Source organism: Heteronotia binoei, unplaced genomic scaffold (assembly GCF_032191835.1).
Source record: "Heteronotia binoei isolate CCM8104 ecotype False Entrance Well unplaced genomic scaffold, APGP_CSIRO_Hbin_v1 ptg000323l, whole genome shotgun sequence".
In the NCBI taxonomy this organism is placed as follows: domain Eukaryota; kingdom Metazoa; phylum Chordata; class Lepidosauria; order Squamata; family Gekkonidae; genus Heteronotia; species Heteronotia binoei.
Window position 1 is genome coordinate 1,178,029 of NW_026800017.1, and position 128,351 is coordinate 1,306,379.

The 128,351-nt window shown below is 42.6% G+C and overlaps 1 protein-coding gene across 11 annotated transcripts; it reads right to left on the reverse strand.

The window, feature by feature from the left end:
• Window positions 1–1,566: 1,566 nt before the first annotated feature.
• LOC132590597 (ankyrin repeat domain-containing protein 6-like) lies at window positions 1,567–109,656 on the reverse strand. 11 transcript variants are annotated; one of them, XM_060263546.1, is made up of 17 exons: window positions 109,432–109,633; window positions 52,832–52,905; window positions 50,755–51,008; window positions 29,956–30,054; window positions 22,404–22,502; window positions 21,389–21,487; window positions 18,099–18,197; window positions 16,832–16,930; window positions 14,001–14,099; window positions 13,707–13,784; window positions 13,197–13,301; window positions 12,811–12,948; window positions 12,201–12,377; window positions 10,059–10,211; window positions 8,824–8,937; window positions 5,840–6,167; window positions 1,567–2,518 (listed from the first exon to the last, which is right to left on the reverse strand). In XM_060263546.1, exons 3-17 carry the CDS (start codon window positions 50,872–50,874, stop codon window positions 1,956–1,958), a joined length of 2,370 nt encoding a protein of 789 aa, XP_060119529.1. In that variant the 5' UTR covers window positions 50,875–51,008; window positions 52,832–52,905; window positions 109,432–109,633; the 3' UTR covers window positions 1,567–1,955. The 11 variants fall into 11 exon arrangements, with proteins under 11 accessions (XP_060119529.1, XP_060119530.1, XP_060119531.1 ...); XM_060263547.1 differs by lacking the exon at window positions 52,832–52,905 and having other exon boundaries at window positions 109,432–109,656; XM_060263548.1 differs by lacking the exons at window positions 52,832–52,905; window positions 109,432–109,633 and adding an exon at window positions 91,013–91,128.
• Between the last annotated feature and the right edge of the window lie 18,695 nt (window positions 109,657–128,351).

The following is a 128,351-nucleotide window of genomic DNA, read 5'->3' on the forward strand; positions in this document are numbered from 1 at the left end:
AAAATGCAGGTTTTAAGCCTGAGTATGCTAAAAGATGAGTCATACGATTACAAACGCAGTGAAGACGGCTTGCAGGAAGATATGCCTATCTTCTCTATTCTCCATAATCATTTTATTGATCAAAAATGGTCTACATGCTGAAAGTATATTCTGCCACACTAACTGACCTTTTAGTAATAGGTATAGGGAGGGGTTGCAAACACAGAAGAAGACAGAAACAGGATACAGGATGAACTTGACAGGCTAGAAAACGGCTAAAATAAATAAAATGAATTTTAAGAGGGATAAATGTAAAGTTCTGCATTTAGGTAGGAAAAATCCAATGCATGGATATAGGATGGGGGAGACTTGTCTTAGCAGTAGTATGTGCAAAAAGGATCTAGGGGTCTTAGTAGATCATATGCTGAACATGAGTCAACAGTGTGATGTGGTGGCTAAAAAGGCAAATGCAATTTTGGGCTATATCAACAGAAGTATAGTGTCCAGATCACGTGATGTGATAGTATCACTTTACTCTGCTCTGGTAAGACCTCACCTGGAGTATTGTGTTCAGTTTTGGGCACCACAGTTTAAGAAGGATATAGACAAGCCGGAACGGGTCCAGAGGAGGGTGATGAAGATGGTGAGGGGTCTGGAGACCAAGTCCTATGAGGAAAGGTTGAAGGAGCTGGGCATATTTAGCCTGGAGAGGAGGCAGCTGAGAGGTGATATGATCACCATCTTCAAGTACTTGAAAGGCTATCATATAGAGGATGGTGTGGAATTGTTTTCTGTGGCCCCGGAAGGTAGGACCAGAACCAGTGGGTTGAAATTAAATCAAAATAGTTTCCAACTCAACATCAGGAAGAACTTCCTGACGGTTAAGAGTGATTGCTCAGTGGAACAGGCTTCCTCGGGAGGTGGTGGGCTCTCCTTCCTTGGAGGTTTTTAAACAGAAGCTAGATGGCCATCTGACAGCAATGAAGATCCTGTGAATTTAGGGGGAGGTGTTCGTGAGTTTTCTGCATTGTGCAGGGGGTTGGACTAGATGACCCTAGAGGTCCCTTCCAATTCTATGATTCTATAGCCTAACAAGACGTGCTTCACAATTATTCAGCATGTGCGCTCAGACGTACAAATATGCATGTTAACATACGGTAAGCCAAATTCCAAAGAAAGACATATGTATGGAATGACTCTATCTTATAACATGAAAAGATAGTTTCATGAAATTATTGCAAATTGGTTTCCATATTTTGATTAACATTTGAAAGGGATGTCAGGGATCCGATAAGAGTGCTTCAGAGGTCAGATCCAGCCTCACATTACCATCATTATTTTACCATCAAATTACCATCATTATTTTAGGACATGGTTTTCAGGAATTTATAGTTAGGTCTAGTTTCATATGAATGTAATCACCCAACCAACAGGCTAGGGATATGTGCACGAAAGGAAGTTTTAATACACACACACATGTGGCCCATAGAAGACATCATGGGATTCATAAAATGGCAGTTTACAGCTATACAGGAATAAGAGGTAGCCTTGGTTTTTTAAAAAAAAGAATACATAGTTTAAACGGAATAGCAAGAGAATGCTATTTTTAATGTATAAAACAATTTCACAAATTGGGGAGGGGAAAAAGAGGGGCTGGTGTCATTCATCACTACAGTGATCACCACATTGGCACTGATGGGTGATACAACTACATTCTCTACAGGATGATTATCACTACTGGTATAGTATTTGGGGATGATTTTTTTTTCCAGCTAGGAAAAAAATGAAGTATCCCCACAACAGAAGTGCTACGCTGAGGAAGGAGATACAGATTCCTTTGCAATAACTCTTCAGTTACTGGATGAACAGACCACCTGAACAGGTATGAATCCAACAAGTGTGGTACAGCTTGTCCCTTTCCAAAATTAGCTTAATTGCTGTTTGTAAAAATATAATGTGTCTTTCATGGTCACAGACTAATTTTCTTTTTGCGCCTTAGTCCTTAACTTATGAAGTTCCTCTTCCAAACTTTTAATGTGTTCTTTAAGGGCTGCTTTATCTTCCTGGGCTTTCTCGTCAGCTTGTTTCCGAGCTTCCTCAATCTTCCTTTCATACCACTTCTCCATCTGACACGAAACAGCCTCAAAGAAATACTGTGTGATTTCCAGTGCCTGAGAAGTGCTTCCAAGCTGAGGGCTGGGCTGGTTTCCTTCAGGTATAGCAAGCGGCTGCTGGTGCTGCACAGGGTGAGCTGCCACATGTTGGTGGGGCCTGTGCTTCAACTGACCACTTCTGCCTGATTTCTTTGTTTGAGTTCCTCTGTCCACACAGTAGCTACTCTGTGACTCCAGCTTTATACATTCAGCAGAGGCCTGTGAAACAGTTTGAACTTTAACATGCCTTAATTTGGAACCTGAGTACTCAGACAATGGCAATTCCTGTTGCAGTCTGCTGTAACCTCCTTTGTCCTTAGGCCTCACAACTTGAGGAGATGCTGCAGAAGGAGTAGGGCCAGCAGTCACTACCTGGTGCTCTGTTCCTTTAAAAAAGGGGGACAGGGAGTTCAATTAGTATTGTGTTAAGGTACAACCCTATGAAAAAGCAGATACCTTCATTAAGGAAGGACAAGGGGCTTCTTTACAGACGCAAATTGATCCATAAATGACTGCACTATCAAGTGAAGACCTGCATCTAATCAGAACCAGAGCTTTTGTCACCTCAGATGCAGTACTTTATAATGGAACAAAATTGATAATTCAGCTCTCCATTATCAAATCATTCAAAACCAAAATAAAACATGTGAGAGCGAGCCCAGAATGTCCCATCTACACTAACACGGGCATTCTCAAATGGCAGGCTGAGATCAGGGTATAAGGCCAACACAGCTAGCCTTACCCAGAAAGAAAGAGTCAAGTTTCCTAGAATGGGCTAATTTGGACTGCCCTAATACAACCTGCACGATACAAGCTCCGTCACCAAAAAACACTAATCACAGTTAACAATCACTTTAACAATCCTAGTTGCTTTTAAGTTTCCCATTCAGATCATTTTCCTTTAACTATGTTAAAATGAATATCCAGTGGGCAGATGGCTATAATAAGTACCTAATAATCCTTCCAAAATTCTATTAATTTCAAGGACATTAGTGCACAGCTGGTACTGGGAAGCACTGGTTACTCCACAAAGCTATCTCCTGCTCCAAAGGCATTGAAGAATATCTAGAAGAGCAGGATCATTTTAGTAAATCCCTGACAATTTGAATGATAGTTTCTTTTAAATTTTTTGTGGCAACTGAAGTACTGATTTGGTGAGGGAGAAGTTAAGTAGGAACATTTTATATGCAATGCCCTAAGCAGGGCTGGCTCTAGACTATCTGGCACCCTAAGTAAGGCTAACTTCTGGTGCCTCCCTCCCTGCACTGATAATGTCACCAGGTCACATGGGCAGCACCAAATTTGGCACCCCAGAAGGCTGGCACCCTAGGCAATTGCCTAGCTTGCCTAGTTTCAGGGCCAGCCCTGGCCCTAAACAAGGGATCAGGATACACACAACACCAGGGAAGAAGTAAAAGTCAAAGCCAAAGGGTGCCATTGAAGATTTAATATTAAAATTCCCTTTGACAGTTAAAAATATGATATAAAATCACCACTGCACTTTAAAATTCTTCCTTGTGATTTCTTTTTCCACATAACTTCTCATCCTGGTGAAGCAAAGGAGCTGTGACTGAAGGAGAAGTTTTGTCTGATCATTTAAAAAATCCCCTCCCCTCCAGAAAGATTCTCAATCCACATTGGGAATTTTACCTCATATTTTTAACTGCAAATTGAAATTTCACATTCAGCCTTTTATAGTACTTTTGATATTACATTTGGCTTACTTGTTACATTAAACATACAAACTAAAATATCCTGATCTTTCTGTCCTCAGGGAAAGTTACTATGATGAAAGCACTATCACAATTTATTCACAGCTGCATGCTCCAACAGAAGTAGAGATCTAAGGGGCAGGGACACTTAGGAAATGACAGTTCAAAAAGAATGATTAGCAGTGCTTTTTTTGTAGAAAAGCTCAGCAGGAGCTTATTTGCATATTAGACCACCTGGCCTGGGAGTATGTGGCTGCCACATGGCAGGTTGGGCCAGCCAGAGCCCTGGTCAGCCCAGATAGAGCTCCACTCCTGTGGGCTCTGACAGGGGGGAAAAGCCCTGGTGATTACTAAATAAATATTTTTGAACATTTTTTGGGGGGGGAGACTTAATTTTAGTCCATGCTTAGACACTTAGACACACTTGGAAGTTAGCAGAAAGCTAGTTTACCCCATGTTGATGTCCTGTTGGCTACCCTAGTTGATGAACTACTATGTTCAGGTGGGTAGCTGTGTTCGTCAGAAGAGATAAGACAAAGTTGAGTCCAGTGGCACCTTTAAAACGAACAAAGTTCAATTCTGGGTATAAGCTTCTGAGCACATGCACACGAATGCTTATACATGGAATTTAACTTTGTTAGCCTTAAAGGTGCCACTGGACTCCAACTTTTAACTACTATGTTTTAGTGTCTTTGCAACTTGTTGCTTTGCCAGATATCTTAAGTCCAATATTTTATTTTAATATTTTAAATATTTTAAACTGAAGTTTGTTTCAATCTTACTAAACCATGGTTTAATAATGATAAAGAATTCTGGTTTTTAGGCAAGAAACAAACTCACACAGACATCAAAGCAATCTGAAACTAGATTAAGAATTTCCAGAGCCCAGAGGCCTGTGCTCTGTGATTAATAGGAGTCAGAAGGGACTGAATGAGCCCTACAACCATTCTCATCATGGATAAATTTCAGCTTGTTCATGAAGTCTGAATGCACATCGAAATTACAATAAGCAAATAAAGCAAACAAGAATTTTTCCCATATTATTTCTGAGGGTGGGCAGAAAAACGATGCTGTATAAGGGTTTATCTAAAGCCAATCTGTGTTTTCAGAACTGAAATGAAATTTGAACTGGAGGTTTCCCTAATAATTCTTTTTTTTCAGTGCCACATTACAGAGTAGATAATTGAAGACAATGTGCATCAAGATCTTCCTCTGCCAGTTACTGAAGTACTAATCTGAAATAATTACATTCTGTGTGGAAGAACAAATGATGGCAGAGTGAGACGGGGATATTACTTACTATCAAATGGAAATTCTTCAGGTGGAATTTGTTGCTGTGTCAGATCCCTTGCCATTTTAGCATATGTGTTTCATGTATGTTAGGAGGAGGGAAAGGAATATGCTTGCTTGCTTTTGCTATACTTTCACTTTGTAATTCACAGAAGTAAAAATTTCTGCCTTGCAGGCTGGTACGCCAAGGTCATGTTATCTGTCTGCAAAGACAGCACAGCTACTCATTGTCTGCTATGTGAAACACTCTGATGGGAAACATTTCATATTATTTACACGGGCTTTTGCACTGTAGTTTAGGTGGGCTTCTTAATGGCCCTAGATAAGGTATATAAGACTGGTCACCGCACAGGTGATCCAGTTCTGACACTAACTCAGATGCCTGCCATCCATCCATCCATCCATCCATCCATCCATCCATCCATCCATCCATCTTTCTGAATAAGTTGCCAGTCTCCTTAATTGAGGATAGTCCCAGAGCTGACACATACATTTTGTTGTAAATCTTAGGGACATTTAAAATTCAACATCACTCCATTTGTGGGGGGTAGGCTTAGTTTCAGTAAAGGAAGGCCTAAAGGATTATGCCAAAAGATAATGGAAACAGCAATATCTGTGCCTCTCAAGTGTAAGAGGACCTGTATTATTTTTGCTACAATCAACTAGCACACCAAACACTCTGGAAAATTGCTCACAAGGAAATACCTGATGTGCTGGCTTGTTGAACGACAAAATATTGCTTCCCAAAGCTTTGTTCTGTCGTCTGCACTTGACTCCTACTTGTATCTTCTGAAAGACTATTCTGAAGAGCAATGCAAGAATGCTGGTGTGAATCGTCTGACTGCAGTGGAGTCTGGCTCGTTTTACAGTCCTTTGTACTATGAAGATTTTCCGTATCCAGGGTTTCAGTGAGAGATTCACATGTGGACTGCATTGATTTTGGTCTTGAAGATCTAGAATCTCCAGAAAGCTTCAGTTCCAGATTCTGAATTTTTAACATGCACCATGCTTTCAAATCCCCCACCAATGAAACCTGCAAGAAAAATCCACATTGATGTCAAGGTATAGCAACTGCCGTCTTCCTGAATTTCCCACTGCTCAAGGGAGGTGTTTTTCCAGCCCCATCTAAAGTTATTTATTTGGAAGTAAAACTCACCAAGTTCAATAGGACTTACTTCCTAGTACAGTTGCTCAGAATTACTACCTTAATTTAATGCATATTTTGCTTATAATATAAAAGGCCACTACGGTAATGGCACCTTTGCACAATCAACCCAAACATTTATGCCAACTATTAGCCTGAAACACTGTAGAAACACTGTAATTTGTTACCATGTTCCTGAGCCACAGCCGATTCAGCAATCAGACTGTAAGTGCTGCTGCAGCAAGACTTGAAATTCCTTTAAGATAGTGCTTACTGGACCAAACAAAGAGATGTGTGGCACTACAGTTGTATTACTGCTCTATTCTGTCCATGAAAATTTTCTGCTCCCAGCTTAACTGGGACTTTGTTTTCATTCTGAACACCTGTTCATTAATACAAAGAGTTTTGATTTTTAGGTCTCAAACCACAAGTTCTTACCAGAGAGCATTTGTGAAATGTCCTGATATACATCTCCCTCAAGATTGAAAGAAACTGATGTTTTAGAACCTACCCACTACCCTGTGACAGAAAATGGGTTATCTTCAAATTCACCTGATGGCTACTCAGAATGGAACTGGCTTTTGGATCTGAAAGGCTTAAATAAAGAATTATGATGCTGAGAGAGTTATTTCCCTTACAAACAGCAAAGTATGTTGGACAGCAGTTTGGAGAGAGAGCACCAGTTGCAATGAACCAGACTTTTGGTGATACTGGGAAGAAACAATGATTTGAAGAATCACTTGGAGTCTCAGAGCAGCTTACAGTCTCCTTTCCCTTCCCATCTCCACAACAGACACCCTGTGAGGTAGGTGGAACTGAAAAATCTGACAGAACCTTTCCTTCCAGAACAGGTCTCACAGAGTTATGACTGACCCCATGTCACTCCAGCAGAACCCGGTTCTCTCAGATAAGAGTCCACGCACTTAATCACTACACCAAACTGGCTCCCTTTGGATTACCTGTTGGTAATGACCAAGAAGTTGATAAACTTCTTAATGCAAATCAATCAAATGAGACAGCTTTTAAGTAAAGTGGATTCTTTATTATCTATTATGTATGCACTAAGACCAGTATTATGCCAGCAGCACCAGATCACCAAGGTTCAGAGGAAGGAGATGCAATTCATTTGAACAGTCTGGAATTCTTTGAATTACTTTGTGGCTTTCTTTTTAAGGGCTCTGCTTTTTTTAAGCAATAAACAAATAATGCAAAGAAATCTTCTTAGGCAAGAAAAAGGGATGCCCAAAACAGATATATCTACACATGAGTAACTGATACTTGAATAATGATCAGCTCATTCCAGGTTATCTTGGATCTGCTCTTCAGCAGATTTCTCTCATTTCCATAGCTGTCCAAAGGAAGACATTGGATTAATCTATGCAAACACTGTGTGATAGTAGCCACTGCTATGACTGGATGAGCAGTGGCAACCAAAGTCAGACAATCAAAGTAGTAAACAAAGGCAATTTTTTTTTACTGTAACTAGAAATCCCTTCTAACTAAAAACATTAGGTCACAATTTTAAAAGTATTCTTCCAATGTGAAGAAAAACTGAATAATGCCCCCAATTTTGGCTCAAGAAGATGGTTCTCTTATCTTCTATAACATCAAAATAAAGCAGTCTGGAAGAAAAATCAGTTCTGTTCAGCAAGTACATTCTGAACTAATGTATTAGGCGGGCAGCGTATTTTCATTAGAAATCATTGGCTCTTCTTTCTTTAGAAACCTTCTGGATATTTCTGCCTTTGTCCATGCACAGTAGTGCAGAAATCACTCTTGGAAAAGGTCTTTGGGCCACACAACTCTATGAACTAAAAAAATCAGGAAAACATGTGCCAAACTAATTGTAGAAATTGGTTTTGTTGAGCACTGGACTCTAACTGAACCACAAAAAAGCTATGTTGGGAAGTTTTTTAGGATCTAGATTTATGATAAACTGTAGATTTTATAGAATTTTGTTATTATACATCATCATTTCCCTCTGCTAAACTTCACCAGAGAAGTGAAATTCCACTAGACTGCTCCATTATTTCTACAGTCATCATTGGCTAATAGGCATAAAGAAGAAAAAAAACAGAATAAATAGAATTGTGAAAATCCTGTGTTGCATTTGTTAAACTCAATATTATCAATTTTATTATGTTAGCATGAAAACGAGACCATTCCCCTCTTATTTTGTTGATGTATCTGTGTTTCCACTTTCTTCTTTCTGTTATGGGCAATGTCTGATGGAAATGAACTTGAAATTACCACAGCAAAAAGTATATCACTACCAGTTACTTCTGCCATTAATGGTCATTGTGCTTAGCTTGTGCATACCTTGTACAGATCCAATTTTTGCACAGAAATATCACAAAGTAACATCTTGCATCTCATCACCTTTTAGCCCCACAGCCTGCATGTATATATGAGGTCAAGACTTCATACATCTGACAAACTGGGCTCTATCTCACAAACGTATTTTACAATGAACGGGTGAATCTTTAGGGTACTGTAGATACCCCTCACTAAAGTCACTACACTAAATATTTATTTGTTAACCTACCTGCCGCTTCTCCCCTTCACTTCTTTCCAACTCAGCATGCTGCTGAAGGCGATGAAGGCACTCTGTCCTTTCTGCTGACAATCTCTCAGCCATCAGTTTGTCTAAAACACGGAGCTGTAATAGAACAGTTCAGCAAAAGTGACACAAATGCTTAAACTGACTCATCACATTTCTTTACTTAGCAAAATTCCCAGTTGCCAGCTCTTTTATTTCAACTTACTTTACTAATGATAAAACTAGATCTAATCAGGAATCAGTCTATCAGGATATTCATTAAACAACACAATTGTGATGGGGGGGGGCGGTTGGAATCTTTCTAAAAATTTCATGTACTGCAATCATTCCATTTCCCAGCTGGCATATAGCTAGTCAGGGCTTTTTTTTTTTGTACAAAAGCCCAGCAGGAACCCATTTGCCTACTAGGCCAAACCCCCTGATATCACCATTGTTTCACACAGGGCTTTTTGGTAGAAAAAGCCCAGTAGCAACACATTTGCATATCAGGCCACATCCCCTGATGCCAAGCCAGCCAGAACTGCATTCCTGTACTCGCCTGCTAAAAAAAAAAAAAAGCCCTGTAGCTAGAGGGTTAAACAGTGAACAAACCAATTTACTTCCATGGTCAAAGAAGACTATGCTTTAAAAGGCATTATTTTCTTTCCAAGGCCTACACTGCAATAATGAACCTTGAACAGATTTAAGATGTAAACTAGAGAAGTAAGAAGAGGCCCATGATACATATTATGTCACCAGGGGGAGGCTGGCATGGAATGGCTTCCATATTGGAGCACTATGCTATGAAGAGTTTTCAAGTTACTAACCATCTGTCCCAAAAAAGTCTCCCAACGGTGCCATTGTAGGCAATCCATGGAACAGCCACATGGGGCCTTTAGCCCTTTTCACACATTCTAAAGAGACAACATATGGGGGAATCATCAGGATCATGGTGGCAGGATTTCCCCTTCCACTTGTGAATGCCCTGGAACACGGCGGGTTCCTGATCAAGCAAAGGCCTACATGCCTACATCTCTAGGTTGCATACGTATGACAAAATGAACATGGTATAAGAGAGAATTTGTCACTGCAATGTCACTCCTTCCCAACCCCTTAGAATGTCTGCAGATGTTTCAAGCAGCTTCCATATCACAGTTACTATAAGCAGATGAGCCCTCACTCTGCAAGTGGAATGTTCCAGACATTTACAGAAATGCCTTATCTTTGAGATGCTGATTTACCTGATGCTGTGTTTTGTTTTCCATCTGTCCTAGTTTGCTATTCATTTTATCCTGCACGGTCACAAATTCAGCTTTTATTTCTTCCATAGCTGCTGCAAGTTGATTCTCTACTTTATTTATCAGTGGCTCACAACGGCATCCATTTATTGGGGCCTGTGAAGAAATGAACAACTGTGACACCTACCCCTCTGTGCTGGAAAAATATATATCTTCACAAGTTCAGCTGCCTAAGAGTACAAGAAAAGGAACAATAGCACAATGTCTATTGTTCATTCAATAACCCCTTGGGAATACAGGAAGAAAATAATCAAGATGATGACAACATATATATATATATATCAGTCACCAGTAGAATCTGAAAATAAGTAGGTCAACCTATGAGCTCAGAACCCATACTTTGCATTTCTTTTTAATTAGAGTGACAAAAATGTTAAGTGCTTTGAAGAGTCAAGGCTGTAGCCAATATTTCAAAAATATTTCTGCTGCTGTGAGTTTAAACTAGAGGCAGGACTACTTCACATTTATGGCAGGTTAATGGATTCACAGTTATGACCTGTACTCTGTGAAATCTCATTAAAGCAGTACCATCAAAACTTCTCTAGCTCAGCATTCTTTTAAACAGAAATGCAAAACAAAAGTATTAGTATTACTCATAACACTCATTGGGAACATAAGCTCTTTAGAACAAAGACTCTCTTTATCCTGCAAAAATATATCTTACTATTAGAAATATATCAATATGTTCCAAAGCAGATGCTAGAAATTTCCTTGAAGAAACTGTATTCTTCATAATGACAAAACATAAAAAGATACAATATCCAAGACAAGCCCCCCCCCTCAGAAATAAGATTACAATTTTATCTAATATGAAGAAAAGCAGAACATGCTGGTATTTGTATAATAACATAAATATAACAATGACCATTATAATGAATGCAATAATGTATATTTTTTATAAAATTAAATCCAATAAAAAGGGTTTGTGTAGAGTAGAAGACTTAGGGACATCAGAATTACAATTTGCAATCTTTAGTTTACATAGACTTTTTGTTTTAATAGGAATCTATCTTTATTAGTACTAGCAATTTTTAATTTTTAATCATTCATGCTTGGACAGGGGACTACCTTTACCTTTGATAACTGTTTAACCATGATGGCACAAGTTTATATAATGAAGGCCTGTCTTCCTCAAAATAATGAAAGTTAAGTTATCCATCACTTCCTTGACTGCACTGAAGATCCTTTCCAGTCTTATTTCCTCAAGACTGGAAAGGATCTTCAGTGCAGTCAAGGAAGTGATGGATAACTCGTCCTTCATTATTTTGAGGAAGACAGGTCTTCATTATATAAACTTGTGCCATCATGGTTAAACAGTTATAAAAAGTAAAGACAGTCCCCTGTGCAAGCATCGAGTCATTAACCACCCATGAGGTCTGTCATGCCTGCCCCTGACCCAGCACCTGCTAGCTCAGAGCAGGCGCCTTTAACAGCCTTGGACGTAAGTCCTGAGGAGGCAAGCCGGCAGCAGGAGCCACCAGGAACTGATCAGGCCACGCCGGGCCCCAGCTCATCCCCTCCTGAATCTCCACCACCTGTTAGCCGGCTCCGTGAAAGGAGACGGCAGGAGATTAGAAACAGAAGGAGTGAAGCACGCATGCGGGGGAGAAGAGATCTAAGCCTGGCATACTAATGGGTTAACAAGCCAGCACAGTATATCTGCAATCCTGGCCCTTTGGCAAACTGTGCTGGCAACGAACGATCCTCCTGGGACGTGACCACGCTCTGCACCCTCTTGACTCCTGTGAGAACCCGCATATTTCTGACCCGGCTTGAACCTTGGACCTCGGAACTCTGGACTGTGACTCTGCTCTGTGGACTTGCTTTGGTAATTTGACTTCATTCGGCTTTGCTCTCTCTGGTTACCCGACCCTCGGCATTCCTGTGTTTATGCTCTCTGTCTCATCCCTTGGCTCGGACTGATTTATGGTTTTGACTAATTGGACTGTTTAAGATAACGCCTGTGCTGCTCCCTGAAAACCTCAGCCGGCTGCAAGAGTGCTGGCTGACTGCCGGGACGCCAGCAGCCGTCTCCTACCCGAGGCTCGAGTCGTGACAAGGTCCAATGGGAACTTGGTCAGTTACCTGCATGATCTTCCCATTCTTTCCACGGTAGAGTGTATATAACTGGTAGGCTCTGAATTCATGAGGTGGTGGGGGTGATGCACAACGGTGTCTACTTCTGCGTTTGGGCAAGTTCTGCTGTGGGGCAGGAGGCATCTGCTGGTCAGCTGGTGATGTGGGATCTGAGTGTGCTGAAACCTGTAGTCCATAAGAAGATCTACTTATATTTTTAAAGTCTATGAGGACAGTACACATGCTTCATAACTAGATATATTTGCATCAAATGAAGTCAAAATGTAGGCTTTTTACTTCTACTGTGCAACTCATCTCATCCCAAAAAATAATTTGAATGGCGATTTGAACCAGAATGTGGCAAGCTGTGACTGAAACCTGAACTAAGACATTTATAAGAGCAACTGGTCTTGTAAGCCAGTCTTGTTTATACTAACTTTGATGCATATAAAACCAGTCCTGGACCTAGTCTTTCTTGAACTGTTCCCCATGAATGTTTACTGGGACTTCATGTCTTTCACTGGAGCTAACAACAGCAGGCAAAGGTGACAAACCTACCCTTGATGGATGAAGAGAGGAAGAACTGGCTGTTGTTAAAAATGTGTCACTCTACTATTACCTTTTCTCTCAGTTTCTTCTTTTTATTCTTTGTTCCTTTGAGCTCTGACAAAGGCAGCTGGGCTTCATCTTTCAAGTCACATATCCCTTGAGGGACCTGGTAACTGCTGTGAGTATCATCTGCAGCTGAGGCACTGGCCTGTTTCAATATAAAACACCCATGACCAGAGATGAAATGGATTCAAAACTCTGCTCTCAGATCACTTATGTTCAAAACATGGCCAACTACAATATTCTCCAGTTCTAATATTTTCATCCAGGTATCTCCTGTACAGTGACTCAAATGTGAATTTCCTACAGCAAATTCAAACAGTTTCAAGAGGGTTTTGCTCAAATGCCACTACATTCCTTGTCTTCTAAGTGAAGCTGGGCAAAACTTGGCTATACCTTGCTCTGAACCACTTCATCTCTTGGCACTGACTGAGCTCGCCTTTCTTCTTTGAGTCTTTCCCTCTTCTTCCTCAAGCTTCTGCCACGATTAAAGCGTGAAACCTGCATAAAGGCAACATTTCCACCATTATGATCTAGTCACCCCAGTCCTGTAACAGAAAGGAAAGTTCTCCTACTGGGAAGGCAAAAATCTAAGACAGAAAACAAAGTGCTAAAACCAGCTTGCAATAAAAACTGCGAAAGACATTAGATGAATACAGGCTGATTCCTTCAATAAAAAAATAAATAAAAATTCCCCTCTGAAAAAGAAATATTCACTCTAATACATATGAGAGTGCAACTGCCTTTGAAGAAAGAAGGAAGCATGTTAAACTGAGCTATCAACAAGCCTACAAAGGACAATACCACATCATCAATATAATCTATGTGTTAGGAACTTAAATATAGGGTATTTCTGTTTTTGAAAGCTTCTGAATCAAACACTAACAAATCATATTCATGGCATACCTGTGGAGCCTTGGTGAGCAGAAGGGCAACCTCAGGGTTGTTGTGTTCTCTGGCAACCTCTAGCGGGGTCTGACCAGCCTGTTAACAGGGAAGACTACAAGATACTCTCTTCAAAAGACATTTAAAATGTTACTGCGCATTTAAGACTTCTACCCTTGCTTTAATGTACATATTGTAAGTACAATGTCTTAGATGCTTGGGTGGGGGGGAGTCAAAGCGTAATTTCAAACTTTTCAACTATAATTTACGTAAAAATAAATAGAAATTGTGAGGAAAAAATGGTTAAGTGCTTACGTTGTTAACAACTGTCCCATCAGCTCCTGCTTCCAACAAGAGTTTGGCCACTTTTTTATGATTTAGTGCAGCAGCTACATGAAGGGCTGTATCACCGGCCTGTAAGTCACAAAACAAAGAAGCAACTTGCACTTTAAGACTTTCACATGCAGAAAATCTTGCAAGTGGAAAATGTAGATGCACAAGTCAATTTTTCCATATTTGGGATACATTAGGCAGACAGGTTCTCCCCACTGAGTTACATAAGAACATAAGAGAAGCCATGTTGGATCAGGCCAACGGCCCATCAAGTCCAACACTCTGTGTCACACAGTGGCAAAAAATGTTATATACACACATACACTGTGGCTAATAGCCACTGATGGACCTCTGCTCCATATTTTTATCTAAACCCCTCTTGAAGGTGGCTATACTTGTGGCCGCCACCACCTCCTGTGGCAGTGAATTCCACATGTTAATCACCCTTTGGGTGAAGAAGTACTTCCTTTTATCCGTTTTAACCTGTCTGTGGCTTCAGTGGCTATAGTATCCACTGAGTGGCCACTGAGTTTCAGTGGCTATAGTATCAGTATGCATGTGTGGACCCTGTCTGTTTATTTCTGTGGCTTTTTCTGCTTTTCTAACAAAAAGTCCCAAGGATATTGCATTCAGGAACAGCTGGTGTAAATGGGATATGTGTCAAAATGTAAATCTGAATGTGGTCATTTGCTTTCAATTGAAGGAACATCAGTATGTACATCTAAATAGGCTTCCCAATCCCCAGGTCCCAGCAGGGGATCCCCCGTTTTTACAGGCTTCTCCCCGCCCCCAGCCAGCTGGCCGGCGGGGGAAGCCCCACCCCCCCACAGTCACCATGTAGTTTTAGAGCTCCTGCAGGTCCGTTTTTAAAATATGTTCCTTTAAGGCTGAGCAGGAAACAGGAAGGGCTACGGAGAACGGCCCCTCCCTTTGTTTTGCTTTCGTTTTCAGATCAAGTAAAGTTCTGCAGGAACAAGACCGAGTAAGTATTTGTGTGTGAGAGAGAGGGAGGGGGCAGGGGATTCCCTGGTTTGGAGGCCCTCCCCCCACTTTAGAAAGTGTGGAGGGGAGAGAAATGTCTACTGGGCACTCTATTATTCCCTATGGAGAATGATTCCCATAGGGAATAATGGGGAATTGATCCGCAGGTATTGGGGGCTCTGGGGAGGCTATATTTTGAGGTAGAGGCACCAACTTTTCCGTATAGCATCTAGTGCCTCTCCCCAAAATACCCACCAAGTTTCAAAACGATTGGGCCACGGGGTCCAATTCTATGAGCCCCAAAAATGGTGCCCCTATCCTTCATTATTTCCTATGGAAGAAAGAAATTTAAAAAGGTGTGCTGTCCCTTTAAATGTGATGGCCAGAGCTCCCTTGGAGTTCAATTCTGCTTGTCACACCCTTGTTCCTGGCTCCGCCCCCAAAGTCCCCAGGTATTTTTTGAATTGGACTTGGCAACCCTACATCTAAATTCAGATGCTGTCTCTAGATTTCATGGGGATACACACCTCCATTCTTAAATCTTCAGCTATCTTACATAAAAAGAGCTTGAACATCCAGTGGCTCATATTTTTTTCTTTCTTTCACCAATTGAAAAGAAAATTTGACAGTAAATGTATTCAAGATAATTGTCTGTGCTACCAGAACAGCATTATAACCAACAGAAATCATATCTGGAAGACTATATGACTTTCCTAACTGTTACGCAGTACGAATCAGATGGAATAAAATATTCAGAATAGATTCAATGGAAGCAACAGCTACTTTTTTTGTAGGAACATCAAAAATCCAGCTCGCCCAATGTTTGATGGAATGCTATATACAAGCAATCTATTTCTATTGGGTTCATAACCAATGAGCTACTTCAAAAGATAAGGATTACCAAGAGCAGCCTAAACCAGATTACTTGGAACATCTTTAAAACCCTGATGGAACATATCAGCCATTCCTCAAGTCTTCCTCATGGTATTCAGTGAAATATAATATTTTATCAAAGCAGGAGGATAGGCTGATTGTGTTACTGTGCAAATGTTTATCGTTACCGAGTTTAACCTTTAAAACCAGTAATTTAGTATTGTGTCTCTCATATCAAGTTTGTTTCATATATCCTCTCCAGACCACTACTGCAAGGAAAAGCAAACAGTCTGAAAGTACTAAGTTGACAGATTCACACACAAGCACCCATCTAAACGAGGATAGATCAAGAAAGGAATTCAGATTCTAAACTGCACGTTGTACCTTATCTGCACTATAGAATGTCACAACTCTCCTACAACAGCAGCACAACATTGCTTTGTGACACTGGAATGAGCGTACCAATATGAAGCATAAAAAAAGCTTAATTTACTGGAGCCACAAGTTTTGGCATTGAGCCATTTCTGCACAAGTTGAGTGGTTTCACATCTTTGAATACGTACTACCTATGTATGCAAAGCAGGGAAGATACCTGATTATTTGGCACTTGGTTTTAGAATAAAGATGGATGATTAAAACATATTTATTGTTAATTCTACTTCAACTATCACTCGAACACCTTTCACATTGCACACTGAAAGCTGTTCTAAAAAATCTAAAAGTAAGGGATGAAAATGCGATGATGGACTCTGATAATGACAAACTGAAAATACAGCATTTCTGTAAGGCCATGTTAACACCAGAGCAACAGCTACAGTGTAATACACCAATAAACTGATACAGTTATCAGCCTTCTGCGTGTACAAGCATGCAGTGGCCCCATCCTCCATTCTAAATACAGAAATCAGAAAGCCTCATAGAAAGGGGGGCATAATGGATAATGAAGTTCATGCACTGACCTGATTTTTTTCATGGACCGAACAGAAAGCACTGAGGAGCACCCTAATGATGGGTAAGTGATTGTAACGCGCTGCAACATGCAAACAGGTATCTCCTGCCTAAAAGGGGGGGAAATGCAATTACAATAAGAAAAGTTGTTGCTACATCAACTAAGATGGTGGTCATCATAACAGGGCAATGGGTTCATGCTGGAGTAACTCTGCATAGGACTGTTCTGACTTATGCCACAGAATGTCACTACTGATTTCTCACCCTTCCTCAATCAATATGAATAGTTTATTTACATAGCTCTCTCTGATTTTTTTCCTTAACACAATAGATTTTAGAGGTTAGTTGCTGTGATATGGTGGCTCTACAATGGTATTTTGCTTAGACATATGAGACATTTTAGGCTACAATTCAGAAATCCTTTGCTTAGCAGTAGCTTTTCTGGTTCCCTAGGACAACTTACAGTATGTAGTTTTGCGACAATGGCACTGGTTCCATTACATATGCAGTGTACTTTAAACCTTCAACAAGCCCTAATTATTTCTTTTCATAAATGTTTGTTAGTTCATTTATTTGTTCCTGAACTTATTCAAGAGACTAAGCAATGCAAAAGAACTTAACCATCTGATTCAGCGTCTCTTGATACTGGTCCATTAATTTCATGAGTCAGTGTGGTACTAACGCTATTTCTGCAACCAGATGGTTGGCCCAAAATAACGCTGCTGATTATGACATAGCTTGGCCAAAGCCCCCAATCACTCAAATTTAGGGATTAGTTGAGATAACTCTTTTTGTCATTGCTTTGCTTCTAGTTTTTAGACAATTCAAAATTAGCATGATGAATTGGTATAATATGATTCCATCTTGTTCAATTGTTGATCTTTTGCAAAAATAACTAATACATTTAAATAAATGAAAACACATGCCATAATCTAGCATAGCAAAAGTATGCTTATGCCTTTCTACCTTTTATACACACCTACATACTTTCATACACACACACTTTTTATATTATTCAGATTTAGTAACAGATACATTTAATAAAAATGGGGTAAAGAGATTTACATATTCAACATAATTCTTAACAATTTTCAGGAAATTTATCTTCTATGGATATAACAGTTGCTACTCAGGAAACAAAGATAAACTTCTTTCAGATTCACCTTCAATAATTTGGTTACTTTTGGTAACTGCTGCTAGCTTTATCCATTCAGAAAACTCTAACTTGTGTTAACATCATTTTCATCAGTCTAGATGCCATAGTTTTGTAACACTCACATTGTTTTTAATATCTGCCCGAGAGCCTCCAAGCAGCAAAACCCGAACACTTTGCGAATGACTGTTTTGGCAAGCCAAGTGCAATGGCGTATTGCCTGCCTTAGGAAAAAGATGGTAAAAAACACATATAATCTTTAGGATGGACACAGAATGAATAAAGGATCCTAACTGCATTAATTCCTTCTGTGATTCTGCCCATTATATACGTCCTATAATCTCGATGAAAAAATGCATCCTAAATGTAAAATAAATTATGGGTTGAAAAGAAACAGAGAAAGACCAATCTTTCTGCCAGGTTATATACACACACCATTGCTTATGCAATCCTATTCACAAGGCTCTATTGAAAGCCTCTAAGGAAAGGAAAGGTTCCCTGTGCAACCATCAGTCGTTTCCAACTCTGGGGTGATGTTGCTTTCACAATGTTTTCACGGCAGACTTTTTACAGGGTGGTTTGCCATTGCCTTCCCCAGTCCTCTACACTTTCCCGCCAGCAAACCGGGTACTCATTTTACCGACCTTGGAAGGATGGAAGGCTGAGTCAACCTCGAGCCGGCTTTAACACTCTGTGCCACAGGGCTCTTAAACTACTAAACAAATGTACAAATGTTGCTGTATGCTAATTCACAAAGTACGACCAAATGTATAAACTAATGAGACAGGTGGCCCTCCTACCAGAATCCATTCTATTGGAAATCTGATTCAAAACCCAAAAACAAAAAATAAAGGCAAAACTGCATGCAACACAGAATAAGAGCAGAGTTTAACAATAGGCATAGTTAAAAAAAAAAAACTTGTTTGATATGTCTGCATTTTACTAATTCATTCTTTGGTAATTTAACCAATGTATTTTTATTATGTCTTTTCATCAGGAAGGATCTTAACAATTCTGTTGAAAGAGAAAACGGCTTGGAACCAGTAATCTGTCTACAGAAGGTTCTAGTAGGTTGTAGGAGAGGGAAGTGTGGCAACAAAGTCCTTTTCAGGCCCCAGACAGATTGTAGGGTTGCCAGTACCCAAGTCTGAGCAGGGGATCCCCTGGTTTTGGGGGCTTCTCCCCACCATGGTCCAGTTGGCCAGCTGACCCTGCCCCTAAACAGGGACATTGTGCGGGGGAGGGGTTGCTCTGGTTTTTGTGGAAAACTCTTTGGTTCGAGGGTGAATTTACCATAGAGTTTTGCCCAAAAAAGAGCCCTGTGGCACAGAGTGTTAAAAGCTGCAGTAGTCCAGTCCAACATGACCTGAGTTCAATCCCCGGTGGAAGCTGGGTTTTCAGGTAGCTGGCTTGAGGTTGACTCAGCCTTCCATCCTTCCGAGATTGGTAAAATGAGCACCCAGAGCTTGCACATGACTGGGGAAGGCAACGGCAAACCACCCCATAAAAAGACTGCCGTGAAAACGTTGTGAAAGTAATGTCACCCCAGAGTCGGAAATGACTGGTGCTTGCACAGGGGACCTTTCCTTTCCTTTGCCCAAAAACCAGAGCATCACCCTGGCATCACCAACACAATGATGCCACTTCCAGCTGACATTAGTGTGTCATGTGATGTCCCACCCACTCTAGGTGTGCCAAGTTTCTGCCAGCAGGAAGGAGGGATTCCCCCCCCCCAAGAGTCCTGTTGCCGTTTGGCATGTGCAGCACCTGTAAGTGACATATCACACTAGGCATGTAGTGCGGGAACACTCTAGGAATTCACTGGAAACTCTGGTTTTGCACAGGGACTCTAGCAATTTGGGGGGAGAACTCTATGGTACCCCATATGAAACCATAGAATTCCCAACAAATTCCTAGAGTGTCCCCGCACAACATGCCCAGCATGATATACCACTTCTGAGTGACGTCATTCTGCCACATGCACATGAAAAAGTCCCCTGCACGCAGCCATGGAGAACTTGGCAACCCTAGCCCACCCCTAGAATGCCTCCAAAATACCCCCACCGGAGCAACAAGGAGATCTGGTAACCCTAGATAGATGATTCCTGGGATATCAGACTCCCATGAACAAAAAAAATGTGGGTCAGGTGGCTATAGCAAAGACAGGGAAGGAGACAAAATCTCCACCTCCTCCCTCTGCATACGAAGAAGGAAGAAGTAGGTAATTTAATCTTCCTCTTTTCTCTCCCTCCCAGTCCCCATAACCAGGCCTCATTTAAGGCAGGAGCTCACAGGAACAAAGCTCCGGAACCTCTACATTTTATTGTGATCTTTCTTTTTTACTCCCACCCCACACACACACACACAAAAAAACCCCTTGAAAACCCTTGCTTCTGGGCTCTATTGTTCAAACCTCCTGTGAAAATTTTGATGAACTCTAAGATTTGATAGCCTTTTAAATATTTTCCCCCACAAAAAATGGGAAAATAACCAAAACATATAAAGCAGAGAGATGGAAATCTTCATCATGCCACTGTGGCCACATAGAAAGCAATTTTAAAAGTAAGATAGGAGTAAGGTTTCATTATGACTACTATAATTCAAGAAGCATTTTAAGGTAGATGCTAAAGTCATATAATTTGGTACACCTTCCGGTGATGTCAGGGGTGTGTGGCATACATAAATGAGTTATGCAAATGAGCTCCGGCACCACTTCTTCTATGAAATGACCCCTGCCCATAACTATTTCTCCACCTTCTCATGATCTCTATTACTCCATAAATTATCTTTCTGGGGGTCAGAAGGGAACAATGGATGGAGGGGAGAGTGGCAAAAATGCACCCTTCTTTCACAAATAGATCACTGGATCCGAGTCATAATAATCCTTTTCTTTTTTCCCTCTCTTCCAGTTCTCTTTTTAGAAGTTTCCTCACATTATAATACAAAAGATATAATTTTAAAAAACTGAAAAGGTTTTAACATAATTTGTCCTAGTTGAAGTAGCAAATGTCTTTCTATTCATTTAGCTTTTTTTATTCTGATAAAATTGATTTTATTACCATTTTTCTTGTTAACCTAATTGGTTTTTCTACACCAGTTGCAATGAATCCCTTCCATACTAATAAGGATGCCAGAGGAACTCCTAGTGCTTTTAAACCATAATTAATGAAGCATTCAGTGTTCCTGAGCGCTTTCTGAATCAGCTGTCAAAACACAAATTTCCCATATGGAAATTTCCTCATGATAGAATAATCAAGGCACACGTAATTAAAATTCAAGTCCTGCCATGGATGTCACTGCCACTTGTCAAAAAATGTCACTGCCGGAAACTACTCATGAGAAGCGATTGTGGTTTTAAAATTTATTCTTTTTTATGTAGCAGAACTTGAAAGCTTCCTTTCTACATACATCTCACCTTGTTTCTGGCAAGAACATTAGCTCCTGCTTTAACAAGCAGTTTGGCAGACTGACTGAATCCATGCCAAGAGGCTTCATGGAGAGCTGTGTTCCCATCCTGAAGAACAACACAGAAAAGCAGCAATTTAGAGTCCTGTGTCTATTAGTTATTTGTCATATTTTAAGATTTTTAAAAAATCCAGCCGGTTACTGAGTTTCTACAAAGAACAATACTGCATACTCTTAGACTGAATTAGACACTCTACACTTCAACTATTAAATAAAAACCCTGCTGTGCTTACTATGTCAGCATTTAAGTCTAGGGTTTTAAGAGAAACAAGAAAAGCAGTTACTCCATAGGCATTCCTATAATTTACACAAATAACAAGAGAACTGCTGACTAGATATGTAAAGGCCTGGGGAGGGAAAAGGAAAAATTTGAGAGAAAAGGGTTTTTTTTTCTCCCTACCTTCTCGTAACCCCTGTCTCCTTCTGTCCTCAGCCATTCACCAACCAGCTGGCCAGTGGTGGTCAGGAGTCTGTGAAATTGGAGGATCTCCCACTCCCACCTTGGGAACTGGTCACCCTATGACCAGATGGAGCCTAGAGATCTCCCAGAATTACAGCTGAATTCCAGATGACAGAGATCTGTCCTTCTGGTGGAGCCTGTGTATTTTTTTAAACCTCTTTTGTATTTTTTTGAAGATTTTGGATTTTTCTGCAACTTGGGAGGGGGGTGGGTCATGCAAATTTGTAGAAAAATCTGTTTTGGGTAAGCATGGCTCCAATCTGCGGATTTAGGTATCTGCGGATGTAGGCCATGCTTGAGAAACAAATATATAGATGTTTCAAAGTTTGTGGGAGGGGCGGGGTATAAATCAACAGAAATAAATAAAGTATGTTAGTCTGTGACTTTAAAAATAATATTTTAAACTATTTACATTTCCTATACAAACACATTCCAAAACAGCCTATTTTTGAGACAACAGCCAAGAGGAGGGGGGTGTCAACTATTTTGTACATTTTCTTTTTACCTTGTCTTGTCTGTCCAAAGCACACCCTTCATGGATAAGAGCTACTATTACATCAGTATTCCCTATAACAGTAGCTCGGTGCAAAGCTGTCTGATCACCCTGCAAAGAGAACAAATTTACCATTATGTTTCATTTCAAACTGACACAAATATACATGCACATACATCGCACATGTCAATACATTCCCCTTAAACAGCGACACACAGTGCTAGGTGTTTATGGGAAACTCTTTTGGCCTCAGCCCAGTTAATATCCTGGCTTTCAAACCCAGACTAAAGTCATAGTCTGTCAAATTACATCAGTGCAGTTATTCATAGACATCTTCAGCACTGAAAGCATTTCAGATGTCATGCTTTTCCTATACCGAAAGCACTTGCATTTGGAAAATAGAAAGAAACCTATGTGTCAGTTTTCATGCATAACTACTGTGCTCATGCTCTGTATACATGCATGTCATTATGATGATGATCTTAGGTCTCATGCTGCTTCCTTTCATGGTCATGCCTTCCTTGCTTGGAAGCAACAGCTGTGTTAGATCCTAAGGTTTGGTTCCACAGCACTTATGCTGCCAGAATGGCAACGTCCATTGCTAAGGAAGGGAAGACTATTTGCACTGATTCCCCACTCCACTGCAGACCCCCACTTTATGCTCTTTTGGCCTACATGAGAAAATTTTGGGGAACTCAGAGGACTCCCATCAGGAATGGGTACAGAGGGAAGTCCAACTCCCTGGATTTAACTCCATTGGCAAGACTCAGGATCAAGCCCATTATTTTTCAAAAGAAGCAATTCGGTCTGTTGTACTTAAATTCATTACATGAGTTCAGTTACAGGCAGAAGCTAAGAGTCAAGTGACTCAGATAAAGACAGATACGACTTTGTATGTAACTTGGAAGTGTCTTGAACCACATTTGCTGAGTTTCAAGGTATTTGATTTCAGGGCCGGGAATGTGCATAATTCAACTTCCAATAGACTTAGAACATGTATCTGCCTTCATCCTAAATCAATTTGATAAGTATGGAAGGGATTTTATTTTTTTTAAATGTATTTATTGTAATATTTTTTAATTATTACAATCAGTGAGGTTGAATACAAAAGAGGCACATCTATAAAGGCAAATTCTGAAATGCCTTCTGAGGTGCTATCGTGGGGCAATTTACCCTAGTGGCCCCCCAACACAGTTGCATACATGTGTATTTTATGAATCATGCAAATATGTTTGGATTTCTTGACATTATAAATGTTGTATATAGCTTACTTTTGGGGAGCATTTTATTGTTACTTTGGCTTGTAGATAGTATTTGCTTTTAGATTCATTTTTGAGTTAATCTTTCTACCTTTTGTTAAATTACCATTCACTATTGGAAGAAGGGAAGCATTTCAGCAGAAGAACAATGTCAGCCTAAAGCTACTTAGACAAGTGAATGTGGGCATATGACCTGGAGCTCAGACAGAAAACAATTTGCCTTTGCTTTGATAAATGATCATGAGGGCATAACAGTCTTTCCCCACCCCAGAAGCAGCAGAAAGGGTAGGGGGGCTTTTTGCCATCCGAGGGCATCAGAGAAATGGGGGGAAGCCCCACTCTTCCCTTTCCACTGCCAAAGCATTGCTGAGAGGAAAACTCAAAGTTTCTTCCTTGTCACAGCATTCCCTTGCAACACTGACCAAATCAGTGTTAATTAGGGTGAGTTCCTCCAATGTACATCTGACTGTGAGTCCAGTCATGCACCTGTGACCAGTGCATTTCAGGTGTATTATATAGCTTGACCCAAAGAAACAAATGAAACATGCTGAAAGAAGCAGTATCAGATCATCACCAACAGGTTACTAGGAAAGGTGTGATTGTAACAAAAAATTAAATCGAAGAATGCCACTTTTCTGTATCAAATACAATTCTTGAAACCCGAACAATAATGTAACATAACTAGATAGGAAAAAGAGGTTTGCTGACAGAGTAATCTTATTTGGGACATGTCAAAAGACTCTTCATTCCAGTTAAAGCCATATTTGAAAACAGTACATAATTTCATGAATATAATTTTGAGATGTGCAAGAAGGCATTAAATTTATGGGTGTTTTCATTTGCTTCTGTCATCACCACAGGCCTAAATTCCAAGGGAGAATTTAACTGACGATACCTTGTTACTACATCTAACACAAAAAAGAAATAGTCATTCAGATAACATGATTTGCACATGAATCCTAAATAGCAGAATAGCTTCCAGTTTGTTGTAGGAAGACATTTCTGAAATAACCAAGTTAAAAAAGATGGTATACATGAAAACCACACTGAAAGGTCATTTATTACTGAGATGCCTGGAGCAAAAATAATTCCTATTATTTCCTGCAGTTCAGATCCAAATAATTCTAAATGACAGTGTTCAATTGCCTGCTCTTGAGAAGAAAAAAAACTTGATTATTTTGTAACAAAAGACCTACTTGTTGTAACATTATTTTAATGAGGTTAGAATGACAGCAACAAGAAAACATAATGCAGTTCATTTACAGTGCAATCCTAAAGAGATTAGCCCATTAAAATGAATAGGCTTAGACAGGTGTAACTCTCTTTAGGATTGCACTGTAAAGGCCTTATTAAACTTGATGGCATTTCAAAGTGGCAACATCTGCTCTGTGAAATCTTTCTCTCCTAATAAAGTAAATCTCAGCTCACAAAGCAGAAAGATCATTTTTTATATAAAATCTTCATTTTTAAAAGGAGACTGATATCCAGCCCACATGAACATAGAAAACTATGTAAAACAGCTAATTCTCTCCCTACAGCAGGGTGGCTATCTCCAGGTTAGGAAATTCCTGGAGATTTGGGAGTGCAGCCTGGAGAAGGTGGGACTTAAAGAAGGAAGGGACTTCAACAGGGATAGGTGGCCATTGATTCTACCCTCCAAAGCAGCCATTTTTTCCATGTTCCTTGGGAACTGATCCCTGTCATCTGGAGAACTTCCAACCCCACCTGGAGGTTGGCAAACATATTCTGTAGACCTAGCCAGGTCAATAATTTGGCTGGTTACAGGATAAGGCAATTGAGCCATCACCCAAACAAAAAGCAGCAGGAGATGCTTTCTGGCTCATTTTTCATCAGAATTTTTGTAGATTTAGGTCCTCAAGCCAGTACACAACAAGAAGGTCCTGTCAGTAGAAGGAATGCTATACTTTGCTAGTGTATCAAATAGCATAATTCCACATTCCACATTCAAGCCTGATGTTAGATGACATCATTGAATTGTTTCTAAACAATTGTATTTATTTATTTCTACCCTGCCTGTGAGCTAGATTAGGTTTAGAATGTGTATGGTGAAATTTATATCTGGTGCAAAGGACTGCTCATTAGATTATGGGGCAAGGTTACACAAGCTCTACTTCTCCCCTTTTATCTTGACTTTTGAACATACTGGAATAGGGAACAGGACTGGATCTATATGTTTTTTGAGGGGTGGCAAAATTAAAAAATGATGCCCCCTTATGGACCATTCTATCTTATGGTCCCATAGAATACAATGGACTCCATACCCCATTTGGCGCCCCCCCTCTGTTGGCGACTGGGGCAAGCACCCCCCTCTGCCCTCCCCTAGATCCAATCCTGATAGGGAACAGCTTGCATGGACACCTCCTCTGACCCTCCCTGCAACCAAACAAAAGATGTCCAGCTAGCAAAACTCTGCCAGTGAGGCACAGAACTCACTGTTTCTATCAAATGAAATGCTAGAACTCAAGGACATCCAGTGAAGCTGATGGGACAGTAAATTCAGGGCAGACAAAAGGCCAGGACTTTTTTTGAGCAGGAACACACAGGAACACAATTTCAGTTGACTTGGTGTCAGGGGTGTATGGCCTAATATGCAAATGAGTTCCTGCTGGGCTTTTTCTACAAAAAAAAGGCCCTGTGCAAAACAATGGTGATTTCAGGGTGTGTGGCCTAATATGCAAATGAGTTCCTGCTAAGCTTTTCCTACAAGAAAGCCCTGCAAAAGGCAATATTCTTTACCCAACAAATGATTAAAATGTGGCCAAAAATGCAGTGATGCACAGGGAATCAAGATAGATTTATGGAGGACAAGTCTAGCCATGGCGGCTAAAAGGAATCTCCACATTCAGAGGTAATACACATTTCAATACCAGCACCAGGAAAAAGTCTTGGCCTCAATGCTCTGTTGTTGGCCCTCCAGAGTAACTGATTGGCTACTATATGAGACAGGATGCTGGACTAGATGGACCAGCAGGGCTCTTATGTTCTTATATTTTCCCTGCCAATCAGGAAAGCAGTCACATCTGGCCACCATTAAGTCAGGTACATTTCTATATACTAGTATGTACGCATCCAAGTATGCAGAAACGATGACTTAAATTAACTAAAAGGAAAAAAACCCAACAACTTGGAAACAACCTGATGAGAAGATTCTACCCTCCAAAGCAGCCATTTTCCCCATGTTCCATGGCAACTGATCCCTGTCATCTGGAGAACTTCCAACATCCAGGAGAACTTCCAACCAGATCCAATAAATTCCAGGAGCATGGAACGTTAAGAATAATTGAATATTAGTTAAAAGGAATAAAGCGGGAGGAGGATTTAGGGGAAAGGTGACTTCCAATTATTAACCTCACCACAATTTCTCAAGGGTCCTCAGCTTCTCCTCTCTTATTTTCAAGTAACAGGATTTTGCTGAAGAGTTAGTGTCACTGACAGCTGATCAGTAACTTTTCCAGATTTAGGAAGGAATTTTATTCTCCCCGCATGACTGGCGATGCAGAGAAGGCTCTTAACCATCTCCTCAGGAACTAGTGATCTTCACAGCTGACCTCAACTGACAATATTAGTTGCTAATGTATATACTGCAGTACCTGTGCCATATCCAGACAAGGTCAGTCCAGCAACCTTGCTTATTAAGGATCTGTATATTTGCCAGCCTTTGAAATCTTTTCAGGATGAACAACCTGACAGGGAAAACAGCTATAAATTACCGTATTTTTTGCACCATAAGACTCACTTTCCCCCCCCCAAAAAAGTGGAGGGAAAAGGGTGTGCGTCTTAAGGAGCGAATACTGCAAAAAATTCACACAAATGCCTCTAAATTCACACAAACAGCTCTAAAAACTAGGTGCGTCTTATGCTCAGGTGCGTCTTATGGAGCGAAAAATACGGGTACTAGTCCTCCAGTCATCGTATACATGGAAGACAGATCCGTCTTCCAGCCAGTGGGAATGAGGACCTCCTAACCACATTACTGAGTCTTAAAAGCCAAACAGTGTATTTTATACCAAGGAAATATATATACATTAGCCGGTATCCTGAAATAACCTCTGAATCAACTTTGTTTTCTTTGTTTACATATCACATGTACTTCCTTTTGTCTGGGAGAACTTTTTATCAAGAACCAAGCCTTTTCTTCTAGTCGATCACACTCCCAGGCTGCTCAAGCCCTCAAATGAGTGATAATTTTTATTAATTTTGACTAACAATTTGAAGTTTATATTATTTTAATTTGTTGTTCTTATTGAATATCTTATCAAATATATGTTGAAATTGTCAACCATGGAATGCTGAAATACACTTTTCTGAAGATGGAGAACTCTTGACTTATTTCTCTTTTGTCCCAAAACATCATAATGTAAACAATAACAGGGTTGTTATCCCCTGTGGACATAGTCCATAGAGCTACACAAAGATCTGTGAATGACTCAGGTCATCAGAAAACTGTCGCGGGCTGGAAGAGGTTTAGATCCCGTTTATATAAACAGTATTATTTCAAATGTATCCAAATAAATTGGGATAGAACCGTATGGGATTTTGACTGTGCAAATTGTTCCCAAGAAGCATTTCATATAGATATTGTACTTAGAGGACATTTAATGGGGTTTTATATAAAAATTACATCAGTAGGTATTTTTTCTGAAAAACATGCAACCATGCACTTTTAAAGTAACTCTGACATGCCAGTTGGCCAATCAAAATGCTACATGCAGCTGTGTCAGAGAGAAGCTAAAGTTAAAAGTGCTAACCTCCTTCTCTCTTTGCAATCTTCTAGGGTCTTTTCTAGCCTTTCTCCTCTGCTTTTTCTTATCTTTTTCTTCCTTGACTTCTTTGACCAGGGTCACTTTTCCTTTGTCTATTTCTGAGGTACGTGCTGTGTGAACACTCATTGACCAATCAGAGATGGCATCAGGACTCCAATAAGGACTTGCAGGATTAGTAGGGAGAAGGAAAGAATTACTTCTTGGGGTTTTATACTCTAGAGAGCTGGTCTCCATAGGCTGAAATTCATAATAATCCCATTCAAGGCCACTGGAGGTCATGCTTCAACTAATGATATAGTCTTTTACAATATATGTTTAAGGATCAACATCTGTAGAACATGAAGTCATAATTTTAAATTCTCCACAACACCTTAAAGTTTCTGCATTCTATTCTACTTACTGTAGGTATTTGCTACAACGTAAAAGTCAAAACTAAAATGATTACTGGCTTTCATGGCTCCCTGAAAAAAACAGCAGGACAAAGGTAGTATTTGAAAGCAGGGGCTATGATTAGCCAACTAACTGAGAGAAAATAGGCAATAAAACTGTGATCCTAAGTACTGGAAAACAAGTTCTCTCTGACACAAAAGGGAATTACAAATATCTGAGAAGTCATATAAATAGTTTTTTAAAGCAGCAAAGGTAACTAAACTCCACAGGAGTTTTATCTGGGGGAAAAGGCAATTTTGCAATTTTGTATTTTATCTAAAGCAGAGGGGGAAAATATTCAAATGACTAAGCCTGCAATGCACATCTTAAACAAAAGACATCTTTTTGCTTACGCTCACTTGCCATCTCCCACGCGTCTGCATAGGATTTTTTTTTTGGGGGGGGGGGGGAGGTTGCATACTGCACAGATTTTAAAATTTTAAAACTGCCAATAGCATGGAAATATCAGGGCTATAAGTGAATGCTTCTTCTGATCACAAGGCAGTAAATGACAAGGAACATCCCTCAAATCTCTGTGCCAGAAAACACTTTTGTTTCACATAGTATTCATCATGGTGCCTGAATGTGTGTCTGAGTGGAAATGAGTATAAACAACATCATCAATAAGGTAAGGAAGGGTTTTTTGAGGAGGGTATTTCAGTTCCCTCTAAAGATCTAAATTTTGCATTACATATTTGCCTGTAAAAAAGTCAAGGTCTAATTTCAGGCTCTTAAAACAAAGGGCACCATGCAATTTTTTAAAAATACAAAATATATTTCCTACACTGCATACATAAGCTGATTTCACTTTGGCCCCATGCTTTTCTGCCTCTTGCAGATATATTTTAAGAGATCTGGGTCTTGAAAACAAGCCCCAAGGCATTCATCTACAATGCCATTGTCTTTAACTATCCCGTCCTGCATGCTGACCTATAAAGCTTCGGAGCATACAAACAAAGCAAACATCTGTTCTAAACAGAAGCAGACTCAGAAGGAGACAACTTGTTGCCTGGTCTTTTGAATACTAATGTGGAGGGGGGACTTTCCTCAGGGTAAGAATGGTGGTAAGAATGGTGGTTTGCAGCTACTCACATCATCCTGAAGGTCCAGATCACAGCCTGCCTTGAGTAAAATCTGGACAACACCAAGATGGCCCTTGTGAGCTGCAAGATGGAGAGCTGTGCGCCCATGCTGTAAAGCAGAAGAAAGAAATTGTTGAAAAAACCTCAAAGCCAGTTGCCAGGCTAGCACATAGACTGCTATTAACAGTTTAACAGCATTAGAACATACTAACACATTTATACATGTGTGGCTTTTTCTTCCTATATTCCTCTTCCTACACCTCCATCTAAGATTATTAGATATCCCAATTTCAGTATTTCATTCTTTTCCCATCATGCAGTGGAAAACCCTAATTTCAGCTGCCACATCCTTTTATTAGGATTGCCAGGTCCAACTCAGAAAGTATCTGGGGACTAAATAAAAATACAGCAGTGCAGTTCTCTGAATACAGTCTTTATTTCCTCATCCCCCAGCAACTGCACTTCCACTAAATGAAAGTGAACAGCAAAAGTTTACTTGAGCAGGAACGCACAGGAATGCAGTTCTAGCTGGCTTGGCACCAAGGGGTACGGCCTAATATACAAATGATTCCTGCTGAGCTTTTTCTACAAAAAAAGCCCTGGTGAACACACATTCACACACTCTCACAAAGCAGCCAAAATAAACACAGTTAACATGCACACACTTTTGTGATCTCACTGGGACAATTTACTCACAGGAACTCTGAATGTAGCCACATGCTGTATTTCAACCAACTTCTTCAGGTTAACAGGAAAATGAAAGCAGAACAGCCTAGGGGGTGGAGTTTTTCTCCAAACAAACAAAGGGACTATGCTTGCTTCTCTTCCTTTCTCACATGCTCCACACACTCACTGGAAGACTCATGTGGCTCTGGCTACCCACCTTTCCTCTTGTTCAGATTTAAAGGGATACACAGAGTCCAAAACACAGGTAGTTTGCAGGCTTCTTTTAAACCTGCACAGATTTACATGGTGGCTGTTGGGGTGGGGCTTCCCCTGCTGGCCAGCTAGCTGGCAGTAGGGAGGAATCTGCAAAACCAGGGGATCCTGCACTGGGACTTGGGGGCTGACAAGCCTACCTTTAATCATTGTAGCCTGACAAACTTATTTCCTCTAAGAAAGCACTCTCTTCAAGCAGGGGTGGTCTTGGCCAGTGGGCAACAGGGGCATCTTCCTCAGGCCTCACACACGGCATAAACCCAACAACCCAGAGCCCTGCCCCCCCAAAAAAGAGAGGGAAAAGAAGACAATAGCTGACTCCTGCTGCCACTTGCCCTGGTTCTGTCTGGGGCTTGGGCAGCTGGCCTCCAGCGGCAGTGATGGCTGCCAACCACAGCATACAGAGGGAGAATTACCCATTCCTTGTCCCTGGCAGAGAAGACTAGTGGTGGAGTGGTAATGATTCTGGGGTCCTATGCTGAATTATTCCTCAATGTGGCCAAAAGCAGAATTCCACCAAAATAAAAAGGGAAGGAATGGTTTTTTGCCAAAGAAAAAAAATAAAATAAAAGGTAAATGTATGGTACCAAATTAAAAATTCATATAACAGATAAAAAATGTTTATGAAAGTGTAATGAAATTGCAAGCTATCTAGCAATGTAGCAAAATAAATGTTAAGAAAAAATGCTAGGTAAGCAGGCCCATAATCTATTAGACTTTTCGTAAAGAGCTATGCTTTCCTTAAAAAGGAAACCCAAATTCAAACAGTGTGATTAAGCACACTAGTTAGGGATAGGATAACTACTAAATTTTGTTATGCCAGCAGAAAACTGGTGAAGCACCACTGTTCGGACAGCAAAACATGCCACAGATGTAACCCCTATACTTAGGGCTGCCAAATTCCCGCTGGGTGTGGGGGATCCCCTGGTTTGGTGGGCCCCAACCTGCCAACAGGGAGGAGGCTGCCAGGGGGATCCCCACCCCCCAAAGAGACCTGTTGCCACATGGCATGTAAGGCACCCAGAAATGACATATCATGCCAGGCACATCATGTGGGAACGCTCTAGGAATTCAAGGGAAACTCTATGGTTTTGCACAGGGACACTCTAGCAATTTTGGAGGGAATCTCTATGGTACCATAGAGTTTTCCCCCAAAATTGCTAGATTGTCCCCAATAGTTTCCTGCAAATTCCAAGGGCATCTGCACAACGTGCTCAGTGCAATATGTCACTTCTGCGTGATGTCATTGTGCCAATCGTGCTGTGTGCATGTGAAAAAGTCCCCCTTCAACAGCTGTGGGGGACTTGGCAACCCTACCTACACCAGCAAGACTCACCCAGTGTGGTACAGGAGGATGCCACGTTCATTCAGAGATATGCTCCTCTCCCAACAATATCACAATAGCAAAAAGATGGGACAGTAAGGACCCTGCCCCTTCCTCCAGCCAAAACCCCCATGCTCAGTGGGATCCCCCTCTTATTTTGGACTTTGTTGTTTTAATAAGCACCCCCTTTTAGAGTCTAAATGCCAGGGGATCTGAAGCTTGGGATGTCTCATAAAGGAACATGAATACAGCCATGAAAGCCCAGGAAAGAGGTAGGGTGTGCTGGTGTTACCAAGCTGAATGCAATTTCCTCAGCTCAGGGTTCTTAATAACAATAAAAATTCACTTCATTCCCAATAACAAAAGACTTTTCAACAGATATCCCGGCATACCCCAAAGCTGCCCAGCCTAAGGAAGTTGCTATTTCATTAACCAACCCCTTGTTCAACTTTTCTCTCTTTTTTCTCAATCAAGAAGGGCATTCAAGTCATTAATTTACACTCCATCTTCTTTCAGGAGCTATCTTGACTCACCCAAACTTTTGTGTCAATGGAGCTCTGACTCACTCCAACTTAAAGTATGAGTCCAGTGGCACCTTTAAGATCAACAAAGTTTAATTCTGGATAAGCTTTCATGTGCTTGCACATGAAAACTTACACCAACAATTTAAAAAATTATCTTAAAGGTGCCACTGGACTCAAACTTTGTTCTGTTGCTTCAGACCAATGCGACTATCTACCTGAATCTTAATTAAAGTATGTTAATGATGTTGCTTCACTCAGGCTTGTGCCAATGCAGATTTGGCTCACAGTAGCCTAATCATGGTATTTCCCCCACTTTTTCCCACCAAAGTTTGACAGCAGTTAATTTTAAACTAACCAGTGAGATTCCAACTTCACATCTTGGACCAATCAGGTTCCTGGGAAAGTGGATTCCCGTGTCCAGCTATGGGAATCTTCCCCATAAAAAGACCATCCCAGGACAGAGAAAAGTATGCCAGTTTTCCCACTACTACCTGAACATCCCTGGAACTGCACAGCAGGCTCCTCTCCAAACCTCAAGCCCAGGATTTCAGGTTGTATATCCCTAGGGTTGCCAGCTCCAATTCAAGAAATACCTGGGTACTTTGGGGGTGGAACCAGGAGACATTGAGGGTGGAGCCAGGAGCAAGGTTGTGACAAGCATAATTGAACTCCAAAGGGAGTTCTGGCCATCAAATTTAAGGGACCGCACACCTTTTAAATGTCTTTCCTCCATTAGAAATAATGAAGGATAGGGGCACCTTCTTTGGGGGCTCAAAGAATTGGACCCCCTGGTCCAATCTTTTTGAAATTTGGGGGGTGTTTTGAGAAGAGGCACCAGATGCTATGCTGAAAATTTGGTACCTCTGTCTCAAAAACAGCTTCCCCAGAATCCCAGATACCCACAGATCAATTCTCCATTATACCCTATTTGAATTGGTCTCCATATGGAATAATGGAGTGTCCAGCATACATTTCCCTCCTGGCTTTCTGATGACCTTGAAATGGGGGGAGGGCCTCCAAACTGGGGGATCCCCTGCTCCCACCTAGAGATTGGCAATTCTCTTTCCTAAATCTTTTCAGTGTCCTCCCTTTTCTTTTTTATCAAATGCACCCTCTTGCTGGGGTGTGTGTGTGTGTGTCATGCATGATTACTTAAGGAATTAGTTCTCAGGTGCTTAATATAGGTTCTTTACATTTTTACTTCCTTTAGTTTATTTTGTATACAATAAAGATATTCCTTTGTGTTTACAATAACAGTCTAACTCTCTTTCTTCATAATTTTACTGTGGAGTACCCCCACCTTGGTATACAGAGGACAAGGCCCTGCATTACTCATTTCTGGAACCCTTTTAAAGCGAATTACTCCCTTCTTTCAGTCCAATTTGGATAACAGGGACATAAATGAAAACATCCACCCATCCACATTTTTCTGGTAACATAGCCAAGGGAACACAGATTGCATTATCAAGATGGAGATATCTCATTCTGAACTCATAGAATGGGTTACATGGCAACATCATATCCCAGTCCTTGCAAAACATTAATGGGTGTATTTCGTGCATGGGAAGCCTGTAACTAGTAAGTAATGGTGGAATCAACATGTTACAATGCATAAATACTGGTACAGCTGCCATTATACAAGAGGACCACAGTCAGAGCTGCCTGTCCCTGTAACAGCTATTTTTGGTACTCCATATTTTATTGGCCATGATTATTTTAACCAATTGAAAGAAATATCTAGCAAGAAAATAGACAGGTCATTCCTGAAGTATTTATTATAATTTCCAGTACTCCATGAAGAGGATGAGTGGAACAGTGTTTGAGGTTAACAGGGCATTATTATCTACCTATACATAAATTTTCCTCCCATGAGACAGCAATGGAATAATATCATAGAAAGAAAACTGGACTGAAATAACAGGAGTATTCAAGTGCAGCCTCCTCAAATATCACACTAGTATTTACACAAACAAATTACTTCCTCATGTAAATCCTTTGTCTATGCTAAGGTCATCAACTGATTTATTTTATTTATTTGTACCTTGCCTTTCTCCCCAGTGGGGACCCCAGGCATCTCGCATCATTCTCCTTCCTCCATTACATCAACCCTGTGAAGTAGGTTCGGCTGAGAGAACATGAGCGGCCCAAGGTCACCCAGTGAGCTTCCAGGGCACAAGTGGGGATTCAAACCTAAGTCGTTACTCTGATGCTAATTTATAGCAGTAGGTTAAATAATCTGAAGCAGAGTTTCTTCTGTGCACTCTACCTCTCTTATTTTTAGATGCTGGACTATAGTTTCACATTTGAAGGTATTTGATAAAGTTCATAGCTGAATGTTTCTTTGAAGTTAAAGGTAAAGGTAGTCCCCTGTACAAGCACCAGTTGTTTTTGACTCTGAGGTGACATCACATCATGACATTTTCACGGCAGACTTTTTTACGAGGTGGTTTGCCATTGCCTTCTCCAGTCATCTATACCCTCTCCCCCAGCAAGCTGGGTAGTCAATCTACCGACCTCGGAAGGATGGAAGGCTGAGTCAACCTCAAGCCGGCTACCTGAACCCAGCTTCCACTGGGATCGAACTCAGGTCGTGAGCAGAGCTTAGCACTGCAGTACTGCAGCTTTACCACTCTGCGCCACAGAGCTCTTGAATGTTTCTTTAATCCCTTTAATTTCTTTAATACCTTTAACTGTCTATTTTATTTAGTGATTTAGTTTTGTCCAGTTTTGTAATTTATGTAATTTGAAAGCTGAATGAGATCTTGGGATTCGCTTTATTTTTACTTGGGATTTGTTTTACTTACTGCATAGTAAGATGTTCACACATGTCTCTAGATAACATTAACACATACAGTACATGTACAGTAAGCTTGAACAGATAAGTAATTCTGAGATATGAGATGAAGATTATAATTATGCATTCCTACAAGTTTTGGCCTGGGGCTTCTGACTGGTTGCAATTTGTAGCACGAGTAAAATAGAGACACCCATTTCTTAGCATGTTATAGAACTGTCATAGAAAACCAGCTGAAAAGTTAACTGGAAGTTGTGTGGACATTCCACTACTGCCTGACAGGCTTAATCCATTTTTTGGTCAGTGCAAACTTCCTTAATCTTCTTTTTGTCTCAAAGTATTAAGTAGCAGCTGCTGCAGGGTTATATATGGCAGCTTGTACTTGTGATGTCAAAAGAGAACTATCATGTAGATTCTTCAAGAAGACAACACTGCCACCCAATAAGGGTTGCCAGGTCTCCTCTGGCCACTGGCAGGGGATGGGGGATAGGGGTGCCAAATCCAGGTTGGGAAACCCCTGGAGATTTCGGGGTGAAGCCTAGAGAGAAAAGGAACCTCAGTGGGTTCAGCGCCACAGCATCCGCCTTCCAAAACATCATTTTCTTCACAGAAAAGGATCTCTGTAGCCTGTTGATAAAGTGTAATTCCAGGGGATTCCCAGGTCATATTTGGAGGCTGGCATCCCTCACCCAACACATTTTGCCATGTTATCAATGGCTTCTTCTACATTGGTTTGTATTCTACCACTCCATTCAGAGGAGTGTGTAGATTTTCTAGAGCAAGAACCTTCCCTGGCAAAAGACACTCTTCCAGAGAAAGGCCGCTCACAAACTAAGACAGTTCCACATTTATCTGAGGACAAAACCAACCCAATGTAGGTAGCTTCACCATGAAGACCATCCAAATAGGGGTTGGGTGGGGCTGAGAGTTTATTTGTCCAAAACCATGTAGTCAATTGATGATACAAGGCAAAATCTGAACTGGAGACTTCCTGGTTCCTAGTTAACTTACATTTGGAAGTCACCTTCCTCCAAGCCTGCATTTATGTAATCCACTATGCTATATTAACTTTCTGTGCATGCCACCAATGAGTGCTAAAACAGTGCAGTCACTATCACTTGATGGCCTTCTTATTCACAGAACATAAAAGAAACAAGCTTATTTTCCTGTTAGATGTCTTAGGATTACATCAGCAGAAAGGAAGGCCAGGAGCAGAGGCAGGAAAAAAATGGCACAGAGTCAGCCATCATAATAAATTAAGGAGTTGAGCTTGTCAGGGAAAAAGGGAGTGAGTAAGTAAACAGCATGGTGTTGCTTGCCTCTAGGGTCCCAAAAGAGATTTATGCATTACCATTAATCAGAGGACCAGGAAGATGTCCTGCCAAACTGACAAGAAGATCATGAGAAAAGAGAGAATGAATACAAACAGTGAAGAACTGGGGATGGGCTTGTGAGACAGCAATAAAGAGATAAAAGGAGTGGAGAGAGCCTATGTCATAAAGGTACTTTGATCAAAAGTCAATAAGCAGAATTAAGTCATTATTTGTCCAGAGATACTTTCGGAGTCATTGTTTTTGCTTACCTGGTACTGTGTTTGTATCATCAGTTTGTATTGTCAATATATCTAATTATTGCCTTGACCTGGATAGCCCAGCCAAGCCCAATCTCAAAGCTAAGCATGGCTGCCCTTTGCAAGTATTTGAATGGGAGACCTCCAAGGAATACCGGGGCTGGATGCAGGGGCAGGTTGCATCAAGCTACTTCTCTGAACATCCTCCATGCCCCAATAGGAGTTGCCAGAGGTCAACATGACTTCCAGGAATCAGCACACACAAAAAAAATGCAAAAAATAAATATCTAATTTTCAACATGGCCTCAAACTTGGACACTTAGATATGAACACTGGGACAGATCTTAATGCAAACCTAAAGGAAAAATCCAGATGTTCAGAAAAATCTGAAATTGGGTGGGGGGAAGGACTGGGGAGTAACCTCCCAATGACAGAAGCATGCTTGTAGTTTTAAAAAACAGATGCCCTCTCAGTGGCCATTGTGGGAGTTGACAGGCAACCTCCACAATATTGCCAATTGTCTAGTTTCTGTCAATAAAAGATAGGGGAAAGGGGCGGGGCTGTCTCCAAGGCTGTTCTGGCCTTGCAGGTCACCCCTGTTCCCCCACTCCCTGCCCTAGCGAGACAACTCATTAGGGCTGGATCTGGCAGCAACCACCAAGTGACTCAAGTATGTGTGACCAAGTGTCTTAGTAGCAGTATGTACAAAAAGGATCTAGGGGTCTTAGTGGATAATACGCTGAACATGAGTCAACAGTGTGATGCAGTGGCTAAAAAGGCAAATGCAATTTTGGGCTGTATCCAGAAGCAACCCGATGCCCCAAGGCGCCCTAGGCAGACTCGCTGCCTGGCGCCCCCATGCCTCCCCCCTCCCCACCGCGGCTCCACGCCCCCCTCCCTCCCCACCTCCTCCCTCCCTTCGGACCCTCTTCCACCCACTCCGTGCCAATTTCAACGCCAGAACCGACTCTAGCGCCGCGTTCCGGGTCTCTAAAGCCGCCCCCCCCCCGGCCGAACACTCAAATCACGGGTAAAACCGCGCCACAGGACCAGGACGCACTTACCATCTCTCAGGAACAACGTCCTGAAAGGGCAACCCCCGCTGCCTCCTCTCCCATCCAGGAAGTGAGGAGGGAAAGAGTCAGCGGCAGTGGGGGTCACTCTTTCAGGACGCTGTTCCTGAGAGATGGTAAACGCGTCCCGGTCCTGTGGTGCGGTTTTACCCACGATTTGAGTGTTCAGCCACAGCCGGGGAGGGGGGCTTTAGAGAGCCAGAACACGGCGCTAGAGCCGTTTCCGGCGTTGAAATTGGCATGGGGTGGGTGGGAAAGGGTCCGAAGGGAGGGAGGAGAAGGAGGAGGCGTGGCAGAAAGGCGTGGGGGCGCAGAGCCGCAGCAGGGAAGGGGAAGGCATGGGGGAACAGAGCTGTGGGGGGAGGCGAAGGGAATGGAGGGACTGGCGGCAGCAGCAGTGGTGCCGGGTGGCGGTAGCGGGGAAGGCAGGCAAACTAGGTGCTTGCCTGGGGCACCGGGAGGGGGGTGGGGAGCCCAATTTGGTGACCCCACCCTCCCGGCGCCCTAGGCAACTGTCTAGTTTGCCTAGTGGGAGAGCCGGCCCTGGTTCTATCAACAGAAGTATAGTGTCCAGATCACGTGATGTGATGGTATCGCTTTACTCTGCTCTGGCAAGGCCTCACCTAGAGTATTGTGTTCAGTTTTGGGCACCACATTTTAAGAAGGATATAGATAAGATGGAATGGGTCCAGAAGAGGGTGAAAAGATAGTGAGGGGTCTGGAGACCAAGTCCTATGAGGAAAGGTTGAAGGAGTTGGGGATGTTTAGCCTGGAGAGGAGGCGGCTGAGAGATGATAAATCATCATCTTCAAGTACTTGAAGGGCTGTCATATCGAGGATGGTGTGGAATTGTTTTCTGTGGCCCCAGAAGGTAGGACCAGAACCAATGGGTTGAAATTAAATCAAGAGTTTCCGACTCAACATAAGGAAGAACTTCCTGACAGTTAGAGCAATTCCTCAGTGGAACAGGCTTCCTCGGGAGGTGGTGAGCTCTCCTTCCTTGGAGGTTTTTAAGCAGAGGCTAGAGGGCCATCTGACAGCAATGAAGATCCTGTGAATTTAGGGGGAGGTGTTTGTGAGTTTTGTGCAGGGAGTTGGACTAGATGACCCTGGAGGTCCCTTCCACATCTATGATTCTATGACTCACCCAACCTCCATGACTCACCCATGCTCAGCAGCGACTACCTGGTAGCTTACGATTATTCAATAGCAGCCACTATGTGAAAGCCAATATGGTGTAGTGATAAATGTGTCAGATTAGAATCTAGGAGACCCTGATTCAAATACACACTGTACTGTGGATGACCTTGAGCCAGGCAGTCTCAGTGTAGCTTACCTCACATGGTTGTTTGTTGTGAGGATAAAATGGAGGAGATAACAATATAAGTGAGTGCAGGGCCCCAACGGGGAGAAATGAAGAGTATAAATGAAATTAATAAGAAATAAAGCTGAAGACGAGGGAAGCATAGGCTGCGATCAGACATGCAGTTTGATCCAGTGTGGTCTCATTTTAATTGTTCCGGGGGGGGGGAGAGATTAGTTACAGAGAGTTTTGATCAGACTAACCCCCTTAACCTGCTTCAATGCACTCTTATCCCATCCTTGATTGATCAGATGCAGTGGCCAGGAAATGGGGCAGTGGGCTTCCCTCCATCATTTGTCTTTTGAGCATGTGCATAAGCACTTATGGGAAACAGCACTTCAAACTTCTTGCAGAATGGCAGCAGCTGGTGTCAATGGGATTCCTGTGAGGGACGATGGCTCAGTGGTAGAACATCTGCTTGGTAAGCAGAAGGTCCCAGCATCTCCAACTAAAAGGGTCCAGGCAAATAGGTGTGAAAAAACCTTAGCTTGAGACCCTGGAGAGCCGCTGCCAGTCTGCGTAGACAATACTGACTTTGATGGACCGAGGGTTTGATTCAGTATAAGGCAGCTTCATATGTTCATACGTTCCTGGAGGAGGCTGCTGGGATATGTAGTACAGCCTGGGGAACATTCAATGTTTCAAATATTTCAAAGCTTGGGGGGGGGTAGAGAAGCCTCATCCTGTGTCCTCCATGCTGCTGTTATTTTTATTTAAAAGCTTGGAGCAAAGTTGGGATTACAAGTATTGTCCTCAGACTGCTCTCCTCCCCCCTCCCTCCCTTCCCTGGCAAAAACTCATCTCTTTTCAAGTAACCCTTTTTATTTTATTTATTTTATTTATATTCCACTCTCCCCTGATGGGCTCATTTTCCACCCAATGTGCTGCAAAGCACAGAAAAAAGCTGAAATACACAGGTGTCTTTCTGTGGAAGTTTAAAAAAAGAAAACAGTTAGAACCTCCTGTGTGAGAGAGAGAGTGATGTGCAAGTATGCAGTTATGTGCATATTGCTAACTAGTAAAAAAAAAAATGGTGGCCGGGTAACAAAAGACTAGTCAGACCTGCTGGATAGTTTGAGTGTACAAAAGAGGGACCAGACAACAAGAAATCTAGTTTGAAGCCAGCTCAGCCTAAAAGGACCATACTTTCACAGGTATCAAAGAAATGTATGGTAAAGGCGGGGGCGGGGGGACAACAGGACACTGATGACTGGGACACGAAAGACAGATGTTGTCTGATCGTGCATTTTAAATCTGGAAAGGAGCAGCAGCTGATCAAACTGCGTATCCGATCGCACCCTTGGAAGCTGGCGGTTAGGAAGGAAAGGAGGAAGCAGGACAATGTTGAGGGCATGGGGACTTTCAGGACAAGGTAAAGAGAATATAGTGTGAGGAAAGGGATAACAGGGGAATTATGTTTGCAGGTTCCCAGCTTGTTTTATGTAATTCTCAACATGGTCAATATCAGTGAATACTTAAATCTAGAGAATGGCAATATGAACAGACAAGACAGATCTTTCTACAAACCTGAAAAATGCCCAGGTTTGAAGAAACATCAGAATTCTTAAAAAAACATACGTTGGGAGGATAATAGAAACAGTGTCTGTAGCTTTAAAACACAAATGCTCCAGTGACTATTGCTGGACAACCACCACATCAGTACTGCCATCCTTCAAGCTTTGATTTTTGTCAGTAAAAGGTGAGTAGGGAACAGGGCCATTTTCAATGTTGTTTTAGTCTTTGAGGGAAGCCTTATCAGGGCAGGCCTTGCAGCAACCACCAGGTGACTTTCAACCAGGGCTTTTTTGTAGCAGGAACTCTTTTGCATATTAGGCTACACCTCCCTGATGCAGCCAATCCTCAAAAAGCAGGTCCTGTAAGAAGAGCCCTGTAAGCTGATGGAGGATTGGCTACATCAGGGGGGTGTAGTTTAATATGCAAAGGAGTTCCTGCTACAAAAAAGCCCGGCTTTCAATCACATTGCTTCCATGACTCAAGCAGGCCAGCTGCTTCCAACTGTTCAACAGCATCCACCTAATGAAAACTAGTATGGCATAGAGGTGAGAGTTTCAGACTAGGATATGGGAGACCAGGTTCAGATCCTCATTCTGCTGCAAAAGCACAGTGGGTAACCTTTTGCCAGTCCTGGCCATAGTAATCCATGCAATTTTACTTGGACCTGGCCACAGCAATCCATGCAATGGTCACCTCTAGATTGGACTACTGTAACTCTTGGGTCTAACAGGGGTGGAATTCTAGCAGGAGCTCCTTTGCACATTAGGCCGCGCACCCCTGATGTAGCCAATCCTCCAAAAGTTTACAAAAAAAAAAAGTCTTGGTGAGGGGTAAGAGAGAAGGAAGGAGGAAAAGAATAGAGGCTATGGGGTTTTTGAGAGAAAGAGAAAATAGTGTGGAGGTGGAAAATAAGATGCCCCCTACAAGTCCTAGTGGTTTTCTCCATTTGTATATTCCTATGCAATGATATTTGTATATATGTAAGCAGCTATGTGTGTGACAGGGTTGCCAGCAGTGGGAGACTACCCATTGGAGGGTACACTTGCCAGTGATATCATTTCTGGTGCAACCCAAATGCTAGCAACACTCTAACATTCACAGAAAACTCTTATGTTTAACCACAGAATATAAGAACATAAAAAGAGCCAGGCTGGATCAGACCAAAGATTCATCAAGTCCATCATTCTGTTTCATCAAGTGTCAAATCAACTGCCTCTAGGATCATCCTCCCACCTGTGCTGCTCAGTAACTGATATAAAGAGGTAATGAGGATCACGCCCCTTCCCCCAACTACTTTCCCACCACCACTCAGCTGGGTGGCACCAGGCAACACTGGCAGGAGGGGGGTGTCTTTGCCAGAATAGAACACCTGTGGGTCGGTGTTTGTATACATATATGTAAGCTCTCGATTATTAGTGGAAGGACAAATCTTATTTATAATTTCTTATTAGAATCTTATCAGAATATTTTGTCGTATGATACAGAAATAAATACGCACATGCTTCTTGTCATTGCTTGTTTTTAGGGAAACTTAATTTCAACCCATTCATTGACAGTCGATAAATACAGTTCTTAACCAATCACTTTCTATGTGTGTCTGTTAAATGCCATCCAGTTGTTTCCAACTTATGGCAGCCTTATGACTTAATTTATTTCAAAATGTCCTATCATGAACAGCCTTGTTCAGGTCTTGCAAACTGAGCTAGAGCTTCCTTTATTGAATCAATCCCTCCTCTTTTCTTGCCGCTTTTCCTAGCATTTTCTTTTCCAGTGATTCTTGTCTCCTCATAATGTGACCAAAGTACAATAGCCTAAGTTTGGTCATTTTAGCTTCAAGGAAGAGTTCATGCTTGATTTAATCTGGGACCCACTTATCTGGGTTTTTTGAGTCCACGGTATCCGTAAAACTCTCTTTCCGACACCATGTTTCAAAGAATCAACTTTCTTTCCATCAACTTTCTTTACTGTCCAACTTTCACACCCATACATAGTAATTCGGAATACCACGGCAGGAATTATCTTGATCTTGGTTGCCAGTGTCACATCCTTACACTTTAGGATATTTTCTAGCTCCTTCATGGTTGCCCTCCCCAGTCTCAAATCTCCTTCTGATTTCTTGATTGCTGTCTCCCTTTTGGTTGATGATGGAGCCAAGGAATAGAAAATCTTTAACAACTTCAATCTTTTCACTATCAGCCATAAAGTTTTGTAATTACCTAGCAGTCATTAGTTTTGTCTTCTTGAAAAAGTTCCATGGGATACCTTTGCCAAATTATCCTAGCGTAAGCTGTAGCATATAGGAATGTGTCCTCTTTTTTCCTAAATAAAGGAGCACAATTGTTGGGAAAGGAGGATTTATTGAGCAGCCACAGTGTGAAAACTAGTTCACACAACCCCTCAATGCTATCAACTGTGTGTAGACTGTCCTTTATGCCTTAATAGATTTCAACAACATTAGGGTTGACAAGAAGTTTGGTTCTATGACTACAAGCACAGGCAGATATTTACAAGACTATGCATACTTGAAGTATCTTTTGATCTAAACAATCATGCCAGACATGCTAGATTTCTTCAGCCTGGCTAGATTTATTGGGCTCCAGTCAAGAAAAAGAAAAACAGAAACCTTTTCAATGTTGGCAAGCCTAGACAACTGTATTATTAGCCTATGAAAGGCCACATGATCTGATTTGTAGCTGCTTCAATAAACAAGAATTCCAAAATGCAATTTTCTTCCTCTTCTCCTTTTCTATACAGAGTACTGATCGTATTAACTGGAGGTTTAAAGCCTGAATTATAAAGGATTTAATGTTTTAGGGGAAAGTACACAAATGCCTACCAATATTTTCTCAGAAGTTTCTTTGACTGCCTTTTAGCTGGAATGAAGGAAATTTGCTAAGGAGACCAGCACAGGTTCATGCTGCCACCACATGTTTTCTCTTGTATGTTTTATGTATATACTTAATAAACTATAAGTCACACAACCAAAAGTTCTAAGTAATAAATATGGGCCAAGCATATATTCCAAAAGCAATCACAGGAAATCCAGATTTGCTATGTGGACCTTTTCCCCTTGGATCCAGATTTGCAGAGTTTCCAAGCAGAGGTATTCAATGAGAAATTGATAGTTATTCATTTAAAGAGCGTTGTGATTGTTTTGCAGAAAGCTGAAAGTCACTCAGGTTCCAACTGTGCCACTGTGATGTAATAAAAAGATGACTGGAAACACAGGAATCACCGAACATGCCTGGATTCCTGCTCATAAGATGTTTAACAGATTCAAGGATCAAGCAGCAATGTGTCTTGAAAGCATGCTTGAAAAGAGACAGATGGAGTGTAATGGCAGGGGCTCAGTTAACTACTCTCAGCATTCCACAGTTAAGGATACATCAGCCCATCAATCTCCAATTCGGACTTATTTATTTCCCTCACTATGTTCTCTCCAGTGTAATATACGCCATCACATAGAAGTTGATTGTGCCAACAAGTTCATTAAATATATAAATCCAAAAAGGCCTGTGCTGTGGCCCATTGGTTTTTCTGTTTCCTTCCATGTGTTTATTCTAAATAGTTGGCTTCTACTACAGTACACACAGGCCAATTGCTAAGCAAAAGAATAAGCAAATATCCAATATCCAAAATTACTGCTAATATGAACAGAAAAAGAGTGTAGCACCACAGAAAAATTCTAAAAAGAAAAACAGTGTAATACTCTTTCATAAAAAATAATGTGAAAGAACACTGCAATCAATATGAACGGTCACTGTACTTATTATCCTTTTTAGTTTTGTTGCAGAGAATCATCATGACTCTTTGCCCCCACTGTTTACAATTTTTTTATTCTATACATGTATATATTTCTGACAACTGAGGCAGAATCACCTATCTTACCGCATGAAATCTACTTCACAAAGGCTTGTTCATCAATACGTATTTAATATTTATATTTGACAAAGGGAGCTTTGACTCTTGGAAACTTAGAACCTGAAAACGTTATTGCTCTCTATGGTGCTATTGGACTCAAATCTAATCAATATTTCAGACACCACAATTTTGTTGTTATTTTAACTGTAATAGACTGACAGTAGCTCTAAGCAAAGTTACATAACCTTCTAAGTCTGTAGAAGTCAATAGGATTAGAAGGGTGTAATTCTGCTGAGGCTGGCATTGTAACTTAGTAGCTCTCTGGAATAGGCAGAACAGAGAATATAGGTGCTTGGGTGGGGGCAAAAAAGTCATACTAAACAGCAGACCTTGAATTCAGCAGGAGCGCACAGGAGCACAGCTCCTGAACCTTTCTGACGGTTCCCCCTCCTCCTCCCCACTTACTTACCTTGTCCATTGAATATAGGTGCAGCAGCATAACAATCCCTGGATGAGCTCCATCACTTATTTTTCTACAAAATGACCCCTTTTAAACAGTATTTTAATTCGAGTTTTATATATAAACAACAAAATGCGGATGATGGCCTGTGGCCCACGTAGCTACATATCGTCAAAAGGCCCACTTAGGTGTACAGCATCCAAACAGAAAAAGCCAAGCAAAGTGAGTTTACTAGAGAGGCCATTCAGGCTTCCACCCCCACAAACCTCACAAACCTACCTGTATCTAAGCTTTTCACAAAGGAACCCTAAATGACACAGAAAATAAAATCTAAATAGAATCACACATCCCACTGCCCAACCTTCTTTTTAATGCAATTGTTTCTTTCTCTGAGCATTAAAAACTCACTTTTTACCATTTTCTATAGAATATAATTAAATCTGCAAATATAAAACCACTATGAAAATGAACCATGTCACTGTGTTGTCATGTATCGTTTTAGCACTGAAGATCCCAGTGAAGGCTGAAGGCCCAAAGGAAACAGAATCATAGAATATCACCATCACGAAACTTAAGGGAGCTTTCTCCAGCAACCATCGTGTTTGTGCAGGTGATTAGTTGGATGATATGACATGACAAGACACCTGCAAGCCAGTCATCAACTCTGTGGTTAACTTGCCACCACTCCCACAGTATTAGCAGAATCTGTGTGGGATGGTGGTGGTAGCCGCAAGGCTTTTTTTTAGCAGGAACACACAGGAACGCAGTTCCGGCTGGCTTGGCATCAGGGTGTGTGGCTTAAAATGCAAATGAGTTCCTGCTGGGCTTTTTCTACAAAAAAGCCCTGTGTGAAACAATAGTGACAACAGGGGCTTGGTCTAATATGCAAATGAGTTCCTGTTGGGCTTTTTCTTCCAAAAGTCCTGGGTAGCAGCAGCAGCCATAATGCAAAACATATGTCACACACACACCACCGAGCAAGAGGCAACATGTTACACACATTTCTGGCAACAACTGCATTACAAGTCAGTTCCAAAACATTAGCTATCTCCATTCAAAGCACCCCTCTCTGCCCTTGCTTACTGAGCCACAGGGATGGATTAACAATTAGGCCTATGGGCCCCTGTGCCTTTAGGGCCCCTGGGCCAGCTTTCTCCCCTGGTTTTCCCTCTGCTTGCAGCCTTCCCAGCCTGCACACATAGCCTGCAACTAGGGTTGCCAAGTCCAATTCAAGAAATATCTGGGGACTTTGGGGGTGGAGCCAGGAGACTTTGGGGGTGGAGCCAGGAGACATTAGAGGTGGAGCCAAGATCAAGGCTGTGACAAGCATAATTGAACTCCAAAGGGAGTTCTGGCCATCACATTTAAAGGGATGGCACACCTTTTCAATTCCTTCCTTCCATTGGAAATAAGGAAGGATAGGGGCACCTTCTTTTGGGGCTCATAGAATTGGACCCCCTGGTCCAATCCTTTTGAAACTTGGGGGGTATTTTGGGGAGAGGCACTAGATGTTATACTGAAAATTTGGTGCCTCTACCCCAAAAAACAGCCCCCCCAGAGCCCCAGATACTTGTGGATCAATTCTCCATGATTTTCTATGGGAATAAATCTCCATAGGGATTAAAAGAGTTCCCAGCAGACATTTCCCTCCCCTCCCCCCGCTTTCTGACCCTGAAGCGGGGGGAGGGTCTCCAAACCGGGGGATCCCTTGCCCCCACCTGGGGATTGTCAACCCTACCAGCAAATGAGTCACTCTTTGCCCCACTTGCCTGGTATGGCAGATGCTGGTGTGATTGCCAAGGTTACGACTCTCTGCCTCTCCCCCACAGCTTTGGCAAAGGGGCTTTTGAAAAGGGGGCTGCAGCGGGGGCTGCAGACAGCGGGGCAGCCACTCCAACTCTGAGTTAACTTGAGCGGGGCCCCCCAAGATTTTGATTCCACATGGTTTAATCTGGCAGGGCCTCCGCAGGGTTTAATCCAGCCCTGCTGAGATGAGTAACAACAGCAGTGGAGTGTGGGAGAGGCAGGCAAGGCTGCTGTCACAGACAAGCTCGCAAGTCCTCCTAGTTCGATACAAGAATGTCACAAACCCCCACTCATTTGGCCCACTCACTGCCCTCACGCTGCAGATTGCCTGTGGAGTTGATCTCGTGGGTCAGAATCCATGAATGGGTCACGCTTGACCTGCAACATGTTTTATCAATGGCATCATAACCACTATCTTTTTATTAAATGTTTCTTTGTCTTAAAAAAGAAAGAAAAATCAGTGAGGGAAGGTGGCCAAAGGAAGAGGAGGCTGTATTGACACTGCTGTGTACTTTGTGTCATCAATGCATGATAACCTACTGCTGAAAACTCCCTCTTCTAGGCAGCTATTTCAGAAGCACTGTCTCCATTCCATCTGGCTGCCCTACAAAGAAAATCAGGAACTATTTCTATTTATTTTTCATAGGTATACCTTACACTCCACTTTGTACAAAGCATCTTTCAACAACAACAAAAACCACAGCATAAAAATTATAAACAATAATTAAACATCTAAACAAAGAATGTGATTACCAAATGAACAATAACCTTCTCCTCAAATAAAGAACAGCAAATAAACTAACCACATTTCCATAACCACACCCAGTAAAACATAAGGACGAAAATAATCATCATCTGGTTTCTAGAACATAACTTGAAAATCAATAAGGTTTTAGGTCCACAAGAACATGGGAACAGAACAGCCTGACACAGCTTTCTGAATATCCCAAGAAAGGGTATCCCAGGACCTCACTGGACAAATTGCTGCAGAGAAAAAAATGCAGTCACTGAAATATATTGGTACATACGTTAACTCTGGTTTTAATGATGTACTGGGTTTTTGTTGTTGTTGCTATTACAATGAGGCTTTATCATGTCAGTTTAAATTTGATAACTACTTTGGTGGCCTATGTAAGGGCACAAGGTGAGGTAGAACTTTTGTAAAAAACATTTAAAAAAAAAAGGTCATAGATCTTGTGATGCTAAGAAACACCACTACAAAAGAGAATGCTTCAAGCAAGTGAAATGGGTCAGATCTGAGCATGGGTGAGCTTTTAATAAGAGTGGTGAGCCTTAAAAGTCTATGGGTCCCAGGCCATAGAAAGCATTAATGGTTAAAAGCTTCAACCTTGAATTTCACAGTGGATGATTAACAATTATAAGTAAGTCCCATGTTGCATGCAAAGTGTGGATAACAGGGCAATTTAACCCCCAACATCTCTATAATGCTATTTAGCCATCATTGGTTGCTCCATGTATTATGGCATATTGGGAGACATAAGCCCCCCAGCCTCCACCTCTGCCCCTGATGATACACCATAAGGCAGCAGGAGAAAAACAATGAGAAAACTGACATAATGGAGCTTCAGTGGAATCCCAGAGCATTGTGCTAATATGCTGACACCACTTCTGAGTTTGCGCTTGGCTGGCAACCCTAGCAGTCTGTAGTTTATGACCAGCTGAAATGCTGATACATGTATTTATCACATTCATGCATCATAACATTACATGTTTTAGATGTACAACTAATACATTTAAGTTTACGTGCAAAAGATATATGCCAGCTTGCCCACACACTTAAGGATCTATAAAGCAAAGTTAAGAGTAAACACAAAGAGGAAATAAGGAGGAAAGAGGAAGTGAGGACATCCTTAGGGTTCTGTTTCAATGCACAACGGATTCAGAAATTACATTTCAAAATACTCTGTTCAAAAGCAAAATCTTGTTTAAGTAAATGATGCTTGATATCATAGGGGTAATCAGAGCTTTTTTTGTAGAAAAAGCCCAGCAGGAACTTATTTGCATATTAGGCCACATCCCCTGATGTTTCACACAGGGCTTTTTAATATAGAAAGTCCAACAGGAACTCATTTGCATGTTAGGCCACGCCCCTGACACAAAGCCAGCTGGAACTGTGTTCCTATGCGTTCCTACTCAAAAAAAGCCCTGGAGATAATCAGTGTATCTCTGATGTCCCCAACATGTCTGGACCCCACAGCAACCTAGTACAAAAACACACCATTAATAACAGATGATAATTATTTTAATTCAACTGAGGCAGCCTGAGTTAAGGCTACAAACTCTCAGTAAAAAGAACTTGACACTAACAATGAATTGGCCACTTCACACATCACAAAGATTTAAAACCCATATCACCACAGGAAAAGCAAACCGTTCTCAAGTCTTTCACTCTATTTAGACAAGGTAGAATAGAAATGTCTGAATAAATAAATACAGGTTGGATAGTTGTTGCTCTTCAAACAAAATACGGCTGAAACTTGGAAGTCTCTTGGAATACTGGTTTGAACTTTTACAGGTTACAGGTTACTGGTTTGAAAGCTTACAGGTTTGTTTTATTTTTATTTTTTGGAAATCACAGCTTCAGAAGGATTGGATGAGGGCTGGATATAGAATACAAGTGTGGGTTACTATTTTTCCAGCAAAGCCCCACAAAGACAATATTTGCAGCATTCAGTGAAACATTCATGTTGGCTGAAGGTTTCCTGTATGTTTCCTCAATAGACAAGTACCAGATGGGGAGGGCAACCTGAAAAACCAATGCAGGGAGGGAACAATTAACCCCTGCTCCCCCCACCCGCAACCAGGTCATGGCCCCTCTGTGAGTCAAGACCTCCATCCATACAGCTAAAACTTACAACAACAACAAAAAAGCACCCCACACTGAAAAGCCAATCACAGACCTTCCAGCATCTCATCTGGTTTTACCCCTAATGGCTAAAAAAATAAAATAAATTTAAAAACACCCAAACATCTGATCTCTGAGGTTTGAAAAACATCAGCACTACAAAGTATTTATTAAAAATACCCAGAATCTCACTAACCATAAGAGGATCCAGTTTTCATCTGCAGCCCTGCTTCCCAAAATATACTATTTATTACTGAAGTAACATTCCCTAAAATGGTGCTGTTCTCCCTTTTGATGTGTACATGGTAAGGGTTGGGTTTTTTTTTTAATCAAACACCAAAAAGCTCCCTCCCCTTCTGAATTTTCTCCTTCCACAATAATTATTTTGCCAATGCAAAATGCAAGTGTGTACTTGGAAAAAATATGATTCTTTCATTGTTAAGTAACTCTTGTCAATTTTTAACTGTGGCTGTTTTCCTCCTCCTGGAGTAAGAAAAACAGCAGTAAAGGGGGGAGGGGGGCAAAATCACGACTTAACTAAGCCACATACATACAGCTGCAAAAAAAAAAGAAAGAAAGAAAAAACAACTCCCCCTCATCCACATCCCTTCTAAGAACAATTACATTTTCAAAGCCTGGAGAACATTTATTAGATAGAAGGATTTGGGAGTGAGGTTAGTTCTGTGAATTTGTAAGGAGTTTTTCCCCTGTTACCTTGGTAACGGCTACCTTGGCACCCTTGTTGATAAGCTGCACAACATTATCCACTTGCCCTTTATATGCAGCTATGAGAAGGCGTTCTGAAAGCACGGCAACCACATCCTGCTGGCTCATGAATGGCTTTCAGGACAAGCAGTGGACAAGCTCCTTCAGCCCAAAACAAAAGCTTCACATCAGTCCAACGGCAGAACACAGAGGGACCCCAGTTTGGTGGAAGGCTGGCTCCGTTGCTATGCCATCTTCTGGATCTGTAGATTAGGGGAGTGGAGAAGAGAAACCATCAGTCACATCTTGGAAACGAAACAAAACAACTGCAATTACTCCTTCAGAAATCCTCTCAAAAGCAAGTAGGAGCCACAAAGAATTGCTGGGATTTTGACACGCAACAAACAAGAACTAGACAAGATAAGACTTTTGATACATCCTACTGCTCATCCAAGAGTTTAGCTATTACTACAATAAATAAAAAGTACTATAATCCTAACCCCAGATTCCAACAATGTGGGAAACACGAGGTGAGCCTCTGCACTGTCCGGGAGCCATCCTTCTTCTCCCATTTGCTCCAGGATGCTCATTTGCAAGCTTGCTCTCCCTCTGGAGCTATTCTCATTAGTGGGCAGAAGTGCTGTGTCTCCTCCCCTTTTGATCTGCTCACTTTCACAGTATGAAACCTCCAGCGTATTTAGGTACCAATCAATTACCCCATGCCTGAATGTCTTCCAACTGGAGCCTCATTATTGTTAAGCACATCGTAAAACTGACTCAGTCCACCCTCTCAACAGTGTGTAGCTGTATAGATCACTTAACAGAGAGTATGTCTCATGAAAAGCAATTAAAGAGCAAAAAAACAGAGCAATCTGCTATTCCCTCTACGAAGTGCCAGTGTTGAAAGGCTGTTTTGCCACATTCATATACCATGTACAATTTCTTTTTGCTCTGAATTTCTTCATGGGTCTAAAATAAGGAAGGCAGACAAAACCCACAGAAATTACTGCCAGTGCCTTAATCATCCACACAGACCTTGGAAAACTGGTTCACTTGCTTTGCCATGGGAAACAGAGTCTTGATGTCTTGTGTGAGACCAGACTACCCTCTGAGTTTATATCCAAGTAAAAAATAGAACCCAGACTACACACTCCCCCCACAAAAAAATAAATTGTTCATGGATATAAATGATAGTATCTAAACTCAATTACCCCAACCTAGCTAACTATATAAACCAGGGGTGGTCAAACTTGCTTAATGCAAGAGCCACATAGAATAAACATGGTATTTGAGAATCACAAGAGGGAGGGAGGGAGGGAAGGAAGAAAGGAAGGAAGGAAAATAAATGAGAGAGAGAGGTGGAAAGAAAGCAACTTTAATTTTAAATGCATTCTCCAAGCCACTGGCTGGCTTGCCTTGGATAAGTGATTTGAAGCAGGGGTGTCAAACATGTGGTTCAAGGGCCGAATCAGGCCCCTGGCAGGCTCCTATCAGGCCCCTGAGCAACTGGCTGTTGTCTGCTTCCTTCTCCCTCTCTCTTGGTTCCTTCTGCACCACATCTTGGCTTTGCCAGGCTTGCTCAATCACACAGGAACTATAGGGGAATGCCTCTATTTTCACCATTAGCTGAGGCTCCACCCTTGGGGAGGAAGGGAGGAGGAATGCCTTGCTTTGCCAGGCTTGCTCAATCGCACAACAGAGCTACTGAGCCAAGTCTCTCTTCCTTCTATTGGCCGAGGCTTCTCCCCCTCCTGATCCCCTGGGGAAATAGGAGCCAGAGCTCCCTTTGCTCGGTTTCCTGGATTGTAAGGGAGAGATACAAAGAAAGTCCCATTAAGACCAACAAGCGCTAATGTTTTAAGCATGTTTTATTCTTTAAAAAAAAATCTTTCATTGTGTGAGTCCTTTACGAAGTTTGTATCTCTGCTACCTGGCATTACATTTTACGACACACACGACCTGGCCCAACACAGACTCATTTATGTCAGATCCAGCCCTCACAACAAATTAGTTTGACATCCCTGAATTAGAGCATATTAACTTTCCATATAAGATAGTTCAGAAGTATATGAGGTGATGCACTTACTGTAAAAGTGTGTCAGCAGGTATTCAGTTCAAAGCTTTGGGAAAAAAGGAAGCTTCCTCCCAAAATCTGTCAGCCTGATCAAACAGCAAGATTTGAAAATGAAAACATTCTTTTCAGTCACTCATGAAAACAAATTGGACTTAGCTATGAAAGCACACAAGTGTACTTGAACTGACAATACAAATTAGTCATGTAGACCCACATCAATGAGAGATTGATGTAATCACCTTCCAAAAAATTAAAGCCAACAATATCCCTCAATGACTCATTCATTGTTGCAAAGTAAAAAAAGCATATCACAATGCATCAAGGCAGGATAGTTTTTCATCCCATCCCTGATAGTCCATCTGCTAGATTTTGGACAAGCTGAAGCTTCCAGACTGTTTTTAAGGCAGTCCCACACAGAGTGCATTACTGCCTCCAGGCTCCTGTTAAGGACTTCCACAGAATGAGAATGTAATTCACAGCAGAATGTAATTTACAGCAGAAAGAGATATAATTTGCATATTGGTGGCACCTTACTCCCTAATCTCCTAACGATCTTTCCCAACAGTTTCATTTAGAAGTTAAGCAGCATAAAGAACAAGATGGAACCCTCCAGGTTCCCATCATATAAATGCCATAAGGTTGAGCAGAACCACTAAATCATGGTTCCCCCCCCCAACACAGCCAGTCTCTACGGACGGATACCACAATTGATGACACTGAATGCTGAGGAGAGTCCAAGAGGATCAACATGGATGCAGTCATCCTGCCACTGTCTTGGAGAAGACCATCAGTCAGGGTGACCAAGGCTATTTCTGTCCCAAACCCTAGCCTCAATATTGACTCAAACAGGTCTAGATAACCACTCTCCTCCAAGACTGCCTGAAGCTGAGTAGCCAACCAGCTGCTCAAGCATTTTGCCCAAGAACTGAATGTTGTTAACTAGGTATTAGGGGTGTCCAGAGATACTGTCTTCAGGAAGAATTTCATGATTGCCTCTTTCAAGGTGATTATTACTGCACACTCCCTCAGAGAGGCATTTATTACCTCCTGGTCCCACTCAACCAACCTAGTCTGGCCTGATACCAACAGCTACAAAAGTTAAGGATCGAATCTAGATGTTGTGGGACAGACACTTCTAAGCAGCCCTCCTTCATAAGCTCTCACCAACTGAAAGTCATTCATATAACTAGGACCACACTGCATTCTAATGGCATCCTGCACCAACTGCAGAATCTACGTCATTACAGATGCAAGCAATTTGATTCACAAAAGCATCAGAGCAGGGCCTGTATGCCTTCCAGGTCTACATTATCAGGAGCCTAGGATAAGACAGTATCTGTTAACATTAAAATTAAATTAGCTACAAAAGGTGACATGCTCATATTCTGTCATATGGCCTAACCAATCTGCCCTCACCCTGCTTTTCAGTGGCCAAATAATGATCATGTACTCCGCATTTCTACCTTACCATCTTTGTTTTTGGGAGGAGCAAGCTAGTACTATTTTTCTGCAAGCATCAAGACCAGGATTGCAGGAAGCTACTAGACAGAGACAGGGAACAAGGAGCCAAGGATAAGGTCAAAGGAAGATCCAAGAGCTGGTACCATAAAAGCAGAAATCAATGATACCGAATTGTCAAGCAGAAGCCAGAATCCCATGGAAATCCAATGGTCAATCCCAGAAAAGGAGATGGCAAGACTACACTAATCATTACCCTAGGTCACATGAAAAGGCAAAGGTCAAAAGAAACAGAGTAGGAAAGATCAGCACATCAGGACAGAGTGGTAATACTGTAAAATTGATTGGGAATCCCCAAGCCTTCATTGGGGCTTTGTAGTAATTCTTGCAGAGAACCTCTCATTCTGTATTTAATTTCTTTAGGTGCTCCATACAGAATGATAAAACTATTGGGGCAGTGGGTTGATTTTAAAGCAAGAGAAGATACCCAACCATACAACCTTCTGAATTCACCCATGTTCTAGTGGTAGCAAGTATGCAAATAAAATTACTAAGTGGCTAGGTAAGTAAATGTTATGTATATGTAAATGCAGCAGAGATAAAAAATGCAGTGATGCAAATGTATTAGCTTTAAAAACAGAAACTTTATGTTCTATTAAAAGGAGGGTTTACTGAGAGTTGAAAAATAACAAACAACAATACAGGAAAAACATCCTGCCTGTCTACTCTGTAACCTACATGTTTACTCTGAGACTTCTAAAATGATTAGTGATGCTTGAACAAAGGACCATAAATTGAAACTCAGTCCTTACTCTCCAGTCCAATGTACAGATTACCCAACTGCATCCCAATACTGGCTAATTATGCATTTTGTCACCTAGCTCTAGGCTTGCCAAACCCCAGGTCCCAGTAGGGGGTCTTCCAATTTTGCAGGCTCCTTCCCGTTCCCATTCAACTGGCTGGTGGAGGGGAGCCCTGCCTCCACAGCCACCATGTGCCTTTCAACTTCAGAAGGCTTTAAAAAGGTCTGCTTTTTAGACAGTGTGTCTATGCCTGTAAATCTAGGAGCCAGGCTGAATGGGTGAGCTGTCAGAACAACATGGCTGCTCCCAGTGACTTGTGAAACTGTAAGTAAGGAAGGAAAGCAGCCCAGACCCTCTGTTTTATAATCTTTTCAGAAGTCATTTGCATAGCAAAGGGTAAACTAGAATCTTTGTTTTCCCTGTGTTAGTCCGAAGAACTTGGAACTTCAGCAACTCATGCGTAAATTGTCCCAGTGAGACCACAGAAGTGTGGGATTGCAAACTGGGGTTTTTTTGGGCTGCTCTGTGTGTGTGGGGGGGGGGAGAGAGAGAGAGAGAGAGCAAGAGAACTAGGGTTGCCAAATCCTCTTCATCCCCCAGCAGGTAACAGTCGTGTGTGCCATAGAGTTTTGCCTCCCAAATGGCTAGAGCGTCTGGGGAAACCATAGAGTTTTCCTGGAAACGCCTAGAGCGGCCCCGCATGGGCACTGTCATTTTGATGATGTCACTTCCGGGTGACGTCATCACGTCAGCGACATGGAGGAAGGTTCCCCACGCTGGCCCAATGTGGGCCAGCGGGTTGAGAACCTCCCAGGTGGGAGATTCCCCGCCCGGATTGGGGGGTTGGCAGTCCTAGAGAGAACACAGAACTTGCAGCTGTTTGAGGGTGAGGAAATAAAGACTGTATTCAGGGGAACTGCACTGCTGTATTTTTACTTATTTATTTTAAGGAATGTGAAAGTCTCCTGGCTCCACCCCCAAAGTCCCCAGACATTTTCTGAGTTAGACTTGGCAACCCTACCTAGCTCTGATGGCAAATATGTGCAGGCTATTCTATTGGTCTGTAACCTTAAGCTAGCCAAGACATCATCATGCATTAAATGAACAGTTGATTATTTCATGACTTCAGGGAAGGAACTTGCAAAAACCCAACAGTAAGTGAGATAGATCAAGATAGGTGCTACAGTTAGTCTGTCTGTAGCAGTAGAAAAGAGTTAAGAGGACCTTAAAGACTAACAAAATTTGTAGTAGGGTATGAGTATCCGAAGAAGTTACTCACACAAAGTTCATACCAACCACAGATGTTAGTCTTTAAGGTGCTACTGGACTCTTACTCTTTTCACACGTGAGGGTAGTAGAAAGCTGACTAGAATGCATTCCTGATGAAAGGGTATATAAAATTAATTGGAACATAGAACACAGGTTGGATAGAAGTCGGAGGGTGGGGGGAGGAGATGGAGGAAATATGCGTGAACAAGGCACAAGGGATTAGAAGTGCAAAACATTGACAGACAACATTTAGACTGCAGCCAGAGGAGTTTCAAAAATAGGATGTTTAAATGAGCCAATATACTGGGAAGTTGGAGACAGCCACTTTTATGTAACCAGGATGTGCCACATGGTTACAGGTAAGCAAGGAACACTACTAATATGGCTGTGCTAGAACCATGACACCCTATTGAGCACCTGGCCAGGTCCAATAAAATACCATCTTATTCTATAAAATGGGAAGTGTAAATGCACCTATGGATCAATATACACATAAAATAATTGAGACCCTTCAAACCACTGCCTTTATTTAAAAAAAAACAACCTCTGCTTTTGATATATAAGAACTCATCATTATGGAATATGCAATCAGTGCTGTCAAGCAAGTTTTAGTTAAGTTTCATAGCTTTCTATTTATGAGCTTTTTTTCCAGTTTCACTGCCAAACTGAAAAAGATTTTATTTGAAAAAGGACCTTCTGTTGTCAACAGCAACACTTCCTGTGCAATATCAGCTGGCCGAATATCGACATTAAATTCTGTTTCTCTAAAAACAGAAACATAAGCATGCCGAAACAGTTAATTTTTCTCTAAGGCAGTTTTGTGTTAATTATTCATATTGTCTCCAAAGTTTGCAGAGCTATAATAATATAATTTAAGCAATATAATATGAAGCTATTTGTAAGACATTAAAACACACACACATTTTTGTTACCTGATTAAAATTATGATTATGATTATTATTTTGATGGAAATTTTGCTTGCAGGTTAGGGCAGGATATAAATCTAAAAATTGAATTAAACTAAATTAAAAATGATTGTTTTAAGGTCTTCAGTCATTCTAATGTTGACCCACCTTCACCAATTACATTGATGATTATTCACATCCAATTCAGTAAGACCAAAAATCATAGAATCATAGAGTTGGAAGGGGCCATATGGGCTATCTAGTCCAACCCCCTGCCATCTTGAAAACAGGTAAAATCAGCAACTGCCTGTTTCTCTGGGGAGGTTCCCACATTATGGAATGGTCAACCTAAGGCTATGAGGAAGGCCCCTATGGTTTTGCAAAATGTGCAAAGCAAAATTGTTCAGGAGGGCAATCTCGTTGAAGAGGCAGAGCTATAGTGCAATGAATCGGATCAAGAGGTGACTTTTATTAGGAATAAAACTTTTCCTGCACCAATTGTCTTACCTTAAATAGATATGTTTTCTTATAGTGTTCTTGGTGTTTTATTCCTCTTCTGTTCTACAGTCCCAGATAAACTGCATTATTTTTGTATTACTAGGAATTTTGCTGATAGATTCAAATGTTGTCATATTTTGTAATCTGCTACTGTAACCCGCCTTGAATTCCATTGAGAAAGGTGGGTTATAAATAGGGTTTTCAGCTCCCTTCTGGCAACTGGCAGGGGAGGGCAGGGCTTACCAGGAGCAGCAGGGAGGCTCATACAACATACAGCTATGTCTCTACATCACTGCCCACCAGTGTTTCCTCTAAACTGAGTTAGCATGAGCTAGCTCACAGATTTTTAGCTTCTAGCTCACACATTTTTGTCTTAGCTCAGGAAGGATGACCCCAGAGCTCACTAATTTATGAAGTAGCTCACAACTTTAATGCCAGTAGCTCATAAAGTAGAATTTTTGCTCACAAGACTCTGCAGCCTAGAGGGAACATTTCTGCCCACATGACCTGTAAGTGATGTCATCACATCCACAATGTCAGGTTGATGCTCTGGTATTTAGGCAAAAACTCTATGGTAAATTTGGCTTCTACCACAGAGTTTTTGCCCAAATACCAAAGCATTGCCCTGACAGCCCAGACATGATGACTTCACTTCCAGGTCATGTGGGCAGTGACATAAATATGTCACTGCATGTTGGATGGATCTCCTCCTTTTTTTGATGCAAGTCCTGCCCCTGTCAGCCAGCTGATCAGCAGTGGGGAGGTAGGGCCCATCAGGAGGGGACCCTCATCTCCACCAGGGGATCTGGCAATGCTATTCATAAATGAAAACAATCAAATAAAACATGGGAAGGACTAATAATATTATAGTAAAAAGCTTATAGGAAAGACCCATGTAATTGTCCACATACATGGTTATGGCATTTATACACATATTACAGCTGTATGGATAAAACCATAACAGGGGACCTTGTAATGTAACTGGGCAGGGGTTCCAAAAACAGAACTGTGGGTAAAATATGCCAGTTGTATCTACATCTGCTACCTCTCTCTATGAGGCAACGGTGTTATCCTCTGGTGCTGACACCAGTTTTTTCCTGTATTTTTTTGCCCTCCAGTACAAACTAGCAATGCAATCCTAGGAACACTTTACTTGGAGTAAGGCCAGCTGAATAGCCCTGAGTAAGATTCTGAGTAGACCTGTCTAGGATTGTACTCTAGGCAATGGTTTAGGAAAACTGCATAAATCCCTCCCCCACCCACAACAATTCCAATTCATTACTTTTCAGTCCCATAATTACAGTAATAATAAAAACTGGAATGAAAAGTTGGCTATACAATATAGGGTCTATTTTCATTGTAGCTAAAGGAAAGCCACTTAGTTTACATCATGGCTGAGGTTAATATGTTATTCGATTACCTAGGGCACAGAGCGTTAATCTCAAATTGTATGCCTATACTTTCAAAGAATGACACAATATGAAAAAGATTTCACCAGACGCATGAAACAGCATAGGGCCCAAAACACCTCTGGTGGCCTAGGGTGCTTTTTTCCCCTTCTGCTCGATCAAGTCTTCCCATCTAATATATGCAGTTTTGCTCATTAGAGTGATTTCCCCCTTCTTTATAAATGAGAGAAAGCAACTAGGGCAGGTGCAGACCACCAGCCAGGAGGTGGTATTGGATTCCTGCCAACACTATCTGCAGACCACTTAGCATAATAAGGGAAACACAGACTGTTTTAACCCCACCCGGAAAACAGAAGGTCAATAAAAAAATAAACTTGTTTTTGTCAACCCAAGCAAGTTTGCTGTTCTGCCTCCAGTGTGGAGATATATTTGGCAATAACAATTTATACCTCTGACACTATATGCAAGGGCTTTTAAATACAGTAATATCTGATTCATGCCCCTTTCCAAATTACACAATGTATGCTGAGCAAAAGGTTTTAGTAATTTTGTTAATCTACGCAGTCAACTTTTATGTATCTAGTTTAGCAACCTTTCCTATCTCCAAGCAGAATCCTCAGATGCTATCGCAAACTCCCCTACGTTATCGGACTACTGGCAAGCCTCACTAAATATGAATCTGCTCACTATGGGTCAGCTGCAATAAATGTGCAGATAAAACATTTTGTCTGAGATCTTCCAGCAACTGTCTAATCCAGACATCAGACTCCCTCCCCCCTCTGTCTAACTACTGTCCTGTTTTCTCCAAACTTTGATTTAGTCCAAAAGAATTTGAAGGGGGGTAGGTGTGGCAGTGAGTAGGCTGTAAACACCTTTTTAATGTGGTGTCTTCCACACACAGGTTATCTGGCCAGTAGTGTTGCCAGCCTCCAAGAGGGCCTGAGAGCTCCTTTTTCTAAACTGATCTGTAGCTGGCAGAGATCAGCTTCCCTGGAGAAAATGGCTGCTTTGCTCTATGGCATTGTATCATGCTAAGAACACTCCCCTCCTCAAACCCCAGTCTCTCCTGAATTCACCCCCAAAGTATCCAGATATTTCCCAACACAGACCTGCCAACCCTAGACCAGAGTTCAATGCTCTTTGGAAGTGGGTCCCCCCTGCCCTTCCCCATAGCAATGTGGTACATTTGTGCACTTCTGGGATTTTCCTCACTTTTCTTAAATTTTTCTGAAATCTGCTTTGCTTTGAAGTTTTGGAAAATATCCCAGTAAAGCTGAGATGGCTGGTGGGGGTGGGGGGAATTTAGATTTCTCAGCTTCCATGGCAGCCATTTTCTCTGACAGCAGCAGCCATTTTTCTTGATCATAGCACACAAGTTAAAGAAATGCAAAAAAATAAAATGTAGTTTTGACTGTGCTTTTAATTCTTAATAGAAGTCCATAATCAATGGCAGCAAGGCTGCTAATCCAAATAAAAGAAATAACTATTTCAGTGTAAACAAGATAGTAGCCAATATCTCCATATGTTATGTGTCATTATTTATTGGATTTGTTAATTGCCCTATCCCAGCTCATGCTGGGCTTTGGGCGATGTACAACAGATATCATAAAGCATATACAAGTTAAAATCAACACAATAAATTAGATTTTTTTTTTTCAAAAAAATCGCAGATGCTACTGTATGAGTTTCTGTTTACACTGTGGACTACCACAGCCACATACTGGGAAGTGGGGAGAGAAACTTACAAAGCATCAGGGGGAATGGGAAAGAGGAGGAAATAAGTGCCATTAATCTTATTAAATCCTTATAATTTTATGGGAATATTAAGAACAAACATATTTCAACGGTTTATAGTAGAAGTGGTTATTTGTATTAAATTTTACTAATATTTTAAAGAAATTAATGCTTATAATTTTATGCAAAAAAAACGCTGACAAAATATTAATGAATTAAAAAAGGAAAAGGCAAGTGGGAAGGATTCTCTTAGACTGCAGAACAAAGTATAGCTAAGATCTAAACCAGGGATGTCAAACATGCAGCCCAAGGAGGGGTCTTATCAGGACCACGAGCAAATGGCTGTCATCTGCTTCCTTCTCCCTCTCTTGATTCCTTCTGCATCACAGGCTTTGCTAGGCTTGTTCAATTACATAAGAGCTCTGGAGCAAAGCCTCTATTTTCTCTATTGGCTGAGGCTCCTCCCTTGGGGAGTAAGGGAGGAGGGAAAGCTTGCTTTGCCAGGCTTTCTCAACTGCACAGCAGAGTTACTGAGCCAAGCCTCTCTTCCTTCTATTGGCTGAGGCTCCTCAGAGCAAGCATTGTCAGTTATCAGAAACTGTTAAATAAAATATTGCAAGAATGCTAAATGTTTTAAGCATTTTTGTATTTTAAGTTAAAAATAATATCTTTAATTGTCTTTGCCTGTGTCCTTTATAAAGTTTATATCTCCACTACCTGGCATTACATTTTATAACACGCATGGCTCAGCCCCACAAAGTCCCATTTATGTCAGATCCAGTGCACGCAACAAATGAGATCAACACCCCTGATCTAAACCACATTAGAATCAAATTTCCCCCTAAACAATTGAGACAAGATATCCTAGCATCGGATGAAGCTGCTGAACAAACATTGTTTTGGGTGAAGGGACAGTTCTTACATTATTTCATCAATTCCATGTGGGGCCCTTCCTGCTCCTACTAAAAGAGCTAGTTAGGGTTGCCAGCAGGAATACATTTGCATATTAAGCCACACTCCATGACATCACCATTGTTTCATACAGAGCTTTTCTGTAGAAAAAGCCCAGGAGGAACTCATTTGCATATTAAGCTACACCATCTGACACCAAGCCAGCCGGAACTGCATTCCTGCTCAAAAAAAAGCCCTGGTTGCCAGGTTCCCCTGGCCACTGGTGTGTGTGTATTGGGGAGAGAGGTTCGATTGCCAGCTTCAGGTTGGGAAACTCCTGAAAATCTGGCTGTGATCTCCAGGAGGACAGGGATCTCAGTGGGATACAATGCCATTGAGAGTACCCTCCAAAGCATTCATTTTCCCCAGAGGAACTGATCTGTGTGGAGATGAGCTGTAATTCCAGGGGACACCCAGGTCCTACCTGGAGGCTGGCATCCCTAGAGCTAGTGCTGCTTGTATGAGGATTCATATATCCCAGAAACTGAGAGGTCACAAAAATACCTACTAAAGAACAAAAACACAGGACCCAAATTATATGAAATTGTATAAACATTTGTAACAATAATAACACCTCAATTAAATGTTACATAAGATTTTGCCAAAGAATCCTGTACTAGGACAGGAACAAACATATCTTAGAAACATAACATATACATAGCAAACATCTGATAATAATCCAGATATTACCTTATTTCAAAAAAGAAGTTTCTCAAAATCATTTATGAATTGTTCACATTAAACATACAACATTCTTAAAGATTACAAAACATCATTTCTTTAAGAATTATGTAAGTATCCATGGAATGAGTTGAACCAAGTCTCCTGTGATCCAGCTTCTGAAGTAAGCTTAAGGGTGTTTTTACACTGACAGTTTGTGACTCTCTATCACTGCATTGGAAACTCACCTTTTACATTATTTAACGTTCTCACAGCTGTTTTGCATCGTTGCTGCCCGAAGCATCTACATTTGTTTCGGTGAGATGAGTTCTGGTGCTGCTGCTGCAACGTTTTTCTCAAAACTAATTCTGATCCGGTCATTTCTCTACAGGCATTTCAAACTTGTATTGTAGAAGTTTTCATGCGTTTTAAAAGACTCCTCCAAAATTCACCACAAGGTGCATTAATTTGCATGAAAACTGACAGCACTTGAAATTTTTACGTTCATTGCTTGCCTCATCTTGTAATTTAAATTTGTATTGTTTTTGCAGTGTTGACATGATTTCCAAGCAATCGTATGCATTTAACTAAGCACTGGTATTCTGCCTGCCCTCTGATCAGAGACCCCCACTCCCCAAATTGAAACACTTTCAGCAAGAAATACACACTAAGCGTCTCAGGGATACAGCTGCATGCTTCCACTATGCAAATGAGCTAGTGTCTTTCAGAGTGGAAGAAAAGAGTTAGAGTAATACACACAGATTCCTTAATAGGATTCGATGCAGAAGAAGAGTGATATTTGCAAAATATCTTACTAGTGGCTGTGTCATCAAAGCCTAGATCTATTTGGTAAGCTGTGCTAGATCTTCTGGTGAGATCATGATAAGGAAACTATCACTCTGAAATGGGATATTACAGGGATAAATGTGTATCACAGCATAAAGTAAGTCATTCTGGCTTAGAAGACGACATTGGATTTATATTCCACCCTCCACTCAGAGTGGTTCTCAATCTCTTTTAACTTCCTTCCCCACAACAGACACCCTGTGAGGTGGTGGGGCTGAGAGGACTCTCACAGCAGCTGCCCTTTCAAGGACAACTTCTGCCAGAGCTATGGCTGACCCAAGGCTATTTCAGTAGGTGCAAGTGGAGGAGTGGGGAATCAAACCCAGTTATCCCAGATAAGAGTCCATACACTTAACCACTAAAAAAAACTGGCTCTCAGGCCAAAAGGCAAAACATCCATTTTAGACTAGGGTTGCCAATCCCCAGATGGGATCAGGGGATTCCCCGGTTTGGAGGCCCTCCACCCACTTCAGGTTCATCAGAAAGCGGGGATGGGGGGACGGAAGTTTCTGCTGGGCACTCATTATTCCCTGTGGAGACCAATTCCCAAAGGGAATAATGGAGAATTGATCTGTGGGTATCTAGGGCTCTGGGGGAGGGGCTGTTTTTTTGAGGTAGCCACATCAAATTTACAGCATAGCATCCAGTGCCTCTCCTCAAAAGACCCTCCAAGTTTTAAAAAGATTGGATCGCGGGGTGCCCCTATCCTTCATTGTTTCCAATGCAGGGAAGGCATTTAAAAGGTGTGCTGTCCCTTTAAATGTGATGGCCATAACTCCCTTTGGAGTTCAATGATGCTTGTCACAGCCTTTCTCCTGGCTCCACCCCCAAAGTCTCCTGGCTCCACTCCCAAAGTCCTCAGATATTCTTGGATTGGACTTGGCAACCCTATCTTAGACCAACATTTTGTTCCTCACAGTAGTCAGCAGCATGCCTCTGATAACCATCTTAAAAGTAGGCCAGGAAGATCAGCTCTTCCTGTTTTAGTCCCCCAGAATTTGGTATTTAGAAGTATTGATCCTAGGAACTGACTAATGACCAGTATATACTTTCCCCAAAACATTTGCTAAAAAAAAAAAATTCATATCAACTGACAGATGTTAATTAATCTATGCAACAGACAATGTTATTGGCTTTATCACTGCACAGCAGTGGGGGAGTTTAAGGCAAACAACAGCAATAAAGAAATGTATTTATTGTTTATGCAACTACAATTGGAACAGCAGAGCAGTGACCTTAAGTACAAGACCCCACAAACTGCTTGTGTGAAATTATGGAGTAGAAAACACAGCTTCAGTTTACTTACAACCAAACAACTCGCAGATTGCTGTATTTCACTTTTCAAATGGTTAATGATCAAGCCATAACTGAAATATTAATCCTCAAGAGGAACAATTATCCTTTCTTTTCCTTTCATCCCTTAAAGACATTTCTAGCCATCTGTCTTTCTTAAGCAATGAAATATAGATGACGAAAACAAATGGTTTTAACCTATTTTCAGTACCCAGATAAACACTGAAGAAGTGAGCAGTGACTCACAAAAGCTCATACCTTGCCACAAGTTTTGTTAGACTTTAGGGTGCTACTGGACTCTTGCTCTTTTTACCAGATAAACAGAAAATAGTAGCTAACCATTTCAGTAGCAATAAAAGGGTGTAACATGCCTACTGTTATTACCTCAACTTACTTGAAATTATGTAATGTTCCCTAGTTAAGAATTCACACCATTCCTTATTGATATAGCATATTCAGCTGCCTTTGTCATGCTTAAAGTAAAAACTAACAGTCCAATCTCAAACAGATTTACCGTACATTCTTTTAAAATCACTGACAAATTTATTTACAAGGATTTAATGTTGTTTAGGACTGCAATGCATTATTGCTAATTGCAGGGAATTACTTCAGGTATCAAAACAAGGATTTTCTAAATGGTCAAGAAATTATGTTTTTACTCATTAATTTAACAACAGAAATACATAAAATTGGAATAGGAGACAAGAATGGGACAGAGGTTGGGGGGAGGCAATCAGCAACAGCATGATGTCACTTCCAGGGAAAATCCAGTCCTCTCCAGAAATCATCAGGAACTCTTAGCCCAATTTTGCATGAGACCTTTAATTCTGGTTTAGCCCTATCTCTAAGCTGACATTCTACACTAAAATAATAGAATCATAGAGTTGGTTTATCTGATTCTATGATTCTAGTGTAGAATGCCAGTTTGGGGACAGGGCTAAACCAGGATTAAAGGTCTAGTGCAAAATTAATTGTTTTACCACACAGTTTCCAAAGATTCCTAGAGAGATGTGATATTACTTCTTGGTTCTCCTTGGAAATGACATCATGCCATAGGCCCAATGGACATGCAGAGCAGTTTTCAATTTTCTCTAGAAGGATGGAAGAGATGGCACAACCTCAGCTCCTGGGAAAGGGAGATCTATAACCAGGTGTCACAGCTGAAAAGGCTCACCCATGAGTCAAGAGTGCCCAGACAAAAGGTAGCCTAATTTCAGGGCTCAGGTTTAGGAATGCAAGGTGTGGCCTAGCAACCAAGTGGCAGGGGCAACCGTGGGGCACGGGGGGACGCTGTAACCAACAGCATATCACTTCTGAGGAAAAAAGAGGAAGCAAAATTACTTCCAAGAAAAACTAGGAAGGGACATCAATCCTCTCTAGTAAAACTAGAGTAAAACTATAGTAAAACTATGATTTCACCATCAGTTTTACTATAGAGCTGCCAGTGATTCCTAGAAAAAATAGATGTCTCTTCTGTTTCCCCCTCAGTACTAACATCAAGGCATCATCAATGGCAAAAAAAACACTATTTCTTCCTGTTGGCCACAGCAGCAGGCAACAGGAGCCGGAGACAGAAGGCTGGCAAGCCTACTCAAGTTAATTGATATGGGAGAAGATTGTCTTTTCAGTACTGTGGACATTTTGGCTTTAAAGTTCAAAGCCAGCACTTTGAACCAGGTCCAGAAGCAAATGTAGTAGTAAAAACAGGTTTATTATGACATGTTCTGGTAAAAACACTCATTGCAGTATTTTTAACAAGGTAAAGCTTCCAAACTTTTTTTTGTATTTATACGTGTGCATGTGCATGTGTGAGTGTGTGCACCTGGAAATCATGGAAACTTCTGGTGACTGACCCCTACTGGGGGCATAAAGAATATTCAGAGAGGTGACTGAATAAAGCCTGTCTCTATTCCTCCTGACTTCTGCTATTCCAAGGAGGTCTCCCATCCAAATACTTGCCAGAGTCAACCCTGCTTAGCTTCTGACACCTGACAAGATTGGGCTTGCCTGGGCTATTCCAGTTTAAACAATTTTGAGGACAGCCCTATAGAGTTGCCAGATGGCAGTGTGGTCTTTATGCTTACTGTCCAGGAAATAACTTAACAAAAGACAATTGCATGTTTGGTTTTTTTAATGAACAGTTCCAAGAAACATGCAGTTCCAAAGGGACAGACTTGGGGGGGGAGGGGCTCATGGGCTAAAACAGAGAACAAGCAAGAAACAAAGGAAACCCCCATCCCAGATGCTAGGTCTTGGCTGTTGGGGGTGGCTGGTAGAAGACAAATGGTGGCTGATACTAGCATTTCCAACATTCCCAACCTGCAAGGAGGAGATGAAGCTCCTTGTTGCATAACAAAACGGTCTCTCCCTCTCCCTGAAAGTCATGGACAGTTTTACTGTCCATGTGTTGAGGAGGACTGATTTGCTGGCTATTCTCTATGCACAGGACCAGATCTACATGGTTTTTGAGGGGAGGGCAAAATTAAAAAATGTCGCCTTCTTATGGGCCCACAGAATAGAATGGACTCCATACCCAATTTGCCCCCCCCTCCAGTGGCGCTCGGGACAAGCACCCCCCTCTGTCCCCCCCCTCCCCCCGTAGATCCCCCCCCTGCCCTTATGCAGCAAGGCAGAGAGTTTACTTTGCCTATCTGTGTTTTGTTTTGGTCTTTCCACCTCTCATTTGGCAACCAGCTTTTCCTGCCCACCTCACCCACCCCCTCCAAGCTGGCTGTTTCTTCTGGCTGCCATCTGGGAAAAAGCAGTTTTTTTCCAGTGGGAGGCAGCTGTAAAAATGAAAGGGGGAGCACAGTTCAAGAAGTGCTTAAATTCCCATCATACCCTATAACAGTCATCCCAACAATGGTGACATTCTAGGCTGACCAGAGATGGAGGAGGGAGCTGTCACTGCTCCAAAATCAATACAGCAGTTCCCCAGGCTTCCTCGGGAGGTGGTGGGCTCTCCTTCCTTGGAGGCTTTTAAACAGAGGCTAGATGGCCATCTGACAGCAATGAAGATCCTGTGAATTCAGGGGGAAGTGTTTGTGTTGTGTCCTAGGCTCAAATGGGAGAACTGTTACTTTTGGAGGGAACTGTTACTTTTGGAGGGAAGCCGAACAAGCCAGAGCTTGAACTCCACACCAGGGTTCCAGAGAAGGCCTAAGCGTGCCCAATCAGGGGAAGGATTGAAACATAAGTAGCCAATCAACATCCAGGCTCATACTGTACCCTGATAGGCCCTTAGGGCCCTGTAAATAGCCAATCCATGTAGATAGTTAAGGACCAATCAGAAGGGGGAAAGAATTGTATAAAGGAGCGGGAAGTTTGAACAGAGCTCAGTGTGTGTGTGTGTTCCTGAAGTAAAGCTTGCTGAAATCACTCTCCGACTCTGGTCTCTTACTGCGCCGATCCCAGTACATTACAGTTTGTGAGTTTCCTGCATTGTGCAGGGGATTGGACTAGATGACCATAGAGGTCCCTTCCAACTCTGTGATTCTAAATCACTTCAGAGTCCATTTTCACTGCAGAGAACCAGTCTTGTTTTTACCGTTCCTTCCCTTGAAGAAATGGCAGCTTCAGAAGGTTGACTCTTTGGCATGATATTCCCACAAAGCTCCCTCTCCTCTGCCCTGCTCAGGCACCACCCTCAGTCTCCTGGAATTTCCCAAGCCAGAGTGGGCAGTCCTAGGACAGCCCCTGCTGGGAGACTGGGGCAAGGAAACTAAGAGAAAACCAACTATGTGGAAGCCTCATTGTCACTGTGCTCTATTGGTAGCTGCAGCAGTAACAGGGAAAATACGCAAGCCTGTCCTTGCTTGGAAAACGGCAAATGACTACTAGTAATACCAGCAAGAAAACCCACAAGAGTTCTCAGGAAAACTCTGACAGTCACTCTTCTCCGGGAGCAGAGTATTTCAATAGGATCCCCACTGCGGCAGGGGAAATATGTCTAAATTCCACTGGGTCGACAAATGTCCTATGAATTCATCTCTTGGGCACCCTTGCCATTTTGCACAGAACACCAGCGCCAAATCCAAGCTATAACTGGATGTGTACATGCAGCCAAATATTGAGACAGTCCTCGAATTGTCATTACAACCATGACATCTTGATGTGTTCTGGCAGCAAGGATTGAAGAGAGAAAACCAAAATCCTGTAAGATTTAAAAACATCAACAACAACCCTGGGAGTTTCCAGTACCCACCGAAGACAAACTGAGGAAGGAAAACTGTTGGGCAGCAGGATGGGGAATAAAACAACAGAACCCCTAATTGGTCCTGTGATCCCAGCTCATTACAAATCCTCATAATTCGTGACTGTAATACATTGTCCTGACGTTGGGTGTTTTTACATTCAGTTTGATCCAGAGTTTTAGAGTCTTCAAATCGCCTGTCATTGTTCCGCTTTAATTATTTTCCTTTTACATTTAAGCGTTTCAATTTTTTTTGGGGGGGGGGGGTGTCTCTGATCAGAAGGCAGACGGAATACCAATACTTAGTTAACATAAGAACATAAGAGAAGCCATGTTGTATCAGGCCAATGGCCCATCCAGCCCAACACTCTGTGTGTCACACAGTGGCCAAAAAAATTATACACACACACTGTGGCTAATAGCCACTGATGCACTTCTGCTCCATATTTTAATCTAACCCCCTCTTTATTTAAAACAATTTTATTATATTAACATATGGTAACAATCAATTCTTGCATTATTAATTACTTCTTTTTATCTATCCCATATATTTCTTTTCTAACCCCTCCTCCCCCCATTACTTGACCCCCACCAGTGTTGTATACTTAAAATACTAATATTTAAAGGTACCCTTAACTAATAAAACAAAAAATTCTATTTTTCTTTCTTTTAAGACTTAATCATTATCAAAAATTGTCCAATGTCCTTTTATTTTCCACTATTTTTCTATATAACTTCTAAGCTTCTTCCACTCCAACTTAAAAGTCTCTAGATCATAGTCTCTTAACATTCTTGTCAATTTGTCCATTTCACTCCATGTTATAACTTTTATAATCCAATCCCATTTCTCTGGTATTCTTTCTTGCTTCCACAACTGCGCATACATGTCCTAGCAGCTGAGTGCAAGTACCAAATTATAGTTCTATCTTCTTTTGGAAATTTTTCCATATATAATCCCAACAGAAAAGTCTCTGCAACTTTCTTGATTTCATATCCCAAGATCCTAGATATTTCTTGTTGAATTATCTGCCAATACTTTTTTGCTCTTTCACAAGTCCACCACATATGGTAAAAAGAACCTTTATGTTTTTTACACTTCCAACATCTATCTGGCATCTTTGCCAACTTTTTAGGAGTTATATACCATCTATACATCATTTTAAAACAGTTCTCTTTAATACTATGACATGTTGAAAGCTTTATAGAATTCTTCCAAAGATATTCCCAAGTTTCCATCTGTATTTCTTTATTTACATTTATTGCCCACTTAATCATTTGAGATTTCACTACTTCATCTTCTGTCGACCATGTCAAAAGCAGTTTATACAGTTTTGAAATTAATTTTTCATTATCTCCAAGCAGAACTATTTCCATTTCTGTTTGTTCTTTTCGTATTCCTTCAGTTTTAATGTCTTTTCCCACCAAACTCTTTATTTGTTGCATTTGAAACCATTTATTATTCAACTCTTTCGCAGTTTTCAGCTCTATTTTGCCGCCTTGTTTTAATAGCTGATTATATGACAACCACTTTTCTTCACCCACTTCAGCCGTTATTTTTATCACTTCTGCTGGCACTATCCATAACGGTTTTCTCTCATCACCATATTTCTTATATTTCATCCACGTATTCAACAAATTATTTCTTATATAATGGTGAAAGAAAAAACCATCCATCTTTTTTTTCCATAGTACATATAAGTGTGCCAGCCGAATTTATTTCCATGACCTTCCAATGCCAAAAGTTTTCTGTTTAGTAGCATCATCCATTCTTTTATCCACACTAAGCAGACTGCTTCATGATATAGTTTTAAATCTGGTAATTGGAATCCTCCTCTTTCTTTTGCATCTGTTAAAATTTTCATTTTGATCCTTGGTTTCTTCCCAGCCCACACAAATTCTGAGATCTTCCTCTGCCATCTGTTTGCTGTCCATCACAATCAGAATAGTTTGAAATAAATACATTATTCTTGGTAAAATGTTCATTTTAATTGCAGCTATTCTTCCCAGCAATGACAAATTAAGTTTATTCCATTTTATCATGTCTTCATCCATTTTACACCATAGCTTCTCATAATTATTTCTAAACAAATCAATATACTTCATTGTTATCTCCACACTCAAATATTTTACCTTCGAGGTAACTTCACAACCCGTTAGCTTTTGTAACTCCTTTTGTTTACTTACTTGCATATTCTTACATAATTTTTTTGATTTTTCTTTATTTATATAAAATTCCACCAGTTCTCCATATTCTTGTATTTTAGCTAACAGCAAGGGTGTTACTTGAGTGGGATTTTCATTTATAAACATTATATCATCTGCAAATGCTCTATATTTATAAGTAAATCCTTTTATTTTTAATCCTTCTATTTCTTTGTCTTCTTGAATTTGCATCAGCGAAATTTCAAGTGTCATTATAAACAATAATGGAGAGAGCGGACACCCTTGTCTTGTACCTTTACTAATTATCATATCTTCTGTAAGGTCTGCATTTATACATAGCCTTGCACGTTGTTCAGTATATGTTGTTTTTATCATCCTTATAAAGTCTTCTCCCAACTCCATTTTCTCCATAACTGCAAACATAAAGTCCCAGTTTAGATTATCAAATGCTTTCTCTGCATCCACAAAGAATAATGCTACTTCCTTTTCTGGATGTCTTTCATAATATTCTACAATATTTACAACAGTCCTGATATTGTCTCTTATCTGTCTTTTGGGGAGAAACCCCACTTGATCTTCCTTTATAAAGTTTATCAAATATTGCTTAAGTCATTCTGCCAGTATTCTTATGTATATTTTATAGTCATTATTCAATAATGAAATCGGTCTATAATTTTTTACATTCGTGACATCTCTATCTACTTTTGGAATTAACGAAATCACTGCTTCCTTCCATGTATTTGGTATTTTACCTTTTAATCTTATCATGTTCGTCAATTTTTGGAGTTTCGGTATTAATTCCTCTTTAAAGGTTTTAAAGAACTTAGCTGTATATCCATCTGGCCCAGGTGCCTTTCCAATTTTAATAATAATAATAATAATAAAATTTTATTTATACCCCGCCCTCCCCGCCAGGGCAGGCTCAGGGCGGCTTACAGGGTGTGGCAAAAGCCATGTTGAACAATAAAACAATTATACATTTCTATACCATTTAAATTTACCATTAAGTTTTTGCATAATATAAAAAGTCTAAAATCAATCTAAAATAATCTCATCTCATTGCTATCTCAGTTATATTGATGTTAGTGATGGCGTGGTGTTTATTTCAGGTTCCATCTTGGAAGGGTAGCCGGAAGAGGGCGGTTTTGCATGCCCTACGGAATTGGCTAATGTCCCGTAGGGCCCACACCTCTTCCGGCAGCTGGTTCCACCATTGGGGTGCTTTTATAGAGAAGGCCTGTTCTCTAGTTATTTTTAGTTTGGCCTCCTTTGGCCCAGGTACTTCCAGAAGGTTTTGTGAGCTGGATCGCAGTGCTCTCTGGGGAACATATGGAGAGAGGCGGTCCCTAAGGTAAACAGGTCCTCGGCCATATAGGGCTTTAAAGGTAATAACCAGCACCTTGTAATGAACTCGGTAAACAACTGGCAGCCAATGCAGCTCCCGCAGCCCAGCCCGCACATGTTCCCACCGAGGTAGGCCCAATAGCAGTCTGGCTGCTGCATTCTGCACTAGCTGCAGTTTCCGGGTTCGGCACAGGGGCAGCCCCATGTAGAGGGCATTACAGTAATCTAGCCTCGAGGTGACCGTTGCATGGATCACTGTTGCCAGGTCATTGCGCTCCAGGAAGGGAGCCAACTGCATTGCCCGCCTAAGGTGGAAAAAGGCAGATTTGGCAGTGGCTGCTATCTGGGCCTCCATTGTCAAGGAAGACTCCAGTAGCACTCCCAAGCTCCTGACCCTGCGCACTGGTATCAGTGACGCACCGTCAAAAGCTGAAAGGGAGATCCCTCCCTCCGGACCACCGCGCCCTAGACAAAGGACCTCTGTCTTCGCTTGGGTTCAGTTTCAGCCCATTGCATTCAGCCATTTTCATTGCATTGATCGCAGCTTCAATCTCTATTCTTTCAATTGGCGCATTCAAAACTTTTTTCATATTTTTTGTTAAGGGTGCTATTTTAATATTTTGTAAATACAGTTCCATCTTTTCTTTATTTATTTTAACACCCTTAAACAGTTTAGCATAATATTTAAAAAATATATCTTTTTATTCCTTCTTGGTCCACCATCTCTCTTCCATCAGCCACAATCTTACTAATAGTTTTACTTTCTCTCTTTTTTTTCAATTGCCAGGCCAGGTACTTTTCACATTTATTTGCTCCCTCAAAAGACTTTTGTTGTAATTTTTTCAAATTCCATTCCAGTTCTTTATTTAAGAAATGTCTCATTTGTGTTTGCAATATTGTAATCTCCCTCATAATTTTCTTTTTCCCTGGCCTTTTCCTTAATTCACCTTCTTTTTTCTTTATTTCATTTTGAATATCCAACATCTGTTTATATTTTTTCTTCTTATCCTTATTGTTCAATGTTATCAATATTCCTCTCATTACTGCTTTATAGGCATCCCACACCATCTGAAATTCAATATCTTCTCTGTCGTTTATTTGGAAGAAAGCTTTGGTTTCGTTTTCTAGAGATGTCACTATTTCTTTATTCTGTAGTAAATCTTCATTTAATCTCCATCTTCTTGATTTTTTCAATGAATTTGTAATCCACATTATTGGGTTATGATCAGCTCCTATTTTAGGTAAAATATCAATTTTCTTTGTTATAAGGCCCAAATCTTTAGTGCCCCACAACATGTCAATTCTAGAAAAAGAATTATGTCTTGCTGAAAAAAAGGTATAGTCCCGTACTTCAGGATTAAATTTCCTCCATATATCTTCCAGATTTTCTTGTTTAATCAATTCAAAAAAAGATTTTGGCAATTTTCCTTCTTTATTATTATTTTTTTGTCCAGATCTATCCAATGCATTCTGAATTGTTCCATTAAAGTCCCCCATTATCAAAACTTGATCATATGTCAATTCATCAAGTTATTGTGTAACATCCTTAAAAAATACATCCTTCACTCCGTTTGGAGCATACAATCCCAATAACAATGTTTTTTTCGCATTCAAATTTATTTCTACTGCTACAAATCATCCATTTTTATCTTTAAGTACTAATTTCGGATCCAATTCCAGTTTAACATAAAAAATCACTCCCTCTTTCTTCTGCTCAGCCAGGGAATAAAATTCTAATCCCAATTATTTATTCCATAAAAATGTATAATCCTTCTGTTTTTTATGTACTTCTTGTAAACAAACTATATTACAATTTTGCTTTTTAATCCAATGAAATGTTGCTCTTCTTTTTTGTGGTGAATTTAGTCCATTTACATTCCAAGATAATAATTTGTAATCCATCATGATACAATTCTTTATGTTCTTCATAAAATCTACGCAGTTCCTGTTCATATGTAATTGTAATTCTTTTTCTCTGAAGTTCAAAGCTCAAACCTTCAGGTATTATCCATCTATACCTCATTTGATTTTCCCGTAATTTCTCTGTCAGTTTTTTGTATGTTCTTCTATCATTTATCACTTGCCTTGGTAACTCCTTCATGATTCTTACTCTACTACCTCCTACTATCAATGTCTTTTCAAAATTTTTGTTCATGATCTTTCCCACCATTTCCTTTGTCATCTTATGACCACATCTCTTGGTAGATTATTATTTTTTGCATAGAATGAATTTACTCTATACATATAGACATACATATTTTTAGTCTCTTCGGGATCTTCCTCCAAAAATTCTGCAATTATTTTTATTATATATTCTTTCAAGTCACTTTCTTCCTTTTCAGGTACTCCTCTCAGACGCCTGGAGTGGGACGTTGGGGAAAGTTTGGCAATCTGGCTGGTGTACCGTCCACCTAACGCACCAGCCAGTGCCCTGCCGTCCTTGATGGAGGCTGTAACAGGCTGGGCATTGGAGCACCCTCGACTTATAGTCTTGGGTGACTTCAACGTCCATGCCGAGGACGCAGCTTCCACTCGGGCGACGGACCTAGTGCTTTCCATGGCAGCACTGGGACTTTCCCAATATGTAACAGAACCCACGCACCAGGCTGGGCACACACTAGACCTGATCTTTGCAGCGGGAGTAACAGTGGGTCAGATATCTGCTGAGGCAGTGCCATGGTCTGACCACCACGTCCTGAAGGCCCGTGTGGACATGCCACCCCTGCCCCGTTTAGGCGGTGAGCAGATTTTGGCTTGCCCGCGTAGTCAGATGGACCCACTGCGGCTTCAGATGGCTATGCAGGACCCTTGGACCCAACGGCGACTCGTTGGATGAACTAGTGGAGACCTGGAACAACCGGCTCTCCAAGGCCATCGACGAAATCGCTCCCAGACGTCCTCTTCATCCTCGATCATGATCCGCTCCGTGGTATACCCCGGAGCTGCGATCGATGAAACGACAATTAAGACGACTAGAGAGACAATGGCGCCATGCTCGTGACGAAGCTACGAGAACATCATATAGGTCATTTATGAGGGCCTATGAGATGGCTATTCGGACTGCAAAGAAGGAACACTTTGCATCCAGAATCGCATCTGCGACCTCGCGCCCAGCACAATTGTTTAGTATAATTCGGTCATTGACAGAATTGCCGCAGGGCAAACAAAATAATAGAGAATTGGAAATAGGCTGTGAGGCTTTTGCGAGCTATTTCGCAGATAAGGTCTCGTCACTCCGACACGACCTACCCGCCATAATTAATACAGTAGATTAACTTGGCAGGGTGGGGGGGTGGGCTCCCTCTGGGTATCCTACCCCCCCCCCCGGGAAAGTGTATGTGCAATACATAGCCTCTCCTCTCCCGGTGTAGTGAATGCCGCGTGGTCACTGTCTGGCTATGCCTGGCAGATGGTCACTGCAATGGCCTCTCCTGCATTACTGCATCCGTAGCAACACCTTCTCGCTGGTCCCCCCCGTTTTTCACAGAGTTTGCTACGTCATGGTGCGACCGAATTGTCCGGCGGTATAACCGGATGGGCAGGCTGGGCCCACCAACCTTGCCAGCCTAAGAGAAGGAAAACTCTAACATCAAACCCGGGCAGATAGAGCTCGTTAATGTAACACCTACCACCTGGAGGACTCGCTGCCGGCGTCCCGGCTTACTGGGCCATGGCAGATGACCCCCAGGTGAAAGGGTGGAGCCAGTACCGCGCACACTGCGCTTCACCTAAAAAATTCCTCTGCGCAGGCCTGAAGGGCATATCCACATACACAACCCACAACGCATCAAGTCCTGCAGCGATGGGCAAGGGGCGAAACGGCAGGTGGAAGGTGCCACTGGAAGCCGCAGTCCCGATCCTGCATGCAGGCGGTTCAGGGTATTGGTCGCCTGATGCTAAACCGGAGACGAAAGCATTTTTCGGCAGCACCCTGAACGACCAAGCAGCCTTATCTAGGGACAGCACTGCTTGCTCCACACGGAGAAGGGCCTAGAAAAGGTGGCCTAAACAAAGCTCGTCTCCTCCACCCCAGTTGGCTAGCCGCGGTCAACGGGCATCCTTACTTGCGGTCAAAAAATAACAACAAAGAAAAGGCATGCACCTGCCTCACAAAGTGTGCAAAGACTAAAGCTTGCGTGTTGGAACATCAGAACCATGCTTGACACAGTAGACAGTGGTCGCCCTGAACGACGCTCTGCTCTAGTTGCCCACGAACTTCTCAGGTTGAATATCGACATAGCAGCTCTCAGTGAGGTCTGTTTCCCTGAGGAAGGTAGTCTTCAAGAACACGGTGCTGGCTATACCCTCTACTGGTCAGGTAAGTCAAAGGCTGAAAGCCACCTTTCTGGCGTTGGCTTCATGGTCAGGAACTCCATTGCCTCCAAACTCGAAAACCTGCCAACAGGTCACTCAGATCGCATCATGTCCATGCGCCTCCCACTTCAAAACAAGCAGCATGCCACACTCTTCAGTGTGTATGCCCCAACCCTTCAAGCAGATCCTGCAGAAAAGAACAAGTTCTATGCTGATCTACACAACCTCGTACGGAAGACCCCTACAGAGGACAAGGTGATCATCCTTGGCGACTTCAATGCCAGAGTAGGTAAAGACTCGGAAGCCTGGAAAGGAGTACTTGGCAAACACGGCATTGGCAACTGCAATGACAACGGGCGCCTCCTGCTAGAATTCTGCATGGAGCACCAGCTCACCATCACCAACACTATCTTCCAGCAGAAGAACAGTCTGAAGACAACCTGGATGCACCCACGGTCCAAGCACTGGCACCTTATCGACTACATTCTGGTGCGCCAGAGAGACCTTCGAGATGTCTTACACACCCAAGTAATGCCCAGTGCAGAATGTCATACGGATCATCATCTTGTACGCTGCAATCTCCGTCTTCACTTTAAACCCACACCCAGGAGAGGAGGTATCTCTCGGAGGAAGTTTCAGGTTGGCAGTCTCCAGTCAGCCGAAGTTAAAGCTGCCTTCCAGGCAAAACTCCAGTCAAGAAATGAGGACCCCAGTTGCCCCACAGACCCTTCTCCAGAAGCACTCTGGGAACACCCAAAAACTACCATCCTGCAGATCTCTGAAGAAGTCCTCGGGTTCTCCACAAGGAAGAACAAGGACTGGTTTGATGAGAACAATCAAGAGATCCAAGATTTACTGGCGAAAAAGAGATCTGCCTACCAAGCACATCTTGCTCAGCCCTCCTGTCCTGCGAAAAAAGCAACCTTTCGCGCTGTATGTAGCAACCTCCAGTGCAAGCTTCGAGACATTCAGAACGAGTGGTGGACCAAGCTTGCAGAGAGAACCCAGCTGTGTGCAGACACTGGTGATTTAAGAGGGTTCTACGAAGCCCTGAAGGCAGTATATGGTCCATCATATCAGATTCAGAGTCCCTTGCGTAGTGCAGACGGCCAAGTGCTCCTCACAGACAAGGCATCCATATTGAACCGGTGGTCGGAGTATTTTCAGGTTCTCTTCAGTGCCAACCGCATAGTTCAAGATTCAGCAATTCACCTCACCCCACTTCAACCAGTGAAAACAGAGTTGGATGAGATCCCCACTCTAGAAGAGACTGTTAAAGCCATCAAGCAACTGAAAAGTGGCAAGGCAGCAGGAGTTGATGGAATTCCACCAGAGATCTGGAAGCATGGGGGCACAGTACTACATAGCTCACTTCACAAAGTACTTGTCACCTGCTGGGAACAAGGCAAATTACCACAGGACTTTCACGATGCAATCATCGTCACCCTATACAAGAACAAAGGGGAAAAGTCAGACTGCTCCAACTACCGGGGGATAACCCTGCTCTCCATCGCAGGCAAAATCCTTGCCAGAATACTCCTGAACAGACTGGTGCCCGCCATTGCAGAAGAACTCCTCCCAGAGAGCCAGTGCAGCTTCAGAGCTAACAGGAGCACCACCGACATGGTATTTGTTCTTAGGCAGCTCCAAGAGAAATGCAGGGAACAAAACAAGGCTCTGTATGTGACTTTTGTCGACCTTACCAAGGCTTTCGATACCGTTAGCAGGAAAGGCCTGTGGCAAATCTTGGAACGTTTAGGATGTCCCCCAAGGTTCCTCAGCATGATCATCCAGCTACACAAAGACCAACGAGGCCAAGTCAGACACTGCAACGACCTCTCGGAGACCTTCCCAATAGGCACAGGTGTAAAGCAAGGCTGCGTGCTCGCGCCAACTCTCTTTACGATCTTCTTTAGCATGATGCTTCAAAGAGCCGCAGTAGATCTAGATGATGACAATGGTGTCTACATCCGCTATCGCACCGATGGCAGCCTGTTCAACCTGAGGCGATTAAAGGCCCACTCCAAGACAATGGAAAAACTCATCCGAGAGCTACTGTTTGCTGATGATGCTGCACTCGTCTCCCACTCGGTATCAGCTCTGCAGCATATGACGTCCTGCTTTGCAGAGGCTGCCAAGCTATTCGGCCTAGAAGTTAGTCTGAAGAAGACAGAAGTTCTCCACCAGCCTGCACCCCAGGAAGATTATCACCCTCCCTGCATCACTGTGGGTGAATCAGTTCTGAAGACAGTCCAGCAGTTCAGCTACCTGGGGTGCATCATCTCCTCAGATGCTAAGATCGACAAGGAGATCGACAACAGGCTGGCAAAGGCAAACCGTGCATTTGGCCGACTGCACAAAAGAGTGTGGAGCAACAAGCATCTGAAAAAAGGTCAGTGTTTACAAAGCAGTTGTGATGACAACCCTCATCTACGGCTCCGAATCGTGGGTTTTATACCGTCATCACCTGCGACTCCTTGAGCGCTTTCATCAGCGCTGCCTTCGCACCATCCTCAACATCCACTGGAGTGACTTTGTGACCAACACTGAAGTTCTCAAGCGGGCGGAGGTTACCAGCATCGAGGCACTGCTGTTGAAGATGCAGCTGCGCTGGGCAGGGCAGATTTCTAGGATGGAAAACCACCGCCTTCCCAAGATTGCCCTGTATGGCGAACTCTCCACCGGCCATCGAAATAGAGGGGCACCAAAGAAGAGGTACAAGGACTCCTTGAAGAAATCCCTTGGCACCTGTCGCATCAACCATCACCAGTGCTCTGACCTAGCCTCAGATCGCAAAGCATGGAGGCACACCATCCACCAGGCTGTCTCTTCTTTTGAGAACGCACGCTTAGCTGGTCTTGAGGACAAAAGGAGATTGAGGAAGAATCGCACTGCTACAGCACCAACCCTAAATCAGACTTTTCCCTGCAGCCACTGTGGCCGGACCTGCCTGTCCCGCATTGGTCTTGTCAGCCACCAGCGAGCCTGCAGTAGACGTGGACTATTGCACCCTTCTTAAATCTTCGTTCGCGAAGCCAAGCCGAGAGAGATGAACTTGGGGCACCGAGCACGTCTTCTGGTTCAATTCTGGACTCCTTCAGTCCACTCAGTCTGGAGGAAGTCGACAAGATCCTTGCAGCTGTACGCCCTACGACCTGTAGGTTAGATCCGTGCCCGTCTTGGCTTATAAAAGCTAGCCAAACATGGCTACTTGAACCACTACAGGACATTATCAACAGGTCCCTGATTGAAGGGATCTTTCCCACACCTCTTAAAGAGGCAGTGGTCCGTCCCCTCTTAAAAAAACCATCAGCAGACCCGGCCACATTGCCAAACTATCGGCCAGTGTCAAACCTTCCCTTTCTGGGTAAGGTCATAGAGCGGGCGGTGGCGACTCAGCTGCAGGAATTTCTGGAGGACACTTCCGCACTGGATCCATTCAGGCCAGGTCACGGGACGGAGACAGTTCTGGTCGCTCTCATGGACGATCTTATGCGACATCTGGATCAGGGCGGCTCTGCAGTGCTGTTGTTATTAGACCTGTCAGCCGCTTTTGATACGGTTGACCATCAGCTACTGACTAGCCGCCTTACCGAAGTGGGGATTCAGGGATCTGCCTTGCAGTGGCTGATTTCCTTTCTCCAAGATCGGGGACAAAGGGTGGTGATAGGGGAGGAAGCATCCCAGAGGCACTCTCTTAGTTGTGGGGTGCCGCAGGGAGCGGTCCTATCCCCGATGCTATTTAATATCTATATGCGCCCCCTTGCCCAGATTGTCAGGAGGTATGGACTGGGTTGCCATCAATATGCGGATGACACCCAGCTCTACCTATTGATGGGTGGCCAGTCTGACTGTACTCTGGAAAATCTAGACCTGGCATTACAAGCCGTGGCCTCTTGGCTCAGACTGAGTCGGCTGAAGTTGAATCCGACGAAGACGGAGGTTCTCTACCTGGGTCGGGGCGGTCCGGGGAGAGAGATCCAGCTGCCGGCCCTTGACGGGGTGCCACTAATACCGGTCCCCAAGGTCAAGAGCTTAGGCGTGCTCCTTGAGTCCTCCCTTACAATGGAGGCTCAGGTGGCAGCCACTGTTAGAGCCGCCTTTTTCCATCTTCGGCAAGCGCTGCAGCTGGCCCCTTACCTGGAGCGCAACGACTTAGCGACGGTAATCCATGCTACGGTCACCTACATGCGGCTACCCCTGACGCTAACCCGGAGACTACAACTAGTGCAGAACGCTGCAGCACGGCTGTTAATGGGGCTACCACGACGGGAGCACATTCAGCCAGTGCTGAGAGAGCTGCACTGGTTGCCTGTTGTGTTCCGAGTTCGCTTCAAGGTGTTGGTATTAACCTTTAAAGCCCTATATGGTCAGGGACCTGCCTATCTACGGGACCGCCTTTCCCCATATATTCCCCAGAGAGCACTGCAATCAGGGACAAAAAATCTGCTGTCTGCCCCTGGCCCAAAAGAAGCCAAGCTATGCATAACAAGATCTAGGGCTTTCTTGGTGGCAGCACCAGAACGCTGGAACACCCTCCCAGAAGCTATAAGGGCCCTGCGGGATTTGTCGGCGTTCCGCAGGACCTGTAAGACCAAACTGTTTAAACAGGCTTTTGTGGTGGATTGAAAATGGGCTGCCACCGGACATCCCACAGAATGCTGGCGAGCATAGGCAGAAGGCAATACCACCTAGATTGGACTGAGACAGTGCTAATAGTTTTAAATTGATAAGTAAATTATGGTTTTATATGTTTTATTGAATTGATTGTTTTTATGATGTGAGCCGCCCTGAGTCCGCTCGCGGAGAGGGCGGGATATAAATGTAAAGTAATAAATAATAAATAAAATAAATAAATCTGAGTCTCCACCAATTTGCAGTCATGGATTGCCACTTTTTCTTGTATTTTCAACAAGCTGGAATCATGTACTTTCATTCTCCCTTCTACCTCCTGCACTTTCTTAGATGTTTCCTCAGTCTCATTTCTGAGATCCTCAATATCTTTTTAAATCTCTTCTATAATTTTTTTCTTAGAGGCAGTTATCATCTCTTTCATACCTTTCTTCATTCTAACCTCCATTGCCTCTAATTGTTCCTGCATTTTCTCCAGAGAAGTAGCCCTTGTACGGTTTGCTTATGCTCTGACATTTAAAAACACTGAAAATTTTACTCTAACCAATTTAAAATTTGACTATCAGATTCAAAAGTTTAGAGCTTGCTTTTCCCAACAAGCCTAATTTTGCCGTCCTCAGAGCCGCCTAGGCTGAGATATTAATTTTTAAAGTTTTTAATTCTTTCAAAATGGTGGTCACGGCTTTCTACTTCCCTTTAAAAAAATTTCTTTTTTCCTTTAAAAGCTTCTAAAATCTATTATTACCAATAGTGTCCAATAGTATTTATCTTTTCATCACCACCTCAATTGTTTCCAACAATTATTAATGTCCCGAACACCTTAAAAATATTATTTTAATTTTGACCTCCTTGCAATAGCCGCCGATGTTTTTCTATGGTATTATAGTCCTAGAGTAGGCTTTTCATCTAATGCTTCCTGCTTTACTTGCCACCAAATCCCGTTTTCGCTGGTAGAGAAATTTCACGTTACTTGAAGTACTTCCTGTGTTGGCTGTGTATGTTGCAGGTCTGTGACAATGGTGCTTTTTTTTCAAAAACCGCAAGTAGACCAAACACTGTCCTTTAAATTTAAAAAAAATTAGCACTGTCCTTTAAATTTAAAAAGTCCAAATTTCACCTCTTCATCCCTTCTTCTTCCAAGCTTTCTAGATTTCCATTTCCCACCTTTTGAATTTATTCTGTTTAACTTTAAATAGTCCCGGAATGAAAGATAGTAATCTGTACCTTTTCAGCAAGTTATCCTTATCCACACCGGTCTTGTGTAGCGTTAGATGTTTAGTAATGTCCAAGAAGGTTAGGATTCTGTCGAGCTTATGTCAAATAAATGACTCTGGAAACTTCTGCAGATGATGAAAATGCAACTCTTCTCCGGAGACCCCTCAAAGGAGCCCCCCCTGGGACTCCCTTTTAGCAAAGGTAAATCTCCTCAAAGTTTTTTGTGCATATCTTGAACTAATCTCTGACTGAGAAAAGTAGACAGTAGGCATTAATTTGCCTTCCACTACCCCGAACAGAAGTTCCAGCCTGCTCCCTTTATGAGAAGCAGCTCAGCTCGGCATTTTCCTACCCCCGAAGTCATTTATCTAACCCCCTCTTGAAGCTGGCTATGCTTGTAGGCGCCACCACCACCTGTGGCAGTGAATTCCACATGTTAATCACCCTTTGGGTGAAGAAGTACCTCCTTTTATCCGTTTTAACCCGACTGCTCAGCAATATCATTGAATGCCCACGAGTTCTTGTATTATGAGAAAGGGAGAAAAGGACTTCTTTCTCTACTTTCTCCATCCCATGCATAACCTTGTAAACCTCTATCATGTCACTCCGCAGTTGACGTTTCTCCAAGCTAAAGAGCCCCAAGCATTTTAACCTTTCTTCATAGGGAAAGTGTTCCAAACCTTTAATCATTCTAGTTGCCCTTTTCTGCACTTTTTCCAATGCTATAATATCCTTTTTGAGGTGCGGTGACCAGAATTGCACACAGTACTCCAAATGAGACCGCACCATCGATTTATACAGGGGCATTCTGATACGGGCTGATTTGTTTTCTATTCCCTTCCCAATAATTCCCAGCATGGCGTTTGCCTTTTTTATTGCAATCGCACACTGTCTTGACATTTTCAGTGAGTTATCTACCACGACCCCAAGATCTCTCTCTTGGTCAGTCTTTGCCAGTTCACACCCCATCAACTTGTATTTGTAGCTGGGATTTTTGGCCCCAATGTGCATTACTTTGCACTTGGACACATTGAACCTCATCTGCCATGTTGACGCCCACTCACCCAGCCTCAACAAATCAGTTAAATGTATAGGATTGCTTGGAAATTGTGTCAACACCGCAAAAACAATACAAATTTAAATTACTAGATGAGGCAAGCGATGATATGCAAAAATTTCAAGTGCTGTCAGTTCTCATGCAAATTATTGCACCCTGTGGTGGCTTTTGGAGGAGTCTTCTAAAATGCATGAAAACCTCTACAATACAAGTTTGAAACGCCTGTGGAGAAAAGACCAGATCAAAACTAGTGTGGAGAAAAACGTTGCAGCAGCAGCTTGGAAACTCATCTCACTGAAACAAATAGATGCTTCGGGCAGCAACGATGCAAAACAGCTGTGAGAATGTTAGGTAATGTAAAAGGTGAGTTTCCAATGTGGTGATAGAGAGTTGCAAACTACCAGTGTAAAAACAGCCAGTACTGCAAGAGACTATGGTGCCTTCCCCACCCCTCCAAAAAAGGAGTGAAAATTCTTCTCAGGAACTATAATGATTCAGTTACTGCTGTGTATGTGAAAGTCATGTCAATTGATATGATGCTTCAGAAATGTTTAGAAAATGAAAGTATCCTTTCAACAATGTTTTAACTACTCTGACTGTATTCCTTAAGTAGCTTCTTAAAAAAAAGAAAGGGGATGTGGGGGTCTCAAAACTTTCATATCCAAAATTCTACCATGAAAAGGATTCATCTCTCTTCCCTGATATATGAGGGCTGGTTGAACACGAGCATGTCAGCATCTCAGTGCCTAGGAAATAACTGCTGATCAAGCAGAATTACTTCATTACCAGGCTAAATTTAACTAAATTTAACCACCCTGTTGTCCATACATTTTATAATAATTATGGCATGAGGGGAAAGAAAGACTTTCTACTTCTTCCAAGAATGCTTAGAGCAGGGGTGGGGAACCTCCGTCCCGAGGGCCTCGAGGTCACTTGGTGTGGCCCTTGGGGATTGCTGGGCCGAACCAAGCCATGTGGCAGCCTCTCTGGGGCCTGGCTGGCCAGTGAGGATTGTGGGGTCCAGCTGCGCTGTGCAGCAGCCTCCCCAGGGCCAGGCAGGGATCACAGGGCCCAGATGTACCTCCCTGGGGCCTGGCTGGCCAGCCAGAATTGCTGCAGGGCCTGGAAAAGTTACTGTCACAGTTCAGTTTGCACTTGATTATCCCAGATGGTATGGCCTAATATGCTAATGAGTGTGTGACCTAATATGCTAATATTAGGGGATGTGGTCTAATATGCTACCGAGTTCCTGCTGGGCTTTTTCTACAAAAAAGTCCTGGACCTATGCATTTGCATAGGGTGGTGGGCCGGGTGTGTGTGCACCAGATTAGGGGATGTGGTCTAATATGCTACTGAGCTCCTGCTGGGCTTTTTCTACAAAAAAGTCCTGGACCTATGCATTTGTATAGGGTGGTGGGCCGGGTGTGTGTGCACCAGATTAGGCTCTCCTCACATGACTTCAAATGGAAAAACAATTATTTGCATTAATTTTGCTGGCCTGAATCATTCTCCCTTGGCGGAACACTGTTTTTTGATAATTTTTTATGGCACACCAATGATGTTATAAATATCCATATGGCCCTTGGCAGAAAAAAGGTTCCCCATCCCTGGTTTGAGCATTCAGATGGTCAGTCCAGAAAAAGCAGTCTGATAGATTTTACAAGCATGAATATAAAATAGGATATTACTGTTATATGCAAAATATTTGGAACAGTGAGAAGCAGATTTAACTACTATGATGATACAAAAATGTTTAAAGCACCTCAGTATACCCTGAGGCGAGGCAGCTGCTAATGTCCAAAGCTTCCAGTGATGCTTGCTGCTCATTTCCTCTGCTGCCCACTAGTTTGCTTGTGAACCCTCTTGCCATCCACACTTCCTGCCATACACACGGCCCAACTCTGCCAAGGAAGGGCATCTAGTGATGCAGAGTGGTGAAACCCCCGGCAGCAGTGCTCCTGGACACCATCAATGATGGACATGTGAGTAAGCAGAAGGTCCCAGGGTCAATCCCCGGCATCTCCAACTAAAAAGAGTCCAGGCAAGTAGGCATGAAAAACCTCAGCTTGAGACCCTGGAAAGCCACTGCCAGTCTGAGTAGACAATATTGACTTTGATGGACCGAGGGTCCATTCAGTATAAGGGAGCTTCATATGTTCATATGTGTTAGTCGGGAATAGGAAGTGAGTGAGAGGGTGGGGGCAAATGTATGGGTGGAAGGGCATGCAAAACATCTAGGGAGAGAGGCAAGGGAGGGGGTGCAGCAGCAGAAGGCAGACAGGGAGCCACACACACATGCTACCCAGGGCCCACCAAAACTTGGAAAGGCATATCAAAGCTTCATTAAACCTCAGTTCCCATTAGCTAACAATGCAATTCCCCTTATCTAACAGTTCACAATAGGAAAGGATTTAAAATTGTCTGAAAACAAGACATACAAAGGGGAGTCATAGAGTTGGAAGTGGCCATACAGGCCATCTAATCTAATGCAGGATCAGCCTAAAAGCATCCCTGACAAGTGTTCATCCAGCTGCTGCTTGAAGACTGACAGTGAGGGGAAACTCACCACCTCCTGAGGAAACTGATTCCACTGCTGAACTACCCTTATTGTAAAAAAGAAAAATTCCTAATATCTAGCCAGTATCAGTATATAATTGCAAGTCCTATCCCTACCATCCCTGATGATGTTAGAGCCTTGAGGGACCTTGCCCAATTCCACAAGGCTTGTAAAACAACACTTTTTCGAATGGCCTTCAACTAAAGTACAGAGCTGCTTAACATCATGGTATGGAACTTAGCACCAAAACTGTTTTAAAAATTTGTTTAATATTTAAAGAGCAAGTGTTAATTTTAATTGATCTTACTGTAATTGTTTTTATTGCTTTATGGTTTTATTGTTCTATTGTGGATTTAATGTTATTGTTAGCCGCCCTGAGCCTGCTTCGGCGGGGAGGGCGGGATATAAATGCGAAAAATAAATAAATAAGTCAGGGGCCACGGCCTGTTTGCAATGGGCCGTGCAGCCTCACAGGCCCTGCCCCGCAGCCTTGCCCCCCCACAGCGCCTCCTTCCCCCCATTTCACCATTTTAAGGCTGAGGAAGGGGAGGTGAAGTGCCTCCCAGGCTGCCCCCCCCTGCCGATCAGCTGATCAGCCAGGAAAATCACTGCAGCAGCGGCAAGGGAAGCTGCCCTTGCCTCCTTCCTGGAGGGGGGGGTTTGGCCTGGGAGGAGCTTCACAGCCCCTTCCCCAGCCTTAGAATGGTAAAAATGGGGGGGAGGCTGCGAGGCTGCATGGGGGGGCGAAGGAGGGAGGAGAAAACAGGGAGAGGAAAACGGGGGGAGGAGGATAGATCCAAGTGGGCAGCCGTGTTGGTCTGAAGCAGTAGGAGTGAAGTTGCAGCTTTAAGAGGTGGTGAGGCTGCACAGGGGGGGAAGGAGGGAGAAGAAAAGGGGGGGGAGGAGACTGCAAGGCTGCGTGGGGGGGAGGGGGGTGAAGGAGGGAGGTGGAAACAGGGGAGGAGGAGGTACTGCGGGGGGGGGAAGGGGGTGCCCTCAACCTGCCAGCTCTGGGGCTGCGGTTGGTGGGCTGGCCCTGGGACTGGGCCGTGGGGCAAAAAAGGTTGGGGACAACTGCTCTAAGTGACAGTCTTTTAAATACTTAAAGAGAGCAATCACGCCCCTCTCGTCCTCCTTTTCTCCAGGCTGATCATTCTCAAGTCCCTCAGCCTTCCCTCTTGCACTCATCCTCATTGCTCTCTTCTGCATGGACAGTCCTGTTTGATTATCCATATTAATGCCATGGACAAGAACTTCTGAATTAAATCTAGTGAAATGAAAAACATCTTCAAGTATAAAAGACACTTTATGCAGAAAACATACCTTCCAAAATATATATTCAGGAGATTAAATTATAATTCAGAAACTTGCAACTACAGCTGCAGAATAGTATGACCTATGCTATATAAAATCTTTCACTTGTTTATTTTAAACATTACTTTGCCATCTTTCCACCCAAATAGGCAACTTTCACTTACAGTGAGGTGATTATACATGTGCTTTGATTATAAGCATGCCAAGAAAAAGCACAGAAAGCAGAACTAGCACACATGTTAACTTTATTTATTTATTTAGCTACATGTATTAGCCACCTTTCTCCCTTGAAAAATTCCAAGTGGCTTCTTACAATATAAACAAAACATTATAAAAACACAATTAAAACAAACAGTTATAAAACCAATAATAGTTGTGCCAATAACAAAAGTTATCAAATGCAGTCCTAAATGAAAGTCTTCATCTCCCTCCTGCAGATCAACAATGAGGGGACCAGGTGCGTTTCCCTGGGGAGGCTGTGCCATAATTGTGGGGAAGCTATGGAAAAGGCCCTCATGTACTCACCAAATGAGCATCTTTAATTGGTGGGACAGTCAGGAGGGCCTCTCCCTGTAATCTTAATTCATGGGCAGGAATGTCTGGGAGAAGACTGGTTTTTTTTTTCAGATACCCAAGTCTCAGGTTACCAGATCTGTGTTAGAAAATACCTGGAGACTTTGGGGGTGGATCCAAGAGAGGGCAGGGTTTGGGGAGGGGAGGAGCCTCAGCATGGTACAATGCCATAGAGTCTACCCTCCAAAGCAGCCATTTTCTCCAGGGAAGCTAATCTCTACCAGATGGAGATCAGTTGTAAAAGCAGGATATCTCCAGGTCCCACCTGGAGGCTGGCAACCCTAAGTCCCAGTCCCAAGCCATCTACAGCTTTAAAGGACAAGCATGTGTTTCAAGCATCTGTCTGCAATAATAAGAGCTAGAAAATTGCTGTTGTTTTTATGAAAGTGCTTGGTAAAATCTATGGAATTCATAGGGTGCTAGATAAGATTTCCATTTGTCAAGGGCAATAGTTCCCTATTTCCACCTGACAACTAACAGAAGAATTATACAAAAACACTATGCAACAAATAATTTGTACTTTACTGGTCAAAGAAGCATAATTTATCAAATTTGCATGCTTTATACACCTTCCCTTGATTTCTTTAGTGCAAAGTATGCAAACCTTGCTTACTAAGAGAACTTAATGTGCTTTGGCTCATGATGCACATTTGTTATTTTTCAAGATAAAGTAAGTATAGCATGTTTGTCTCCTGACAAAAACCAATTGCTATGAAGGAATGGAGACATGAGAAGGAGAGGCACAAACACCAGGACTACAGAAAATATCTGCATTGACAAAACTGGAGAAGGAATGGTAGGGACTATACTTTAGCTCCCTCTCCTGCTGTGTCCCAGAAGGAGGAAGTGACAGAAACAGCTAAACATTCATTCCCATTCTCTCTCCCTATAGAAAAAAGGTGAATGAATACCAAATCCTAGTTCTTTTCAAAATCTCTGGCACATTGAACAGAAGCCATGGGACATTTTAATGGAGGATGTGCACAACATATGACCTGATCACCAAACTGAATATAGCTCACCAGTCATGGATTATTGGCTGCCAGATCCTTGACAACGGTCCTGGTTTTGCAGTCCCAGAAGGCAACCAAAACAGGAGGCTTATTGACTTTTACTGCATGTTCAGAATACTGGGCCACAAACTGTGCAACCTTATTCAAATTATGTACCATCACTGTCGTTTAAGGGTATAGTCGGATCTGGGCTAGTGATTTGAAAACATCTTGGATTTGGTATTCCAATTTCCAGAGCTTTTTTGAGCAGGAACACTTGGCATCGGGGGTGTAGCCTAAGATGCAAATTAGTTCCTGCTGTGGAACAATGGTGACATCAGGAGGTGTGGCATAATATGCAAATTAGTTCCTGCTGGGCTTTTTCTACAAAGACAGCCCTGCCAATTTCCATTCCATGATAATTAATCTAAAACGAATAAACACTGTTGTGAATACCTCTGTCTTCAGAGAATAACTGCAGATTAATTTGATCTGTGGGGAAGAACAAAGGTCAAATCCTTCTTGTCTGCACAATGAGCACAATGGGAGCTATACAGCTGTTCTCGATTCTCTCCCTATCCTGATTTCATGGCTAATGCAAGGAAACCCAGCCATATATGTGTAAGCACCACTCACTATTGACGCCAGCACATTTGAACTTTTCACCATTTAAACTCTTTTACCAGAGTTTAAATTGTGAAGTGTAAATTCTCTCTTTGGTACTCCCCAGAACAAAGCAAGTGGCACCTACCCACAAACAGAAGGATAACATACAAAGAAGTCTCAGCAGCTCCATAATCCCCTTTTCTAGATCAGGACCACTATTTATCTTTCTGGTTTTTAGTACCTGATGCATTTGCTCCAGGCTGATGTACAAAAAAAAATCCTATTTGTTCAGTCACTACTCGCTTTTTTGAAAAGCAAGACTGTCTGTGTACTGTGTTGCTCTGGTACTGCTTTTACCATTTGGAACATCTTTTCTGCAACCTTCTGCTTCATTGATTTTTCAACTTGAAATAAGTCCTGGAGGAAACTGCATCATTTTTCTCATTCTCATCATCTGTTAAGTTACTATACTTCACAACATCAAAATGAACAGTCAAAAATTCGTATTTTTTAAGTTAGAAAAGCATCAAATAAGCTTTCCATACTTTCTTGCTGCTTGCAGATCTGTTCAGAAAATCTAACAAACTTTGTTCATTAGGTTTGTTAGCCTTTCATCTCTTCTGTGTTTTTTTTAAATTATAGAAATCTCATAAGCCAAAAAATAGTAATCACATGGAGGGAAACACTGAATATTTTACCTCTACTGCCCTTTAGATAACTCACTCTCTTTCTACTCTTACTAAAGACAACATCGGTCCTCTTTGTCCAGCCAATAAAGAGCTAAGCATGCATAAACTTTGACGTGGTTCATTACAAAAATAATGTAGAAAGGTTTTTTTGGGGTTTTTTTTTAAAGATGTTTACAGATTCTCAATAAATCTAGATGAGGTCATAATGTTGCAGGTACTTTTTTTTTTTTTTAATTTTGGCTTTCTCTGTTCAGTGTTACGTATTTTCCAAAAGCAAATTTTAGAAGCAGCAATTTTCTAGCAATCATATTGTTTTTAAAAAAAAGGAACAGATGAGCTGGTATTAAAAAACAAATTCGCAGTCACCTAGCGTAATTATTTAATAACAAAGCAAAGCTTTTTGTTAATCCATAATAATTGAATGGTTTTATTCAAAGGAAAGAACCCCCAGATACAAGGATAGGCTCTTTCGGCAGTTATCCTCTTGCAAAGCCACACAGACTTCCCCATTGAAGAAGATAATATGGCTCATTGTTTGAAGAGGAAAGAACCTTCAATTACTGTCTAAGGCTTTTAACGGTTCTTCCTGAGGCTTAAATGGTAACATATTTCAAATATTTGAATGCAAACACTGTCTTCCTAGATGCTTCTAGCCAGAACTCTTTGCATTTTATTTGTACAACTCACAACTACCAAAGTTTTTACAACACTGTACTCACATGAGATGTGTTGCCACACTCCAGGAAGCAGCAAATCTTAACAGCCATGTGTTTGCAAAACATCGTCCAGCCTTAGAGACTAAGCAACAAATGACACACAACACAAGGACAGCTGGACTAAACAGAACTGTGCCCAGTGCCATAATAGGGCAGCACAATTTACATGTCAATAGAGAAGTCTCCAGGGCTCATCAGGTTATAAAGAATCAGGGTCCAGCCGGAGAGTCCCCACTTCTGCTTTTCAGACCAAATGGGATTATTCCTCAGAAGAAATTTATGCTATTGTGGGTCATAGAAAGTATTAACAAAAGTGCTCTTAAAGTACATATTATTATTATTATTATTATTATTATTATTATTATTATTATTATTATTATTATTATTATTATTATTATTTTAATTTCCCATCCTGGCCAGCGAAGGCCAGGCTCCAGGTGATGTACAACAGATAAAACAATGCAAAATCAATAAAATTCCAACATTTCAATAAGTTGAGCCAATAAAACGCTAAAAACTAGTGCCGTACCACTAGTTAAGTTCTTTTTCCAAACTATCACAACATAGGGGGAGAGAGTAAAATTTCTGAAGGGGGGTAGACAAAAAAGGAAAGAAAGGTGCCAGCCGCTGCTGTCCTTAATCAAAAGCCTGGAGGATCATCTCTGCCTCACAAGCCCTGCAGAATTGCATAAGGTCCTGCAGGGCCTGGATGTCATCTGGCAGAGAGTTTCACCAAGTTGGCGCCAGGACAGAAAAAGTCCTGGGCCTAGTCAAGAACAGCAATATATTATAAAGGAGAAGAGCCACAATACAGCAGTCTGCCTCTTTGCCTAGGAACACGTGCCCCCCACCCCGGGTAGTTCTTCTCTGGCTGTTATTGCTTCTTTCCCTTTTTCCTCCTGGCTGGCTTGCCTTTCCTTTCTGCTCCTGTGTTTTGTCCTTCCAGCCAGCATCCAACCCTTTCCTCTTCCTAACCATTTATAGCCCCAGCACCGCGACTGGTTCTTGTGTTAAGCTCTGCTCTCTTTCTGTTACCTGTGTCTTAGTCTACCCTTGTTCTCCACAGACATACCCTGATTTAAGTCACCTGGGCCCAGATAGTCACTGCTGCCTTGCCCAGCCTCACCTACAGTTGAGCCAATAAAACGCTAAAAACTAGTGCCGTACCACTACCTGAGGCAGACTGCCAAGCTCAAAGCTGCATTGTTGCTGAGGCTACCATGGCTGTACCCTCCTGCTCTGTCCCACTCTGCTCCACCCAACTTGGAGGGTAAATGCTGTAGGGTGTGATGGGCTACGTGGCAACAACCCATCTGACAGGGCAGGACACATCCCTGGGCCCAGCAGTAAGACTCACCTGTGTGGATATGGATACCTGTACTGGGTTGGAAAATACCTGGAGATGTTGGGGGCAAAGCCTGAAAAGGGCAGGGTTTAGGGAATGGCATAGACTCCACCTTCCAAAGCACCTTCCTGGGACAGGGATCAGTTCACTTGGAGAAAATGGCTGTTTTGTCATAATGTAAAGCACAATACAAGTTAATGGTCTTACATAAATCACATTACCATTTCTTGGGCATTTAAACTGAATCCAGCATCGATCCCTAATTTAAGCAACATCATGATTATTTGTTAACAGTTTACATCTCCAAACTTTTTTCCTGTTGTTGCTCCTTAAAGTGCTTTCAAGCTGATTCAAAAAGGCCATGATGGGTCACAAGAATGCTATTAAATCCACTAACTCATCAGAAGAAGGCAGTGGAGGACTCGAGATTTAGTATGTCAGTAAAAATATCAAGTTATACAAGGTCTTTCACAGATAATGCCCTTTAATCCAAAGCACTGAGAGCATTTCAACCTCTGTATTTTTCCCACCCCACTGTCCGCAGGAACGCATACACATATGTGTTTTGGAATTTGGAAAGAGAAAATATTATCTTGGTGAAACAGCAGTGAAAACAGAGAAGCACATTTATAAGAGAGACTTGCTTTTTAGCAAATAAGGTTTCCTTTCCATAATATTTGAGCAGCAGAGTGAATGTACAAATCTCCTGAATTACAAAAACTGTAATTAGATCAACAGAGATGTATTAAGCCACTAGCAGATTCTCAGGTTTATACATGTATTATGTGCAAAACACTGGTATAAATCCATGTTCATCTTCAGTCACGGCACAGTTTCATTATAACACATTACAAAGACTGTGAGCTGTCAGCACAAATGGGGGCTTGGAAAGCCATGGAAGGGAAAACATTGAGGGATGGAGGCCTCCCCCAACTCAACCTGGCAGCCAACTCTATGAGGGCAATGGTGGGAGGGATGTGGACTAAGTGGGGGGGGGGGGCAAAGCAGGAGGAATCTATAAAAGAGTCACTCCCACATAAATGAATGGGTTAAAGTGGAAAAAGAGGTGCCAGAATTTTCAAGAGGGAAATGAAGGAGAAACATACAGTTGTCCCTCATGAACTTTTAAACATTTTTAATAAGAGGTTCTGGAAATTCATTCCGCCACATTCTCCCAGAAAAAAAAGCTCTTCTCAAACTGGAAAGCAAGAAACAACCCAAAGAAAGGAGGCACTGGGTGGTTTAACCCCCTCCCCTCCAGGCCAGAGGGAGTTCATAGCCTGACTAAGAAGGTGACTGAAAGTGGAAATCCCACTGCAGGGTACAGGCAACCTCACAGAATCACCTGATCACCAAGCATCTTGCTGTGGACCTTGCATAGCAGCACAGAACCTGGCTGAGGACTGGCAAAAGCAGGGCTGTAAGGGTTCAACAGAATCACCACAGCGTGATTCTCCTGCATACAGGCTGATCCTCTCCACCACACAGTGATTCACCTGCAGACGCAGAACTATGCCCAGGGGAGGGGCAGGATCACAATGGTGGGGGGGGGGGATATTTTCACATACAGCATAAACATTAAAAAGTTTTATATGAAGAAAGATACTGATAGGAGCTTAACTGATGAAGCTACAAATATTGGCTTTGATCAGCAGAACTGCCAGCAGAAGCTGGCAACTGGCAGGAGTCTAGGGGCATGGTGGGGCACAACTGGGTGATAGCATTATATAACTTGGGGGGGGGACCAAGGAGTCTCTGGTGATTCCTAGAGCAATGTGACATCAATTCCAGTTTTTTTGTGGAAGTGACATAAAACCATTGCCCCTCCCGCTGGCATCCTGAGCACCAGCAGGCAACAGGAGCTGGAGGTGGGAGATCTCCCACCCCCAGCAGGCTAACGACCAGCCTAGTCTTCACCTCAGAGATCATTTATTGGTGAAAATACTAGAGTTAATCACAGGAAAAGTCTTTCAGGCTCAGGAAAGTCACATGAACTGAGAGCAGGATGGAGGTTTTGCAGTTCTTTGCGGAAACAGCTCAAATGCATGAATGATCTGTCTTGCTGACAGAAAAGGTTTGGAAGAATTATGTCCACTCAGGCCTTGCCTAGCCTGGTTAACACTTTGTTCCTGTTGTGCCCTTTAAAAAGAATCTGAGAAGCTTTTATTGTCTGTAGTAGTTTCAGTTTGTTCAAATACTTATACAGCACTCTTAACATTTTTTGGATTCCAGGCATCAGATAATCTTACAAGGTGCCCCTCAAATGTAAATAATATTGCTCTCATTTACATAATTTCTTTTTCCACTTAAAGTGGGACAGAAAAAAAGGCCAGACAAAAATTAGTTTATTTAGCGCCTCCCAGCAAGCAATTAATTAAGATTCACAACAGGTAAATTCTAAATAGGGCTTTTTTTAATTAAAAGCCCAGCAGGAATAATTTGCCTATTAGGCCACACCCCCATACATCACAATTGTTTCACACAAGGCTTTGTTGTAGAAAAAGCCCATCAGGAACTTATTTGCATATTAGGCTACACCCCCTGATGCCAAGCCAGCTAGAACTGCGTTCCTGTGCGGTCCTACTAAAAAAAAAAAGCGCTGACAAATAAAGTACAAAGTACTGGTTTCAATACACGCTGGAGAAAACATACCTAAGAGTTGCTTTCTATACTTTGCAATATATGGACAATGTTGTACAATGAAAGGTGAGGAGGGGCTATGGAAATCAAACAACAGTCAGGAACCTAATTTCTTTTTGGCTGCATCTGTTGACCAAACAAAACCAATGGAATATTGCAGAGCAAAGGAGAAAGGTAACAGACAGCAACAACCTGTATAAACCTCTTAGATTTAAATCAGGTACCACGAGCAAACCTAATTGTCATGCTCCCTGCCGCTCTCCCTCCCTCCCTCCTTTTTCCTTCTCCCCTCCTCCTTACAATGTCAAAACAGGATCTGAGGGGCCCAAATTCAAATTCCCACCCTGCCATGGAATCTTGCTGGGTGACATTGGGCCTGCCACCACTCTCTCTCAGTCCACCTACCTCACAGGGTAATAGTTGCAATAGTACAATGGAAGAGAGGGGAACGATGCTGTAAGCAGCTTGGGGGAGGTAAGAGACCCAGCTGTTACTGAGGTCCAGAGGCCAGCCCAGGAGACTGAAGATGGAAAACTTCTACTAACTCCAATTAGTTTTGAGTTCTGTTTCCCTTTCCTGTAACTGCAGTTCTTAATTAAGGTTTAACTGTGACATCTGAACTCAGCCTTATTAGGCAGTTATGAATCAGCCTCTTGAGGTTCACTTTTCAAAGGAAACACACATGTTTTTATTCGGGCAGCCTTAACTGCCTTCTTCCTTGAATACAGAAAAACTCATTTTCAGATGAGTGGAGACCACCTTGAGGCTCCAAAAGAAAGCACTCCCCTGTTCACTATAATAGATATGACAGACAGTTCCATGCACAAAAAGCAGCATTCACCACAGATCTGTGCACTAGCTCCTGACAAAGATCATTTGCTTTGAAACAAAACCTGTTTTCTGTCTTCACACACCCCTTTTTGTGCATTTTAAGAAAGACTTATATAGAAATTTAAAGAGCAGATATTTTATTTTTACCCTGTCAACTAAAAATATTTCTTTAAGACAGTTTCATAAGTCTATTTCATTCAACATTCTCCACTAAGAAAGACCATTACATTACAGGTCCACAACTTTAACACAAAAAGAGCTTTGTTTTAGCATCTTACAGACGTAAATAAAAAGCTAAGATCACATTGCATTCTGCGACTAATTTGGCAAATATAGTATCAAATATCTCTGTAACAGATTTTATTTCAGGAAGTGCAGTGCCTTAATGAAAAACACAATTCACGGGAACAAAGATAAACTTAGCAATTTTGTCATTACTTGCTTCGGAGATCAGAACTTTCACACCATGCGAGTGCTTACATGCTTAAGATTTGGAAAGCAGGATTATTCAGTTTTTTTAAAATAGTTTATTAAATCTTAAGTGTGAAACATTCAACAACAATTGGACAAATGCCTTTTTAATGTTTTTGATAGTGCATTGTTCTGAGATGTATGATTATTTTAGGTATAAATCTACTAGCACCCCAACATGGTGCCCATTGGTACCAATAGAACCATCAGGACTTTTCTTGACTCCCACCCATGTACTTGAGGAAGATGAATGGGACTATTTTCCCATCTGGCAATGCTGTGGAGAGTTCCTCCAAACATGGTGTCAGAGGCCACCGCTCATCCACTGAGTTGTTATTCCTGGCTCCTACTTCTGGAACCCCTGAACAACTTCCCAGCCAAGTTTACCTTGAGTTCTCAGGGTGAGGTTTGCACGTAGTAACAAATTAGGCTCACAAAGGCTCAGCAATGAGAGGGGTTGGGAATCCAGCCACACAAGTTTCATGGCCCCCACTTGTAAATACATAATTTTAAAATCAGGACTACGTGGCTACCCTATACAATTCTTATATCTCTGAACCTCTTGTTCATAGGGCTGCCAGCTTCCCGGTCTGGGTGGGGTTTCCCCCAATTTTGGGGTTCCTTCCCACCCCAGGTCAGCTGCGCAGTGAAGAAAGCCCTGCTCCCAACCGTGGCCACTGCTCTCCCTCCTCTCCTGCCAGATTTAAAGAACCATACAGATGACTGCAGGAGCACCTGGCCTGATGAACAGCTGACGGGCCCTTTAAATCTGACAGGAGTAGGGTTGACACTACCAGGTAGGCCACTGCCTAGGGAGAGGAAGAGGAAACTGAAAGGAAAGGTAAATACAATCCAAACCCTTGCGGAAGCTTGGAGGCTATTTAAAACTACAATCTTAGAAGCTCAGATAAAATATATACCACAAGTTAGGAAAGGCACGAACAGGTATAAGAAAAGGACTGCATGGTTAACAAACAAAGTAATGGAAGCTGTAAAAGGTAAGAAGGGCTTCTTTAAGCGGTGGAAAGCTAGTCCAAGTGAGATTAATAAAAGGGAACACAGGCTGTGGCAAATCAAATGCAAGACTGTGTTCAGGCAGGCAAAAAGGGACTATGAGAAGCATACTGCAAAAAACATAAAGACGAACAATAACATTTTCTTCAAATATGTTAGAAGCAGGAAACCAGCCAGAGAGGCAGTGGGGCCCTTGGATGACCAAGGGGTCAAAGGATTACTGAAGGAGGAGAGGGAAATGGCTGAGAAGCTGAATGCATTTTTTGCCTCCATCTTCACTGTGGAAGATGAGAACCACTAATTTTGGAAGGGGCGTTGAAAGACCTGAGTCAGATTGAGGTGACGAGAGGAGGTCCTACAACTGATTGACGAATTAAAAACTAATAAGTCACCAGGTCCGGATGGCATACATCCAAGAGTTCTGAAAGAACTCAAAGTTGAACTTGTGGATCTCCTAACAAAAATATGTAATCTTTCATTGAAATCTGCCTCCCCCAAAAAAGTATTTAAAGGGATGACCCTTTAAGCGCTTTTTGCAAGTGGGGCTGTACTCACCCATATTCCAAGCAGCAAATTGCTATCTGGTGTTCAGGTCTGCAGCCAGCAGCTGCCCCTCTCCCTCCCCTCTTGCCAGATTTAAAGGGCCCTCCAGCTGATCAGTGGGCCATGTGCTCACCGGATCCATTGTAGGGCCATTTAAATCTAGCAGAAGGAGACGGAGGGGGATGATCACTGTTGGGGGCAGGACTGCATCCCCAACATCATGTAATTGCATTGGGATGCCCTGCCCCCTCCGAGAACACCCCCCTCAAGTCCCCTTCTGGGGAGGAGGTCCAACTGGGCAACCCTAGGTGCTCAACCTTGTTGAACCATTAACATTTCTGGAATGTTGAGAATAGGTGTTAGACTTCCGGGGGTTGGCTGGGACCAGTTGCAAAATGCTGGGAGCATCTATGATGGAGGCAGCCATTTTCAAATGGTTGTTCCTTGCAGACACAGAGGAAATACCTCCTGGGCTCTTCTGAAGCACCTTGTGTTCCAATAAAGGTGAAGTCAGGATTGGTTCTTAGCTTTAGGAAAGAGATTCTCTGGGGAAGAAGAAAGCGGACAGGACAAAGTTACTTATCTAAGAAAGAAGTGGACACCAGGAAACACATAATAAGGTGCCACGGCATCCATGGGCACCAAGTTAAGGACCACTGCCCTGCCTATTCAGTTGAACTAATGGCTGGCACTATTAGACTTAATCCCTCTAAGTAAGGGGAAAGGGTTATATCACCACACAGGTGATCAGTGTTGTCAAGACAGTAGCCTCATCTCCACTGCATCTGCTATGCCTGCTCCCAGGAAAGGAAGCTCATATGTAGATCAGTTAATAGACACCAGGATCCAGCCATGGAATCTGTATATGAAAACAGCCTCTTGTCAATGAATGAATCCAGATTTATGAAGCCTGACTGAAATGTGGTTTTGCCCTTGATGGACTAGGGAAATAGCTTATGCACATGCTAACAGAAATGACCAAAATGTAATAAATGCTCACATTTACAGAAAACTGTGGACCTTTTGGCAGGCCAACAGGAAACAATAAATTATCACACACTAATTTATTCCATAGATAACAGTAAATGCTAAAGTTTACCAAGAAAATGAGAAAGATCTGGTGATGAACTGGTTTTCAGACTCTTAATAATGCTGTGCATTTCTTGCGTCTTGGCAAAAGTAAACTCTTGATGGAAACCACAGAAATTAACCTATCAAATATAATTTGAAATTCCTTGTGTTTATCAACAAATGTGAAAACTGGTTGTTTTATCTGGCTTATTTTGAACCAACCAACCTTGGTAAACGCGAATAAGAACCATAATGTTAAAGAAACTAGGAAGTAATTTTGTCACTGCAGATGGGTGGTAAAAGTAAGACTTCTCATTGGCCTGCCAAAATGTCAAATACACGTGTTATATTCTAATAGCCACATTTTATAACCTGGATTGAGCACCCAAATAAACTGAAGCACTTGGATTTAAAATGGACTATTCCCAATGGAGCTGGTTTTTAATCTGAATTCTTTATCAAAAAGCAAATTTAAGAGATTGAAAATGCCTATAATTTCTACTTTATGGGAACAAATCAAGGTGCAAAAAAACCCAATGTGCCAAGTTATATAATTTTAATGACTGTGTAAACACAACTTTAAAATCTCTATTCTGTTTATCTGTTTTCTGGACCGTACACATTTACCAGACTTGCCTCATAAGTGCCAACACCACAGCAGTTCATCCTATACCATACAAACTGAATTCCATCTACATTATTGATGATTTTAGTAAGTTTACACACTGCAGGCTAGAACTTGAAGTTCTGAGTGTTTGAATAACTAAAAATAAATAGGATGCGGCCACTATGCACGGCTAACCTCTTCTACCATAAAAGCTGTTCCTGCTGCCTACCCAATATCACATTTTGCCATTGTCATACAAACAATATCAGAACAGAAGCTGTATATTAACAACCATGTATTGCAAGTGGGCATGCTTGGGACAGAAAACTGATGCTGCATAAGGCTGCCATGAAGAGTAAGAAAATCCCCAGCTCAGCTTTAGCCATGAAACCACAAGGCAAGCAACAACTTTCTTGGCCTCAGCTCCCAATTGGTGTCAAGGAAATAATAATGGGCTAAATCACAGGGCTGTTGTGAGGATTACCTGGAGTTGCCAGGTCTGTGTTGGAAAATACCTGGAGACTTTGAGGGTGGATCCAGGAGAGGGCAGTGTTTGGGGAGGGGAGGGGCCTCAGCATGGTACAATGCTACAGAGCCTCCAAGCAGCCATTTTCTCCAGGGGAGCTGATCTCTGCCAGCTGGAGATCAGTTGCAAAAGTGGGAGATCTGCAGGCCCCACCTGGAGGTTGTGAAAGACCAAAAGAACTGTGAAAAATTAACGAATAAATATTAAAGGTAAGTTTATAAATATAAACTGATTATTCAAAAACACATTTCACAAAGTACATATCACTTCACAATATACAAGTCACAAATTCAAAAGTCCAATGTGCGAAGAATAAAGTTCCAAAGTTATTTCCCGTTCATCATGTCAATTTCCGACTTAAAGCGCTTGTAGACCATTTGCCCACCTCCGCAGGTAAATTAAAGTGCCAATGCCAATGCCAAAAGCATTCCACGTGCAGTCAATTCTGATTTTTCAAGAATATTTTTAAAGATGCCTTGGACTTAACTTGTTTTTTTATGAGATGACTTTATGAATAAATTGTATGTGAAATGAAACTATATTATATAGTTGGGGGATGATTGGGATTCCCAGCCGTTGTTATATTAATTGGGTGTCATTTTAAATCACTAGCAGCTATGTTCAATTGTGGCAATATAGGTTAGAATGTGCAGGAGAATTCTTTGAGAGTTTTCTCCAAGGCTAGTGCTGGAGGCTATTGGTTACCCACTTTCATAAAAAGCTTGCAGAAATGGTGAAGCTTTCAGCTTGGTATCTTTAAAAATGAAAGAAATATTCTTGAAAAATCAGAATTGACTGAATAATGGAAATAATGGAGTGCCCTGCAGACATTTCTCTCCCCCTTCCTTTTCTGATGACCCTGAAGCAGGGGGAGGGCCTCCAAACTGGAGGATCCCCTGCCCCCACTTGGGGATTGCCAACCCTACTCTCCCCAGGCTCCACTTTCCAAATATCCTGGAATTTCCCAACCTGGAGTTGGCAGCTCTATCTCTTTTCCACTCAGCAGTCAACCTATCTTTATCTACCCTTCTGTCTTAAGCTCCCCACTCAGCAGCCTGTACCTGTGCAAACTGTGGCCCAGCTGTTTGGTGCTGGCCACTTGGCCAAGTCAACATGGATGGTAGGAACTCTCAAGGACTTACGGGGTGGCACCTCACTTACCCCTGTATCCTAGGGTTGCCAAATCCCCTGTGGCTGCTGGACCATAGAGTTTCCTCCAAAATTGCTAGAGCATCCCCACATGAAACCATAAGAGTTTCTGTTAATTCCTAGAGTATCCCAGCATGATGTGCCTAGTGCAATACGTCACTTCTGGGCGCTGCACACACTGTGCGGCGATGGGAGTCTTTGGGGGCGGGGATCCTCTGCAACTTCCTCACTGCCAGCAGGTTGGGGCCTGCCAAAGTGGGGGATCCCCCATTCCCAGCGAGAACTTGACAGCCCTACTGTATCCTGTATTAGGTTGGCCTTTGCAGATTGTTGATTAATGATCGCTGAATAAATGGATCTGCCAAAATGATTTTGCCTCAGGGATCTTCGCTATCATGTAAACTGACAGAATAGCGCCAGGAACACCACTGTTACTGTCAAGGTATGTTAAATGTACATTAGAATGGTTTTTAGATAATGTTGATTTTAAAGTTTTGTATAGCTACTGTATTGTATAATTTTATGGATGTTGTTAGCCGCCCTGAGCCTGCTTAGGCGGGGAGGGCGGGATATAAATAAAATTTTATTATTATTATTATTATTATCCCCCTCCACACATAATTTCCTTTTTCCCTCCTGCAAGCAAACACCATATCATCTCCTCTTTCCCTGCCTCATTCTCTCCTTCCCAGCCATTCACAAACCTTTTACCTGCCTCCCATTTTCAGCTACATTTACTATTTATTTATTTCATTTATTTCCCCCCCAGCTTTCTCCCAGACAACAGTGCAGACCAAAGCAGCTTACATTATTCTCCTCCCCTCCTTTTTACCCACAGTACCCTGTGAGGTACGTTAGGCTGAAAGTATGTAACTAATCAAAAATCACCCAGTTAGCTTCCACAACAACATAGGGTTTCAAAATGGGTCTCCTAGAGTGACATCATCAAGCAGGCCAGGGGACAAGGTACGCAAGCCCTGGCCTCGCTCAGGCATCTTGCATTGATGCTTGTGTGCCACGCTCCTCACGAGGAGCACAGTATGCAAACCTCGGGCCCAGTTCATCAGGGGAGAGAGGGGGCGCCCAGCAGCACCCCCAGGCAGCTGCCTACCCTGCCTACTCCCACACGCTGGCTCTGCATATATGATTGGATCCAGAGCACCAGTGAGGGCCCTCATGGATTCCAAGAACCCACTGACATCCCTTATGATAACTGGGTTAAAATGATCTACAAGTGGACCAGATGATGTACTGGACATTTCTACCTTCCCAACTATAAAATCAGGACATATTTTTAAAATCAAATTAGCAAAAATACTCCAAACAAGGGTCACACCTAATCAGTTCCTAATAATTTAAAGACTCACACTTAGGAGCCAACAAGGGCCCAAAGTTTTGTGGTGCATAAGCAGAATATGGAAGTGATAAAGGGAGGAACTATATATTAACAATGAAGATTGATTTTTTACAACAGACCAGCAGCACAGGTCTCCAGGTAGACAAAAGAGAAACCTGGCTGAGGCACAGTAATATAGAGAGTAGTTTCAGTTTTCTTTAATACTTTCCAGCATAAACAGGCTTTCACCAGTAAAACACTAGGTTGCACCCTAACACATGCACAGAGGATGCCACCCATAGCAGCCTGCCCTTTCCCAAGAGTCAGACTGAAAGGTCTGCTCATTGCCAGAGACACACCTGACAATTGGGTCCTCTGTTCTCTGCAAGAAGTAGAGCCGATCTACTCTGCCACACTACGGAGAAGCAGAGCTACCCTTTACCTTGCTTGCTCTTTTCATGATCCAGACCTGAGCTCCCTCACTGCTCTCTCCCTGAGGCAAAACTCCACTGCTGAGTTTCCCTCCAGCCTTCACAAAGATGACTGAATGTCATCACACTCCCACAGACTCAAGTGAGTGGCTATTCCCCCCTTCAGGGGCAGGACAGCCTTCTGTTCACCACATGCCTTCTCTATCCCTAGGACCTAACATAAGGAACAGACAATCAAATCTGGCAACAGTTCACACCTTTAATTTGTGAAAAGGAAAAGACCCACAGAAGATAAGGAAAAGACTCACAGAAGATGATAGCCAACCCCGCCCTGCCCCCGCCCCCCATATACACCTCTGGAGAAGGGTTGATGAACAACCACATAATCAGATGGAGTTAAACCCCATCAGTTTCTTCTGATCATGTCTTGGTCACTCAGGACACATCTATTTTATCCTCCACAACCCAAAAAGGAGTGCAGTTTTGTTCCTCACTAAGTTGATACTGCACAATATTAATGAAGAAGAAGAGGAAATAAGGACCCCTGCGCCAGCATCTCTCAGGAAGGGATTCAGGTTAGATAAGCAGTGTGCCCTGTTGCATTATTTGTGGTAGCAAGACTCCTGTTCTTATGACAGGCTGTTCAAAGAGAAAGGCACTTTAACAAAACAAAGAGGGAAAACCAAACCATGTCTGTCGATGGCTAAGCATTACAAAAAAAAACCCACCCTCAAATGAAGAGATACATTGAACAAATCTTTTGATGGGAATCATTAACTCAACACTTACAAGGAGAACAAGAAATATTTTTAAGAATTATATAGATAACAACTATAAGCACTTCTGGCAGATTCTGGCACCAGGATGTGCCTTCTTTTTCAAGTTATAACTCATCCTATTTTGCATCTTGAATAGATGCCAAGCATTCAAAAGAGACAAAACTAATTTCAATCTACTGAGAATTTCTCTGGTAAGAAAAGCGGAGGTCTGACATACAAATTAGCTCAATAGATTATATAATGTCATTCCTATTATGTTTCCCTGACAGGAAAGCAACAAGAGTGTTCAGCTTCCCCCAGTTCTCCGTAATGGCATTTTGTACTTCTATAGAATAAATCTTCATGTAGATTGTAAAGTACATCTTGTACAAGCATATCTGCATTAGCTGAGACAGGTGGGTTTTTTTTTAAATCAACCTCCAAGTACAGTCTGGAGCCAAAAGCTCCATCAGTCTAATAGACTTGAGACTTTAAAAAAAAAAAAATCCAGGTGACTTTTCTGTATTTGTATGTAAATGCTGATTGTGCTGTATCCATATTCAATACAGAATTTAAATTGCCAGAGGCAAATTGAAACAACAGTCTGCACGATTATCACTCTTAATAGGCACTGTAAAGGCATTTTGGAATTTTCAGTCACTAGCAGCTTTGATAGTTGATAGTTCTTTAATAATTAGACTGCTTAAGGCAGTCAGTGAAGAAAATGGAGATTTTTGGAATTTCCAGGAAGTAACTAGTCACCAGGTATGCAAAATCAGTACATTCACTCAGTCAATTGTGATATTTAATATTCTCTCCTACATGCTACCTCAGGCAATACTAATTACTATACTTTGTAATCATGTGAAACTTTCAACAATGTTTCATTATGTATACACTTATTAAAACAGATAGTGTCTGTTAGTATTTTAATACAGTCAGGGGGTCACACTTTGGAAATGTGTTACTGAAAAGATATCACTCTAATCAGCATTAGCTGCTAATGCTAAGCTATTTTCTGTCTGCCAGACCTTCTAATTCCCATTCAATTGTCCCTTATGTTTTTTCATACCAATCAAGGGCCTTTATTTATCTTCAAGGAGTACTGTAACTCGTTGACTTGATTATCTTCAAGGAGTACTGTAACTCGCTGATACTACCCAATGACTTTTTGTTCAATTATACTCCAAAACTTCTACATCTGATTTTCAACAGACATCCTTGATAATATTTATTTGCAGGGCTTTTTTGGTAGAAAAAGCCCAGCAGGAACTCATTTGCATATTAGACCATGCCCCTTGATGTCACCATTGTTTAACTTAGGGTTTTTGTGTAGAAAAAGCCCAGCAGGAATTCATTAGCATATCAGGCCACACCCCCTGGCACCAAGCCAGCCAGTACTGCATTCCTGCTAAAAAAAAAAGGCGTTTCTTTGTATGTTTGCATTGCTCCATGATGATATTTGTTTGTAAGTCTGATAATATTTGTTTGACAATATTTGTTTGGACATTTGCTTTGCTCCAGAATGTAATTAAATATAATGCACTTTTGTCTGTTATGAATATATATGATCAACTGTTTAAATGGTTTCTGTGGCAGTGACAGATAATTTACTTTCATCTATTTCTTTGGAGTACATCTGAATTTAGTTTAATCTAAATATTACTGCATAGATGTAGCCCATGCTGAAATACCTTGCCCATCCTTGCAATACTGGAACTGTGCAACTGCTATTTTTAAATGGACTGACTGACATTTAAAAGCAAGGACAGTGATATGAGGCTAATAAACTTACAGTGGCAAGTTATTTGAAAAGTTATCAGTAAGACTAGTAAATGAATTGTGCTTCTTGGGAACTGATTGTCATCCATACAAAACAAAGGGAAACATAATCTCAAGAAGACCTTATTGGAGTCGGAAGGTTCGTAATCTCCTACAGGTAGATGAAGTGATGTGCTCAGGATTGTGGATCTTTCCCACTCTCCTTTTCACCCAGCAATCCCTTTGATCCTGGGGAAGGTTGATTTCCAGGGTCATGTGACCTGCATGGGGTAATAAGCATGAGACAGTAGTAGGGTTGCCAGCCTCCAGGTAGAGCCTGGAGATCTCCCACTTTTACAACTGGAGAAAATGGCTGCTTTTAAGAGTGGGCTGTATGGCATTGTACCCTGCTAAGGCCCCTCCCCTACCTGAACCTTGCCCTCCCCCAGATTCCCCCCCCCCAAAGTCTCCAGGTATTTTCCAGCACAGACCAGGCAACCCTACTCAGTTGGCAGCACTAGAAGAGGAAAGGTGACAAAATCAGTCCTTCCTCTCTCTTCCATTAACACAGCTCCCTTAATGCAAGAAGAATAGGTTCGCCTCCCTCTTTAGTCCACAAACTCAAAAGGCTGTTACTCCATGCAGATGCTGTGACCTGGAAATCAGCTTTGCCAAGTTTAGAATTGACTGCTGAGGCAGAGGACTTAGGCTGCCAACTCTGGCTTAGAAAATTCCTGGAGATTATGGAGCACTGTCCAGAGAGGATGGAATCTGGGAAGAGAGTGAGCTCAGCAGGGACGTGATTCCAAAAAGTCCTCTCTCTGATGTCACCACTTGCTCCAGGGCCATTGGTTGCTGCAGTTTGGAGATGAGCTGTAATTCTAGGAGACCTCCAAGCCCCAATTAAAGGGTTAGCATCCCTAATGGGACTGCAGGAAAGATCTGAACCAACCCACACCCCTGCTGACCAATCACTAGATATAATGTTTGGTATTCACCTTTGCAATTTCCCAGGCAATTCCAGTAAACTACACAAAGCAGACCTTCTGTTTTTGCACTGAGATTTGGTTTAAAACATTAGACTACCTTCACCCTCTATTGCTTACAAAAACTGTATTTTTGCACTCCAGTTCCCTCTATGAAGTTTAGCGATATCTCAAATGCATGCAGTATGTATGAATAAAAATAATTTAACATGCAAACAAGAAATATGCTTAAATCTGTTAAGCTAACCAAAGACTGTTTGCCAATAAGGAACATTTCATCTACAAGACAAGCCCAGTGGGGGAGGGGGGAAATTACACACTGGTTGTCATCTCCATGTCACAGCTAAACAACTTCTACAAATTATTTCAGAAGATCCTTCTTCTCAGAGGTCAGATGGAGGGAGTAAGTGAGGTCTTGTTTTCAGACAGCCTCCCCCCAGGCCAAAGCAACTGTTCAACAGCAACAATGAACCACCCAAAGAATGCCCTGACCTGGGTAGCCCAGGCACGCCTGATCTTGTCAGATCTCAGAAGTCAAGCACCGCTGACCTTGGCAAGTTTTTGGATGGGAGAGCTCCTCGGAATACCAGGGCCAGGACATGGAGGCAAGCAGCAAGCCACCTCTATGAACGTCCTTGCCTTCCAGCCCCATTAGGGGTCACCAGAAGTCAGCCATGACTTACAGGCATACACACACAATTAAAAACAGCCAGCCAAAGAAGATACAAACACATAGATTGGACCTTGAGACAAACCCCTGGTTCCAACTCAAACTCAGTTCCCATGTCCACTCAGATGGCACTATCAAAGGACCCAGCAACATCCACGTACCAGCATTCAGTTGCACATCCCCTAATGTGTTGCATGCTGTCACAAACCAGCAATGCCCTTCTGCCATGTAGATTAACCATACACAACAATCCTACACGAACATGGGGAAGTGTCCGTCATTAAAGACAGAGACACTCAAAATCAGCGGGGAGGGGGCATTTTAACTTTTCTGGACCCCTGGCAAAAGACTTTGAAGTGGCAGTACTTCAAAATAAGAGTTTCAGAAGGAGAGTCCAGCCAGAAGCTAAGGAGCTGTGCAGGAACTGGGGGTGGGGTGGGTGTGTAAAATGGCATCAAGCTACAATCAATGTATAGTGACCCCAGCAAGGGCTTCCCAGGAAAGCGAGGTGGTTTTGCCAGTGCTTTCCTCTGTAGAATCTTCCTTGGTGGTTGAATTCCCTACCGAACTACAACTGCAACTGCAAAAAAAGAGTTATTTCTCCTCACAGATCTACATACACCATTCAGACTAAATTTACTTTGACAACGGATCTTGTTTTAATCTGTGCTCTGCAACCTGATGTACTGGCTAGAATACTGGACTAGGATCTGGGGAGCCAGGTTCAAATCTCCCCTCAACCCCCAAAGCTCACTGGGGTCCAAACAGGGCCGTAGCCAGGATTTTATAAGCCAGGGGGGCATTTTAAAAAGTCAGTGGGCACCCTTTCCCATCCACTGAGGGGCTTGCCATTTCTCAGAAGCTTTCTGGGGTAGGGGCAAAAGCTGGAGGCTCTGAATCTGGCCAAATTGAGGCAGCCAACCCAAAAACTTTGGAGTGAAGAAGGGACTGCAGCTTGCTTCCTAGCAGGGGTTTCCTTCCACCTCCCTCTCCCCCACCCTGGCACTTTGCAGCCAGGAGCGCCCTCCATTCCCTCCCCCTCCAAGCCCATTCCACATGGCTTCCTCTGCCTCTACCTGTTGCTTTCCCTGAGGCAGTACACTGTGCCCTGCTCAGCTCTCCTGGCTCTGGCTGCTGTTGATGCTTCACTGGCTCAGCCATGGCAAAGAAAATGAAAAAAACAGACTGTGCGCCAGAGGCCTCCTGGAAGTCAGGGGGCAGTGCCCCCACAGGTCTAGGGCCAAATGACACAATACTACATCCCCAAGTCCACCACGGGGATGCAATGCCATTTAAAAATGTTTTTACTTTTTAAATTATCATGGGGACATGATCCCTCCAAGGACCATGGTGTGTGGGGATGGGTTAGGGGTTCCTGTCTCCCCCCCCCCTACTGTATTAAGAGCCTTGTCCTTTTCCAGTTCATTCTACACAGGACACTGACTATCCATTCATGGGGAAAGAGTTGGTGGTTGGGTTTGCCATTATGAGTTTGGATCACTCTTGGAAGGGACTCACATCCCCTTCCCTCCACAGTCAAATGTAAAAGGAGCTAACTTGTTCCTCCCTGGTGAGGCAGATGCACTCTGTCCATGCTCAGAGCCTCTCTTATACTTATTGCCACCTCATGCGAACCTGGGCTAAACCTTGGCCTTTTATAAACAGCAACCACTTGCGTGACCAGGTGTCCTCTTTTTCTTAGATAACAGCCCCCTCTCCCCATAAAAACGGCTAGATTCCTAAGCAGTCACAGAAGAACCTGTTGTGGAAGGAAACTCTGCTAAAACTCATTAAAGACGATGAGCCATAAGAAGGGCCTTGAAAAACTCCCCAACAACAATTAGCACCCAGAAAGTGGACACCATAGGCGATATGGTAAATTATATTTCTGTGGAAAGTAATTGTGTACAATTTTACATTTACCTATGTAAACTGAGATGCACAACTTTCTTTTCTCCTAGGTTTTTGATCCTCGGTAGATGGCCATTGTAGGCGGGGTCCTGGCTCGGATTATAGTATTGGAAAATGTGATGGGCTGTGTGAAAAAGAAGCACTGTTGCAGCCCCCCCCCCCCGTATGAAACTGCGATTTTTAAAAGGACCGCTCCTCGCCCTTCGCCCTTGTTTACAATCTGTGGACAAGTGCAGGGGGCTGTAGTTAGGAGAGCTTCTTCCTCAGGCTCTCACATGCTCGACTTTCTCGGCGCCTCTCTGAGAACTGTAAAAGACTGCAGCTACAACAACAACAAAATATATTTATATATATTTTAAAGCGAAGTCCTACCTTTCTCTCTCTCAGAGCGTCCTACTACACGCATCCCATCTCAGAACACGAACCCACACGAGCGCAGGGGTGAGGCCAGAGAGAAGATCGGGGCTAGTGGGGGAAGCTGTATCACTTGAGCTGCCCCCGTAGGAGCGCTCAGTTTGGTCCTTGCTCCACCCTCGGTAAGAGGTTTGTAAAGTTACAGCCGATTCTTGATCCTATTCTCTCCGCAGGTTACTTTGCTGGGGGAGGGGGAGGGTTGCAAGAGCGGCGTTGTGACCCGCTGCGGCAGTACCATCTAGCGACCCTATCTGGAAATACAGAAAAGTAGCACAGAGGTGTCGATCAGATACTAAAATCAAGAAATTGGGGGTGTTACTGGGGAGAGGTGACCTCTAGCGGCAGCAGTGGGGACGAACAAAGGGAAGCAAGACGCGCTGAGAAAGCCAGGCAACCTCCACTACCAGTGGTGACCAAACTGTTGCTCAGGAGCCACACGTGGCTCTTTCGCACATATTGTGTGGCCCTCGATGTGGCAGGCTTGAAGAAGGCATTTGCCCCTTTAAATGGATTGAAAGCTTTCTTTCAACCTCTCCCTTCCTATCTATTCGCCTTCCTTCCAACCAACATTAGACGTTCATGTCTTGTGTCTCTCAAACATCGGACATTTACTCTATCTGGCTCTTACATTAAGCAAGTTTGGCCACCCCTGTCCAGTACCATCTGAAGAAGTGTGCATGAACAAGAAGCTTATACCAAGAATTAAACATTGTTGGTCTTAAAGGTGCTATTGGACTCAAATCTCATGGTTGTGTTTTTTATGTGTCATGAGGCCGGCGTCTGCCCATCAGTCTCAGATTTTGATATATTTATTTCCTTCAGTATGTTTTCCCCTATATGTATGGACTGGTAACTTCCATTGCAATGTATCTAAAGAAGTGTGCATGCACACAAAAGCTTATACCTTGAATAAAATTTTAAATGGGTTTTAATGGTGCTGCTGGATTCAAAATTTGTTCAGACCTGAGAGACTCTCCTAACCTCTCCAGCCTGTCTCTCTTTCTTTCCACACCTTCTTTTCACACTCCCCCCCCCCTGGATTTTTCTCCACTTTCTCTCTCCCCCCCCTTTCCTCTTAATGCATCCCTCTCTGAAAAGGACACTGATTATCTTCTCCTGCTATCTGTTTCTTGTGGAGGGAGCTCACCTGGTCAGTCTTGCCCAGAGAAAAACTAGGAAGGCCATGGTACAAAAACAAAAGCACTTAAAAAGCATCATGAAAAAGCATTAAAACAGCACCTCAGGCACAATTGACTCTCTTGGCCAGTTTGGTCATTGGAGGTTACAATGGCATGCCATGCTCTTCTATTAGACCTCACCTCAGATGGACTCACTGACCAGCAGAGTGAATCTTCAAGGGAGTAATATACAATCAGAGGAAATTTGGTTTCCTGATTTCTTTGAAAAATTGATGAGTGAGCCAAGCCAGAACAAAAGGAGAAGATAAAAACATAAGAGAAGCCATGCTGGATCAGGCCATCCATACCTCGTGGCTAACAGTCACTGAAGGACTTCTGCTCCATATGTTTATCCAATCCCCTCTTAAAGCTGTCTATGCTTGTAGCCACTGCCACCTCCTGTGGTAGTGAATTCCATAAAACTTTACTCAGAAAGATTAGTTAAGAAACTAGAAGGTTAAATGAATCCAAATCAAAGGACCCAGTATTTAAATGTATATAGAATATAAGTATACATCAATTACACACAAATACATTTATTGCAAAATGTTTTTTTTTTAATTGCAGGCCCTAATATAGCCTCAATTTAAAATCATAGATTAAAATCATACAGTATACTCTCAAAGGCCTTATGTGTTTACAGCTATACATTACTATGCTACATTGTTTCTATACTGCACTTTCAGTTGATTTATTTGGACTAGATTAGGAAGGTACCAACTGAATGGGTACCTGACTTGGTCAGAAGGTGATTTCAAACAAGCCTTCTGAGCATCTCTCTGCCTGAAGTCATGGATATTGATTAAAACACAATTCCAACTTGGCCCTATATTGATTAATTATTGTAATATTTGTGCAATGTCTGGAGCCATTGTGTAATTATTTTCTTGGCCACTGAGGAAGGGCATAAGGTTGAAACACATTTGGTCAGGATCATAGAAGGTCTTTGTTTGAAGACAAGGCCTCCAGGACTTTGAGCTTAGCCACAGTTATGGTCAAAGCCAGGACCATCCTGCAAGTGTCCCTGGCATGGCTTCAGGGCCTAATGATCTCCTGCATATGGACAGATCTGTGGGCCCACTGCCATACCAGACTACTTCAGTGATTTCTCCAGCCTTATCAACTAAAGCTATTGCAAAAAGCAACAAAACCCTGAGCCTAATGCTGTCTCTGAGACAGAGCATGTTCTTGTGGACTGACTCCAACAAACTGAGACATGGTCAATCCTATCGCCACCCTTGGCCTAGAGCACATCTTCCAACTCTTTACAAATCTCTCAGGTTGGGGATTGTTGTTGCTCAGCCATCCTGCCCAAGGACATTGAAGGAAAAGACAATGCACTTCAATGTTTTTAAATTCAAAGCCATCAGAAGAGTGTTCACCTACTAGAGTTTCCAGGTCTAATTCAGAAAATACCTGGGGATTTTGAGGGTAGAGCCAGGAGACTTTCCCATTTCCTTAAATAAATAAATAAAAATACAGCAGTGCAGTCCCTCCGAATACAATCTTCATTCCCTTGTCTACCAGCAGCTGGCTGTGGCTGCACTTCCACTAAACGAAACACACACACACTCACAAAGCAGCCAAAATAAATGCAGTTTGCAAGCTCATGGGAGCTGCTGAATGTAACCATCTGCTGTATTTCCACCAACTTCTTCAGACTAACACAGAAAATGAAAGGATCTAGGTTGCTCTTTACTATGAAAATTACTTCTGAAAAGAAGGTAAAACAAATGGAGGGACTGGGCTCTCTTCCTTTCTCACAACTTCACAAACTCACGGGGAACATATACATGGCTCTGCCAGCTTTCCCCACCCCCATTCAACCTTGCTCCTATTGAGATTTAAAGGCCTTCCAAATTTTCAAGCTTCTTCTAAGTTTCCAAGCTTTTTCTAAGCTTTCTGAGGTGGAAATACACATGGTGGCTGTTGAGGCAGGACTTCCCCTGCAGACCAGCTGGCTGGCAGTGGGAAGGAGCCTGCAAAACCAGGGGATCCTTTGACTGAACCTGGGGACTGGCAAGCCTATCACCTACGTCCAGACAGATGTCAGGGGCCTGCATGTACTTATCAGGACATACAATATTTCAGCCAAGATCCACAATAACAATGAGAAGGGTTCCAGATCATCCACCATACAAACAGAGGCCCAGTTCATCCCTTCCTGGGTGGAGAAACATACAGTCCATCTCAGCAGAACACATCCAAGGTTCCCTGAACATCCAGGCAGACTGGCTAAGCAATAAAACTAGCATTGCCGGTCCCAAGGTCCCAGCAGGGGATCCCTCAGTTTTGCAGGCTCCTCCCAGCCACCAGCCAGCTGGCTGGAGGGGAAAAGCCCTGCAACCATGTGCCTTTAAACCTTGGCAGGCTTAGAAAACACTTGCAACTGTTTGTGCTTTGGAATGTGTATGTGCCTTCAAATCTCAGCAGCAGGAAAGCAGGGGGTGGGGCAAGCAGGCAGAGCCACCAGTGTTTGAAGCTGTGAGAAAGGCAAATAGCAGAATCACTCTGTTTTGTATTTGCTTCAAAAGTTGTTTCTATAGTAAAATGGATAGGAAAGAGTTAGCTATAACCTCATTATGGGATGGAGGAAAACTCCACCCCCTAGGCTGCTCTTCTTTTCTATTCCTGTCTGAAGAAGCTGGTTGAAACACAGCAGATTGTTACATCCAGCAACTCCAATGAGTAAATTGCCCCAGTGAGGTCACAAAAATGTGGGCTTGCAAACTCTGTTTATTTTGGCTGCTTTGTGAGTGTGTGTGCATGTCCCTTTAAAAACCCATGCTTGGAAATGCTTCTAAATCCTGATGAGGGGACTGGGAGGGGTGTGTGTGAGAAATTTCAATTTTATTTAGTGGAAGCGCAGCTGCCAGGGTAGACAAAAAAAGAGGATGAAAAAATGAAGACTGTATTCAGGGGAACAGCACTGCTATATTTTTATTCATTTATTTAGGGAACAGGAAAGTCACCTGGCTCCACTCCTGAAGTCCATCAGATATTTCCTGATGGGGACTTCAGGAGTGGAGCTAATGAAAACAAATGGTCCATTAAACAGGAGATCTTCCCACAAATTGAGGCCAGATCTGGGACTCGAGGTCAATCTGTTTGCCTCAGCATCCAACATCAACTATCAAAATTCTTCTCCAGATACTGTCACCTTTGGTCAGAACAAGCAAATATTCTAATCTCTCCGTGGCCCAAAGGTCTACTGTACTGGAGCCCCTCCCAATTATCCTGAAAGCTCTGTGGAAGATATGTCAGGAGGAGGCAGAAGTGATCTTTGTGGCTCCAGATTTAGCTTGTAGACCATGGTTTCCATTCTTAGTTGAGCTCTCAGTAAAAGCCCCTTGGAAGATTCCAGTTAGCTCAGATATGTTGCAGCAGGGTCCAGTTTGGCACCGGGATCCAGAGTGGCTCCATCTGACCATGTGGCTCTTAAAAGGAATGGGTTCCTGAATCTAGGCCACTCCTTAGAGGTCACCATGAGCATCATGGCCACCAGGAAGGCCTCCACAATTAGGAAAGCCTTCATGAGGTGGTGCCAATGCAAGCATGTCAATCCCATCAACCCTGGCCTGGGTCACTGGTTGGCCTTCCTAAAGAAGAAGAAGAAGAAGAAGAAGAAGAAGAAGAAGAAATTGGATTTATATCCCGCCCTCCACTCCAAAGAGTCTCAGAGCGGCTCACAATCTCCTTTACCTTCCTCCCCCACAACAGACACCCTGTGAGGTGGGTGGGGCTGGAGAGGGCTCTCACAGCAGCTGCCCTTTCAAGGACAACCTCTGCCAGAGCTATGGTTAACCCAAGGCCATTCCAGCAGGTGCAAGTGGAGGAGTGGGGAATCAAACCCGGTTCTCCCAGATAAGAGCCCTCACACAACCACTACACCAAACTGGCTCACCAAAAGGGCATCCATCAGAAGCTAAAAGCATCTGCCCTTCATTCCCAAGTAGCAACTACAGCCATAATGCTACCACAAACAGCAGGTGTCCCCTTACCCAGATTAGGGATGGGAATGAATAAGGAAAACGTGGTTTGTGTCAGTTCATGGTTTGTGGCTAGGCTTCCCAATCCCCAGGTCCCAGCGGGGGATCCCCCGGTTTTACAGGCTTCCCCCCTCCCCCAGCCAGCTGGCCCGCGGGGGAAGCCCCACCCCCACAGCCATTATGCACCTCCATGAACGATTCCCATAGGGAATGATGGGGAATTGATCTGCGGGTATTGGGGGCTCTGGGGGGACTGTTTTTTGAGGTAGAGGTGCCAAATTTTTAGTATAGCATCTAGTGCCTCTCCCCAAAATACCTCCCAAGTTTCAAAAGGATTGGACCAGGGGGTCCAATTCTATGAGCCCCAAAGAAGGTGCCCCTATCCTTCATTATTTTCTATGGAAGAAAGGCATAGGTGTGCTGTCCCTTTAAATATGGCCAGAACTCCCTTGGAGTTCAATTATGCTTGTCACACCCTTGCTCCTGGCTCCACACCCAAAGTCTCCTGGCTCCACCCCCAAAGTCCCCAGATATTTCTTGAATTGGACTTGGCAACCCTATTTGTGGCCAAATCATGAAATGAATCATGAACCAAACTGGGAGGTTGCTTCATGAACTAAACTGATTTTTGGCTTCACAAACCCTGTTAAAAAGGACTGCAGTCCGTTTAAATGAGGTTTGCAGAAAGCTTGAAAAATAACTGAGAGATGGGAGCAGCATGCTTCCCTCTGCTTAGCTGTTTTGGGCCATCTTGTGCAGTCCCTTGAGACTTGAAATAGACTGCATGAGACAATCTGAAAAACAGCAGAATGATGGGGAGGTGCTCCCTGCAACTCAGCTGTTTTTCAGGCTGTCTCATGCAGTTGCTTTCAAGTTTAAAGGGACTGTACAAAACAGTCCAAAACAGCTGAGTGGCAGAGAGTGCCACCCTGCCATTCAGCTGTTTTTCTTTTAAACAATTTTATTGATAACATATGGTAACAATTTCCATTAATAAAAATTGAGCCATTAACTGAGAATATGAGAAAAATTTTGAATGACCCAATTGAAAAAATAGAAATTGAGGCAGCAATCAACGTGATGAAAAATGATAAAGCTCCCGGGCCAGACGGTTATACAGCCAAGTATTTTAAAATGTTTAAAGATGAATTAATACCAAAATTACAGAAGCTGATGAATGCAATAAGAGTCAAAGGGAAGGTACCAAATACATGGAAAGAAGCTGTTATTTCTTTGATACCTAAAGAAGAAAGAGATGTTACAAATGTGAAAAATTACAGACCAATTTCACTTTTGAACAATGATTATAAAATATTTACAAGAATTCTGGCAGAACGTCTTAAGCAATATTTGATAAATTTTATAAAAGAGGACCAAGCCGGTTTTCTTCCCAAAAGACAAATAAGAGACAATATTAGAACTGTTGTAAATATTGTAGAATATTATGAAAGACATCCAGAAAAGGAAGTAGCGCTATTCTTTGCGGATGCAGAAAAAGCATTTGACAATTTAAATTGGGACTTTATGTTTGCAGTGATGGAAAAAATGGAGCTTGGAGAAAGTTTTATAAGAATGATAAAGGCAATATATTCTGAACAAAGTGCAAGGCTGTGCATCAACGCAGATCTTACAGATGAAATGAAAATTAGTAAAGGTACCAGACAAGGCTGCCCGCTTTCGCCATTGCTGTTTATAATGACTCTTGAAATTTTACTAATGCAGATTCAAGAAGAAAAAGATTTAGAAGGACTACAAATAAAAGGATTTACCTATAAATACAGAGCATTTGCAGATGATATAATGTTTATAAATGAAAATCCTTTACAAGTTACACCTTTGTTGTTAATGAGAATACAAGAGTTTGGGGAGTTGGCGGGACTTTATATAAACAAAGAAAAATCAAAAATCTTATGTAAGAATATGCAGAAAAATAGACAACAAGAACTACAAAGACTAACGGGTTGTGAAGTTACCTCTAAGGTAAAATACCTAGGGGTAGAGATAACAATGAAAAATATTGATTTGTTTAAGAACAATTATGAAAAGCTATGGCGTAAAATAGAAGAAGATATGCTAAAGTGGAACAAGCTCAATTTGTCACTGTTGGGTAGAATAGCTGCAGTAAAAATGAATATTTTACCAAGGATTATGTATCTGTTTCAAACCATCCCCATTGTGAAAGATGCTAAGCAATTTGATAAATGGCGAAGAAAAATTTCGGAATTCGTGTGGGCCGGGAGGAAACCTAGAATTAAAATGAAAGTCCTGATAGATGCGAAAGAGAGAGGTGGATTCCAATTACCAGATTTGAAACTGTATCATGAAGCAATTTGTTTAGTATGGTTAAAAGAATGGATAACGTTATTAAATAAAAAACTTCTAATGTTAGAAGGCCATGGAAAAAAATTCGGCTGGCATGCATATTTGTACTATGGAAAAAAGAAGATGGACGGTCTTTTCTCTCACCATTATATAAGGAGTAGCTTATTAAATGTGTGGATAAAGTACAAGAAATATGGTGATGAGAGGAGACCTTTATGGATAGTGCCGGCTGAAGTGATAAAGTTAACGGCCAAAACAGTCAAGGAAAAACAACTATCATACAACCAGTTACTAAAAATACAAAGCGGGAAAATAGAATTGAAAACTGCAGAAGAACTAAACTATAAATATGATTGGTTTCAAATGCAACAAATAAAAAGTTTGATGGAGAATGATATCAAAGCTGAAGGAATAAGGAAAGAACAAACAGAAATGGAAAGAGTTCTGCTTGGAGATAATGAGAAATTAATTTCAAAAGTGTACAAATTACTTTTACAATGGGCTACAGAAGATGAAGTAGTGAAATCTCAAATGATAAAATGGGCAATTAATGTAAATAAAGAAATAAAGATGGAATCTTGGGAATATCTGTGGAAAAATTCCATGAAACTCGCAACATGTCATAGTATTAAAGAGAACTGTTTTAAGATGATGTATAGATGGTATATGACTCCAAAAAAATTAGCAAAGATGAACAATAAGATGCCAGATAGGTGCTGGAAATGTAAAAAGCATGAAGGTTCTTTCTACCATATGTGGTGGACTTGTGAAAGAGCTAAAATGTTTTGGCAAATGATTCAACAAGAGATATCTAAGATCCTGGGATATGAATTCAATAAAGAGGCAGAGACTTTTCTGCTGGGATTACAAATGGAAAAATTTCCAAAAGAAGATAGAACATTAATATGGTACTTGCTCTCAGCTGCTAGGACATTGTATGCGCAGTTGTGGAAGCAAGAAAAAATACCAGAAAAATGGGACTGGATTATGAAAGTTATGTCATGGAGTGAAATGGACAAATTAACAAGAAAATTAAGAGACTGTGATTTAGAACTTTTTAACCAAGAGTGGAAGAAATTCAGAAGATATGTAGAGAAAGAGTGGAAAATAAAAGGACATTGGACAATTTTTGAGGATTAAGATTTTTAAGATAACAATACAATTCTTGAAGGGGGTTCTTCTTCCCTATGTTTCTTTTTTGTTTCGTTTTTTTTCTTGATAGTTAAGGGTACCTTTAATATCTGTTTTTTTAAAGAAAATAACACTGGCGGGGGTCAAGTAATTGGGGGAGGGGTGGGAGAAAGTAAGATGTGGGGTAGAATGATGGTCTTTTTCTTAATATATATTAAGCTTTTTATAAGTTGTAGTTATAGTTCTACTACCATATGTTACTAATAAAATTGTTTATTCAACAATTTCCATTAATAACTTCTTTTCATCTATCCCATATGTAAGTAAGTAAGTAAAGTAAAGTAAAATTTTATTTATATCCCGCCCTCCCCCGCCAAGCAGGCTCAGGGCGGCTAACAACAACAGAAAATAGCAATACATTAATAAAACATTAAATTAACCTTAAAACCAATTAATACATTAATTAAAAACCGTTACTAATCTAATAGCATTAAATTAACTCTAACCGTAATATTATCATTTGACGCTATGCCTGTCAGTTGGTATTGATGGCGGATCTCCGAACTGGACTATTTTGATGTTTCTTTGTTATGCACTTATAGTTCAGCTATTCATAAACGCCAGTTTAAAGAGGGTGGTCTTGCAGGCCCTGCGGAACTGATCAAGGTTCCGCAGGGCCCGCACCTCCTCTGGGAGCTGATTCCAAAGGTATGGGGCCGTGGAAGAAAAGGCCCGTGTGCGGGTATTCTGGAGTTTAATTTCTTTTGGCCCAGGGGTAGTCAATCTGTTTTTTCCTACTGACCTCAGTGCTCTCTGGAGCTCGTACGGGGAGAGACGGTCCCTCAGGTAGGTCGGTCCTCGGCCATATAGGGCTTTAAAGGTAATGACCAGCACTTTGTACTGGACCCGGTATACAATCGGCAGCCAGTGCAGTCCGCGTAGCCCCGGCCGTATATGCTCCCATCTTGGGAGACCAAGCAACAGCCTGGCCGCTGCATTCTGCACTAGCTGTAACTTCCGGGTCCGGCACAGAGGCAGCCCCATGTAGAGGGCGTTACAGTAGTCCAATCTTGAGGTGACCGTCGCATGGATCACCGTTGCTAGGTCCTGACGCTCTAGGAAAGGGGCCAGCTGCCTCGCCCGCCTCAGATGGAAAAATGCTGACTTGGCAGTGGCTGTTATCTGGGCCTCCATTGATAGTAAAGGCTCCAGTAAGACACCCAAACTCTTTACCCGCTGCGCCGCCTTCAGCGGCGCACCGTCAAAGGTCGGGAGAGATATTTCCTTCCCCAGAGTGCCACAGCCCACACAGAGAACCTCTGTCTTCGCTGGGTTCAACTTCAGCCCGCTCAGCCTAAGCCACGTTGCAACAGCCTGTAGGGCCCGGTCCAGGTTCCCCGGGGCGGAGGTGGGCTGGCTGTCCATTAGCAGATAGAGTTGGGTGTCATCTGCATATTGATGACAACCCAGCCCAAACCTCCGGGCAATCTGGGCAAAGGGGCGCATATAGATGTTGAATAACATCGGGGAGAGAACTGCTCCCTGAGGCACCCCACAATCTAGTGTGCGCCTCTGGGATCGTTCACCCCCAATCGTCACCCTTTGTCCCCGACCCATGAGGAAGGAGGAGAGCCATTGTAAGGCCAACCCCCGGCCCTAACCCCTATGTCGGCGAGGCGGTGGATCAGCAACTGATGGTTGACCGTATCAAATGCAGCCGACAGATCTAGTAACATCAGCACTGCCACACCGCCTCGATCCAGTTGCCACTGGAGGTCATCTACCAAGGCGACCAGGACCGTCTCCGTCCCATGGCCTGGCCGGAAACCAGACTGGCACGGGTCTAGGACAGAAGCGTCATCTAGAAATCTCTGTAGCTGTAACGCCACTGCCCTCTCGATAATTTTACCCAAAAATGGTAAATTAGATATGCTACTTTCTACTCACCCATCCCCCCATTACTTGACCCCGGCCAGTGTTATTTACTCAAAACACTAACATTAAAAGGTACCTTTAATTCCTAAGAACTAAAATTAATATTCTTCTTTCTTTTAAAGTTTAATCATTATCAAAAATTGTCCAATGTCCTTTTACTTTCCACTCATCTTCTACATAACTTCTAAATTTTTTCCACTCCCTTTTAAAATCTTAAAGTTCTTATTAATTTGTCCATCTCACTCCATTTCATAACTTTTACAATCCAATCCCATTTTTCTGGTATTTTTTCTTGCTTCCATAACTGCACATATAATGTCCTAGCAGCTGAAAGCAAGTACCAAATTATAGTTCTATCTTCTTTTGGAAATGTTTCCATTTGTAATCCCAACAGAAAAGTCTCTGCAGCTTCCAAGTCACATTCTCACTGGTAACAAAGTCTACGATACTGGATGTATTTCCTGTGTTGACTGTAGAAACTGCAGATCTCTGATGATGGTGCTTTCACTCCACGACCGCAGGTAGACAAAACAATAAATTCCTTTCCAATTTTTAACACTGTCCTTAATTTAACAAAGTCCAAAATTCACCCCTTCTCCTCTTCTTCTTCCAAGCTTTCAAACTTTCTCTTTCCCACCTTCTAATATTATTTTATTTGCTTTAAAATAGTCCCGGAATGGTAGATAGCAATCAGTACCTTTTTCTAAGGTTAACCAGATCAACACTGGTCTCATACAGCATCAGATGTTTCGCAGTCTCAAAGAAATTAGGATCTTGTCAAGCTTATGTCAAATAAATGACTCTGTAAGCTTCTGCAGATGATGAATATGCAACTCTTCTCCAGGGATCCCTCAAAGGAGCCCCCCCAGGACTCCCTTTTAGCTAAGGTAAATCACCTCAAAGTTTCCTGTGCATATCTTGGACTAATCTTTCACTGAGAAAAGTAGGCAGAAGGCAAAAGTTTGCCCTTTACTACCCTGAACAGAAGCTCCAGTCTGCCCCCCTTAGAGAGGCAGGTCAGCTCAGCATTTTCCAAATCCCGGAAGTCGCCATTCAGCTGTTTTTGTGGCTTTCATGGGGAACAGAAAATGTGGGAGTCCCTTAAAACTCCTGCTTTCGCTCTATTCATGAACCCCCACAAACTGCTTTAAAAGCTCGTGGAAGTTTGTGATGGTAGACTCATCATGAACATCATGAACCACAGGCTGGGCAAAATTCATGACAAATTTTGCTTTGTGGTTCAGCTTGTGCCCATTTCTAACCCAGACATCCTCATGTCATATGCTTCCTCAATGGGTCATGCAGATCAACCCTTCTGTGGTCCACAGATTCCCCTCATGGAGCCTGCACATAGATCTTTTGGCTCTCACTAAGCCTCCTTTTGAATCCTTAAGGGAGATTCCCCTTAAATAGCTCCACATCATGACCTTTTTCCTTACTGCAGTGACTTCAGCTAGGAGAGTATCAGAACTGGCAGCCTTATTAGCCAGGAAAGGCCCAGAGCCAGCCCTAGACTATCTGGGACCCTAGGCAAGGCTATCTTCTGGTGCCCCCCCTGCACTGATAACATCACCAAGTCACTGTTGGAGCAAGAATCTACATAAACCCAGTCTGACAGCTACAGTATGACAGCTGGTGATCTAGCTGCCAGGCTAGGTCACAGTGACCTGATCAGCAGACCGGCTTGAGCCGGCAGAAGCCAAGTGACGCAATCTGCTGAGTCAGCACGGCCAGGATTGGCTGCTTGGACTATATATGATCTGTGTGTGCATCACACAGGTCTCTCCCTGTGAGATGGTGGTTAGGCGAAGCACTTTGTCCGTGGAGGTGATATTGTATAGACTGCACAAGAGAGCACTTGTTGTGTATATATGTTAATACACCTTTTGGCACTAGTTGCACGTGTCTGCCTGATTTTCTTTCCTGAAGCCCTGTGTCGGGCAAGTCATCTCCCTCACTCTGCTACTCCCGCTCCGACAGGGTTATGGGCCCAGGGCGGTTCCGCTGCGCGGAGGAGAGAGTTGAGAGTTGAGCTGACTGTGAGTTTGGAAAGAGCCGGAGGCGAGGAACGCCGGTGAAGGACACAGAAGCACCACCGTTCTCTGTTTGAGAGCCAGAGGGACGTCGGCAGCCAGCCGTGAGGAGGAGTCGGCACGATGGCTCAGCAACAGCTTGGAGTAGCCGTTGAGAAGCTCACCTCAGCCAACTACGCGGTGTGGAGCCTGAGAATGCAACACTACCTCAAGCGTGAAGGGCAATGGCTGTTCGTGAGTAACCCCCCTGCTGACTTATCTCCTGCCGAGACTGTGTTATCGGATAAGGCACTGGCCAACATAGTGCTATCTATAGGAGATGACCAGCTGGTTTATGTGCGAGGGAAGGACACTCCCAAGGCTGCCTGGGACGCGTTGAGTGCGGTGCATGTTAGCACCACTGCTGGTTCCCTCATGGCCTTGACAAGGAGGATGTTCCGCACCGTTATGCCGGCTGGAGGGTGTGTGAAAGATCACATCAAACGGCTAACGGACTGTTTCGTTGAGCTGGAGGCAAGAGGCAAGACTGTAGCTCCAGACGACAGAGTGTACATTTTGCTGTCGTCGTTGCCACCTGAGTACACTCCCCTGATAACTTCTCTGGAGACGGTGGACGTAGCGACCCTGACCATGGAATACGTCTGTGCCCACCTGCTTGACTTCCAAGAGAGAATTGCGGCCGTGAGCTGTCCGGGGGTGTCGGCCGGGCAGCGTGCTGTTATCGGTGTGTCCGGGAAGACAGCCAAGAATGAGCCAGCTTCTGCTGCTGGCAGGCGTCCGAAGGTGGAGGAAGTGGAGCCGACTGCGTTTGCAGTCCGTCGCTGCTATGGATGCGGGTCGTCGCAGCACCTGCTCCGAGCTTGCCCTGAGAGGGAGAAGAGGCGGGGGCGTGTGCGGCGAGAGCGGAGGACCGCCAGCCCGTGTGAGGAAGCAACCCGGCTGGTCACGTCTGCAGTAGAGAGCACAGGGTCTGCTTGGATTTTAGACTCCGGGGCAACGAGCCATCTCTGCTGCGAGAAGGAGTTGTTGAAAAACATTGACAGTCCTGAGCATAAGTATGTGAGATTGGCTGATGGGACCACTGCCAATTCTGTTTGCTCAGGCAATGTGGAATTTCCTGCACTGAAATGTATGTTGCAAAATGTGTTGTATGTACCCTCACTGCAGTCTAACCTGTTGAGTGTTAGCACACTGTTTGACCAGGGATACCAGGTGAGATTTGAGAAAACCTGCTGCAAAATCCTGGGAGGTGGGGGAAAGTTGCTTGTGACAGGAAAGAGGGAAGGTAAACTGTATGTGGTCCAGAGTGATTGTGCCCAGGTGGCTCAGGTGTCGAATGAGCCTGTGCACAATAATTGTATACATTTGCTCCATAGGAGACTTGGGCACTGCGGATTTAGGGCGTTAAAGAAAACCCTGGAGCTTGTGCCTAGTTTGAAAGTAAATCCTTGCAAATGTTACTTGGATTGCCAGGTCTGCAAGAAGACCAAAAGCAAGGCGTGTGCTGTTGCTAAAGAAAGCTCAAGGGAAAGCACACGAGCCCTGGAACTAGTCCATTTAGACGTTATTGGCCCATTGCCAAAGAGTCTGTCGGGGAGGAGATACTGCTTGGTGGCCACCGACGACCACACGAGGTACGCGTGGGTTTTCACCATGGTGCATAAGTCTGAGGTGTATAAGACATTCACCAAGTGGGTCAAAGCAGTGGAGAGACAATTAGGGGTTAATCTCCTAGCTGTACAAACCGACAGAGGGGGGGAATTCTTATCTAACCAGATGAAACGTTGGCTGGAGAACAAGGGCATTGCCCACCGTCTGACGAACCCGGCAACGCCCCGAGAAAATGGGCATGGGGCTGTATTGCAGAATGTGATGTATTGCATGTTAGAGGATGCACAACTGCCAATGACCTATTGGGCAGAAACCATACATGCAGCTGTTTTTTTGCAAAATAGGGTTTGGTGTAATACTGTGAAAAATGTGCCTTACAGGTTACTGTTGAACAAGACCCCAGATTTGAGTTCTTTAAAAGTCTTTGGGTCACGGGCTCGGGTTGGCATCCACTCCACGAGTAGCGGGGAGGGGGATGTCCGGGCAGAGAGCCTAATTTTTCTGGGCTACAAGCCAAGGGCCAGGTGTTATCGTTTCTGCAATAGCAAAAGCAAGATAGCACTTAGTAAGAGTGCCCAGTTCAATGAAGAAAGCAGCTGGCCAAGGTTGCACTCCTTGCAGAAACAATTTGTCCTGCTGCCAAGTAGCGATAACGATGTTGGAGCGCAGCCCAGAACTCCAGCCCAGGAGGTGGCACCCAGTGGGGCTGGAGAAGGTGAGCCGAATGCTGGCACAGAGCCTGACGAGCAGAGTCAGGAGGCAGAGCCTCAAATGCAGGAACTGGAGGTAAAGTGTGAGAGTCAGGAGGTTCAACACCCAATTACAGGGGCAGAGCAACCAGCCCAGGAGGTGGGAACAGAGCAACCCGAAGAAGACAAAGCTGGTCCAAGCACAGGGCCACGGGTGTCTGCCAGGTCCACCAAAGGCCAACGTCCCGCTAGGTACAAGTGTCCCTATGTCACTCTGACTGTCAATCCAGACCCACCCGGATTTGAGGAAATGTTAAAAGAAAAGGCTAAGAAATGGAAAGCCTGGGTGGCAGAGTGCGAGGCAAGGGAGAAGGAGGCTGAAGCCAAGCGTCTGAAAGAGCTGGCTGAACAGGAACACGATGATGTGTTTTACAATCATGATGAGTTCCTGAACGAATTCCGGAAAGGGTTCCGAGCTACGTAAATATGAACTGTAATGTTGCTGGTGGACATGTATGTAAACTGTGTAAAGTGTTTTGGGTATACTGGGTTTAAATAGATTAGGAGGTGTGTTGGAGCAAGAATCTACATAAACCCAGTCTGACAGCTACAGTATGACAGCTGGTGATCTAGCTGCCAGGCTAGGTCACAGTGACCTGATCAGCAGACCGGCTTGAGCCGGCAGAAGCCAAGTGACGCAATCTGCTGAGTCAGCACGGCCAGGATTGGCTGCTTGGACTATATATGATCTGTGTGTGCATCACACAGGTCTCTCCCTGTGAGATGGTGGTTAGGCGAAGCACTTTGTCCGTGGAGGTGATATTGTATAGACTGCACAAGAGAGCACTTGTTGTGTATATATGTTAATACACCTTTTGGCACTAGTTGCACGTGTCTGCCTGATTTTCTTTCCTGAAGCCCTGTGTCGGGCAAGTCATCTCCCTCACTCTGCTACTCCCGCTCCGACAGTCACATGGGGGGCACCTAATTTGGCATCCCCAGAAGGCCAGTGCCCTAGGCAATTGCCTCGTTTGCCTAGTGGCAGTGCCAGCCCTGGAAAGGCCTATGTATCTTCCAAAAGTGGTGCTCCAGCTGGACCCCACCTGTATTCCCATGGTGAGCTCAAATTTCCACAGGAATCAAAAGATTAATCTCCCATCTTTCTGCTTGCATCCTACCCATCCCAAAGAGAGAGAAAGTAGCACTCATTTGACTTCTGGAGGGATCTCAGAATCTACCTCCAATGTACAGAGAACATCAGAAAGATGGACTCTGTTTTAATTTCATTAACAGCCCAAAATAAGGGGAAGAAGATGTCCTGATCGGCCATCAGCTATGCCATTCAGCAGTGTGTCTCCCTTGCCTACAAGGCAAGCAAAATTCTAGCTCCAGCAGGCATCACAGCACACTCCGTGAGAAATGCCACCTCAACCACAGCTTTCTCTCCATCAAAGTGGGCGGGGGGGGGGGGACCTGAGTATGCACCCTGAAATCCAGGAATTTCCAGATAACCTAAAAAGCTGAATTTTCATACATCCATAGCCCAAGACCCACTGATTACTAGACAAAATCTGAAAACAGCTATTTCACTCCCAATTATCAAAAAAACCTCAGGGAGCCTAAAGTTTCCTTTATAATGGAAACCAGCATTCCAGCATCATATTGCAGCTGAGGTACATGAGAAGCATCATGCAGAGCTGTGTGAATTTTATGAGGGAGAAGAAACACTTCCAGTTATCAGAAGAAACATAGATCTATGCTTGCAGAATTTACTGCCATATATAATGATTCCATATATAATGATTCTCAGACATGGCTGATGTTAGGATACTTTAAAAGAGTCAAAGCCCTAAACTGAGTACATGCATAGTCTCTAAGAAAGGCCAGATCTACGGGGGGCAGGGGGGGTGCTTGCCCCAGGCACCGATGGAGGGGGGGCGCCAAATTGGGTATGCAGTCCATTGTATTCTATGGGACCATAATATAGAATGGCCCAAAAGGGGGCGTCATTTTTTAATTTTGCCCCCCCCCCCTCAAGAAACATGTAGATCCGGTCCTGTCTCTAAGGCACCACAATGTGTAGCAAAAGCAGAAAACTGGACATTTATCTATATACCACTTCTTCAAAATGGGGAACCCAAATGGTATCTCCACATGCTTAAACTACTTCCATACCACCCAAAAAGTTGAAATTGACATGCACATGCTGATCAGTAGAAGAGTTTGCAAAGAAAGATTAATCCTTTTCCTGAAAAACTAAATTGCACCTGAGGTGGAATGCTGGGTGTGATAGCCCTGTTGCCTTCTCACATATTTCAGTCAGAGCAATTTCAGGGAGGAGGAGCTAGGATCATGTATGTACTAAAGCAAAATGCAAGCATTATCTACATGTGTTTGTGTGTGTGCATGCATGCATCTGTTTATAGACTCTAAGAACAGTTGCACATAGGGTTGCTAATCCCCAGTTGGGGGCAGGGGATCCCCCGGTTTGGAGGCCCTCACACTTCAGGGTCATCAGAAAGCAGGCGGGGGGATGTGTGCTGAGTACTCCATTATTCCCTATGGAGACCAATTCCCATAGGGTATAATGGAGAATTGATCAGCAGGTATCTGGGGCTCGGGGAGGGGGGCTGTTTTTAGAGGTTGAGCCACCAAATCTGCAGCATAGCATCCAATGCCTCTCCTCAAAACACCCTCTAAGGTTCAAAAGGACTGTATCAGGAGGTCAAATTCTGTGGGCCTCAAAAGAAGATGCCCCTATCCTTCATTATTTCCAGTTGAGAGAAGGTATTTAAAACTATTACATCATGCTTTAAAACCTGTTAACTAGCTTATCGAATCTAGACCAATGGCCTACTGCTATTGTTGATTGCCTCTGTGCTTTATTTGAATTATACATAATTATATTTCACCCTGAACTTCCTTGACCATGTTGCTGTTTTGTTCATACTCATATACAGTATGGTGACTGCCAGTGTAGGAGAGTGGCTAGAGTGTTTGACTAGAATCCTGAAGACACAGCCCCCACCCCCCCGCCCTGCCTTGGAAGCTTGGGCCAGTCACACATTCTCAGTTTTGCCTACCTTACAGAGTTGCTGTGATGGTAAAACAGGGGAGAGGAGACTGAAGTAACCTGCTCTGCCCCCCCCCTGGCCCAAAGAAAGGCAGGATATACATGAAATAAATATAGAAATATCTTCCTAGTGGGGACCTGCTGCATTGTGTCTGAGGAAATAGGCCCTAAGCTATGAAAATGTATTTTGGAATAAATTCTAATGTAAAATATAAGCATGCCTATTCAGCCTTCTGTGTCCAGGTGAATTTTATCCCATTGAATAAAGATTCAAGTGGGTAGCTGTGTTGGTCTGAAGCCGCAGAACAAAGTTTGAATCTAGTGGCACCTTTAGGAGCACCAAAATTTTATTCAAGGTATAAGCTTATGTGTGCATGCACACTGTATCTATCTGAAGAAGTATGCACGCACACAAAAGCTTATACTTTTGTCTAAATTAATATAAATATGATTGCAATATAAATTGTGCTGGAGTTCTCCTCCTCTAGCTTCCATGGGTGGGGCCACAGGAAAGCAAAAAAATAGCAAGCCCCCCCCCCCCCAAATGCCTGGATCCATCCTAACTGGGCTCCCCCCAGAATACCGGTATGGAAGTTTGTATTCATTGGTATTCAGGCTGCTTTGAGAATCAGTTTTGGCAGAAAAGCTGTATAAAATCTGAAATTTATCCAAAATATTCCACTCCCTGATATGCTTGCGAGTTGACCATAGTTAGGGTTTAGTACTTAGTATCTGTTAAAATACTTAAATGATACAAGAAGAGAGAGGCCTCCTAAACTTTTAATAGTGGCTTTGAAGGGAGAAATTAGGTTGGCGTGCAGCTTGTCATATCACGGTTCTACAGTGGGACATCTGCCAAAATTTTCATTTTTGCACAACTACTTAAATTAAATGAGCCCTCCCCCCATACTATATTA

Bases quoted from the DNA above. Each gene is read 5' to 3' on its own strand.
- LOC132590597 (XM_060263542.1), bottom strand. From the start codon at position 28,713: ATGACCTCCAGTGGCCTTGAATGGGATTATTATGAATTTCAGCCTATG. The intron at 21,488-22,403 runs GTAAAAAGAAAA...GTTGTTCTTCAG, and splicing joins CTTTGGACAGACAAGACAAG to GATGGGAACACAGCTCTCCA. The intron at 2,519-5,839 runs GTATTTCCTTGT...CCTTTTTTAAAG, and splicing joins TCAACAAGCCAGCACATCAG to GAACAGAGCACCAGGTAGTG.